Source organism: Lemur catta, unplaced genomic scaffold, assembly GCF_020740605.2.
Source record: "Lemur catta isolate mLemCat1 unplaced genomic scaffold, mLemCat1.pri scaffold_121_ctg1, whole genome shotgun sequence".
Classification (NCBI taxonomy): Eukaryota; Metazoa; Chordata; class Mammalia; order Primates; family Lemuridae; genus Lemur; species Lemur catta.
This window is the reverse complement of record NW_025423754.1, coordinates 4,884-149,062: the sequence shown is the minus strand read 5'-3', so window position 1 is coordinate 149,062 and position 144,179 is coordinate 4,884. Positions and strand designations below refer to the sequence as shown.

The 144,179-nt window shown below is 48.5% G+C and overlaps 2 protein-coding genes, 2 long non-coding RNA genes, 1 other non-coding gene and 3 pseudogenes across 7 annotated transcripts; 4 read left to right on the top strand and 4 right to left on the bottom strand.

Annotated features, from left to right (window-relative positions):
• Positions 1 to 12,362: 12,362 nt before the first annotated feature.
• LOC123629273 lies at positions 12,363 to 12,454 on the bottom strand (annotated as a pseudogene).
• Positions 12,455 to 12,621: 167 nt separating this feature from the next.
• Positions 12,622 to 22,381, top strand: LOC123629267. Its single transcript, XR_006731961.1, has 4 exons — positions 12,622 to 12,888; positions 13,004 to 13,104; positions 18,655 to 18,711; positions 22,277 to 22,381. It is a non-coding gene; the product is annotated as an uncharacterized LOC123629267 (long non-coding RNA).
• Positions 12,998 to 13,101, bottom strand: LOC123629274. Its single transcript, XR_006731963.1, has one exon. It is a non-coding gene; the product is annotated as a small nucleolar RNA U13 (small nucleolar RNA).
• A 527-nt stretch (positions 22,382 to 22,908) lies between the features above and the next one.
• LOC123629271 lies at positions 22,909 to 23,027 on the bottom strand (annotated as a pseudogene).
• Positions 23,028 to 25,634: 2,607 nt separating this feature from the next.
• On the bottom strand, positions 25,635 to 25,754 carry LOC123629272 (annotated as a pseudogene).
• Positions 25,755 to 85,854: 60,100 nt separating this feature from the next.
• On the top strand, positions 85,855 to 101,942 carry LOC123629269 (cytochrome P450 4F2-like). Of its 3 annotated transcripts, XM_045539103.1 has the most exons (13): positions 85,855 to 86,056; positions 87,234 to 87,350; positions 89,411 to 89,437; positions 90,652 to 90,705; positions 90,798 to 90,925; positions 92,139 to 92,260; positions 92,959 to 93,229; positions 93,554 to 93,620; positions 93,817 to 93,946; positions 100,914 to 101,047; positions 101,143 to 101,207; positions 101,371 to 101,453; positions 101,765 to 101,942. In XM_045539103.1, the coding sequence occupies exons 1-13, from the start codon at positions 85,855 to 85,857 to the stop codon at positions 101,940 to 101,942; spliced, it is 1,578 nt and encodes a 525-aa protein (XP_045395059.1). The 3 variants fall into 3 exon arrangements, with proteins under 3 accessions (XP_045395059.1, XP_045395057.1, XP_045395058.1); XM_045539101.1 differs by lacking the exon at positions 89,411 to 89,437 and having other exon boundaries at positions 87,234 to 87,371; positions 90,646 to 90,705; XM_045539102.1 differs by lacking the exons at positions 87,234 to 87,350; positions 89,411 to 89,437 and adding an exon at positions 89,084 to 89,222 and having other exon boundaries at positions 85,855 to 86,058.
• A 7,022-nt stretch (positions 101,943 to 108,964) lies between these two features.
• On the top strand, positions 108,965 to 124,338 carry LOC123629270 (cytochrome P450 4F2-like). The gene is made up of 12 exons (XM_045539104.1): positions 108,965 to 109,162; positions 113,727 to 113,871; positions 114,188 to 114,241; positions 114,331 to 114,458; positions 115,845 to 115,966; positions 116,692 to 116,962; positions 117,299 to 117,365; positions 117,563 to 117,692; positions 123,249 to 123,382; positions 123,478 to 123,542; positions 123,706 to 123,788; positions 124,164 to 124,338. The coding sequence occupies exons 1-12, from the start codon at positions 108,965 to 108,967 to the stop codon at positions 124,336 to 124,338; spliced, it is 1,572 nt and encodes a 523-aa protein (XP_045395060.1).
• A 7,362-nt stretch (positions 124,339 to 131,700) lies between these two features.
• LOC123629268 lies at positions 131,701 to 138,646 on the top strand. Its single transcript, XR_006731962.1, has 2 exons — positions 131,701 to 131,884; positions 138,571 to 138,646. It is a non-coding gene; the product is annotated as an uncharacterized LOC123629268 (long non-coding RNA).
• Positions 138,647 to 144,179: the final 5,533 nt, after the last annotated feature.

Below are 144,179 nucleotides of genomic sequence, written 5' to 3'. Positions count from 1 at the left end.
TTTCGGCTCCCGCTGGCGCTGGAGCCTCTGCACGTCATGTTCCTACTGCGCTTCTGGACCCTGTGGATGCTTCTCATGTGGCAATCGTGGCTGCTGGTCCAGGCAGCTTCACTTCCAAAGTGGGCCCGGGACCCGGTCCCGCTGACCTCTAAATCCCTAGGATCGACCGACCGAGCCCTGGTTTTCCCGCCTCCCTGATCTCCCACCCGAATCGCCCGCCCCATGCGCTTACACCCTCGACAGATCCCTAGGGCTTTGATTACCTGGGGGCTCTGCTTCTTCCCAGATGTTGGCCCCGCCTCAGCAGTTGACTGAGACTTTGGCTGTATTGCTGGACATGAATTCAGCTCAAGAGCTGCCTCCAGAGCCAGATCAGTTTGCTGTTCCACATCAGGATCCGAATGACAAGCTGACTCCACAACAAAGGCTCCCAGAGGTGGTTCCGGTGCCAGGCTGGGATCAGACTCAAGTCCTAGCTCTGCCTCCTCAACTCAGAAGCAAGATTCAAGCTGTAGGTCTAGATCAGGCTGCAGATCACCAGGCATTTGAAATACTTGTTCCACCTCTAGATAGTCAGAGTTCAAAACCAACAAGGTTTATTATTTCACCAAAGAACCTAAAGAAAGATCTAGCTCAGCATCGACGGCTTGCTAAGGTGGTTGTTGGAACTTCAAATCAATTTGCATCAAAACCTCAGCATCAAAAACAAACTCTACAGGATGATGATTATCTAGATCCAAGTATGGATGTAGTTTATCCTGGTGGCCTACCTCTGGAATTCCCGGAGAACTTAGATTAGTCTCCAAGGCCCCCTGAACTTTCTCAATTCCATCTAGAGGATGAAACTCAAAATCCAGACACTCCTGAGGAGATCCAGTCTTCTTCACTCCAGCAAGAAACCCCAGAACAATCCCCTGAGGAGGTAGAACCTTCTTCAACCCAGCAGGAGGTCCCAGCTTAGCCTCCAGAGCACCTTGAGGAGGTAGAACCTTCCTCAATCCAACAAGAAGGCCCGGTTCAAAGACCAGAGCTCCCTGAGGAGGTGGAAATTGCTGCCACCCAGGAGGAGACCCCAGCTGAGTCTCCAGGCTTTCCTGTGGAGGCTGAATATTCCCCCAGTAAGCAAGAGCAGCCAGCTCAGCCTTCTGAGTCTCCTGAGGAGAGTGAACCTTCTCTGACCCAGCAGGAGGCCATAGCTCAAGCTCCAGAGTCCCCTGTGGAGAGTCCACCAAATCATGAAGTGACAGTTTGACCTCATTGTTATAACTTGCCCCATGTTGCAGTTAAGCCTCTGGATGTGGAGGTTACCGTAACTTCAGAGCCTACAAAGGAGACTGAATCTTCTGCAGTGGAGCTGGAGTCTCCAGCTCAGCCTTAAGAACACCCTGAGGAGGTGGAACCCCCTCCAATACAGCAGGAACAATCAGCTCAGTCTCCAGAGCATCATGAAGTAACAGTTTCTCCGCCAGATAACCGTCAAACTCAGCATTGAGACTTGCCCCATGCTGTTACATCCCCAGATCTGCAGCTCACCATAGCAGGAGAGCCTACTACAGAGGTGGGAACTTCTCCAATCCACTAAGAGGCTACAGCTCAGCTCTCAGAGCCAGTCAATGATGTAGAACCTTCAACCCAGCAGGAGGCCCCAACTCAGCCTTTGGAGCTCCCGAATGAAGTTGCAGCCCAACCTCCAGATCATCATGAAGTAACAGTTTCTCAAGTTCAGCCTCCAATGTTACACAAATGTAAAAACTGTGGATCCTGTGGTTACCACAACTCCAGAGTCCACTAATAAAGTTGAAATTCCAACCCAACAGGAGGCCCCAGCTCAGTCTTCAGTGTCCCCTCAGCAGTTTAAACCTATGAAAGGCCAAGAAAAGGTTATGATTCAGTAGCCAAACTTCCCTGAAAAGGATGAACATTCTCCAATCCATCAAGGGGTTCCAACTCAGCCTGAAGAGCTTCCTGAGGAACCATCTCCAAGCCAGCAGGAAATCTCAGCATTACCTCAAGAGCCCCCTGAGTGTGTTGGACCTTCGCCAGGCCAGCAACAGCACGCAACTCAGCCTCCAGATCCCCCTAAGGAGTTAGTACATTCTCCAGTCCAATAGGAGGCCCCAGCTGAGCCACCAGCATCCCCTAAGGAGGTTGAACCATCTGGGACTCAGTAGGGCCATCCTCCAAAGTCCACTGAAGAGGTCAGAACTTCTCCACCTCAGCAGGAGTTTCCAGATCAGCCTTCAGAGCCCCCTGAGGGGGTTGTAGGTCAACCTTCAGTGAATTATGAGATGATAGTTCCATCACCAGGTTAGGATCAAGCCCAGTATACAACATTGCCCACTGTCGCAGTTCAACCTTTGGACATGTGTGGCTTACCATAACTCCAGAATCCACTACAGAGGTCGAACTTTCTTCAATCATGCAGGAGACCCCAACTCAGCTTCCAGTGCTGCCTAAGGAGATTATAGCTCCTGTGTATTAGAGACAACAGTTCCAACACCAAGTCAAGCTCAACCTCAGCATCCAACGTCACCCAGTGTCACAGTTCAACATTCGGACCTGGAGTTTACCATGATTTCAGTATCCACCATGCAGGCTGAACAGACCAGGTTCAGACTCAGCCTCCAAACCAGCCTGAAGTTGCAATTCAACCTTCTGAGATGGATTTTACTGTAAATCACATCTCAGAACAGAGTGCCACCACATATGCCACCAACATATGTGAGCTCTGCAACTGCAAAGATGAGACAATGTCATGTGTGGGTCTCAGCCCAAAGCAGAGGTTCTGTCGAGTGCCTGTGCAGGAACTTAATGCCCATAATGGCACCTTCACCATCTCATAAGCATCGCCTTTCCTTCTTGGTTCTCTGCACCTGCCTCATGTGGCAGCATTTTCCTTGAGACCTTCCTGGGCCTTCTTCATTGACTCACTTTCTCCTCTTACCTTTTACTTGTCAACTTTTCCTTATTCTCATTCTCCTTCTTACTATTGTGCCCCTTCTCCGAACTTTTACTTGTGATGACTCTTCCTTTTTCCTTAACCATTTTTGTTTAGCCCCATCATATCCTTGCTTAACCTCTGCCCCACTGTGTTTGCTCCACTCTCTTCACAGGGCATGGCCCTCTCCCCATCTCCTTAGCAATGATACAACAAAGTCGTTAAGAGTGGGTTGTGGAGCCAGCCTGCCTGGGTTTGAACCCAGGCCTGTCATTTATTAGCTTTGTGACCTTGGGCAAGTGATTCTGCTCTGTGACTCAATTTCCTCATCTTTAAAGTGGGGATTATGATAGTTACCTTTTCAGAGGACTGTTGTGAGATTTAGGTGTGTGAGTACATGTAATGCATATATCAGTGCCTGGCATACTTATGAATGTTAGCTGCTATTATTATTATTCAGTTTGTTACTTATGTCCAGAACTCACTTTGTACCTGGCTTTCTATATGTAGCAGCCATTTTGTGCCCAACCCAGGGCAAAGTATGACATTGTCTCTAGAACATGGAAATGATAGGTGGGAAGAAAGGGACTAGGCACAAAAAGGGAGGTGATTTATAATGAAGTACTACAAGAGATGCAGACCAGAGGTGCTGTAATTCACCAGAATCTATAATCACTGAGGTGTGGGGGTCAGGGGAAAGCTCCCTGCATAAGTTGAAACTTTGCCTGGGGCTTAAAGAGTGGCTATAATTTGTTAAATAGAAGGAAAAATAGGGAGTAAAGCCTAGGCAAAGATATGGCTGCAGAAATGATGGGGATTTAGGCTGGGCATGGTGGCTCATGCCTGTAATCCTAGCACTCTGAGAGGCAGAGGCAGGAGGATTGCTTGAGCTCAGGAGTTCGAGACCAGCCTGAGCAAGAGGGAGACCCCATCTCTACTAAAAAATATAGAAAGAAATTAGCCAAACAACTAAAACGAGGAAAAATTAGCCAGGCACAGTGGTGCATGCCTATAGTCCCAGCTACCCGGGAGGCTGAGGCAGGAGGATGGCTTGAGCCCAGGAGTTTGAGGTTGCTGTGAGCTAGGCTGATGCCACAGCACTCTAGCCCGGGCAACAGAGTGAGGCTCTGTCTCAAAAAAAAATAAAAAAATAAAAAATAAAAAAGAAAGAAAGAAAGAAAGAAAAGGAAGGAAGGAAGGAAGGAAGGAAGGAAGGAAGGAAGGAAGGAAGGAAGGAAGGAAGGAAGGAAGGAAGGAAGGAAAGAAAGAAAGAAAGAAATGATGATGATTTAGTAGATCAGTCTGGCTGCAACGAATTGGGTTAGGAAGCAATGAAAGACATGATTAGGGAAAACCTCGAATAGCAACTATGGGAGTTTGAAAGTTATGTGATGAGGTATGGAGAGCCATTGAAGGTTCTCAAGCAAGAGAGAGAAATGATTAAGACAGGAGATTTACTTTAGAATCCACATGTAGAGCTCTCTAGAGGGGAAAGCTTAACTCGGGAAGACCAAATAGAAAGCTCTAGCAAAATCTAGGAGTAAAGTGAGAAGGGGCTAAATCCGAGTGGCTGTGACAGGAGTGGGAAGAAAGTCCTGGTAATATGAGCAAGAGAACAGACAGGATTTAGTGACCGACTAGGGAGTCAGGTGACGGTGTGTACAGGGGAGGGAGAAATCAAATGTGACTCCAAGGTTTTGTCCTGGATGTTGAAGAGAATGAAGTGCAGCATTCAGGGAAAACAGTCAGTTTCAGGGAGGGAGTTTAGTTTGGACATTTTTAAATTTTTTATAGTGAGCATTAAGCAACCAGAAGCTTCTGGTTGAATGGAAATGTGCACTAGGCAGATGAGCAGACACATGTCTGTTTTGACTGATTTCTGTCCCCCACTGGCAAACTGAATGAGGAAATTGAACTGAACTGAATCTAGAAACTGAATAAGTAAAATTGTTGCTGAGGAATGAGGACAGAGTTAAAGGTAAAGACTCAAAGTCATCCACAGAGTTGAAACTGAACATAAGGTACTTAACAGCTTTTTTTTATTTCCTTTTCCTTTTCATTTATTTATTTTTTTAGGAACTCAAATACCTTAATTTGCTACATATGTCATATGTCATTCAACATATGCTGAAACTGGGAAAACAAGGTCCAAATAGTGAATGAATAAAACTTAAACACATCAGGCCAGGCATGGTGGCTCATGCCTGTAATCCTAGTGCTCTGGGAGGCCGAGGCAGGAGGATCATCCGAGGTCAGGAGTTCAAGACCAGCCTGAGAAAGAGTAAGACCTCATCTCTACTAAAAAATAGAAAGAAATTACCTGGACAACTAAAAATATATAGAAAAAATTATCCGGGCATGGTGGCGCATGCCTGTAGTCCCAGCTACTTGGGAGGCTGAGGCAAGAGGATCACTTGAGCCTAGGAATGTGAGGTTGCTGTGAGCTAGGCTGACACCACGGCACTCTAGACAGGGCAACAGAGACTCTGTCTCAAAAAAAAAAAAAAAAAAAAACTTAAACACATCAATATATATTAAGTGCTTTCAAAAACTGGGAGAATATACAAATTAAGGAAGCAGTTAAAAATACAATATTTTATATATGTAAAAATAACAATTAAATATATATTATAAACATATACACAAAAAATAAAAATTAAATGGAAAGATAAGATATTCAAACAGTGCAAAGTACCAACCTGCTGAAGACAAAGGACAAACTGCCCCTTATGATGGAGTGATGTGGTGGTCAGCACCTTAACCAAGTGAACATATCACCAATAGTGGAAAACCCTGAAATTATATCACCTTTGGTATCATATAATAAATAGACAATATCACTTGTCTAGCATTCTTGACAAAAATGTTTAATAAGAACCTAATCATGAGGAAATAATGCTTGCTTTTATTTTTTAAAATCATTTTTTATTTTATTTATAAATTTAAAATAATTATTTATTTATTTATTTATTTGAGACAGAAACTCACTCTGTCATTCTGGGTAGAGTTGCAGTGGTGTCTTCATAGCTCACAGCAACCTCAAACTCCTGGGCTCAAGTGATCCTCCTACTTCATCCTCCCGAGTAGCTGGGACTACAGGCACGTGCCACCAAGCCTGGCTAATTTTTCTATTTTTAGTACAGACAGGATCTCACTCTTGCTCAGGCTGGTCTCGAACTCCTGGGCTCAAGCAATCCTCCCGCCTAGGCCTCCCAGAGTGCTAGGATTACAGGTGTGAGCCACTGCGCCCTGCTTTTCTTTTAAATATGTGTCATTCATGGATATGTTCCCACTTAAAAAAAAAGAAGAAGCATATATATGTAGGATAAAATATGAAAATCCGCACTGCCATCCTCCCAGCGCCCCTGTCCCCTGCATCCTACCACCCATAACTCCGTTAACCATTTTGGTGTGTGCCCTTCCTTCTAAACTCTCTCCTTTGCATTTTTTATTTCCTAATGAGGTACTACTTCACTCTTTGCTCTGTGATTTGTGCTTTTTCCCTATGCAATATGTCTAAGAGATCTTTCCACGTCAGTACATTAGTCCCTTTAATTTCTAATTGCCCTTATCCTTCCAATACCTGGAGAGGTTTCAACAGAAGGCATTTAGCCAAAGCTTTGGTGTTACCTGACGTATGTTTCTTTTCTTTGTTCTTATTTGCTGATAATGCTAAACTTTTGCCCATTATTTTCTGTTGAATTAGTTATCATTTTATTATTGGTTTGTAGAAGTAGTCAGTTTAGACACATAAGTGCTTCTGGAAAAAAAATAGTTAAGCTGCTGAGGAGATGCGTCATCATCTGTGCCAGTGGTACCACCTCATTTCTAGATTAATTATGCAAACTGGGAAGCTGAGAGCTCTGGAAATTAGAAAGCTGGGATTATTTTCTGTATTTGAATATCCCCTACAAGGTTGCCATGATTCTTTTATTCTATTCATTCTTTTCCTACTTATTCAAGGATATGAACTATGTTTCTTCACAGAAATTTCCAAGGAAATGCTATTTCTTACATTGATGAGAATGTATGGAACTCATACCGTTGGACTGAGAATCTGTGAGTATATTCTCTCCAACTATGAGTACAAAAATGAGATCCTTCTTGGTCCAGAATTTTGAGGAAAGTTATTTCCCCCTCCCTATCTCAAATGAACCTCTGTTGATGGTAATTCTATGATTATTTTAAAATTAAATTTGGTGGGCTCTTTTTAAAATAAGAAGCTATTTATTTATTTATTTTTTTAGAGACAGGGCCTTGCTCTTGCTCAGGCTGGTCTCAATTCCTGAGCTCAAACGATCCACCCGCCTCGGCCTCCCAAAGTGCTAGTGAGCCACCGCACCTGGCCAAGAAGTAATTTAAATTTATTTTGTATTATACAAGTAATACATGATTATGATTATATTCTTAATGTATAAAAGTGAAACAACAGGTATAATGAAAACCCTCCTTGTGTGCTGGTCCCTGGTCCCTGAGGTAACCACTACTCTGAGATTGGCATATATCCTTCCAGATCTTTTCCCAAGTATTTGCCTACATACATATTTACATATAGCAAAACAGATTTGTTGTGTGGTCTTTTTATCTTTTTTTTTTTTTTTTTTACATAAGTGGTAACATCTTGCAACTTGATTTTTTCACTTCATGATATGTCTTAGATTTCTTTCTTCCCTAGTACTTACAGGGTTACTCCATTCATTTAATCTCCTGCATAGTATTCCATAGTATGGATGTATCATGGTTTATTTAATAATTCCCCTATTGCTGGATGTTTATATTTTATGTACAGTTTTCTTGTTATATGCATTGCTGCTATGAAATCCTTGTGCATGCTTCTTTATAAACATGGGCAAGTATTTCTGTAGAATAGACATCTAGAAATGGAATTGTTGGTGTGAAGACTATGTCAGTATGAAATTTCAATTATTCTCAAAAAAGTTGTGCCACCTTACACTACAGTCAACAGAATATGACAGTGTTCATTTTCCCCTTCTGTGGCTGAGTATTCTCCAACTGTTTGCTGATATAATGGGTGAACAAAAGGGGTCCCATCTGAATTTGAATTTTTCTAATTACTTGTGAATTTAAATCTTTATATGGTTATTGAACATTTGGGTTTCTTTTCTGAGTTTTCTGTCTTTTGTCCATTTTTAATGTTGAATCATTTTATCATTTTCTTATTGATTTGTCGAAGGAATCAGTTTATGGACATAAATGATTTTGGAAAAAAATACTTACATTCAAAGTAATTAACTGGCATTTCAGAACAGTTTATGTGTCATCTCATCATTGATTTCTGAATTGCTATTTGTGAAAATAGAGATTTAATTTTATTCCCATTCAGGTTTGGCCCCCTGAATTCAATCTGTTCTTTTCATGGGCCTCTGCCCTAAAGAGGTGATCCACAAATGGAAACTACATACATATTTTTGCATATATCCAGGAAGTGCAGTTTTCTGGGAAAAGGATCCATAACTTTTTTTTTAATTTTGACAGAATCTTGCTCTGTTGCCTGGGCTAGAGTGCTGTGGTGTCAGCCTAGCTCACTCTCCTTCCAGGTGCAACCCCTCCTGTGGCCCTGCTCAGCCTGTGGTGTCCTCCCCCTGCAGGTTGACCGTATACAAGATCTGTCCGGAAAGTAACCAGACCCTGTTCATATAACGAGAACAGTTTGCGTGACGTCAATGTAACCTGGCAGCCAAGGAGGTGGACTGGGATGTACCTGTCTGAGCAATGACATCACTGCACTAGTCAGTGGGGCGCTAGACGCCATGGAGTGAGCATGTGCACCGTGTGGCTGTCACATTCAAAATGACTGAGCGAGTGGAGCAATGAATCTGCATCACATTTTGCATTAAGCTTCAACCTTCCTCCACAGAAACCATTTGGGTAACTCAGAAGGCTGTCGGGGACGATGCGACGAGTGCAGCACAGATCAAAGTGTGGCACAAACACTTCAGTGATGGTCGAGAATCTGTTGAAAGTGATCCACGTTCTGGAAGGCCTGCCACAAGCAGACCACCTGAGGATGTTGAACATGTATGGGTCAGGTGAACAATCAGATACAAGGGTTTGTTTGAGTTTCTGTTTTTAATCCCTTTAGGTCTTTATATAGGAGTAGAGTTGCTGGGTCAGATGGTAATTCTGTGCTTAACTTTTTGAGGAACAGAGAGGTGAGTCTTGCACAAGCCCCCAAGAGTAGCAAGAAAGACTTAAAAGCAGGTTTTGACCCAAGACATGAGCCCTTGGATGGGGGCTGCATGGGCATCCTCCTTGGCAGGGTGTGGGCCCCTAACTGTCCCATGATGCCCCTTAGCTCAGCCCTGTGAACATCGCCTGGCCTGGGAGAGTCAGTCCTACTAGGTAATGTTAAACATTCCAGAGTTGGTTATCTGTGGTGGTGGTTTTGATTCTGGGATCGTTAGTCTTCAAAGAGAATTCTGCATCATGGGCCAGCTGGGTCTGATTGGGACGCCACCTGAGAGGGAGAGAAAGGGAAGAGATTTGCCCAGAGAACTGACTGGACTCCAGCAGGTGCTTGATTTCTACATGCAGTGTGCTCAGGGGGTGTAGTGGAGTGGATGGCGGCCTCCAAAAGTGACATAGGACCCCCAGAAGCTGTGAATGTGATATTCATTGGAAAAAGAGTCTATGTAGACATTACATTAAGCAAAGGATCTCCAGATGAGATCATCCTGGATTATTCGGGTGGGCCCTGAATCCAGTGACACGCTGTCTCCAATAAGAGACACCACGGGGCATCCATGGGTAAAAAGGGGTGCCCTGGTCACAGCCACAGCCCAATCAGTGGTGGTGGGTCAGGCTGAGAGGGCCTCTGCCATCGCCTGGGCTGACTCCCTGTTGGCAAAGATGGAGGGAGGTCTCTGGCCTATGGTGGTTTAGTGAGTTGGGACGAGAAGCAGCTTCCAAGCCCCACCACATGCAGGACCAGGGGATGGGGAATGACATCCTCAGGCTAGGAGAGTCCCTGGAGGTCAGCAGCCAAAGTGGATGGGTCCGCTTCAGAACAAGGCAGGAAGATCCCTGTTGGTACCAGCTGTGCCATCTCCCTGCTGTGACTCACCTGAGCACCAGCCATGGCAGGGAGCTGGGGCAGGTTCATTCCCACAAATCCCAGCTCCATGTGACCCTGAGGAGTGACTGTGAACATGGGACAGGGAGGATGGTGGAGCAGAGGCCACGTGGAGCCCTCCCCAGGGTGCTTCAGGGAACCCTGCGGTACTCTGTGTCATTTCCCTGGATGCTCATCCTCCTCCACAAATAGGAACGGTGACAGCAACATCCAAGGAATCCAGCTTCTCAACACCAGAGCCTCGGGTGGCTGGGTTGTCTTCTCCATCAGATGAGCACAGGGGGAGGGACTTCTTCTGCCCCGGAGTTGAGAGGGAGGGAGCTGTCGCCTCAGCCCTCTGTGGAAAAGCCTGGAAATCCCGCTGGGTTACACAGACCTTCTCTCTCCTGCCCGCCCTGACATGGAGCTTTGTAAGATTTATTTATTATTAAGGTTCAACTTATGAAGCATTTACATCTAGAAAGCACATTTCCCCAAATCTTTAAACGCTGCTACGCAACTAATAAATCAAACTAAACATTTCATGAACCAATCGACTGGAGTGATTAAATGCTGATTTCACACTTAGGCAAGGTCTTTTTTTTCATTGTGAGAAAGTATACATAATATTGATCTTGTGACCCATTTATATGTAAGTGTACAATTCCGTGATATCAGAACATTCAGAACGTGTTGAACCATCACCACTATCTGTACTTGACATTGTTTATCACACGACACAAACTCCAGGCCCATTAAATACTAACTCGCCAGGGCCCCTCCCCCAGGCCCCTGGACCCTTATCTCCACTTTCTGTCACTATGAATTTGCCTGTCCCAGGTAGCTCATAGAAGTGCCGTCACACAGTATTTGTCCCTCTGTATGCCTTATTCAAATGTGGCTTTTTGATGATCTTGGCCCTATGAGCAGAACATCACATTAACCACAAAGTGTCACATCACTGGGTCCCATGGCTGAAGCCCCGCTGAACAGAGAGACCCTGGTGACCTGAGCCTTAGTTCCCTCCCATCCTGCCCTTGACGGGGCCTGGGACCATGGCCTGTTTCTATGAGTGACACACTCCCTGGGCCAGGCTGGTCTCCCATCGAGAAGCCCTCCTGCCCTGCCCTGGCCCCAGACCAACTTTCTGCCTTTTTGGCTAATTGTATTGATTGGGTGAGCCCTGGCGGGGTGAGCAGGGATTGGGGCGTCAGTGGAGGGGGAAGATCGGGGCAGGGGACGCCCTCCCGCGGCGCCCGGCGTCCCGCCACGGGGTGGCCCATCCCCCGACGCCTCCTCCCCGCCCACCCCGCCAGGTCTCCTGCCAGGAGTGGGACTCTGGTTCCGAGGAGAGCGCTGTTGTGGGGGAGTGAGCGACCGAGGTGGCGGTGGTCTTCCGCGGGGTGGCTTTGCGTGGTGCCCCGTGTCCCTGGGGGTGGCCGCGCGGGCCCGGTGGGGGCGGCAGTCTGGCCGCCGTGGCCCTCTCCCCCGCTGTGGGGGTGGAAGGGGTCGTTCGGTCCAGACCCCGCCTGCCTCCACTGCCTGCCCTTCTTCTCTCCCGCGAGTCGAGGTTTCCAGCAGGCCGGCTGTCGGGGTAGAGCGGAAGGGTCCCTTGGGTGTCGTGCTCAGGCCTCCGCCGGTGCCACTCGCGGACGCCATGGTCCACGGGGTCGACCAGATGTCTCTGTCACAGTCAGTCTCTGCGGGCTGGAATGGGCCCCTGCGGCCTCGTCCATCCTAGGGGTCTCCGGGAGAAGGTTCTGCAGCTGCACCTTCTTGACTCCCTCTCACTGCCTTACTATGTGGCCCAAGGTGTGACTTCTTATTTTCTTCTCTCTCTCTCTCTCTCTCCCTCCCTCCCTCCCTCTCTCTCTCTCTCTCTCTCTCTCTCTCTCTTCCTGTCTTTACTCCCCACCCCCGTTTTTTTTCCCAAACACACGCTATTATCACGCTCATGAACTATCACGGGACCTGGCCTGACTTTAATTCCTACCCCCTCCCCCCGCGCGCACAGGCCCCCGCTGGCAATGCTCCCCCGGCCGGTGTGCCTCTGAACTCGCTGGTCGACCAGACGTCCGGTCTCTGGCAGCCATCGCGACGGGGAGGCTTTGGGACGGATTTCGTCTCTTTGGCCCCATTGCCCCTAGGGGTCGCCCTCGGTATTCTTCCGGCGCCGGACGCGGGGCGAACCGGAGTGTTGCTCTGGGAGTTTGTGTCTGCGGCTCGTTGATTTGCTCTCACTCCCCTACTACGTGACCCACGGTGTGACTTTCTTTTTTGCCCTTTCATTTTATTTATTCTCTCTTTTCCTTTTCCTGACCCCCCTTTTTTTCCCCTGTATTCATTGTATCACGTCACACGGGTGATGTGCCCACACTCTAGGAGGCACATCTCACACGTGCGTGTGAAGACGCAATCACCATGTTTATGAACTCTAAAGTGATCTGGTGTGACTTTGTGATTATTTTCTTTTCCCTCCCTTCCTCCCCCCTCTCTCTCCCTCCCTCCCTCCCCTCTCTCTTTCCCTCCCTCCCTCCCCTCTCTCTTTCCCTCCCTCCCTCCTCTCTCTCTTTCCCTCCCTCCCTCTCCCTCCCTCCGTCCCCTCTCTCTTTCCCTCCGTCCCCTCTCTCTTTCCCTCCCTCCCTCCTCTCTCTCTTTCCCTCCCTCCCTCTCTCCCTGCCCCCTTTCGCCTTGCTGAGAATGAGCTCCCCGGGCTCGTGTGCCCGCCTGGGAATCGGCTGCAGAGGCCGTGGCCCCGGGTCCATCACATGTTGCCCTCAGCCTCCCTTGGCACAGTGCCCCGAGGTCGACCAGATGTCTCTGGCGATTTGGGCTGTTGGATGCCGGCTCCTGTAAGGTCACTAGGTGTCGCTCTCAGGTCAGTATTCTTCCTTCTTGTGACTTTTGTTTCTTTTTTAAAATTTCTTTCTTCCTCTTTTTCCCTTTTTCCATTTTCCCTTTTTAATCTCTTTCTGTTTCTTTTTTCGCGTCAGATGGGTGATGTGTGGACGAAACGCAGTGTGAGGGAGAAAACACGTCTCACACGTGGGCATCAACACCCGATCTTCAGGCTTCGGAGCTACAGATGGAAGGGGTACGACTTTTTAATTGTTTTCTTTTTTCTTTCTTTTTTCTATTTTCTACCTTTTTTTTTTTAATTAGTAAGACTGACAATGCGCACTGCCTGCCTGTGTTACTCCGTAGAGCTCACGGGTGAAGTCCGCTCCGAAAATGCGTTCCAAGGAGGAAGGGGAGCTGGCCGGGCCACGCACGGTGCGCCCCACCCCTACTCCTCCCCACCCCACCCCACTCCCATCAGGGGGTCAGTTCTTTTCAGGCTGACACTGGCACCGGTTTTTGGGTGTCACTTAGCAGCCACTTTGATCAGACATCGGGATGGGAAAAGTAGGTTGATGTTGGGAGCTTAAGAGTTGACTCCTTGGAGGTGTGGAGGGCGGGGTTCAGATCAGTGGAATGTAGAGCACGGTCGGTCCCACGCTCTTCTTCTTGGGCCCGCCCGAGGCAGCTCTAGCCTCTAGTGGGTCTCCGCCCATGCGCCCTGTTGTCTGCCGGAGGCGCCCCTCATCTCCCCCACCATAGGCCTCTGCCCATAGTTTTTTTTTCTTTTTTCTTTTGTTTGTTTCTGTTTTATCTTGTTTTTTAGGTTTATTGAATATCATGTCATATAAAAATTTAAATCACAGAATGAATTATATAACAAGATGTGTCTTTTTATCCTATGACAAGAACAATGCATTTTCTCTTCCTGTCAATTTTCCTGTCCTGGAAGAAATACAAAGTTGCTCATAATACTTCCAATTCATCTTCCAGTTTCCCTGACTCAAAACACTGTCAACACGATGTATCCAATCCTGTCTCTTTGTGTGTGCACGTGGATGCCTGAACCTATTTATTTTCGGCATCAGGCTCATATCTTTTGGCACCATGCTCTTTGATCTTACAAAATTGGGCTTCGTTGGTCATTGGCTGAGATGGAGCAAACTCAGCAATCAGATTTAAGTGACTTGACTGCAGTAACCGGGGGCAGGGAAATTTTATTTATTTGAGAATATACATTCCTAAGTGAATATGGTGAGCACCGAATTCCTGCGGGGCCTCTGGGATGGTGAAAATAACCTCTGTTGGTGGATAGGTGTCAATGACATTCCTCGTGCAGCTTGTGGTATCTACACATTTACAAGAGGAAAATCATTCATTTTCCTAATGATCGTGGACAAGTCTGCTGAATTTTTTATAACATCCTTGAAACAATAAAACACGCTTCATAATTAACATAGCCAACTGCAAAGTTTCTTCTAGGCATAAACTATTTCACATCATGAGTTTCCCAATGTCATAGAAGGAATGGCCCAGGGGGGAAAAAGGGGGGAAAAAAAAGGACAGAAAGATTTTCTGTCCTTTTAAAACTCCCCCGCCCCCCATGCCGTTGGGAACTTGTAGTCTGGCCTATATCCCCAAGGCAAGTTAAATCTTTTCTTAAAACGCCCCAGTGGTCCCCAGCCCCCAGGTGGGTGGCTGGCAGAGTTCACAGGCTTTGTTTTTGGCAGAGCTGGGAAGATTGAAATAATTGACCACAATGATTGCTAAAGCTGAGAATCCTCCCTTTAAAAGCTCTGTATTTCTGCCTAGGCCTATGTTCAAGAGCTTTGGGATTTTGAGATGAGCAGTTCTACCCTATCTCCTCCTTTGCTGGCAAAATAGACCCTCTCTTTCCTTCCTCCTCAAACCGCTTGTCCTTGTTATTTGGCCTCGTGGACAAGTGGCCGAGCTTTTGGTAACACCAAGACTTGTAAGTTATGTTATCGATCTTTTGTTTTTACTTTCTTTCCCTTTTTTTTTTTTTTTTTTTGAGTTGGGATTTCTTTCACTCTGTTGTCCCCCAGACCGCTGTGGCCTGATTGTAGCTCACAGCAACCTCCAACTCCAGGACTCAAGTGATCCTCTCCGCCTCAGCCTTCTGAGTAGGTGGGACTATAGGCAAATGCTGCCACGCCCGGCATAATTTTTTTTTTTTGGTACAGATGGGGTCTCGCCATGTTACCCGGGCTGGTCTCCAACTCTTGGGCTCAAGTGATGCTCCCATCTCTGCCTCTCAATTTGCTAGAATCACAGACATGAGCCACCATGCCCAGCCAGGTTATTTAAATGCGAGCATTTTGCTATCTTGATATAAAACCCCACATGAACGACTTTAAGGAGCCAAACACAGGGAGTCCCCACACTGCGTTGTCATGATCATTGCGGGTGGATCACAAAAAAGCTGGATATGGGCACACAGTAGTTATCAAGGGGATATATTCTAGTGGAATAGCAGAAATACAGAATGTCCTGAAAACACTAAATGTCAGAATGGCACAGCAGTCAGTGGCAGACAAACTTTCATTCCATTGTGTCATGGTAGGCAGCTTAGTTTTCTCCTACTCCCTCAGTATGATTAAAGCCTGACATAGAAAATGTCTGCATCTCATCCAAATCCATCAAGATGATGGAAGGGGGAACTGGGAGAGGAATAAAGAAAAAATAAGGAAGAAGCAAAACAAGAGAGAAGGGGGATGAGGAGGAGAAGGAGGAAGGGGAGAAAACTGCCTCCCCTGCCCCCATGCTACCCAATAATAAATGGAGATTGGTCTCTTCCCTCCTCTCCCACCCCTTAACTATGCTTGAAGGTATATTGTATGCCTACAGTCCTAAAAAATGTACAACTACTTATAATAATGGAAGAAATGCAGTCTAATAGGTTTTTGTGCAGTGGGACACCTAGCCAGGGCACTCATGGTGAATGGAGCTTGCAGGGTGGGTGGGAGGTTGCTCTGGGTGAGTCTGTGAGTTAGCGGTGGGTGGTGAGTGAATGTGAAGGCCAAGGACATTACTGCAGGTTTTATAAACACTGGACACTTAGGCCACGTGAAATTTACCTTTAGAAATTTCTTTTTTCAATAATACATTAACCTTAGCTTACTGTAAGTGTTTTCACGTCATAAACTTTTCCACGTTTTCTTAACTTTTGGACTCTTTTGTAACACCACTACTTAAAACACAAACACATTGCATGGTTGTACACAGATATTTTCTTTCTTGGTGTCCTTATTTATTCTATAAGCTTTTTTCTACTTTTAAAGTTTTTTTTATTGTTCTATTCACTTTTCAAAAAAACTAAGACAGAGAAAGAGAGAGAAAGAGGAGGGGAGAGAAATACACACACATGAACATATTTTCCTAAGTCAACTAGGGAAGAGGGCCAAGTCAAGGTTCTCAGGGAGCCACCAGTGATGAACTGGTCAGGCTCAGAATCAGCATTGCAGAGTGGCTGTAGAGCTTGGGGGCCTGGACTGGCTACCTGGATGACACTTCCTTTTTGGTCACTTGGCAAGTCATAAATCCTCTTGTTCCTCAGCCTCCTCATCTGCAAATGGAGAAACAATGCTGCCTACTCCACAGGGATATTGTGCAGAGTGAAAAAGCAAATGCAGGCAAAGTGCACAGAAGCACATGTGGCAAACATGAGGCCTTTAATCATGGTCACAGTCATTGTTATAGGATCATCTTCCTATGTCCTTATCTTTTAAAGATTAGTAGAATCTTCCAGAAGATGAGAATAGGCTCCTCCTGAGCAAGTCTTGGCAGTAAAGTCACAGGCATGTTGAGCATGCAGCACAGAAGGCAGAATAAAAACCTGATCCCAGAACATTACGTTCCTATATGACATGAAATCATTGAAGGTATGGGAAATCCTACCTTATATCGGTTTTACTAAAACCCCTATGATTGCGTACGCACATGGACACACAAACGCACAGACACACACACAGAGCCCAAACTTTTTGAGCTTCACAAAACAAAGTAATCAAGGAACACACTATGATGCTTATTAGCAATATATTTGGGCCCAGGTTACTTGTCACTCTGAGCCTGCCTCCTTATCTGTCCAATGAGAACAGTGTTTGTCACAATTATCTTATCCTACTTAATGCTTCTGGTAAAATTTAAAGGAAATCTTAAGTGTGAGGGCACCTGCTGGACAGAAAATCCATGTTATCTCTCAATTTTTCTTCCTCCCGATTTCTATCTGAATCTGTGAGCTCACTTTGATTCACTTCAGTTTTTCAAGAGGCTCTGGTTACCTTCTCTCCCACCTATATCGGATTGGGTCTGATGAAAAAAAAAAAAAAAAACATAGTAAAGAAAGCAGAGCAACAGTTGTTTCTGAAGAAACCAATCAAACATTGCTGATGAGCCGGTATTTTCTATTTCAGTAAACCAAGAAGGCCTATTGTCATGAGGATGTGAGGGGCCGGAGTAGGATTGGATGGTTACCCCGAAACTAGACAAGGCAGACAGACTATGGCACATGTGATTTTAGTAAAGAGAATAAACAGTGACCTCTTTGCCGAGTTTGGCCTTAGCATACAAAACGGAAATAAAGCTGTAATAGGACGCTTAAATTTTACTCTGGAAACAGATATTGGGTACTGAACTGAGAACACTGAATTTTTTACCCTCCTTGATATTCACACAGGATTTTAGAGGACCCCCCCCACCAAAAAAAGAATACTGAGCCAATCTATAAGTCATCCCTAAAACTTGGATTTTATGTTCCCTTGCCTTTTCACAACTGAGCAACATATAACATTAAAGAATGGGCACAAAATTCCAAAAGGTTTGTATGTGGCCCCTTTTATTTATTAACATTACAAGATCTTAATTATTTGTGCCCTGAATCTGATATTCAAATTATCCTTGTGGCCAACCCATTTCTACAGTAGATGATGGGGAAAGAAGAGTTTACCACCTTAATAGATGAAAAGGAATGGGAGTACTGGTGCAATTCCAAGTAGCCTATGTTTACACACTGAAAATCCCAATTAGCCCCTATGATGAGTGCAAAGAATAGATCTAAATTTCTGACCCTATGACCCTAAAAGATATTTCCTCCCATGGTGTCACAGATAAAAATAAAACTCCATCCTAGCACTTTGGGAAGCCTAGATGAGAGGATCACTTGAGGCCAGGGGTTTGAGGTTGCAAGGGCCAGGGGTTTGAGGTTGCAAGGAGCTATTATGATGCCACTGCACTTTAGCCTGGGAAACAGAGTGAGAGCCTGTCAAAAAAAAAGAAAGAAAGAAAGAGAGAGAGAGAAACAGAAAGAAAGAAGGAAAGAAAAGAGAAAAGAAGAAAAGAAAAGAAAAGAAAAGAAAAGAAAAGAAAAGAAAAGAAAAGAAAAGAAAAGAAAAGAAAAGAAAATCAATCTACCCATTGCATTTTCTACCCTTTAGATGACTGGGCTTCAGCAGGGTGATGTGATCTGACAAAGTTCATGTTGCTAAGAAATAAAGCTCTGGGGCTCAAACACTGAGTTTTCTAAATCCAGCATTTCCCCCTACCCATTACACTGTGCCACCTCTGAGAGTAGGTATCCCACAGAGGAGAGCTGTGGAGGCCATTCTTGGACAGACAGAGTCAATTAGTGTAGATCGTGGAGTCTGTGCTTTGCATTCAGTCTAGAGGCATATGGAGCCATTAAAACTGCTTGTGAGGAAAATACCATGTCATAGGGAAACAAATATTATCTGCTATAGACAGATAAAATTTAGGAAAAGAACTGAAACCTCTCTTCCTCTTACAGTGCTTTCTGGTCGGATGCTGACTCCTTCAATTCACAGATTCAGATACATCATTCAATGTAAGCATTGTCAACAAGTCCCTATTTGCAACTTTCCAAAATTTCTAGGATATATCATACTTATAAAGGTGATCGCTTATGTGATGACACCAGCCCTCCAGAAAAACAAAAACAAAAACAAAACAGAAACCCACTTTTCTCCGTTGTGGAAATCAAGATCAGCTTTTATGAAATCCACTAAATTCCCACAAGAAGTAAAATATAATTATACGATATATGCAATTTTAATCTTAGAACAGAATGCATGGTGCTCCTTATCATCTCAGGTACTGTCAACAGAAAGCGTTTGGTGGATAAACAATTTCCATGAGCTTTTCTACAGAGATGAAGGGTTGGGGCGATGATAAATAATGAGGGTTGAGGATCAGATAAATGACTGAAAAAAAAAACCAAAAACCCAACACTTCCTGGTCCCTTAATGCAAGCATTCATTTAAACTGTATACTTGTATACCTAGGTGAAAAATGGAAGCAGCTTTAAAAAAAAAAATTGCTGTGAGCCCTGGTTATGATACGGCAATAAGTGCTAGCCCTTGGAAGCTGTAAAACATATTCACTGTGGCTTATGCCAATTTGGGATATATGTACAAAGATAAGTTTGAGCACCACTGACAACCAAAAATATGAATACCTGGCTAGTGATCTGGATCAGACATAATATAAAAGAAAAAGCTCCCATAGCTAAAAGAATGTGAACATGATTGACTTGTCAATGGAAAAGAACCCCAAAACACTGCAAAATAATTTAAAGAGTTTTATTCTGAGCCCAATGTCTGTGACCATGGCCCAGAGAGCTACACCCAAGAAGCCTTGAGCAAGTGGTACCATTGTGATGGGGCAGGTTACAGTTTGGCTTCATGCATTTTAGGGAGACAAGAATTACATGTAAAATCACAAATCAATACATGGAAGGGGTACATTAGTCTGGCCTGAAAAGGCAAGACATCTGGAAGTGGGGGGCGGAAGGGGGGCGCAGTGTACAGGTTTACAGCTGGGTTTAAAGATTCTTTGATTTCCAATTAATGAAAGAAATGAACTTCTGCCTAAAGGCTTTGCAAGTTTTCAGTTAAGAGAAGGATGTCTGCTAGTCACAGACAAGCCACTGGACAGTTTCCCCAAAACTCAAGTGCTCTGTAGTTAAGTAAATGGTTGGCCTGCTAGATATGCGTTAAGCTTTGTCTTGCCTGGCCTTAGGTCCCTCAGCCATTCGGTATCTCTTTGTTACAAGAAGTGACTCCATCAGGGAGGGGTGTCTGACTTCTCCTGTCCTTGTGGGCAGCAGCTCAGGTTTAAAGGTTTTCTGGGGTTCCCTGGGCCAATCATGGGATGGGGGTCCATTCAGTCAGCTGGTGGTGGGGGCGAGGGGGTGGCTTAAGATTTTATTTTAGTTCATAGACTCCAGAAATGGTGTTTCCCTGGGAGACAGGAGTTCACGAAAACCTTCCATTCAGTTGGTCTGGCCCCTCCCTTAGGTCGTCTCCCTGCCCCCACTCCTCCCCTTCCCTCCCCTGCCCTCCCCTGGGGCCCCAGACTGGGCGGAAAGGCCCAAGAGGGGAGGCGCATGGGGGAGGTGGCGCTCCCAGAACAAGGCTCATCTGGACCCCACGTAACCCAGCCACTGCGACCGCTTTGTCGGAGGAGGTGCCCAGAAAGTCGTGCTTTTGCCCCTCGGGATTGCCTGCGGGCTGGGGGAGGGGTACGAGCTCCCGGCCCAAGAGCAAACCCCTAGCCTGGCCGCACAGGTGGACGGGCCCCCGGCGGAGCCCTTCCGCCGTCCCCTCCTCCCGCCGCCCCATCCCCGACTCACCGCGCTGACTGCGCATGGGCGCTGTACGGAGCCGCCTCGGGCTTCTCTCGGGCGGAGCCGCTTTCAGCCACGATCCCGCCCCGCGAGCTGCCGCTTCCAGGCCTGCGCCAAGGCCAAGGCACAGCGCATAGGGAAGGGGAGGGAGCTCAGGTCAGTCACTCGTGGTGTGTGTGTGGGGCGCTAAAAAAATCAGTCCCCACCATCTCCTACTTCAGGAAAACCTGCAAACCCTTGGAGAACTGCCACCGCCGCTACAGTGGGGGGATGGGACCTTAATTTGTGTCCTCCTTGTGCAGTCCAAGGTGGCTGGGCTGCCAAACAGATCCTGGAGGGAGGCAGGAAGGGCCCAGGCCTGGCCAGAGGTGGATTGGACCCCTCCACCCTGGGGTGTGGACTTGTTACCGAAAGCTCAGCCATTTGTCCATGAGGCCGAATAACGAGGACAAGCGGTTTGAGGAGGAAGGAGAGAGTCTACTTTGCTCACAAAGGAGGAAATAGCGTAGGCCTTCTCAGTCTCAAACCCCCAAATTTCCTGAACATAGGCCGAGGCAGAAATATGCGTCAGAAGACAGTGATTTTCTGATTTTGACTCCACTGAGTGAATTCCCTTTTGAAGAGAATGTCCACAGGAAGCCTACGATTCTCCCGTGTGGGTGGCGCTCCTCTAGAAATGAATCTCCCTTCTTGAATGGAGGGGATTTGTTTACGCCATCATTCTTTCAGGACCATTTCTCAGACCCTAGCTTTGGAACGCAACATAGATGCCCCCGACAATATCTCAAGCATCCCGTGATGCCTCACGTCAAGAGACCCCACCGACCGCCCCCAGCCTGCCCACTCAAGGGAGCCGGGCCCCTTCTGATCTGTCCGACCGCGGTGAAGCTCCCTCCCGAGGCTCGGAAAGCCCACTTGTTTCCCAGTTCAGTTGAATGATGGGGCACCCGGGCAGGGCACCGGCACCGAGTGACTCCATTCTGAGTCTGTCTGCTCTGCGGGGCCCAGGGAGGGTGGTTGGAGGGGGGGAAGCTCCATCTAGACAGGTGGCCTCCTATGGACTGTATCTGATGGACCATTCTCACTCAGGATCTTGTGCCTTCTTGGCCTAGGCACATCCTGGCTCTTAAAGCCACTTTCAGGGACACCCTCCCACATACAGACAGATGGCCTCCATAAGTGCTCTTCCTTTCTTGAAACACTGGAAATCTGTCCTCAATTTTACCTCACGGTGGGTGATACAGGAGCGTAGAACCTTCAGCCACCCTCCACTTTCCCACTGTCACGAGAGACAGTGCTGAAAGTGAAAGTCTATCCCTGACTCTCCCTTGATCCTAACCCTACTTCCTTCTAATCATTTTTCTTCTTCTCTCTCCAATTTTTATTGTCATATTGGCTCGTTGTTCTTTAATATTAATTTTAAGATCAGATTGTAAATTTCTAGTTATAACCCTGTTTAATTTTGATTATTAATTAATTTGGGGGAAATTATTATTTTGGGGATTCTGTGTCTTTCTATCTATGAATACAGTATAACTCTCCATTGCTTTGGGCCTTCATTTATGTTTTTACTAAGTTTTCCATCTAAGTTTGCACATATTTCTCCTAGGTGCTATGTAAATTTTCTGGGACTTTGAATGTTATCCTTTCTAAAAATTGCATTTACTATTGTGTATTTGCTAGGAAGTAAGAAATATTAAAACTCTTGATTGAAAATTGATTTTATATATAGCTATCTTGCTGAACTAACTTATTATTTCTACAGGTTTCCCACGTATAATGGCAAACATTTCTGTTTTGAGAACCATAAGAGGTGAAGAAAATGAAAAAGGTGATTTTCCTTTCCAATATATTTAATTTTTACCTTGTTTTAGTATATTTTTAGAGCCTCTCTTACAGTATTGAATAGAAGAATTTCATATCAACACCCTGGTCTTGCTCATGACTTTCAAAAGAATGTTTTTACTTCTTAATCCTTAAGAATATTTTCTAAAGATTTACACTTTTGAAAGGTATTTCTAGATGTCTTCTCATCTGGATTCTTAAATTATTGTATCGTGAATGAATATCAAACTTTTTAGATTCTATTCTTCTGCATATATTGATATGACCAAATTTTTCCTTTAATATGGTAATGTGGTCATCCACTTGGACAAATTTAGAATTTGTCCTGAATTTAGAGCTGGTTGATCAGAAGTTCTGGAGGCCAGGACCTGTGACAGGTGTCTAAGGGGAGACAGTCTTGGGGACTGAGCCTTCATATCTAAAATATGACACTATATCCAGGGGCCATGGGGCAGGGTCCTGGCTGGCCAGGGGTGGGAGCAGGGGAGGGCGCTAAGGGCAGAGGGGTCCCCTCTTCCCAGACCAGGTGGGCGAGACAGAAAAAGAGGCAAAATCCTACAGCACCCAGTATTCCCAGGTGGTCTCCCATCCAAGTACTAACTAGGACCAACCCTGCTTAGCTTCCGAGATAAGAGGAGATCTGGCATCTTCAGGGTGGCATGACCATAGATGGATGCAAGAGGCCCTGCTGCTATGCCTACCTCAGGCCCATTCGTGCTGACCCCTAGCTGCTGGCGCATGGGCCATTCCTGGGCCTCCCCTTCACCACCCAGGCCCATGGGCTCCCAGGACAAAGGGCAGCAGGCTGTTCTCACACACGATGCACCCCTACGCTGCCAAGCACCCTTTGCCACACAGACAGGGGAGGCACAGTCTCACGGCATGGCGGGGTGCCAGAGGCCTGGGTTATAGTAATGCTGGGGGCCTGGCTTCCCAGCTGCACTCCCAGAGCTGCAGGCTATGGGCCCCCACCGATGCTAGACTACTCAGGTCATCCGAAGAGAGAGGCCATTCTCAGGGTAGGCTATGGTTGGCCAGGGTCAGGGCCAAGGCCCCCAAAGCATTGGCGCTCCCCAGCTGCCTGCTGCCCACCTATACACTTTGCCATCTCCAGGTCTCTCACTGCCCTTCTTGCCGGTGCCACCTTACCCCACCAACCAACAGGCCCAGCCCTGTCTCTGCCCTTCCGCAGGAGACCCTGGGCGCACCCTCCCCCGCCCACCACAGGTAACCACCCCCACCGCAAAGTTGTCCACACCTTGCCCAGGCAATTCTACAGACCACCTGTTTTTATCGGGGGAAGGGGGAGACTGAGGGGCATGCTGGTGAAACCACCTCGCACACACCCACACACACCACCACCCAAACAGACAGACACACCTCCGTCGCACACCGGAACCAGCAAGCAGAGAGGCAGACACGCAGAGACAGACTTCCGGCAAAGAGCCTGCCCCTCGTGAGGCCAAGGCCTGAGGCCGAGGCCCCAGTGTGCAGCTGAGACAAAGTCTGAGGTGGGCTGGGGGTCTGGGAGCCAAGGGGACGGTTTACTGCTGTGGGCTGGCCCGCACCCAGTGCAAATGAAATGCAAATGAAATTTTCATATAATTTAAAACCTTAAAGTCATCACGTGCAGCTAAAAATAATCATAAAGTGTCTGGGTCATTTATAAGGTAAAATACTACAACATTAGTTCTTTTTTTTTTTTGAGATACAGTCTCACTCTGTTGCCTGGACTAGAGTGCCATGGCATCAGCCTAGCTCACAGCAACCTCAAACTCCTGGGCTCAAGCAATCCTTCTGCCTCAGCCTCCCGAACAGCTGGGACTACAGGCATGCGCCACCATGCCCGGCTAATTTTTTTTATATATTTTTAGCTGTCCAGCTAATTTCTTTCTATTTTTAGTAGAGACAGGGTCTCACTCTTGCTCACACTGGTAATTTATTTTTGAAACTCCTTAAATTCAATCTGTAAATGTTGATTAAAAATTAAGTGGATATAAAAGTTAAAGGTTATCAAAGGTCTATAAAAGTCTTCATTACAGTCAAATTGGTTACAATTGAATGGACTTATTTAAGAGATTTTATTAAAATTAACTTTATCATTAATACACACATACAATGAAATTCAGTTTTCTCTTTTGAACTAGATTGTCATGTGCTACTAATAGGAATAACAAAATATTTTTTATTTACCTTTTCAACTGCAAAAAAGGAAGGAAAAGAAAGAAAGACACCAATTTCTCCTCCTTTATTACCTTGTACTTCCGTCTGTCTCTTAGATCTTATACTTGTTTGGGAAACTGAGTCTCCTCTCTCAAAGAATAGGATTCTTGCCTCTAAAAAATTGAATTATCAGTTTGGCTATAATTTTATAGTAACCTGCAGTCTTGCTTCATGATGAGTGTCTTATGATGAACAATTCATGACTTCACAACTTTAAGATTTACACTAAAATTTAAGGTTACCAAATATAGGAATTCTACTCAATGCATGTGATTTTATCTATAAGGTGTACCAAGGAATAAGAGGTTTTTAATAAGAAAAATTATAAAAGGAATGGAAGGTATTCTTATTAAAATATGTATAACTTTGTCTAATTCCGAGGTTATTTAAAGGTTGAATCCAAATAAATTTAGAAAGAAAAGAAAAACAAAATTCCACCTGTGAGTAAGAGAAAGATGTAAAAAGGTCAATGAATATAGAAATACATTTTTTGGTAAGAAAGGTTAAACAGAAAGAATAATGTAAAGAAAGGATCTTGGCCACAAGGGTCCCACTGAGGGACTGGATGGACCCAGGGCAGGTACCCACACCATCCTGGCAAAGGATGACACAAAATGAAAGTTGGGCCACAGATGCTGTCTCTGACATATCTTGGTCAAAGGGGGGAATTGTGAACTAAAATAAAATTTTAAGGCTCACCTCATCCCCGCAAACACACACACACACACACACACACACCCCAATTGACTAAACGTACCCCTTCATGGCCACAGCAAGTCCACCTGCTCAAGGCCTCTTGGGCATGGCTCCGGGTCATGATCCTCAAATTTGGCTCAGAGTAAATCTTTTTAAATTGTTATACACAGTTTGGCTTTTTTTTTCCGTTGACACTTAAATATCCAGGCGGTGTCCGGCCCAGTGTGAGCCCAGCGGTGCTGAAGCGGCGGACGGGAGGAGGCCACGGGGTGGGGCGCCAGGCTGGGCCATAGGACATAGGGCGCCCCCTTCCCCCTTCCATGCAGGCCAATGGGCTGGACAAAAGAAGAGGCAAAAAGCCTATGGCTGCACCCGGTGTTCCCAGGCAGTCTCCTATCCAAGTCCTAACCAGGCCCGACCCTGCTTAGCTTCCGAGATCAGACGAGATCTGGCGCCTTCAGGGTGCTCTGGCCGCACAGGATGGCAACTGCCCCTGGATGCCCCAAGAGGCCAAGCTGCCCCGCATCCCTCCCTGCCAGTCCTGCCCGCTGCTCCACACCAGAGCTGACTCCTGGCCTCACCTTCTCAGCCCCAGGGCCATGGGGCAGGGTGGCAGGGGACAGGGGGCCGGGCTCCCAGGCACACGATGGGCCTCCACGCCACCCAGCTCCCCCTGCCCCAGTGAATAGGCCGTGAGGCGCTGTCCTGCTGCCTGGCGGGGCGCCAGAGGCCTGGGTCACGCTGGGGGCCCGGCCTCCCAGTCCCTCCCCCAGACCTGTACACTAGGGCCCTCCCCACGCCTGACCGACTTCCCGTGAGCTGAGCAGACCGGCCACGCTCAGGACATGTCCACAGGACCCCGGCACCTTGGCCTTCCCCTCCCACCAGAGGCCCCCTGCCCCACCCCCCACAGGAGCCACAGCTCATGCCCCCACTGCAAGGACCCTGCTGCACTCCCCGCGCTCTCTGCTGGCTCCATTGACCCACCCCCTCGCCCTGGCACTTCCATAGAACACCTGTCTGCGTCCGGGGCAGGGGGAGACTGAGGGCCATATATGTAATGGAAACTTTTTTACAGGCAAGAATCCTATTCTTTGAGAGAGGAGACTCAGTTTCTCAAACAAGTATAAGACCTCGGAGACAGACTGAAGTACAAGGTAATAAAGAAGGAGGCTAAATCTGTGTCTTTCTTTCTTTCCCTTCCTTTTTTTGCAGTTGAAAAGGTAAACAAAAAATCTTTTGTTATTTCTATTAGTAGCACATGACAATCTAGTTCAAAAGAGAAAACCGAATTTCGTTGTATTCATGTATTAATGCTAAAGTTAATGTCAATAAAATCTCTTAAATAAATCCATTTAATTTTAACCAATTTGACTGTAAATGAAGACTTTTATAGACCTTTGATAACCTTTAACTTTTATATCCACTTAATTTTTAATCAACATTTACAGATTGAATTTAAGGAGTTTCAAAAATAAATTAGACAAAATTATCCTTTAATGAAACACTTCTAATATTTTTATTAAAAATTTTTTGGATAGAATTGTTTCCCTTTCATCTAGAAGTTTCAATTACATATAAGGATGATAATGTCAACTCTTAGAAAAACCTAGGAAGTTAAAGTAACTTTGAACTGTTAGTCACCCATTTTATTAGCATTCCTAAATAGAAAAATAAGGTAACAAGGCATAAGCTTCACTGGCCACCCGGGCAGAGAGGGCATGCAACAAGAAACCAAGGAATGCACAGAGGACACGCACCCAAACCCACTGACACGCCATCTGACCAACCCATGGCTACCCATGCCAATCCATCCCAACCGCCACCCGACCAAGGAACAGGAGAGCCAGCTCTGGGGCCCACAGGTGCTGCTGCCACATGCAGGCCCCATGGGAACTGAGGCAGAACAAGCCTCCCCAGAGACAGGGCTGCACGTCTTCAGGACCTCAGGGTGAAGGGGCCAGCCCCATGGCCCTGCCTTCTTGTCCTGGCCCCGCCCCCAAACCTCCTCCACACCGTGCCCTCACCTGGGGGCCAGAGGGACCTCTCTGGCATGCTCCCTGGCTCTGGCTCTCTGACCCCACATCTGGAAGTCTGTTTCTGCACGTGTGCCTGTGTCTTTGCTTGTTGGGGTCTGTGACGGTGGCGCACCCGTGTGTTCGGGTGGGGGTGTGTGTCTGTGTTCCCAGAGCCGGCACGACATTGGTCTCCCCCTGCCCCGGACGTGGACAAGTGTTCTAGGGAAGTGCCAGGGCGAGGCAGTGGGGCAACGGAGCCAGCGGAGAGCGCGGGGAGCGTGGTGCTGTCCTTCTGGTAGGGGCATGTCCTGTGGCATTAAAGGAGCATACCACGTGCACTGCACACCACGTGCAACACACGCATACCACGCACTCTGTGCACTGCACACTACACATGCATATCGTGCACTCTGCGAGCCGGGTACAAGATGCGCATATCGGGTGCAATGCACACCAAGTGCAACATGCTCATAATGCATGCTCCATGCACCATGCGCAACACACGCATATCACGTGTACTGCAAACGATGTGCAACATGTGCATAACACACACTCCGCACACCACGTGCAACACGTGCTTATTGTGCACTTGGTGATCTGTGCACTACACGCGCATACTGTGCACACCACACACCAAATGCAACACGTGCATAATCCACACTCCACACACCGCGCACAACACACACATTGCCGGAGCACCAAATACCACACACAACACATGTTTAATGTGTGCTTCACGCACCACCAACATGCGCATACAGTGCGCTCTGCACATCGTGTCCAACAAGCTCATACTTCGCGCTCTGCACACCACATGCAACACGCGCGTAACTCACGCTCCCTGCACCCCGCATGACAGGTGCATACTGCTCGATATGCACACCATAGGTGACACATGCATACTGCACTCCACACACCTCATGCAACATGCGCCTAACGTGCGCTCTGTGCACCACACAAAACATGCACATACCGTGCGCTCTGCTCACTGTGCATGACACGCGCATACCATACACTATGCACGCCTCGCACAACACATGGATACCACGCGCACTGCATGACACACACAACACATGCATAGCAAGCAGTCCACACACCACATGCAACACATGCATAACGTGCTCCAGGCACCATGCCCAACACACATATATCATGTGGTCAGCCAACGGCGCACCACATGTGCATACCATGCACACTGCACAGCATGTGGAACATGCGCATACGGCACGCTCTGTACACCTCACACAATGAGAGCACACAGCGTGCCCTGCAAATACCATGGCACACACGTGTAGCATATGCACCGCACACCAAGCCCAACACATCCATAATGAGCACTCCACGCACCGTGCACAAGATGCACATACCGAGCACACTGCATACCACTCACAATATGCACATAATGCATGCTCTGTGCACCACATGGAACATGCACATACCATGCGCACTACACATCATGCACAACATGTGCATAAGATGTGCTCAATGTACTGTGCACAACACGTGCATATCACATGCTCGATGAACCACATGCTACATGCACATAATGCACGTTCCATGCCCCGCACTTGACATGCGCATACCACACACACCACTAACCATGCATGACACGCGCATACCACATGAACTACTCACCAAGCACTACAATCGCATACCATGCACTCCATGCACCATGTGCTACACGCACGTACCAAACACACTGTGCAGCACATGCAACATGCACATAATGTGTGCTCTGTGCCCCACGCACAACATGTGCATTCCATTCACCACACAGAACATATGCATATCACGTGCTTGGTGAACCACACACTACACATGCATACTGTGCGCACCATGCACCACATGAAACACGCGCATAACATGAGCTCCATGCTTCGTGCATGACTGTTGATTACCATACGCACTGCACACCTAGCACAACACACACATAACATGCGCTCCATGCACCATGCATAACACACTCATTTAGCACGCTTGGTGAACCCTGCACAAACCGTGTATAATGTGCCCTTGACAAACCACACGCTACATGTGTAAAACACATGCTCCAAGCACCACTTGCAAAATGCGCATTCTGGGCAAACTACACACCATGCCCAACACATGCATAACATGCGCTCTGCACACAGCATGTAACATCAACTTACCATGTGCTCCGCGCACTGCACGCAATCCGTTTATACCATATGCTCTGCCAACCACATGCTTCACATGCATACCGTGTGCACTGAGCACCAGGCACAACAAGCACATAACATGCGCTCCGCGCACAATGAGCAACATGCACATATCGTGTGGTGAACTGTGCGCTACATGCTCCTACCGTGCACCCCAAGCAATGGGCGCAACAGATGCCTATCGCATGCTATAGGCACCGCGCACTACATGTGCATACCACGTGCTCTGTGAATGGCGTGGTATGCATGCATAGCACATGCACTGTAAACCAAGCACAACACGTGCATTAAGTGTGCTCTGCACACTGCATGCAACACGTACATAACACACTCTGCACACCACACCCAACACTCACATATCATGCACTCCACGCACAGAGCACAATATGTGTACACTGCGCGCTCCTCACACCACATGACATGCACATATCATGCACTCCACACACCGTGTGTGACATGTGCATACCCCACAATCCCCACACTGCATGACACGTACACACCGCATCCCACATACCACAAGCAACACATGCATAATGCGTGGTCCGTGCACTGCCTGATGTATGTACTTACTGCGCACCATGTGAAACATGTGCATATCGCGTGCTCTGTGAACCACGTGCAACACACAAATATAGTGCCCTCCACGCACCATGCACCACTCATGCACACCATGCACTGCACATACCGTGAAAGACACGCGCATACCATGCACACCACGTGCTGCACATGCATACCACGTACTCCGTGCACCGTGTGAAACACAGGCATGCCGTGTTCCATGCACTGCGTGAGACACATGTATAACACACACTCTGCACACTGCGCAAAACACATAAATATTGCATGATCCGCATACCATGTGCAACACGTGTACACCGTATGCTCCGTGCACTGTGTGTGACATGCAAATACCATGCACACTGGTCACAACGTGCAAGATGCGCATACCGCGTGCAGCACACACCATGTGCAACACATGCGTACCGCACACTCCACACACCATGTGAAATGCACAAACTGGATGCTCCGCACACTATGGGTGACACATGCATACCATGCACTGAACAACGTGAGCGACACGTGCATAATGCACACTCCACTCACCATGCACGACTCCCGCATACTGCGCACTGCACACCATGCGCGATGCGCATAACGTGTGCTCCACGCTCTGTGTCCAACATGTGCCTACCATGCACCACACATCTCGTGCAACATGCAAATACTGTGTGCTCCACCCACCATGTGCAACACGTGCATTCCAGGCTCACTGTGCACCATGCAGAATATACATATACCACACGATCTGCAGACCTTCGGCGACAAACGCATACCGTGCACCACACACCTCATGCAACATGTGCATAGTGCATGCTCTGCGCATCTCACACAACATGTGCATATCGTGCTCACCGCTCACCACACACAACAGGCACATAATGCACGCTTTGCGCAATGTGCACAACACGCGCATAATGCGTGCTCTGCACCCCGTGCACTACATGCACATAACGCGCACTACGTGCACCACAAAGAACACACGCGTATCTCATGCTCAGTGAACTACACACTACAAGTGCAAACTGTGCTCACCATGCACCACGTGCAACACGTGCATAACATGCACTCTACCCACCGCTCCTGACTTGTGCATAACACACACCACATACCAGATGCAACAGGCACATAACACGCGCTCCATGTACCATGAACAACCTGTGCATATCCTGCGCTTGGCAAACTGTGCACTACTTGCACATACTGCACGCACCGGACACTGCATGTTACATGCGCATAACGCGCTGAAGGCGCAAAACACACATACTGCACACGGCACACGTCATGCTACACCCATTAGGTGCACTCTGTGTACAGCGCACAACACACACATACTGTGTGCAGTGCTCACCATGCACAACACGTGCATACCGCATGCTGCACACCTCGCATGACATTCGCATACAGCATGCTCTGCCCACTGCACACCACACGTGCATTCTGGGCATCCGCACACTACGGGCAAGACACACATAACACGTGCTCCATGCACCACATGCAACACATGCATACCGCACCTGGTGTGCTGCACATGCAGACTGTGCACTCCATGCACCGTGTGAATCACATGTATGTCACGTTCCATGCACTGCGTGAAGCACACACATACCATGCACTCCGTGCACTGCATGAAACACATACTTATCACATGATCCATGTACCATGCCAACACATGTAAACCACATGCTCCGCACACCACGTGAGACATGTGCATACCATGCACACCAGTCACAATGCGCAAGATGCGCATACCACGTGCAGCAAGCACCACATGCCACACATGCATACCACACACTCTGTGCACCATGTGACATGCACAAACCGGATCCTCCATGAAGATGCGCAACACGCGCATACCACGCGCTGAACAACATGAGCGACAAGTGCATAATGTGTGCTCCGCTCACCATGCACAACACCCGCATACTGCTCATGGCACATCATGCGCGACTCGAATAATGCACACTCTGCCTGAAGCACACACATACCATGCACCCCATGCACTGCACGACAGACATACTTATCACATGATCCATGTACCATGCCGACATGTGTAAACCACATGTTCCCCACACCACGTGAGACATGCGCATACCATGCATGCCAGTCACAAGATGTGCATACCACGTGCAGCAAGCACCACATGCGACACATGTATACCGCACACTCTGTGTACCGTGTGACACACACAAACCAGATGCTCTGCGCAAGATGCGCAACACACGCATACCACGCACTGAACAACATGAGCGACAAGCGCATAATGCATGCTCTGCTCACCGTGCACAACACCCACATACCGCGCACCGCACATCGTGCGCAACTCGCATAATGCGTGCTCTACGCTCTGCATCCAACACTTGTATACTGCACACCACTCACCACATGTGACACACGCATATGATGCACTGCACACCTCGTGCAACATGGAAATACCATGTACTCCATGTACCGAGTGCAACACTCACATTCCGGGTGCACTGCTCACCGTGCACAACATGCACATACCACTCAATCCGAGCACCTTGGGTGACACACGCATACAGTGCACTGCACACCTTGCGAAACACACGCATAACGTGCACCCTGTGCACCGTGCACAACATGCATATACCGCACTCACCGCTCCCCACACACAACAGGCGCTTAATGTGCAGTCTGTGCACCACGTGCAACACACGCATACTGTGTGCTCGGCAAACCACACACTATACACACAAACCTTGCTCACCATGCACCACACACAACACGTGTATAACCTGCACTCCATGTACCGCGCCTGAATTGCACATACCACACGCTGCACACCAGGTGCAACACGGGCATAACACGTGCTCCACAAACCACGCGCACCGCATGCATACCCTGTGCTTGGCAAATCGTGTGCTACTCGTGCATACTGCATGCACCACATACCACATGCTACAAATGCATAAAGTGCTCAAGGCACAACACATGCATACCACATGTAGCACACCTCGCGAGACAGGCACATACTGCGCACTCCACGCATTGCATACCACATGTGCATTCCAGGTGACTACACACCAAGTGCAAAATGCGCATAACACGTGCTCCACACACCGTGCACCACACGCGCATTATCATGGACTCCACGCACGATGTGCAACATGCACATATCACTAGCTCAATGAACCAGGAGTTACGTGTGCATACCGTGCACTACACTCCTCGTGCAACTTGCACATAACACGCGCTATGTACACCTTACCCAACATGTGCATATCACACAATTTACATACCATGCACAACACTTATGTACTGCACACAGCACACCACACACAACATGCTTATCACATGCATTCCATGCACCATGTGCGAAAGTAGCATACTGCTCAATCCATGCTCCATGCACCACATGCACATACAACACATGCCACACACAACGTGCAACACATGCATATCACATGCTCCGTGCACCGTGCACAACACACAAATACCATGCGCTCGATGAACCACATGCTACACGTGCATACCACATGACACACAGCACAAATAACACGCACATAACATGCACTCCATGCACTGCGTGCTGCTCACACATACCCCGTGCTCTGCACCCTGTGCCCTGTAAGTGCATACCATGAGCTCCATGAACCAAGCATTACACACACATACCATGTGCACTGCACAGCACGCGAAACATGCACCTATCATGCGCTATGTGCCACACGACCTACAGGTGCCTAGAGTGCGCTCTGAGCACCACATGCTACACGTGCGTACCACACGCACCATGCACCACACGCAACACGAGCATAACACTCGCTCCACACACCACATGCAACACGTGTATAACATGCGCTCCACACTCCACATGCAACACGTGCATTCCGCCCACTCCGTGCACCACACGCAACCCGCGTATATCATTCACTTGGCAAATTGCGTGCTACTCACGCATACTGCACGCACAGCACACTGTATGTGACATGCGCATAATATGCTGTCCACGCACCGTGCACAAGACATGCATAACACGTGCTCCTCACACCACATGCAACATGCGCATACTGCGCTCGGTGACCCATGAGCTTCACGCACATATCCTGCACTCGGTGAACTGCGCGCTACTTGTACATACTTGGCGCTGCGCACTGCGTCAACACGTGCATATTGCACGCTCAGCGAACCCTGCGCTGCATGCACATACCATGCTCTCAACACACCATGCGCAACCCGCTCATGATGCACACTCCACACACCATGCACAACATGCGCATACCACCCAATCCACGCACCTTGAGTGATACACGCATACCGTGCACCACACACCTTGCACAACACATGCATAAAGCATGCTCCATGCGCGACACACATATACTGCATGCACTGCTCACCAAGCACAACACGCACATAATGTGCACTGGGTGCACAGCGCACAACATGCGCATACTGTTTCATCTGCCCACCTTGGGCCACAGATGCATACCACACACCACACACCTCACGCAACATGTGCATAATGCACACTCCGCACAACATGTGCATAATACATGCTCCGCGCACCACCTGAAACATGTCAATAAGGGGTGATCTGTGCACCGTGCACAACACATGCATTCCACGTCCTCTGCATACCGCGTGCAACCTGCGATACATGTACCAAGCACAAAACGCATATATTGCTCAATCCGCATACTGTGGGTGACACACACATAAGGCACACTACACACCTCACATGACTCGCACTTAACGCATGCTCCATGTACCACACAGGACACAGGTATACCACATGCACAGCTCAGCATGCGAAACATGAGCATACCGCATGCAATGCACACCACACGCAGCTCCGCGCACTGTGTGTGACAGGTGCATACTATGCTCTCTGTGTACCGGGTGCGACACGCGAATGTACCGTGCACCCCGCCTACCATGCACAACATGCACATGCCGTAAGCACCGCACACTGTGTTCTGCACATGCATACCATGCACTCCATGCACTGTGTGAAAAACACACATACCGTGTGCTCCATGCCCCCAGCGTGACATGTGCATACCACATGCTCCATGCAACATGTGTGACCTGTGCATGACGGTGCACCGTACACCATACAAAAAGTGCACATATCGCATACTCAACACCTGAGTGCCACACATGCAAACCGATCACCAAACACTGAGTGTGAAACACAAGCATACCATGCGATCAGCACACTGCATGTGACATGCACATACTGTGCACACTATGCAACATGCATGACATGTACATACCACACTATCTGTGCTGCAGACATGACATGTTCATACCAGGACAGCGCACACCAAGCAAAACACACGCATACCACGAGCACCATGCACGGTGTGAAACATATGCATACCACACATTACAGGTACAAATAGCGCAATCCATGCACCACACACCACACGTGCATACCGCACACCCTAGAAATGTGTGATTCACTCACATTGCGGCCTGTTCCACACACCCTAACACCAACCCCGACCCAATTATCTAAGCCAAAACTGCAACCCTAACCCCAAACTCTAACACTAACCCTAAATCTTAACCATAACCCTAACCCTAACACTACCCTAACCTACCCTAACCCTACACTATCCCTAACCCTAAGCCTAGCCCTAGCCCAACCCTAACCCTAATCCTAACTCCAACCCAACCCTGCCTTTACACAACCCTAACACTAAAACCAACCCCAACCACAACTCCAACCCTAACTCCTAACCCTAACCCTACCCTAATCTTACACTAACCCTAACCCTAAAGCAAACACTACCCCTACCCCTACACTACCCTACCCTAACCCTAACACTATCCCTAAGCCTAACCCTAACTCTAACACTAACACTAATCCTACACTAACCCAAAACCTAAACCAAACCTTACCCTTATCCCTACACTACCCTACCCTAGCCCTAACGCTATCGCTAAGCCTAACTCTAAGCTTAACCACAACCCCAACCCTAACCCCTAACGCTAATCCTACCCTAATCCTACCCTAACCCTAACCCTAAACCTAACCCTAACCCTACCCCTACACTACCCTACCCTAACCCTAAACTTATCCCTAACCCTAACCCCTAACCCTAACCCATAACCATAACCCCTACCCCAAACCCAACCCCTAACCCTAACCTAACCCTAACACCAACCCAAACCCCCAACTTCTAACCCTAACCCTAACCACAAACCCTAACCCTAACCCCTAAACCTAACCCAAACCCCAACGTCAAACCCAACACCAAACCCTAACACCAAATCCTAACACTAACCCTAACCCTTAACCCTTACCCTAACCTCAACCCCAAACCCTAAACCTAACCCTAACCGTATACCTAACCCTAACCCCAAACAACCCCAAGCCTGACACTGACTATGACCCTGACACTAAGCCCAAACCCTAACCCAAAACCTAACCCCTAACCCTAACAAAAACCCCAACCACAAACCCAACCCCTAACCCTAACCCAACCCCAACTCCAACTGCAACCCCAAGACTTAACCCTAACCCAAACCCTAACCCCAAACCCCAACCCCTAACCCTAACCCTATACCTAACCCTAATGCCAAACCCAACACCGAGTCTGAACCTGACCCTGACCTCAACCCCGACCTTGACCCTAAACCTAACCCTAACCATACCGTGTGCAACATGTGCATAACCCGTGTTTTGTGCACCACATGCAACACACATATCACATGATCCGTGCACCAAGTGTGAGAAATACATAGCTCACACCTCTCATCAAACACAACACAAAAATATAGCTCACTCTATGCACTGTGTGCAATACACACATATTGCATGCCCAGTGAATCCCACACTACACGCAGATATGTGTGCAACACAAGATGTGTGACACATGCATAATGTGTGCTCAGCCCACTGCGTGTAACACACGCATAAAAAGCGATCCGTGCACCATAAGCCACATACGCATAATGCGCGTTTTGCGCACCACGTGCAACACACACATACCATGTGATCTGCGCACTGAGCATGATACCTGCACACCACACACCACACACTGCATGCAACACGTGAATATAGTGCACTCCATGCACCACGTGCGACACAGAGATACTGCATGCTCTGAGCACCCCACGTGACACACGCATAATGCACACACCATGCAACGTGAATGACATGCACTTGCCACACACTACGCACCTTGTTTGACACGTGCATACCGTGTGCACCATGCATAATGCACAACACGCTCATAACACGTGCTCTGCACACCAAGCATGACACTCACACACCGCACTGCCCACAACACGCACATATCACCAGCTCCACATACCGTGTGCAACCAGCACATAAGGTGTGCTCTGTGGACCGGGCGTGACAGGCGAATATCACGTGCACTGTGCACAAGACATGAAACACGCATACCACAGGTATCACACACCCTGCACCGTGTGCAACACGCACATAACCACGTGCACTGCATGCCACACGTGCATATTGTGCACTCTGTGCACCACATGTCACACACACATACCACACGCACCGTGCACCACATACCACATGCACATACTGCACGCTCCATGCACCACATGCCACACACAGAGACCTGGCACCACCGCCTGCCGCATGATACATGTGCATACCAGGGGCCATGAAACGCATGCAACACACACATAACGCACACTCCACACACTGCGTGTGACACATGCATAGCACGTGATAATGCACCATGTTACAAGCGCAAAATGTGCTTTCTGGGCACCATGTGCATCATGCGCATAAATTGTGATGGGCCTACCAAGCTCAACATGCACATCCTGTGTGTACTGTGCACCGCGCACCTCACGTGCATACTGTGCACTTCACTCACTGTATGCCACACGCGCATACAGCACACAACACGTGCCATGTGCGACATGCTCATACCAGGCACCACCCACTGAGTGCAACACGTGCATACCGCACACGCCACACACTGCACAAAACACATGCATATCGCATGCTCAGTGGGCCGGACCCAACATGTGAATATAGCACACTCGGTGAACCACAGGTAACATATGAATATAGCACGCTCCATGCACCACGTGCGACACACGCATACCACATGATAATGTACTGTGCGACACACACACATAACTCGCCTTACTATCTATGCATGCAACATGCGCATACCACCTAATCCACGCTCGGAACACGACATGTGCATACCACACACTGCACACTGCAGATGACCTGCGCATAACACACACTCCATGCAAGGCCTGGGACACATGTATAGCACATGATCTGTGCACCATGAGCCACACGTGCATAACACACATTTTGTGCACCACATGCAACATGTGCATACACGTGATCCTTGCACCGAGCACCACACACCGTGGCAATGTGTGCATAATGCACCCTCCGTGACCTGTGTGGGACATGCACATAACACATGATAACGCACCATGTGCCACACGCACATAATGCACTTTCCAGGCACCACGTGCATCATGCACATACCACATGATCTGCCTACCAAGCGCAACATGCACATACCGCGCGCACCACTCACCATGCATCACACGCACATACCGCACACCATGCGTGCCGTGCGCAACATGCTCATACCAGGTGCCACTGACTGCATGCAACATGCACATAACGCAAAATCCGCACACCGCACAAAACATGTGCATATCGCATGCTCGGTGGGCTGCACCCAACACGTGAATATAGCATCCTTGGCAAACCACAGGTAACACGCGAATATAGCATGCTCTGTGCACCAAACATGACATGCGCATAACACGCGATAATGCACCATGCGTCACATGCGCATAACTCGCCCTCCATGCTACGTGTGCCTCATGTGCATACCACCCAATCCGCACTCCAAACGCGACACATGCATACCGCATACCACACCACAGGCAACATGCGCATAACAAACACTTGGTGCACTGCATGGGACACGCGCATATCACATGATCCATGCACTGTGTGCCACACCTGCATAATACGCATTCTGTGCACCACGTGCAACATGTGCACACACGTGATCTGTGCACCGAGCACCACATACCATGGCGATATATGCATAACATACCTCCGTGCACTGTGTGGGACACACGCATATCACGCAATAATGCAGCATATGCCACATGTGCATAACGCACTTTCCAGGCACCACATGCATCATGCACATACCACGTGATCTGCCTACCAAGTGTAACATGCGCACACCACTGTGCACCACATGTGCAGACTGCATGCTTCACGCACCACACACCACACACGCATACCATGCACAACCCATGCCATGTGCGACATGCTCATACCAGGCGTCACCGACTGCGTGCAACATGCACATACCGCACACTCCGCGCACCACACAAAACACGTGTATATTGCATGCTCTGCGGGCTGCTCCCAACACGTGAATCTTGCACACTCGGCAAACCGCAGGTAACATACAAATATAGCATGTTCCACGCACCACACATGACACGTGCATACCATGTGATAATGCACCATGAGCCACACATGCATAACTCGCCTTCCGCACTACATGTGCAACATGCGCATAACACCTGATCTGTGCACCAAGCCCAATGCGCACATCGTGCACTGCACACCACGGGCAACACGTGCATAACACACACTCCACACACTACGTGGGACATGCGCATAGCACATGATCCATGCACCATGTGCCACACGTGCATAACACGCATACTATGCACCACCTGCAAAATGCACATACACTTGATCCGCACTCCGAGCAAAGTATACCATGTCGACAAGCACATAACGCACATTCTGCGCACTGCATGGGACACTCACATAACAGGAACTCTGCGCGTCAAGTGTGATATGCGCATACAACACAATCCTCACGCCATGCACCAAACACACAAAACGCGCTTGCCACACACCACACATCGTGTGTGACACGCGTGTACTGACTGCACAGCGAATCTTGCATGACACATACATAATGCACTATCCATACACTGAGCGTGACATGCGCACCGCACACCGCTCTCTGAGTGCAACATGCACTTAATGCACACTCCACATTTCGTGCACAACCAGAGCATACCGCGTGCTCCGTGCACCGTGTGCAACAGGCGCATACCATGCCATGCGTGCAACTCGTGTGAGAGGCTCATAATATACGTTCTGCCATCACCCATGACAGGTGTATAAAATGCAATGCTTGCTCCAGGCGGCAAACATGCATGAAATGCATGGCGCGCACCATGCACCAAACGTGAATATCGTGCATTCCATGCTCCGCATGGAAAATGTGCATAGTACATAACGTGAACCGAGTGTGACAGGCAAATACTGCGTGCTCGGTGCACCACACACGACATGAGCATAAAGTACGCACTGTGTAACATAAGCAACCGGACCATACCAAATCGTCCTTGCACTGTACATGACAAGAACATGCCGCAAGCTCAGCGCACCTCACGCTACATGTGCATACCACACACTCTGCACACGTTAACACCAGCCCCAAGGGCTAGGCCTACCTCTGACCATGACACTTACTCTTACCCTAAACCTAACACATACCAGTGTTAGGGGTTGTGTACTGGGTTGGGGTCAGAGTAAGGGTATGTGTTCCCCGACCCAGAACACAAGGCCTAACACAAAACCCCAACCCTAACCCCAAACTCTAACATTAATCTTAACCTTAACCCTAAACCTAAGCCTACACTACCCTGACCCAAAGTCTACCCTACCCCAAAACCTAAACCTAGCCCTAACCATAGCACTAACCCTAACCCTAACTCCAACCCAACCCTACCCTTATCCTACCCTAACCCTAACCCTACCCTAACCCTAACCCTAACCGTGCCCTACCCGCCCCTAACCCTAACCCCAACCCTAACCCTACCCTAACCCTAACCCTAACCCTAACCTAACCCTAACCCTAACCCAACCACATACCACGTGAGGCACACGGTGAGCATGACATGTGCATACCACGCACCGCACACCATGGGCAACACGCACATAACGCACGATCCATGCACTGCGTTGGAGGCCCGCATGCCGTGTGTTCAGCACACAGTGCGCCACAGGTGCATACCACGTGATCTGTGCACCGTGCAACAAACATGCATATCATGCGTTCCATACACGGCATGCCAAATGTGCATATTACACTATCCACACACCATTCATGACACGCACATAACATGCATTCTGGGTGCTGTGTGCAACATGCACATAAAAGTGATTCGCCCACTGAGCACGACACGCATGTACTGCGTGATCCATGAACCATGCACCAAACATGCATAATGTGTGTAGCATGCACTGTGAACGAAACATGCTTGCCACGCACTGCGCATTGTGTACAACATTCACATACCCAGTGCACCACACACGATGCACAAAACATGCTTAATGCGCACTCCGTGCACCGACTGTGACACGTGTATAGTGCACACCGCACTCTGCATGCAACACGCACATACTGTGCACTCGGCGTATCATAAGTGACCAGAGCATATCGCATGCTCTGTGCACCATGTGCAACAGGCTCATAACATGCAGAACTTGCACTGTGTGGAACAGGCAGACACCACTCCATGCGTCCACCTCGCATGACAGGCTGATAATGTACATTCCGCCACCATGTGTGAGAGATGCATAAAACGTGATCTGCGCACTGGGTGGCAAACACGCATGATGCACATTCTGTGCACCGTGCTCAAAACATGCATATCGTGCATTCCATGCACCACATGCAAAATGTGCATACCACATTATCCGCGCACTGAGGGCGACATGCACATACCGTGCACTCGGTGCAGTACACACGACATGTGCATAACGCACGCTCTGTGTACCATAGGCAAACGGACCATACCGCATGATCTGTGCCCCGCACATTACAGGAAAATACCGTATGCTCAGCACACCTCACGCTACATGCACATACCACACCCTCTGCACACCCTAACACCAACCCCAAGAGCTAGGCCTACCACTGAACCTGACATTTACATTTACCCTAACCCTAACACATACTGGTGTTAGGGGTTGTGTTCCGGGTAGGGGTCATGGTTGGGTTCAGAGCAAGTGTATGTGTTCCCCGACTGGAACACAACCCCTAACACCAAACCCCACCCTAACCACAAACCCTAACACTAACACTAACCCTTAGTCCTAAACCTAACAATACCCTACCCCGACACTAACCCTACCCTACCCCAAAACCTAAACGTAGCCCTAGCCATAACACTAACCCTACCCTAACTCCAACCCAACCCTACCCTTACCCTAGCCCTAACCCTAACCCTACCCTAACTCTAAGCCTAACACTAACCGTAACCCTGCACTAAACCTAACCCTAACCCTAACCTTAACCGTAACCCTAACACTACCCTAACCTTACTCTAAACCTAACCCTAACACTAACCCTAACTCCGCCCTAACCCGACCCTAACCCTAACCCTAACCCAACGGCATACCACGTGAGTTGCGCACTGAGCATGACATGTGCTTACCATGCACCGCACATGGTTGACAACACACATGTAATGCATGATCCACGCACTGTGTTGGAGATGCACATACTGTGCACTCCGTGCACAGTGCGCCATAGGCGCATGCCATGTGATCCACGCACCATGCGCCAAACATGCCTATCATGCATTCTGTGCACCGCATGTCAAATGTGCATATTATGCGAGCTGCGCACAGTGCACGACACACACATAACATGCATTCTGGGTGCCGTGTGCAACATGCCCATACATGTGATCTGCCCACCAAGCGCGACACGCACGTACTGCATGATACACGAACCGTGCACCAAACACGCATAACGTGTGCAGCGTGAACCATGAAAGAAATGTGCTTGCCACGCACTGCGCACTGCATATGACATATACATACCAAGTGAACCACACATGATGCGTGACACACGCTTGACGTGCGCTCCACGTACCTATTGTAACATGCGTATAGTGCACACTGCACTCTGCATGCAGCATGCACATACTGTGCACTCAGCATATCATGCACGACTGGAGCATACCGCATGCTCTGCACACCATGCCAAACAGGGGCCTAACATGCACACTGTGCACTGTGCGCAACAGGAAAATATGACGCCGTTCGCACACATCACGTGACAGGCTCATAATGTACATTTCGATACAATGCATGGCAGGTGCATAAAAAGTGATCCACAAACCAGGCACCAAACATGCATGACGCACATTATGAATATGGGGTGCAACATGTGCATACCACATAATGCGCACACTGAGCATGACATGGGCTTACCAGGCACCACAGACTGTGGGCAACACGCACATAACGGACTATCCACAAACTGCATGGGACACGTGCATACCGTGTGCTCTGCGCATGGTACGCCACAGGTGCATACCACGCAATCTGCACACCATGAGCCAAACATGCATATCACGCGTTCCGTGCACCACATGCCAAATGCACATATCACACGATCCACGCAGTGTGTGCCACATGCGCTTAGCATGCGTTCTGGGTGCCCTGTGCAACATGCACATACACATGCTCTGCCCACCGAGTGCGACACGCGCATACATTGCATCACACACTGTGGGCAGCATGCACATATTGCATGCTCCATTTGATTCATAGGACATGCCCATACCACATGCTCTGGCACCGTTTTTGAAAGATGAGCACACCACGTGATCTGCAAAGCATGCACAAAACACGCATAACATGTGCATGGTGCACTGTGAATGAAACGCACTTGCCGTGCACTGTGCACTGCGTACGACATGCACATACCGAGTGCACAACACACGATGTGTGATACACGCTTAATGCATGCTCTGCGCACCGACCGTGACACACGTATAGTGCACACCACACTCTGCACGCAACACGCACATACTGTGCACTCTGCATATTATAAGTGACTGGAGCATATCGAATGCTCTGCACACCATGTGCAACAGGTTCATAACATGCAGAACTCACACTGTGTGCAACAGATGGACACCACCCCATGTGCGCACCTCGCATGACAGGCTCATAATGTACATCCTGCCACCGCGCACAACAGGTGAATAAAACGCGATTGGCGCACCATGTGCCAAACATGCAAATAGTGCGTTCCATGCACCGCATGGAAAATGTGCACACCACGTGATCCACACACCGAGTGTGACAGGCATATACCACGTGCTCAGTGCACCACACACATTTTCATAATGCATGCTGAGTGTACCATAGGCAAACGGACCATACCGCATGCTCCATGCACCACACATGACAGCAACATACTGCAAGCTCAGCGCACCTCATGCTACATGCACATACCACACACTCTGCACACCCTAACACCAACACACAGCGCTAGGCCTACCACTGACCCTGACACATACCCTGACCCTAACCCTAACACATATTGGTGTTAGGGGTTGTGTTCCAGGTCGGGTTGTGGTTGGGGTCAGAGTAAGGGTATGAGTTCCCTGACCCGGAACATAACCCCTAAACCAAACCACAACCCTAACCCCAAACCCTAACAGTAACCCTAACCCTTAACCCTAATCTTAAGCCTACCCTACCCTGACACTAAACCTACCCTACCCTAAAGCTAACCCTAGACCCAGCCATAACACTAACCCTAACCCTAACCCCAACCCAACCCTACCCCTACCCTAACCCTAACCCTACCCTAACCCTAACCCTAACCCTAACCCTACCCTTACCCTAACCCTAACCCTAACCATACCCTAACCCTAGCCTAACCCTAACCCTACCATGGTGCATGGGGTCAACGAGAAGTCTGTGTCAGACTTAGTCTCTGTAGGACCCGCCTCATCGACACTATAGAAGGAGACACCACCAGAGGGTTCTGCGGTTGCAGACTTCTTGACTCCCTCTCCCTCCCTTCCTCACTACGTGGCCAAAGGAGTGACTGTTTTTTGCTTCACCCTCCCCCCACCACCCTCTCTCACGTTTGCGCCTCTGCCGGTGCCACACATGGACACCATGGTGCACGGGGTCGACCAGATGTCCTTGTCACAGTCTCTGTGGGGCCGGCCTCATCGATGCTATGGAAGGTGTCACTGCCAGAGGGCTCTGCTGTTGCAGGCTTCTCCACTTCCTCTCCCTCTCTTCCTCACTGCATGGCCGAAGGTGTGACCTTTTTTTCTATCCACTTCTCCCCTTGCCCGCACGCTAACACCTCTGTCAGTGCCCCGCATGAACACCATGGTGCACAGGGTAGACCAGATGGCCCCGTCACACTTAACTCTCTGCGGGACGGACCTCTTCAATGCTATGGATGGGGACACTGCCAGAGGGCTCTGCGGTTGCAGGCTTCTCGACTCCCTCTCCCTTTCTTTCTCACTACGTGGCCAAAGCTGTGACATTATTTTTTATATCCCCTTTTCCTGCTTCTCGCACCTCATCCAGTGCCGTGGACAGATGCCATGATGTACCAGGTCGACCAGATGGCCCCGTCACACTTCATCTCTATGGAAACTGCCTCGTTGATGCTATAGAAGGGGCCTCCGCCAGAGGGCTCTGTGGTTGCAGGCTTCTTGACTCCCTCTCCCTCCCTTCCTCACTACGTGGCCAAAGGTGTGATTATTTTCTACCCCCTTGCCCCCCGCCCCTTCACTCACGTCTCTGCTGATGTTCCGAGCAGACGCCATGGTGCACAGGGTTGACCAGATGTCCCTGGCACACTTAGTCTCTGCAGGACCAGCCTTGTCGGTGCTATGGATGGGGACACTGCCAGAGGGCTCTGTGGTTTCAGGCTTCTCCACTCCTTCTCCCTCCATTCCTCACTACGCGGCCGAAGCTCTGACTTTTTTCTTTCTACCACCCCCGCCTTCTGGCAAGCGCCACCGCTGGTCTTTAAAATGGAAGCCATGGTGCATGGGGTTGACCAGATGTCCCCGTCACACTTACTCTCTGTGGGGCCGGCTTCATTGATGCTATGGAATGTGTCACCACCAGAGGACTCTGCTGTTGCAGGCTTCTCCACTCCCTCTCCCTCAGTTCCTCAATACGTGACTGAAGCTATGACTTTTTTTTTTCCTACCACCCCTGCCCGCTTGCAAGTGCCTCTGCCAGTGCCACGAATGGAAGCCATGGTGCACCAGGTCAACCAGATGTCCCCATCACACTTAGTCTCTATGGGACCAGCCTCATCTATGCTATGGATGGGGACACCGCCAGAGGGCTCTGCTGTTGCAGGCTTCTCGACTCCCTCTCACTTTGTTCCTCACTACGTGGCCGAAGGTGTGAATTTTTTTTTCTTCCCCCCCTGCCTGCTCGCTTGCACCTCCTCCTGTGCCGTGGACAGACGCCATGGTGCACTGGGTCGACCAGATTTCCCTGTCAGACTTAGTCTCTTTGGGACCCAACTTGTCGATGCTATAGAAGGGCACACTGCCAGAGTCTTCTGCGATTGCAGGCTTTTTGATTCCCTCTGCCTACCTTCCTCACTACGTGGATTAAGGTGTGAATATTTTTTGCTCCCCCCTTCACTGACCACCCTCTCGCATGCTCGCACCTCCGCTGGTGCTGCACGCAGACACCATGTTGCACGGGGTCGACCAGATGTCCCTGTCACACTTAGTCTTTGCAGGGCTGGCCTCATTGATGCTATGTAAGGTGTCACCACCAGGGGGCTCTGCTGTTGCAGGCTTCTCTACTCCCTCTCCCTCCCTTCCTCACTTCATGGCAGAAGGTGTGACTTTTTTTGCTCCCCCTCCCCCCATCACCCGCTGGCATGCTTGAGCCTCATCCGGTGCTGCACGTGGAATCCATGGTGCATGGGTTCGACCACATGTACCCGTCACACATAGTCTCTGCAGGGCCGCTCTCATTGACACTATGGAAGATGTCACCGCCAGAGGGCTCTGCTGTTGCAGGCTTCTCTACTCCCTCACCCTCCCTTCCTCACTACATGGCCCAAGGTGTGACTTTCTTTTTCTTCCCCCTTCCCCCCTCGCCCACACGCTTGCGCCTCTGCTGGTGCCCCGTGTGGACGCCATGGTGCATGGTGTTGACCAGATGGCCCCGTCACACTTAGTCTCTACAGGACCAGCCTCGTTGATGCTATGGTTTGGGCCAACACCAGAGGGCTCTGTGGTTGCAGGCTTCTCTACTCCCTCTCCCTTTCTTCCACACTACATGGTGGAAGGTGTGACTTTATTTTTTTTTGGACTCTCCGCCCACTCTCTTGCGCCTCCCCCGGAGTGTTGCGGGCAGATGCCATGGTCCACCAGGTCGACTTGATGTCCCAGTAAGACTTAGTCTCTGTAGAAATTTCCTCGTCAATGCTATAGAAGGGGACACTGCCAGAGGGTTCTGCGGTTGCAGGCTTTTTGACTCGCTCTCCCTTCCTTCCTCACTACATGGCCGAAGGTTTGCCTTTTTTTTGCTCCCCCCACCCCCAACACCCGCTCACATGTTCGCGCCTCCTCCGGTGCTGCACGGGGACGTCATGGTGCATGGGGTCAACCAGATGTCCCTGTCTTACTTAGTCTCTGCGGGGCCACTCTCATCAGTGCTATGGAAGATGTCACTGCCAGAGAGCTCTGCTGTTGATGACTTCTCCACTCCCTCTCCCTCTCTTCCTCACTACATGGCCGAAGTCGTGACTTTTTTTTCTACCCGCTTCCCCCTCGTCCGCAGGCTCGCGCCTCTGCTGGTGCCCTGTGTGGTGCACGGGGTTGACCAGATGGCCCCGTCACACTTAGTCTCTATGGGACTGGCCTCGTCGATGCTATGGATGGGGACACTGCCAGGGTGTTCTGCGGTTGCAGGCTTCTTGACTCCCACTTCCTCCCTTCCTCACTACGTGGCCTAAGGTGTAAATCATTTTTGCTCCCCTCTCCACCCACCGCCCACTCGCACGCTCGTGCCACCTCCGGTGCCACATGCGGACGCCATGGTGCACGGGTTCGACCAGATATCCCCATCACACTTAGTCTCTGTGGAGAGGGCCTCATCGATGCTATGCAAGGTGTCACCGCCAGAGGTCTCTGCTGTTGCAGGCTTCTCCACTCCCTCTCCCTCCCTTCCTGACCATATGGCTGAAGGTGAGACTTTTATTTCTACCACTCCCGCCCACTCACAAGCACCTCTGCCAGTGCCTTGAAAGGACACCATGGTGCACGGGGTCGACCAGATGTCCCCGTAACACTTAGTGTCTGTGGGACCAGCCTCGTTGATGCTATGGATGTGGATACCGCCAGAGGTCTCTGTGGTTGCAGGCTTCTACACTCCCTCTCCCTCCCTTCCTCACTACGTGGCCAAAGGTGTGACTTTTTATTTATACCCCCTGTCCTTTTGCTCGCGACTGATCTGGTGCCGCGGACAGACGCCATGGTGCACAGCGTCGACCAAATGCCCTGGTCCAACTTAATCTCTGTAGGAACTGCCTCGTCGATGCTATAGAATGGGACACGGCCAGAGGGCTCTGTGGTTGCAGGCTTCTTGACTCCCTCTCACTCCCTTCCTCACTATGTGGCCTAAGGTGTGAATCTTTTTTGCTCTCCCCTCCCCTCACCGCCCACTCGCATGCTCGCACCTCTGCCAGGGCCGCACGCGGATGCCATGGTGCACCGGGTCAACCAGATGTCCCCATCACACTTAGTCTCTACAGGACCAGCCTCGTCGATGCTATGGATGGGGACCCTGCCAGAGGGCTCTGCTGTTGCAGGCTTCTTGACTCCCTCTCCTTACGTTCCTCACTACGTGGCCGAAGTTGTGACTTTTTTTTTGTACTACCCCCGCCCGTTCGAAAGTGCCTCCGCCGGTGCTGCGAATGGATGCCATGGTGCACCGTGTTGACCTGATGTCCCCATCACACTTAGTCTCTGCGTGGCCGGCCTAATCGACGCTATGGAAGGTGTCACCACCAGAGGGCTCTGCAGTTACAGGCTTCTGGACTCCCTCTCCCTTTCTTTCTTACTACGTGGCCGAAGGTGTGACTTTATTTTTTATGGCTCCTCCCCCCCCCGCCCACTTGCTCATGCCTCCTCCGGTGTCGCAGGCAGATGCCATGTTGCACTGGGTCGACCAGATATCCCGGTCAGAATTAATCTCTGTGGTACCTGCCTCGTTGATGCTATAGAAGGGGACACCACCAGAGGGCTCTCCCATTGCAGGCTTCTTGACTCCCTCTCCCTCCCTTCCTCACTACGTGGCCAAAGGAGTGAAATTTTTTTGCTCCTCCCTCCCCGCACCACCCGCTCACATGCTCGCACCTACTCCGATGCTGCACACGGATTCCATGGTGCACGATGTCCACCAGATATCCCTGTCACACTTTGTCTCTGTGGGGCCACCCTAATCAACACTATGGAAGATGTCACCACCAGAGGGCTCTGCTGTTGCAGGCTGCTCTACTCCCTCTCCCTCCCTTCCTCAATACATGGCCGAAGGTGACCCTTTTTTTTTCTATCCCCTTCCCCCCTGACCTGCACGCTCATGCTTCCAACGGTACCCCGTGCATATCAAGCGATCGGAGCACCGTGTGCCTCATGTGTGTGTTCTGGGTGAGTTCTGGGTGCCCTATGCAACATGCACATACACGTGCTCCGCCCACTGAGTGCAACATGTGCAAACTGCGCACTGCACACCGTGGGCAACATGTGCATAACGCTTGCTCCATTTGCTTTGTGAGTCACGCCCATACTGCACGTTCTGGCACCACGTGTGACATGTGCATACCGCGTGATCCATGAACCATGCACCAAAGATGCATAACGTGTGCATCGTGCACCGTGAACGAAATGTGCTTGTCGTGCACTGCACACTGCGTACGACATGCACATACCAAGTGCACCACACATGATGCACGACACACGATTAACGAGCTCTCCATGCACAGACCGTGACACGCGTATAGTGCACACTGCACTCCGCACAAAACACGCACATACTGTGCACTCCGCATATCATGCATGACTGGAGCATACCACATGCTCCGCGCACCGTGTGCAACAGGCACATAATGTGCACACTGCGCACTGTGTGCAACAGGCACATACCATGCCGTGCGCGCACCTCCTGTGACAGGCTCATAATGTACATTCAGCCACTGCATGAGACAGGTGCATGAATCATGATCCACGCACCAGGCGCCGAACATGCATGATGCGCATTCCGCATACTGGGTGCAACACGTGCATACCACGTGATGTGGGCACTGAGCATTACATGGGCACACACGGCACCGAACACCATGGGCAACACACACGTAATGCATTATCCAAGCACTGCGTGGGACATGCGCATACCATGCTCTGCACACGCATGGTGCACCACAGGCTCAAACCACGCCATCTGCGCACCATGCGCCAAACATTCATATGGTACGTTCTGTGCACCGCCTGCACAAAATGCATATCATGCAATCCGCACAGCATGCGCCACACATGCCTAACGTGTGTTCTGGGTGCCGAGTGCAACACGCACATACACATACTCTGCCCCAGGAGCGCGACATGCACATAATGCGCACCACACACCATGGGCAACATGAACATAACGCATGCTGCATTTGCTTCTTGGGACACGCCCATACCGCACGCTCTGGCCCCGTGTATGACATGCGCATACTGTGTGATCCAGGAACCGTGCACCAAACATGCATAACGTTTGCAGCGTGCACCATGAAAGAAACGTGCTTGCTGCGCACTGCACACTGCGTATGGCATGCACATACCGAGTGCACCACAAACGATGCCCGAAACATGCTTAACACGCACTCCACGCACCAACCGTGACATGTGTATAGAGCACGGCGCACTCTGCATGCAACACGCACATACTGTGCACTCCACATATCATGCACGACCGGAGCCTACCGCATGCTCTGCACACCGTGCGCAACAGGGACATAACGCGCACACTGCACACTGTGCACAACAGGCACATACCACACCGTAGGCGCACCTCGCATGACAGCCTCATAATGTACGTTCCGCCACTGTGCGTGTCAGGTGCATAAAACGCAATCCACACACCGGATGGCAAACACACATGATGTACATTCCATGCACTGTGCACTAAACATACATATCGTGCATTCCGTGCACCATATGCAAAATGTGCATACCATGTTATCAGAGCACCGAGCACTACAAGCACATACCGTGTGCTTGGCACACCACACACGACACGCACATAAGGCATGCTCTGTGTATCATAGGCAACTGGACCATACTGATGGTCCATGCACCGCACATGACAGGGACATACTGCATGCTCAGTGCATCTCATGCTACATGCACATACCACACACTCTGCATACCCTAACACCAACCCCAAGCACTAGGCCTACCACTGACCCTGACACCTACAATTAACTAACCCTAACACATACCCTTACTCTGAATCCAACTGCGACCATGACCTGGAACACAACCCCTGACACCAAACGACAACCCTAACCCCAAATCCTAACACTAACCCTAACCTTAACCCTAAACATAACCCTAACCTACACCAACACAAACCCTACCCTACCCCAAAACCTGAACCTAGCCCTAGCCATAACACTAACCCTAACCGTAACTCCAACACAACCGTACCTTTACCCCAACCCTAACCCTAACACTACCCTAACCCTAACATTAACCCTAACCCAATAGCATACCACATGAGGCGTGCACTGAGCATGACATGCGCATACCACACACCGCACACCGTGGGCAACACGCACATATCACACAATCCATGCACTGCATTGGAGACACGCATACAGTGCACTCTACGAACAGTGCACCACAGGTGCATACCACATGATCCAAACACTGTGCGCCAAACATGCATATCATGCGTTCCGTGCACCACATGCCAAATGTGCATATCATGTGATCCGCACACTGTGCATGACACACACATAATGCGTATTCTGGGTGCTGTGTGCAACAGGCACATACACGTGATCGCCCACCGAGCGCGACATGTGCATACTGCATGATCCACAAACTGTGCACCAAACACGCATAACATGTACACCGTGCACTGTGAATGAAACATGCTTGCCACACACTGGGCATTGCCTACAACATGCAAATACTGTGTGCATGAGACACGATGCACGACACACACTTTACACATGCTCCACGCACCGTCCATGACACGCGTATAGCACACACCGCACTCTGCACACAACACGAACATAGTGTGCACTACAAATATCATGCACGACCAGAGCATACCGCATGCTCCACGCACTGTGCACAACAGGCGCATAACGCCCACACTGCGCACAGTGCACAACAGGCAAATACCACGCCGTGTGCACACCTCACATGACAGGCTTACAATGTACATTCCGCCACCATGCACGACAGGTGGATAAAACACAATCCGTGCACAAGGTGCCAAACATGCATAATGTGCATTCCACGTACCGGGCGCAACACGTGCGTACCACGTAATGAAAGCGCTGAGCATGACATGGGCATACCACACACTGCACACCATGGGCAACACGCACATAAAGCACTAGCAAAGCACTGCTTGGAACACGTGCTTACCGTGCGCTCCATGCACAGTGCGCCACAGGCGCATACCATGCGATATGCGCACCGTGCACCAAACATGCATCTTGTGCGTTCCACCCACCACATGCCAAATGCACATATCATGCGATCCACGCACTGAGCGCGACAGGCACAGACTACGCGCTTGGCAGACCACACAAGTCACTCGCATAATACACACTCTATGTACCATTGGGAATTGGACCATACCGCATGCTCCGTGCACCACACATGAAAGACACATACCGCACACTCAGCTCACCTCACACTACATGCACATAACACACACTCTGCAGACCCGAAAACCAAACCCAAGGGCTAGGCATACCAATGACCCTGACACTTACCCTTACCCTAACACTAACACATACCCTTACTCTGACCCCAACAGTGACCCAGACCCAGAACCCAACCACTAACACAACACCCCAACCCTAACCCCAATCCCTAACACAAACACTAATGCTTAACCCTAAACGTAACACTACCCTACCCTGACCTTAACCCTACCCTACCCCAAAACATAAACCTAGCCCTAGCAATACCACTAACCCTAACCCTAACTCCAACCAAACCCTACCCTTACCATAAGCCTAACCCTACCCTAACCCTAACCCTAACCCAACCGCATACCACGTGAGGCATGCACGGAGCATGACACATGCATACCACGCACCTCACATCGTGGGCAACATGCACATAACACACAATCCAAGCACTGCGTTGGAGACGGCATGGCGTGCACTCTGCTCAGAGTGCACCACAGGCGCATACCACGTGATCCGCGCACTGTGCGCCAAACATGCATATCATGCATTCCATGCACTGCATGTCAAAGAGGCATATAACGCGATCTGTGCACAATGCACGAGACGTGCATAACACGCGTTCTGGTTGCCCTGTACAACACACACATACACGTGATCTGCCCACCGAGCACGACACTCGCAAACCGTGCACCACACACCATGGGAGACATGCACATAATGCATGCTCCATTTCATTTGTGGGACACGCCAATAACACATGCTCTGGCACCACATGCAAAACTCGAATACCACATTATCTGTGAACCATGCACCAAAAACACATAACATGTACAACGTGCACCGTGAATGAAACGTGCTTGCCGCGCACTGCGCACTGCGTACAACATGCACATACCGAGTGCACCACACACAATGCACGACACACACTTAAGTTTTGCTCCGCGCACTGACTCTGACAGGTATATAGCGCACACCACACACCGTGCACAACACGCACATGCTGTGCACTCTGCATATCATGCGTGACTGGAGCATACTGCATGCTCCATGCACCGTGCACAACAGGGACATAATGCACACAATGCGCACCGTGCACAACAGGCACATAACAGGCCATGCGAGCACCTCACGTGACAGGCTCATAAGGTACACTCCCCCACCCTGCGTGACAGGTGCATAAAAGGTGATCCGCACTCTGTGTGCTAAACATGCATATGGTGCATTCCATGCACCGCATGCAAAATGTGCATGACAACTTATCTGTGGACTGTGCATGACAGGCACATACCGCACACTCGGCGCACCACACATGACACGTGCATAATGCACTTTCTGTGTACCATAGGAAACCGGACCATACAGCATGGTGTGTGCACCGCACATGACAGGCACATACTGCATGCTCAGCGTACCTCACGCGACGTGTGCATACCACACACTCTGCACACCCTAACACCAATCCCAAGCGCTAGGCCTACCACTGACCCTGACATTACGATTACCTTAACCCTAACACATACCCTTACTCTGACCCCAACGGTGACCTCGACCCAGAACACAAGCCCTAACACCAAACCCCAAACCTAACTTCAAACCCTAACACTAACCCTAACCCATTACCTTAAACCAAACCCTACTCTACCTTGACCCTAACCCTACCCTAGCCCAAAAACTAAACCTAGCCCTAGCCATAACACTATCCCTAACCCTAACTCCAACCCAACCCTACACTTTCCCTAACCCTAACCCTACCCTAACCCTAACCCTACCCTAACCCTAACCTTAACACTAACAACCCTAACACTACCCTAACCGAACCCTAACCCTAACCCTGCTGTAACCTTACCCTAACCCTAACCGTAACCCTAACCCTACCCTAACCCTAACCGAACTGCATACCACATGAGGCGGGCACTGAGCATGACATGTGCATACCATGCACCACACACTGTGGGCAACACGCATATAATGCACAATCCACATGCTGCATTGGAGATTTGCATACCCTGCACTCCGCACACAGTGCGCCATAGGCACATACCACGTGATCCATGCACTGTGTGCCAATCATGCATATTATGCATTCCGTGCACTGCATGCCAAATGCACATATTACACCATCCGCGCTCTGTGCGCAACACGTGCACAACGTGCGTTCTGGGTGCCGTGTGCAACAGGCATATACATGTGATCTGCCCCCCGAGCGTGACACACGTGTACCACGTGACCTGTGAACTGTGCACCAAAGATGCATAAAGTGTGCAGCATGCACTGTGAACAAAATATGCTTGCCAAGCACTGCGCACAGCATACGACATGCAAATACCGCATGCACCACACACGATGCGTGACACATGCTTAATGCGTGCTCCACGCACCGACTGTGACACGCATATAGCACACACCACACTCCGCATGCAACACAAACATACTGTGCACTCCACATATCATGCGCGACCGGAGCATACCGCATGCTCCGTGCACCATGCACAACAGGCGCGTAACGCCCACACTGTGCACCGTGCACAACAGGCATATACGATGCCGTGCCCACACCTCGCGTGACAGGCTCATAATGTACGTTCTGCCACCGTGTATGACAGATGCATAAAACACAATCCGTGCACCGGGTGCCAAACATGCATCACGCGCATTCTGCGTACCGGGTGCAACACGTGCATGCCACATGATGCATGCACTGAACATGACATGGGCATACCACACACCGCACACCATGGACAACATGCACATAAAGCACTATCCAAGGACTGCTTGGGACATGCGCATACCGTGTGCACCATGCACGGTGTGCCACAGGAGCATAGCATGTGATCTGCGCACTGTGCGCCAAACATGCATATCACGCTTTCTGCGCACCGCATGCCAAATGCTCATATCATGTGGTCAGTGCACCGTGTGCCACACATGCAAAACGCGCATTCTGGGTGCCGTGTGCAACACGCACATACATTTACTCTACCCAACGAGTGCGACATGTGCATACTGCACACCACACACTGTGGGAAACATGCACATAACGAATGCTCAATTTGCTTCATGTGTCACACCCAAAATGCACATTCTGGCACTGCATGCGACACACGTATACCACATGATCCGTGAACCGTGCACAAAACATGCATAATGTGTGCAGCATGCACTGTGGATGAAACGTGCTTGGGGCGCACTGTGCACTGCGTACGACACACACATACCGAGTGCATGACACAATGCACGACACATGTTTAACGCAGGTTCCGCTTACTGACCATGATACGGGTATAGCACACAGCGCACTCTGCGCGCAACACACACATACTGTGCACTCTGCATATCATGCGTGACCGGAGCATACCAAATGCTCTGCACACTGTGCGCAATAGGGACATAACATGCACACTGTGACGATGCGCAACAGGCACATAACACGCCATATGCGCACCTTGCATGACAGGCTCATAATATATGTCCTGACACCGTGTGCGTCAGGTGCATAAAATGCAAACCACACACTGGGGGACAAACACACATGAGGTACATTCCATGCACCGTGCACTAAACATACATATCATGTGTACTGTGCACCACATGCAAATTGTGCATACCACGTTATCATAGCACTGAGCACAAAAAGCACATATCGTGCGCCTGGCACACCACAAAGTACACGCACATAAGGCACACTCTGTGTACCATAGACTACGGGACCATACTGATGATCCATGCACCGCACATGACAGGCACATACCACACGCTCAGCGCACCTCACACTACATCTGCATACCACACACTCTGCACACCCTAACACCAACCACAATCGCTAGGCCTACCACTGACCCTGACACTTACCCTTAACCTAACCCTAACACATACCCTTACTCTGAATCCAACCACAACCCCGACCCGGAACACAATCCCTGACAGCAAACCCCAACCCTAACCCCAAACCCTAACACTAACCCTAATCTTAACCCTAAACATAACCCTAACCTACACCGACCCAAACCCTACCCTACCTCAAAACTTAAACCTAGCCCTAGCCATAACACTAACCCTAACACTAACTCCAACCCAACCCTACACTTACCCTAACCCTAACCCTAAACCTACCTTAACCCTAACCCTAACACTAACGCTACACTAATCCTAACCCTACACTAACCCTAACCCTACCCTAACCCTAACACTAACCCTAACCCTAACCCAACCACATACCACATGAGGCACGCACTGAGCATGACATGAGCATACCACACACCACACACCGTGGGCAACACACACATAACGCACGATCCATGCACTGCGTTGGAGACATGCATACCATGCGCTCTGTGTACAGTGCGCCACAGGCACATACCACATGATCCACACACCATGGGCCAAACATGCATATCATGCGTTCCGTGCACCACATGCCAAATGCGCGTATTATGTGATCAGCGCACCGTGCGCGACACGCACATAATGTGCATTCTGGGTACCATGTGCAACAGGCACATACACGTGATTGCCCACCAAGCGTGACACACACATACCGCATGATCCATGAACCGTGCACCAAACATGCATAATGTGTGCAGCGTGCACTGTGAACAAAACGTGCTTGCCGCACTGGGCACTGCATACGACATGCACATACTGATGGCATGAAACACGATTCGTGACACACACTTAATGCGCGCTCTGTGCACCAACTGTGACATGCGTTTAACGCACACAGCACTCCACACGCAACATGAACATACTGTGCACTCCACATACCATGCAAGACCGCAGCATACCGCATGCTCCGTGCACCGTGCACAACAGGCGCTTAATGCCCACACTGCACACTGTGCACAATAGGCATATACCACACCATGTGCGCACCTCGCATGACAGGCTCATAATGTATGTGCCACCACCGCGCATGACAGGTGCATAAATCATGATCCGTGCACTGGGTGCCAAACACGCATGACACGCATTCTGCCTACAGGTTGCAACATGTGCATACCACATGATGCATGCACTGAACATGACATGGGCATACCACCCACCATACACTGTGGGCAACACTTACATAACGCACTATCCAAGCACTGCATGGGACACGCGCATACTGTGCTCTCCACGCACAGTGCGCCACCGGCTTAAACCACACCATCTGCGCACCATGCGCCAAACACACATATCGCACGTTCTGCGCACTGCCTGCCAAAAGCGCATCTCACACGATCCGCACACCATGTGCCACACACGCCTAATGCCAATCTTAGTGCCTTGTGCAACACGCATATACACGTACTCTGCCCACCAAGTGTGACACGCGCATACCGTGCACCACACACAATGGGCGACATGAAAATAACGCATGCTGCATTTGCTCCTTTGGACACGCCCATACTGCACGCTCAGGCTCCGCGTGCGAAACACACATACCGTGTCATCTGTGAACCGTGCACCAAACACGCATAACATTTGCAGCATGCACCATGAACGAAAGGTGCTTGCCGTGCACTGCGCACTGCATACACCATTCACATACCAAGTGCACCACACACGATGCCCTACACACGCTTAATGCAAGCTTTGCTCACTGACCATGACATGCATATAGCGCACAGCGCACTCCACATGCAAAACGCACATACTGTGCACTCCGCATATCATGTGCGACCGGAGCATACCGCATGCTCCGTGCACTGTGCACAACAGAGACAGAACACGCACACTGTTCACCATGAGCAGCAGGCCCATAGCACGCCGTATGCGCAACTTGCATGAAAGGCTCATAATGTACATTCCACCACCGTGCGCATCAGGTGCATAAAACACAATCCGCACACCGGGCAGCAAACACACATGATGTACATTCCATGCACCGTGCACTAAACAAGCATGTCATGCGTTCCGTGCACTGCATGCAAAATGTGCATACCACGTTATCGGAGCACGGAGCGCGACAAGCACATACCGCGCGACTGGCGCACCACACACAATACGCACATAAGGCATGCTCTGTGTACCATAGGCAACCGGACCATACTGATGGTCCATGCACCGCACATGACAGGCACATACCACACGCTCAGCACACTTCAAACTGAATGCGCATACCACAAAGTCTGCACACACTAACACCAACACCAGGCGCTAGGCCTACCACTGACCCTGACGATTACCCTTAACCTAAACCTAACACATACCCTTACTCTGAATCCAACAGCAACTCTGACCCGGAACACAACCCCTGACACCAAAACCCAACCCTAACCCCAAACCCTAACACTAACCCTAACCTTAACGCTAAACATAACCCTAAACTACACCGACCCAAACCCTACACTACCCAAAAATCTAAACCTAGCCCTAGCCATAACACTAACCCTAATCCTAACTCCAACCCAACCCTACCCTTACCCTAACCCTAACACTAACCCTACACTAACCCTAATACTAACCCTACCCTAACCCTAACCCTACCCTACCCTAACCCTAACACTAAACCTAACCCAACCGCATACCATGTGAGGCGCACACTGAGCATGACATATGCATACTACACACCACACACCGTGGACAACATGCACATAAAGCACTATCCAAGCACTTCTTGGGACACGCACTTACTGTGCGCTCCACGCATAGTGTGCCACAGGCACATACCACACAATCTGTGCACTATGCACCAAACGTGCATATCGCGCATTCCACACACTGCATGCCAAATGCACATATCATGCGATCCACACACAGAGTGCGACAGGAACATACCGCGCACTTGGCCCACCACACACGACACGTGCATAAGGCATGCTCTGTATACCATAGGCAACCGGACCATACTGATGGTCCATGCACCACACATGACAGGCATATACCGCACACTCAGGGCACCTCACACTACATGCGCATACAACACACTCTGCACACCCTAACACCAACCCCAAGCACTAGGCCTACCACTGACCCTGACACTTACACTTACCCTAACCCTAACACATACCCTTACTTTGAATCCAATCGCGACCCCCACCTGGAACACAACCCCTGACACCGAACCCCAACCCTAACCCCAAACCCTAACACTAACCCTAACCTTAACCCTAAACATAACCCTAACCTACACCAACCCAAACCCTACCCTACCCCAAAAGCTAAACCTAGCCCTAGGCATCACACTAACCCTAACCTTAACTCCAACCCAACCCTACCCTTACCCTAACCCTAACCATAACCCTACCTTAACACTGACCCTAACACTAACCCTGCCCTAACCCTACCCTAATCCTAACCCTAACCCTAACCCTACCCTAACCCTAAAACTAACCTGAATCCAACCGCATACCACGGGAGGCATGTAATGAACATGACATGTGCATACCACACACCGCACACCGTGGGCAACATGCACATAGCGCACGATCCACGCACTGCATTGGAGACGTGCATACAAACAGTGCACCACAGGCACATACCACGTGATCGCTGCACCATGCGCCAAACATGCAAATCATGTGTTCCATACACCACATGCCAAATGAGCATATTACATGATCCGCACACCGTGCGCAACACGCACATAATACGCATTCTGGGTGCTGTGTGCAACAGGCACATACACGTGATCGCCCACCGAGTGCGACATGCGCATACCGTGTGATCCACAAAGTGTGCACCAAACACACATAATGTGTGCAGCAACACTGTGAATGAAACGTGCTTGCCGCGCACTGGGCACTGCATACAACAAGCACATACTGAGTGCATGAGACACGATGTGTGACACACACTTAACGCGCACTCCACATACCGACTGTAACACATGTATAGCACACACCGCACTCCACACGCAACATGAACAAACTGTGCACTCTGCATATCATGCGTGACCGGAGCATACCGCATGCTCCGCACACTGTGCACAACAGACACATAATACCCACACTGCACACCGTGTACAACAGGCATATACCATGCCATGCACGCACCTCGCGTGACACACTCATAATGTACATTCCGCCACCGTGCACCACAGGTGAATAAAACACAATCAGTGCACCGGGTGCCAAACACACATGACATGCATTCCGCATACTGGGTGCAACACGTGCATACCATGTGATGGGTGCACTGAGCATGACATGGACATACCACACACCACACACCATGGGCAACACGTACATAACGCACTCTCCAAGCACTGCATGGGACACGTGCATACTGTGCGCTCCACACACGGTGTGCCACAGGTGCATACCACTTGATCTGCGCACCATGCACCAAACATGCGTATCGCATGTTCCACACACCGCATTCTAAATGTGCATAACATGCGATCCATGCATCATGTGTAACACGCGCCTAACGTGTGTTCTTGGTGCCGTGTGCAATGCACACCAACACGTGCTCCACACACGAAGCACAACACACGCATACCGCACACCACACACCATGGGCTACATGCACATAACGCATGCTTCATTTGCTTCATGGAACACGCCCATACTGCACGCTCTGGTACCGCGTGAAACCCACACATACCACGTGAGCTGTGAACTGTGCACCAAATATGCATAACGAGTGCAGCCTGCACCGTGAACAAAACGTGCTTGCCATGCACTGTGCACTGCATATGACATTCACATACCGAGTGCACCACACATGATGCGTGACACACAATGCGCACTCTGAGAACCGACTGAGACACGTGTATACCACACACAGCACTCCGCATGCAAAATGCACATACTGTGCACTCCACATATCATGTGTGACCGCAGCATACCACATGCTCCGTGCACCGTGCGCAATAGGTGCATAATGCACACACTGCACACAGTGTGTAGCACGCACATACCACATCGTGTGTGCACTTTGTGTGGCATGCTCATAATGTACGTTCCAGCACCACGTGAGACAGGTGCATAAAACGCGATCGGCGCACTGGATGGCAAACATGCATGACACGCATTCCACGCACCGTGCGCCAAACATGCATATCGTGCGTTCCATGCACCACATGTAAAATTTGCATACCACGTTATCCCCGCACCGAGCACAACAGGCAAATACCATGTGCTCGGTGAACCACACATGACATGTGCATAACGAAAACTCTGTGTACCATAGGCAACAGGACCATACCGCATGGTCCATGCACCGCACATGACAGGCATATACTGCACGCTCAGCACAACTCACTCTACATGCGCATACCACACACTCTGCACACAATAACACCAACCCCAAGTGCTAGGCCTATCGCTGACCCTGACACTTAACATTACCCTAACCCTAACACATACTGGTGTTAGGGGTTGTGATAGGGGTTGGGGTCATTGTTGGGGTAAGAGTAAGGGTATATATTCCCAGACCTGAAACACAACCCCTAACACCAAACCCCAACCCAAAACCCAAACCCTAACACTAACCTTAAACCTTAACCCTAAACCTAACCCTACCTTACCCCGACCCTAACCCTACCCTTCCCCAAAACATAAACCTAGCCCTAGGCATCACACTAACCCTAACAGTAAGTCCAACCCAACTCTACCCTTACAATAGCCCTATCCCTAACCCTACCATAACCCTAACACTAACCCTAAACCTAACCCTACACTAATCCTAACCCTAATCCTAACCCTGCCCTAACCCGACCCTAACCCTAACCCTACACTATCACTAACCATAACACTAACCCTAACCCTAACACTACCCTAACCCTACCCTAACCCAAACCCTAACCCTAACCCTGCCCTAACCCTAACCATAACCCAACAGCATACCACATGAGTCGTGCACTGAGCATGACATGTCCATATCACGCACCGCACAATGTGGGCAACACGCCCATAATGCACGATCCACGCATTGTGTTGGAGACCTGGATACCATGTGCTCTGTGCACAGTGCACCATAGGCGCATGCTATGTGATCCATGCACCATGCACCAAACATGCATATCATGCGTTCCGTGCACCACATGCCAAATGTGCATATTATGCGAGCCATGCACCGTGCACGAAATGCACATAACATGCGTTCTGAGTGCCGTGTGCAACATGCACATACACGTGATCTGCTAACCGAGCATGACACGCGGGTACCGTGTGATCCGCAAACTGGGCACCAAACATGCATAACATGTACAGCGTGAACCGTGAAGAAAACGTGCTTGCCGTGCACTGCACACTGCATATGACATGCACATACCGAGTGCACAACACACGATGAGCAACACATGCTTAACAAGCGCTCCGCGCACCGACCGTGACAGGTGTATAGCGCACACTGCACTCTACATGCAACATGCACATACTGTGCACTCCGCATATCATGAATGACCGGAGCATATCGCATGCTCTGCGCACCGTGCGCAACAGGCTCATAATGTGCACAACTAGCACCATGCGCAACAGGCACATACCACCCCATACGGGCAAATCACGTGAAAGGCTTATAATGTACATTCCACCACCACGCACGACAGGTGCATAAAACACGATCCGCGCACCAGGTGGCAAACACGCATGACGTGCATTCCGTGCACCGTGCACCAAACATGCATATCGTGTTTTCCTTGCACGGCATGCAAAATGTGCATACCACATTATCCGTGCACCGAGCGCGACAGACACATACTGTGCGCTCGGTGCACCACACACAACATGCACATAATGCGCACTCTGTGTACCATAGGCAACCAGATGATACCACATGGTCTGTGCACCGCATATGACAGGTACATAATGCACGCTCAGTGCACCTCATGCTACATGAGCATACCACACACTCTGCACACCGTAACACCAACCCCAAGAACTAGGCCTACCATCCACCCTGACATTTACCCTTACCGTAACCCTAACACATAAAAGTGTTAGAGGTTGTGTTCCGGGTCAGGATCACAGTTGGGGTCAAAGTAAGGTTATGTGTTCCCTGAAACGGAACACAACCCCTAACACCAAACCCCAACCCTAACCACAAACCCTAACACTAACCCTAACCCTTAACCCTAAACCTAACGCTACCCTACCCCAACACTAACCCTACCTTACCCCAAACCATAAACCTAGCCCTAGCCATAACACTAACCCTAACACTAATTCCAACTGAACCCTACCCTTACCATATCCCTAACCCTAACCATACCCTAACCCTAACCCTAACCCTTACCCTGCCCTAACCCTACCCTAACCCTAACCCTAACCCTACCCTAACCCTACCTCTAACCCTAACCCAACCTCATACCACATGAGTCGCGCACTGAGCATGATATGTGCATACCACGCACTACACACCGTGGGCAACTCGCACGTAACGCACGATCCACGCACTGTGTTGGAGATATGCATACTGTGCGATCTGCGCACAGTGTGCCATTGGCACATACCACGTGATCCATGCACTGTGCGCCAAACATGCATATCATGCATTCCATGCAACGCATGCCAAATGCGCATATTATGTGAACTGTGCACTGTGCACAAAATGCCCACAACACGCGTTCTGGGTGCCGTGTGCAACATCCACATACACGTGATCTGTCCACCGAGCACGACACACGCATACCGCATGATCAACAAACCATGCACCAAACACGCATAATGTGTGCAGCATGCACCGTGAACGAAAAGTGCTTGCCATGTACTGCACACTGCATACGAAATGCACATACCAAGTGCACCACACGTGATTTGCAAAACACAGTTAATAGGCGCTCTGCGCACCAACTGTGACATGCATATAGTGCACACCGCACTCCGCACACAACACACACATACTGTGCACTCAGCATATCATGCGAGACTGGAGCATACTGCATGCTCCGCGCACCATGCACAACAGGAGCATAACACACACACTGCGCTCGTGTGCAACAGGCGCATACCACGCAGTGCGCGCACCTCACGTGAAGGCACATAATGTACATTCTGCCACTGTGCGTGACAGGTGCATAAAACACGATCCACGCACTGGGGGACAAACATGCATGACACGCATTCCACGCACTGTGAGCCAAATGTACATATCATGTGTTCCATGCACTGCATGCAAAATGTGCATACCATGTTATCTGCACACCGAGGGCGACAGGCACATACCGCATGCTCAGCGCACCACACATGACATGCGCATAACGCACACACTGTGTACCATAGGCAACCGGACCATTCCGCAATGTCCATGCACCACACATGACAGGCACATAACGCACGCTCAGTGCACCTCACGCTACATGCGCATACCACAGACTCTGCACACCCTAACACCAACCCCATGTGCTAGGCCTACCACTGACCCTGACACTTACCCTTACCCTAACCCTAACACATACTGGTGTTAAGGATTGTGATCCAGGTCGGGGTCGTGGTGGGGGTGAGAGTAAGAGTATGTGTTCCCTGACCTGGAACACAACCGCTAACACCAAGCCCCAACCCTAACCCTAAACCCTAACACTAACCCTAACCCTTAACCCTAAACCTAACTGTACCTTACCACGACCCTCAGCATACCCTACCCCAAAACCTAAACCTAGCCTTAGGCATCACACTAACCCTAAACCTAACTCCAAACCAACCCTACCCTAGCCCTAACCCTAACACTACCCTAACCCTAAAATTAATCCTAACCCTACACTAAACCTAACCCTAACCCTAACCCTAGCCCTAACCCTAACACTACCCTAACCCTAAAATTAATCCTAACCCTACACTAAGCCTAACCCTAACCCTAACCCTAACCCTGCCCTAACACGACCCTCAGCTTAACCCTAAACCTAACCCTACCCTAACCCTAACCCTGTCCCAACCACATACCACGAGAGTTGTGCACTGAGCATTATATGTGCATACCATGCATCGCACACCATGGGCAACACGCACATAACACACGATCCACGCACTGCGTTGCAGATGTGCATACCGTGCACTCTGTGCACAGTGCACCATAGGTGCATACCACGTGTTCCCTACACTGCGTGCCAAACTTGCATATCATGCATTCCGTGCACCGCATGCCAAATGTACATATTATGTGAGCCGTGCACCGTGCATGAAACACGCATAACGTGTATTCTGGGTGCCGTGTGCAACATGCACATACACGTGATCTGCCCACCGAGCGCGACACGTGCATACAGTGTGATACACAAACCATGCACCAAACACGCATAACATGTGCAGCATTCACCGTGAACGAAACGTGCTTGCGGTGCACTGTGCACTGCGTACGAAATGCACATACCGAGTACACCACACATGATGCACGACACACGCTTAATGTGCGCTCCGCACACAGACCATGACATGCATATAGCGCACACCGCACTCTGCAGGCAACATGCACATACTGTGCACTTGGCATAATATGCGCGACCGGAGCATACCGCATGCTCTGCGTGCCGTGCTCAACAGGTACATAATGTGCACACTGCACACTGTGCGCAACAGGCTCATACCACACCGTGCACTTACCTCGCATGACAGGCTCATAATGTACGTTCCACCACTGCACAAGACAGGTGCATAAAACACAATCTGCTCACTGGGCGGCAAAAAGGCATGACACGCATGCTGCGCACTGTGCGCCAAAATTGCATATCGTGCGTTCCATGCACCGCATGCAAAATGTGCACACCACGTTATCCACTCACCGAGCGCGACAGGCACATACTGCGTGCCCGACACACCACACACGACATGCGCATAACGCACACTCTATGTACCATAGGCAACTGGACCATACCGCATGGTCCATGCACCACACATGAAAGGCACATAATGCACGTTCAGTGCACCTGACACTACATGCGCATACCACACACTCTGTACACACTAACACCAACCCCAAGCACTAGGCCTACCACTGACCCTGACACTTACCCTTACCCTAACCTTAACATATACTGGTGTCAGGGGTTGAGTTCCAGGTCAGGGTCGTGGTTGGAGTCAGAGTAAGTGTATGTGTTCCCCGACCCGGAAAACAACATCTAACACCAAACCCCAACCCTAACCCCTAACCCTAACCCTAACCCTTAACCCTAAACCGAATGCTACCCTACCCCGACCCTAACCCTACCCTACCCCAAAACCTAAACATGTCCCTAGCCATAACACTAACGCGAGCTCCAACCCAACACTACCCTTAACCTAACCCTAACCATAACCCCACCCTAAACCTAACCCTAACCCTAACCCTACCCTAATCCTAACACTAACCCTAACCCTAACCCTACCCTAACCCTACCCTAACCCTAACCCTGCCCTAATCCCACCCTAAACCTAACCCTAGCCCTAACCAGACACTAACCCTAACCATAACCCTAACCCAACTGCATACCTCATGAGGCACACAGTGAGCCTGAAATGTGCATGCCACACACCGCACACCGTGAGCAACATGAACACAATGCACAATCTACACACTGCGCTGGAGATGCGCATACCGTGTGCTCCACAAACAGTACACCACAGGCTCCTACCACATGATCCGCGCACCTTGAGCCAAACATGCATATCATGCATTCTGTGCACCACATGACAAATGTGCATATTATGCAAGCCATGCACTGTGCATGAAATGTGCATAACACACATTCTGGGTGCCGTGCGCAACGTGCACATACACGTGATCGGCCCATTGAGCATGACAAGCACATAGTGTGTGATCCACAAACCGTGCACCAAACACGCATTAATGTGTGCAGCGTGCACTGTGAAAGAAACGTGCTTGCCATGCACTGCGCACTGCATACGACATGCACATACCGAGTGCACAACACAAGAGGCCAACACATGCTTAATGCGCACTCCACACACCGACCGTGATAGGCATATAGCGCACTCCGCACTCTGCAGGCAACACGCACATACTGTGCACTCCGCATATCATGCATAACCAGAGCATATTGCATGCTCCATGCACCGTGTGCAACAGGCTCATAACGTGCACAAATCACACCATGGGCAACAGGCACATACCACCCCGTGCGCACAACTCGCATGAAAGGCTCATAATGTACGTTCCACCACCGTGTGTGACAGGTACATAAAATGCAATCCGCGTACAAGGTGGCAAGCACGCATGACGCGCATTCCATGCACTGTGTGCCAAACATGCATATCGTGCATTCCGTGCATCACATGCAAAATGTACATACCACGTTATCCAATCACCGAGCATGACAGACCCATACCCCGCACTCAACGCACTACACACGACATGAGCATAATGTACACTCTGTGTACCATAGGCAACTGGACCATACTGCATGGTCCGTGCGCCGCACATGACAGGCAAATACCGCATGCTCAGTGCACCTCATGCTACATGTGCATAACAGACACTCTGCACACCCTAAAACCAACCCCAAGCGCTAAGCCTACCACTGACCCTGACACTTACCCTTACCCTAACCCTAACACATACTGGTGATAGGGGTTGTGATCTGGGTCAGGGTCGTGGTTGGGGTCAGAGTAAGGGTATGTGTTCCCCAACCTGGAACACAACCCCTAACACCAAACCCCATCTCTAACACCAAAGGCTAACACTAACCCTAACCCTTAACCCTAAACCTAACGCTACCCTACCCCTACCCTAAACCTACCCTACCCCAAAACCTAAACATAGCCCTAGCCATAACACTAACCCTAACCCTAACTCCAACACAACCCTACCTTACCCTAACCCTAACCCTAACCCTACCCTAACCTTAACCCTAACCCTAACCCTAACCATACCCTAACCTTAACCCTAACCCTAACCCTAACCCTACCCTAACCCTAATACTAACCCTAACTTTAACACTACCCTAACCCTACCCTAACGTTAACCCTAACACTAACCCTGCCCTAAACCTACCCTAAACCTAACCCTAACCCTAACCCTACACTAACCCTAACCCTACCCTAACCCAACCGCATACCACATGAGGCACGCAGTGAGCATCACATGTGCATACCACACACCGCACACCGTGGGCAAAACGCACATAACGCACGATCCACGCACTGCTTTGGAGACACGCATACCGTGCACTCCGCAGACAGTGCACCACAGGTGCATAACACGTGATCTGCACACTGTGCGCCAAACATGCATATCATGCATTCCGTGCACCGCATGCCAAATGTGCATATTATGCGAGCTGTGCACCATGAGTGAAATGCACAAAACGTGCACTGTTGGCGCCGTGTGCAACATGCACATACACGTGATCTGCCCACTGGCCGTGACACGTGCGTACCATGTGATACACCAACTGTGCACCAAACACGCATAACATGTGCAATGTGCACTTTGAATGAAACATGCTTGCTGCGCACTGCGCACTGCATACGACATGCACATACTGAGTGCACCACACACGATGTGTGACACACACTTATCGTGTGCTCCACGCACCGAACGTGACACACGTATAGCACACACAGCACGCTGCATGCAACATGCACATACTGTGCACTTGGCATATCATGTGCGACCGGAGCATACTGCATGCTTGGCGCACCATGCCAAACAAGCGCCTAATGAGTACACTGTGCACCGTGTGCAACAGGAACATACCACGCTGTTCGCGCATATTGTGTGACAGGCTCATAATGTACGTTCCACCACCCTGCACAACAGGTGCAAAAAACGCGATCCACACACCAGCTGGCAAACACGCATGACACACATTCCATGCACCGTGCACCAAACATGCATATCGTGTGTTCCCCACATCGCATGCAAAATGTGCATACCACATTATCCGCTCACCAAGCGCGACAGGCACATACCGCGTGCTCAGTGCACCTCACTCTCCATGCGCATGCCACACACTCTGCACACCCTAACATCAACCTCAAGCGCTAGGCCTACCACTGACCCTGACAATTACCCTTACCCTAATCCTAACACGTACTGGTGTTAGGGGTTGTGATCCAGGTCGGGGTCGCGGTTGGGGTCAGAGTAAGTGTATGTGTTCCCCGACCTGAAGCACAACGCCTAACACCAAACCCCAACCATAACTTCAAACCCTAACACTAACCCTAAACCTTAACCCTAAACCTAACCCAACCCTACCCTGACCCTAACCCTACCCTACCCCAAACCTAAACCTAGCCCTAGCCATAACACTAACCCTAACCCGAACTCCAACCCAGCCCTAACCTTACCCTAACCCTAAACCTAACCCTAACCCAATCGCATACCACGTGAGGCACGCAGTGAGCATGACATGTGCATACCACACACTGCACACCATGGGCAACTCACACATAAAGCACGATCCACGCACTGCCTTGGAGACACACAACCTGTGCGCTCCACACACAGTGCGCCACAGGCGCAGACCATGTGATCCGTGCACTGTGCGCCAAACATGCATATCGTTCGTTTCGTACACCACATGCCAAACGCACATATTACGCGATCTGTGCACCATGTGCGACATGCACACAACGCTCGTCCTGGGTCCTGTGTGCAATGTGTACATAAAAGTGATCCCCCCACTGAGCATGACAAGCATGTACAGTGTGATCCACGAACCGTTCACCAAACATGCATAACGTGTGCAGCGTGCACTGTAAACGAAACGTGCTTGCAGTGCACAGCACACTGCGTACGACATGCACATACTGAGTGCACAACACACAAGGTGCAACACATGCTTAAAGCATGCTCCGTGCACAGGCTGTAACAGACATATATCATACACTGCACTGTGCATGCAACACGCACATACTGTGCACTCTGCATATCATGCATGACCGGAGCATACTGTATACTCCGCACACCGTGCACAACAGGCTAGTAACGTGCACAACTTGCACCGTGGGCAACAGGCACACACCACTCCGTGCACGCAACTCGCATGACAGGCTCATAATATACTTTCCACCACCACGCGTGACAGGTGCATAAAACGCGATCCATGCACCGGGTGGCAAAGACACATGACGCACGTTCCACACACCATACGCCAAACATGCATATCATGTGTTCTGTGTACAGCATGCAAAATGTGCATACCACGTTATCTGCTCAACGAGGCCGACAGGCGCATACCATGCACTCGGCTCACCACACACGACATGTGCATAACGCGCCCTCTGTGTACCATAGGTAACCGGGCCATACTGTATGGTCCGTGCACCACACATGACAGGCACATACTGCACACTCAGCGCACCTCACGCTACATGCGCATACCACACGTCTGCACACCCTAACACCAACCCCAAGCGCTAGGCCTACCACTGACCCTGACACTTACCCTTACCCTAACCCTAACACATACTGGTGTTAGGTGTTGTGATCTGGGTTGGGGTCACAGTTGGGGTCAAGTAAGAGTATGTGTTCCACAACCCGGAACACAACCCCTAACACAAACTCCAACTTTAACCCCAAACCCTAACACTAACCCTAACCCTTAACCCTAAACGTAACCCTACCCTACACCGATCCTAACCCTACCCTACCCCAAAACCTAAACCTAGCCATAGGCATCACACTAACCCTAACCCTAACCCTAACCCTACACTAATCCTAACCCTAACCCTAACACTAACCCTGCCCTAATCTGACCCTAACCCTAACCCTAACCCTGCCCTAACCCGACCGTAACCCTATGCTAACCCTAACCCTAACCCTAACCCAAATGCATACCATGTGAGTCGCGCACTGAGCATAACATGTGCGTACCACGCACCGCACACCTTGGGCAACTCACACCTAGCACAAGATTCACGGTCTGTGTTGGAGACGTCCATACAGTGTGCTCTGCACACAGTGTGCCACAGGCGCATACCACATGATCTGAGCACCGTGCACCAAACATGCATATCATGCGTTCCATGCACCACATACCAAATGCGCATATTATGCGAGCCATGCACCATGCATGAAAGGCGCATAACACATGTTCTTGGCCCTGTGTGCAACATGCAAATACACGTGATCTGCCCACTGAGTACAACACAGGCATACTGTGTGATCCACGAACTGTGCAGCAAACACACATAACGTGTGCAGTGTGCACCATGAAGGAAATGTGCTTGCCGCGCACTGCGCACTGCATACGAAATGCACATACTGAGTGCACCACACACAATGCACAACACACGCTTAACATGCGCTCTGTGCACTGACCGTGACATGCGTATAGCACACACTGCATGCTCCACGCAACACAAACATACTGTGCACTCGGCATATCATGTGCAACCAGAGCATACCGCATGCTCCACGCACCATGCCTAACAGGCGCCTAACGCACACACTGTGCAACGTGTGCAACAGAAACATACCACACCATTCACGCACATTGCGTGAGAGGCTCATAATGTACGTTCCGATACCATGCACAACAGGGGCCTAAAATGCGTTCCGCGCACCAGGCGCCAAACACACATGATGCACATTCTGCATACAAGGTGCAACATGTTCATACTACTTGATGCACACACTAAGCATGACATGGGCATACCACGCACTGCACACCATGGGAAAAATGCACATAACACACAATCCACGGACTGCATGGGACACGCACATACCATGTGCTCCGTGCATGGTACGACACAAGTGCATGACACACTATCTGCACACCGCATGCCAAATACACATATCATGCAATCCACACACACTGTGCCACATGAACTTAGTGCACATGCTGGGTCCCCTGTACAACACACAAATATACGTGCTCCGCCCACCGTGCGAGACACGTGCATATGGTGCAACACATACCATGGACGACAAGCACATCTCGCATGCTCCATTTGCTTCGTGGGACACGCCCGTACCACACACTCTGGCACCGCGTGCAACACACACATACTGCGTGATCCATGAATGCAAACACACATAGTGTGTGCAGTGTGCACTGTGAATGAAACGTGCTTCTTGTGCACTGCACACTGCGTGCAACATGCACATACCAAGTGCACCACATGAGATTCACGACACACTCTTAACGCACACTCTGCGCAGTGACCGTGACACACATATAGCACACACCGCACTTCGCACATAACACGCACATACTGTTCACATGGCATAGCATGCACGACAGGAGCATACAGCACGCTCCGTGCACCGTGTGCAACAGGTGCATATCACACTGTGCGTGCACCTCGCATGACAGGCTCATAATGTACGTTCCGTCACTGTGCGCTACAGGTGCATAAAACGCGATCCATGCACCGGGCAGCAACACGCATGATGCATATTCTGCACACTGTGTGCCAGGCATGCATATTGTGTGTTCCGGGCACTGCATGCAAAATGTGCATACGTTATCCTCTCACCGAGCACAACAGGCACACAGCGTGTGCTCGGCGCACCACACATGACATGTGCATAATGCGCCCTCTGTGTACCATAGGCAACCGGCAATACCGCATGGTCCACGCACCGCACATGACAGGCACATAACGTAAGCTCAGCACACCTCACGCTACATGTGCATACCACACACTCTGCACACCCTAACACCAACCCCAAGCGCTAGGCCTACCACTGACCCTGACACTTAAGCTTACCCTAACCCTAACACATACTGGTGTTAGGGGTTGTGATCCGGGTAGGGGTTGTGGTTGGGGTCAGAGTAAGGGTATGTGTTCCCAGACCGAGAAGACAATCCCTAATACCAAACCCCAACCCTAAACCCAAACCCTAATACTAACCCTAACCCTTAACCCTAAACCTAACGCTACCCTACCCCCACCCTAACCCTACCCTACCCAAAAAACATAAACGGAGTCCTAGGCATCACACTAATCCTAACCCTAACTCCAACCCAACCCTACCCTTACCCTAGTCCTAACGCTAACCCTACCCTAACCCTAACCCTAACCCAACCGCATACCATGTGAGTCACGCACAGAGCATGACATGTGCACATCATGCGCCGCACACCATAGGCAACTTGCACATAATGCACAATCCACGCACTGCGTTGGAGACATGTATACCGTGAGCTCCGTGCACAGTGTGCCATAGGTGCATGCCACGTGATCTGCCCATCGTGCACCAAACATACATATCATGTGTTCCATGCACCGCATGCCAAATGCTCATATTATGCGAGCTGTGCACCATATGCGAAACGCACATAATGCACGTTCTGGGTGCTGTGTGCAACATGCACATACATGTGATCTCCCCACAGAGCGTGACACATGCGTACCGCGTGATCCACGATCCGTGCACCAAACTTGCATAACGTGTGCAGCGTGCACCATGAACAAAACGTGTTTGCCGCGCACTGTGCACTGCATATGAAATGCACATACCGAGCGCACCACACACGATGCATGACACACGCTTAACACGTGCTCCATGCACTGATCGTGACACGCGTATAGCACACACCGCACTCTGCAAGCAACACGCTCATAGTGTGCACTCAGCATATTATGCGTGACAGGAGCATACTGCATGCTCCATACACCATGCGCAACAGGTGCATAACACGCACACTGTGAACCGTACGCAACAGGCACATACCACACCGTGTGCATACCTCGCGTGACAGACTCATAATGTACGTTCAGCTACCACGTGTGACAGATGCATAAAATGCGATCCACACACCATGCGCCAAACATGCATGACATGCTTTCCTCATACGGGGTGCAACATGTGCATACCACGTGATGTGCACACTGAGCATGACATGGGCATACCACGCACTGCACACCATGGGCAACACACACATAACACACTATCCGCGGACTGCATGGGACACGCACATACCTGGGCTCCGCGCACGGTATGCCACAGGTGCATACCACGTGATCTGCACACCACTCGCCAAACATGCATATCGTGCGTTCCATGTGCCACCTGCCAAATGCGCATATCACGTGATCCATGCACCGTGTGCCACATGCACTTAGTGCGCGTTCTGGGTGCCCTGTGCAACAAGCCCATACACATGCTCTGCCCACCGAGTGCGACACGCACATACAGTGCACCACACACCATGGGTGACATGCACATATCGCATGCTCAATTTGCTTCGTGGGACATGCCCATACCGCACGCTCTGGCACCGTGTGTGACACATGTATACCACATGATTCGCGAACCATGCACCAAACACACATAACGTGTGCAGCGTGCACTGTGAATGAAATGTGCTTCCCATGCACTGTGCACCATGTACGACATGCACATACTGAGTGCACCACACGCTATGCGTGACACATGCTTAATGTGCGCTCCGCGCACTGACCATGACACACGTAGAGCGCACACCGCACTCCGCACACAACACGCACATACTGTGCACTCAGCATATCATGTGCGACCGGAGCATACCACATGCTCCGTGCACCGTGCGCAACAGGCACATAATGCGGACACTGCCCAACGTGCGCAACATGCACATACCACGCCGTGCACGCATCTCGAGTGACAGGCTCATAATGTACGTTCCACCACAGTGCGTGACAGGTGCATACAATGTGATCCGCACACCAGGCAGCAAACACCCATGAAGTGTATTCCATGCTCCGTGCGCCAAACATGCATACCGTGCGTTCTGTGCATTGTGTGCAAAATGTGCATATCACATTATCTGCTCACCAAGCGTGGCAGGCACATATGACGCCCTTGGCGCACCACACACAACATGCACATAATGCACACTCTGTGTACCATAGGCAACCGGATCTAACCACAAGGTCCGTGCATCGCACATGACAAGCACATAGGGCACGCTCAGTGCACCTCACGCTACATGCGCATACCACACACTCTGCACACCCTAACACCATCCCCAAGCACTAGTTCTACAACTGACCCTGACACTTGCCCTAACCCTATCCCTAACACATACTGGTGTTAGGTGTTGTGATCCGGGTCGGGGTCGCGGTTGGGGTCAGAGTAAGGGTATGTGTTCCCTGACCTGGAACACAACCCCTAACACCAAACCCAACTCTAAACCCAAACCCTAACACTAACCCTAAACCTAACACTACCCTACCCTGACCCTAACCCTACCCTACCCCAAAACCTAAACCTAGCCCTAGGCATCACACTAATCCTAACCCTAACTCCAACCCAACCCTACCCTTACCCTAGCCCTAACCCTAACCCTACCCTAACCCTAAGCCTAACCCTAACCTTAACCCTACACTAACTCTAGCCCTAACCCTAACCCTACCCTAACCCTAAGCCTAACCCTAACCTTAACCCTACACTAACCCTAACCCTAACCCTAACCCTGCCCTAACCAACCCTAACACTAACCCTAACCCTAACCCTAACCCTTACCTAACTGCATACCACATGAGTCGCGCACTAAGCATGATATGTGCATACCACGCACCACACACCATGGTCTATGTCTCTGTTCTTGTGCCAGTTCCATTGGTCAATGTCTCTGTTCTTGTGCCAGTACCATGGTGTTTTAGTTACTATTGCCTTATAGTATAGTTTGAAGTCTGGTAAATTGATGCCTCCCATTTTGTTCTTTTTGCCTAGGATTGCTTTTACTACACGGGGTCTTCTCTGGTTCCATATGAAGTGTAAAATTATTTTTTCTATATCTGTGAAAATTGATGTTGGTATTTTAATAGGGATTGTATTGAATCTGTAGATCACTTTGGGTAGTATAGACATTTTAACAATGTTGATTCTTCCCATCCACGAGCATGGTATGGTTTTCCACCTGTTTATGTCCTCTGCTATTTCCTTCTTTAGTGTTTCATAGTTCTCCCTGTAGAGGTCTTTTAACTCCTTAGTTAAATATTTTCTTAGGTACTTTATTTACTTTGTTGCTATTGTGAAGGGTATTGAGTCTTTGATTTGGTTCTCAGTTTGACTGTTATTGGCATATATGAATGCTTCTGATTAGTATGTATTGATTTTGTATCCTGAGACTTTACTGAATTCATTTATCAATTCCAGGAGTCTCTTGGAACACTCATACACTGCTGGTGGGACTGCAAACTAGTGCAACCTCTGTGGAAAGCAATATGGAGATACCTCAGAGAGATACAAGTAGGTATACCATTTGATCCAGCAATCCCATTACTGGACATCTACCCAAAAGAACAAAAGACATTCTGTAAAGAAAACATCTGCCCTCGAATGTTTATGGCAGCACAATTCACAATTGCAAAGATGTGGAAAACCCAAGTGCCCATCAATACATGAGTGGATTAATAAAATGTGATCTATGTATACCATGGAGTACTATTCAGCTATAAGAAACAATGGTGATATAGCACCTCTTATGTTTTCCTAGATAGAGCTGGAAACCATTCTACTAAGTGAAGTATCACAAGAATGGAAAAGTAAGCACCACATGTACTCACCATCAAATTGGTTTTAACTGATCAACACCTAAGCGAACATATAGGAATAACATTCATCAGAAGTTGGGAAGATGGGAGGGAGGAGGAGGGGATTGGTATATACATACATAATGAGTGTGATGCGCACTGTCTGGGGGATGGACACGCTTGAAGCTCTGACTCAGGGAGAAGGAGGGGCAAGGGCAATATATGTAACCTAAACATTTGTACCCCCATAATATGCTGAAAAAAAAGATATTTTCACCAGTCTGCTAGAAAATAAGAAAAATAAAAACAATTCAGTCAATTTTCCATTAAATTAAATTTACTCAACTTAAAAATACATATATACAATTATTTGATCATTTTCATTATAAAATATGTCAAAAAAGACTATATAACATATGTATAGAATAAATAATACAAATGAAACATACATTTATATACCCACCATCCAACGTAATGACAGAACATTACCAGAACCTTTGATGCCCGTTGTATATTCTTCCATAATCATAATCCTCACTCTTTCCGCATAAGTTACCACTATCCAGGATTTTGTTATAGATTTTCACCATCTATATAAAAAAAAAACCAAATGGGCACTGAGAGATAAATGGGTAAACAAAGTGTCCTCCATCCACACAAATTACTCAGCCATAAAAGGAATAAAGTAATCATTCATATTACATCGGGGGTGAACCTTGAACATATTAAAGGTTGTCATCAGAGAAGTCAGTCATGAAAGTTCATATACTTTATGATTTGTTTATATAAAATGTCCAGACTAGGCAAATACATAGAGACAGAAGGCAGATTGGTGGTTGCCAGGAACTTGGGGAGGTGGAAATGGGAAGTAACAGCTTCCTAAGTGAAGAATTTCCTCTTGGAATGATGAGAATGTCCTGGACCTAGGTAGTGGTGACGGTTACACAACATTGTGAATTTACTAAATGCTATGGAATTGTACATCTTAAAATGCTTAAAATGGTTAGTTTTATGTTATGCAGCTTTATTTCAACAAAAGAATGCTATTTTATTTTTTTGTTAATCTTGTCATTCACACAGGAATATGTTGTGAACATCTTTCCATGACATTAAATCATCTTATGAAATATTATTTGGCTGTCTTTAAAATATTTGTGTTAAGTATTCAAGCCACCCTTTATTTATTTTTTAGAAAGATGGAATTAGGTTAGGAAACAATTTAAAAGTGCTTTGTCTCACTTTTGAGGAATTCTCTGCATACACATTGATGGCTTGCGATATCATTGTCAATTACAAATTGAGTTACTCTTCATCAAATAATGTTGGGGTAGATACTTCATTTTTGTAGCAACAGATGCACATATATTCATAGTAGATATGGGTGTAGTGAGACACCTTTCACAGAATAGGTATGGCCTGGAGACTCCACAAACACTGACTGTTTGGTTCTATTAACAGAGGTAGACCCACTGAGAAGGGAGAAGGTGATACTCCAGCTCCCCCAGGTAAATATGTCGATTTCTTCCTCACACCAATCTTATGGATTGGAGAGATTAACTCACTTGTTTAAGGTCAGTGGTAGGTGGAGTTGGAGTGAATGTGATCAGTGTGGCTTCAGAGGTCATGCCTTAACCTGCAAAGAAAGTGGTTTTCAAAGGGGGTCTCAGCCCTCGGCACATCAGATCACCTGGGAACCACTTAGCAGATTGGACCCTTTGACAGATGGTGCCTAAATTTTCAACTGTAATAATTTCACAGGAAATACATTCACTCATGTACAAAATAAAATGCACCTAGTGAGAAATATGAGTGCTACATATGGCCTTCATTTGCCCAGTTTCTTCTTCATTGTAAAGGTAAACATTTGTACTTTTATGTAGCCTTTCATAGTATATTTAGGCAAATAATCTGTGTGATTAATCACCCTCTGTCCCATCTTATAATTATATTCAAATTTTCATAAAGTTTGTAATATTTAGTGCTCATTTCTGAGCACAGATTGGCCACTTTTTCTCACCAGTTAAAGGATCTGTGAATTGTTTTCAGTTTTGAATAAAACTGCTATGAATATGTGTGTATAGATTTTCAGGAGAACTTACGTTTTCATGGCTGTCATAGTGGAATGGATGGATCATATTATAAATGCACGCTTGACATTGTAAGAAACTGCCAAACCATTCCTAAAGTGTCTGTCATTTTTAATCCCTGTCAATAATGTCTGCAAATTCTAGTTCCTCCACGAACTCATCGGCACTTGGCAGTGTCAGTTTTTTTCCAGCCATCCTTATGCATGTGCGCTGGTATATCACTGAGACTTTAATTTGCATTTACTGATGACTTATGGTGTTGAACACCTTTTCATGTGCCTTTTGGCCATTTGTATATCTTCTTTGGTGAAGTGTCTATTCAAATCTTGTGCCCATTAATTTTCCATAGGTTGTTTGCTTTCTTATTGTTGGATTTTGAGACTTCTGTATACATTTTGCATACAAGCCCTTCGTCAGATATGTGATTTGCAAGGGTTTTCTCCTAGTCTGTGGCTGGTCTTTTCATTAAGTTTCTTTCACACAGAAAAGTTCTAAATTTGGATGAAGTATAATTTATCAATTTTTTCCTTTTATGAATTATGTTTACACTGTTACATGGGAGAACTCTTTTCCTAACCAACGGTCACAGTGATTTTCTTCTATGTTTTCTTCTAAAAGTTTTATAGTTTTAGATTAACATTTAATTCTATGATCTCTATTTAGTAAAATTTTGTGTAAGGTGTGAGGTAAGGTTTGACTTATTTTTATTTCTTAAATTGATCATATTTATTTTTATTTGTTTATTCATTGTTTTTAATTATTGCATGTGAGCATCCAATTATTCCAGTTTCATTTTTGAAAAGATTATTCTTTTTGTGTTAAAATGGCTTGCAGGTTTGTAAGAAATCAATTGACTAAATTTGGGTGGATGTATTTCTGAGCTGCCTGTTATGGTCCGTCTTTTGCCAATACCACAGAGTCATGATTACTATAGCTTCATATAATAGTATGCCTTGAAAGGGGTAATTAGCATGCTTTAAGTATGTTTTTTTTCAATTAATTTTTGGCTATTGTATGTTGTATGTATTTTTATGTTGATTTTATAATCAGCAGGTCTATTTCTACAAAAGGACCTGCTGGGATTTTGGCTGGGATTTCTTTGAATCTGTAGATCAATTGAAAAAGAATTAACATTTTCAGGATATCGAGTCTTCCAATCCATGAACATTGTATACCTCTCCATTTATTTATGTCTTCTTGCATTTCTTTCATCAATGTCTTGAAGCTTTCACCATGAGGATCCCGCATGTATTTTGTTGAATTTACAGCTGAGAATTTCACTTTTTCTGGTGCAGGAGACTAAAAAAATCTATAGTTTCAAACATTCATTTTCAAATTGCTTATAATATTTTACATGGTAGGGGTTGGCACACTTTTCCTGTAAAGGGTCATGTAGTAAATATTTTAGGCCTTGGATGTCCCTTCTGGTTCCTTCTCCTTCTTTTCCTTTTACAATCTTCTAAAATATAAAAACCATTCTTAGCTCATAGACCATAAAAACAGGCCATAAGCCATATTTGGTCCATAGACCATAGTTTGCTGATCCCTGGAATACAGAAATGGAATTGAGTTTTGTATGTTGTCTGTGTGTCCTGCACTCTGTTGAGTCATTGCCTCTGGTTTACAAATAATGCTGCTATTTCCTCATTGTCAAAGAAATTTCTATTGGCTTCACTTTCCCACCAGCTGCTGCTCCACATCTTTGCTCCATGATGCAGTAAACTCCTTCAAAGAGTCATTTACACGTTAGGGTGTCAGATTTCTCCTCTCCCACTCCAACAGGCTTTGAGATTCCCAAGGGGAGTGATGGTGAATGAATGAGAGAGGGAGCAGGGACACTTGATGTCTGTGGGTCCCCGGGACTCTGCTGCACCTGAGTGTGTAGTTCTCAAACCACACCCAGGCCTGGTCCTGTCAGGGGCTACCCTGCGGGGAGTCTCCTTCCTCTCCTGAGTGTGAAGGACGCTCCCTCTTCTGCTGGATGGTTTGGGGACAATGGGCTCTAAGGAGTCTGGTCTCCATTAGTTCAATGTCTGTGTGTTTGTTTTTGTGACATACGTGAGCGTGTGCCCATGTGTATGTTAGTGTGTACAATGTGTGCATGTGTGGGTTCACATGTGCAAGTGTGTGTGTGTGTGTGTACTTACATACTGTGTTGGAGCGTGACTGTGGTGTGTGCACATTGTGTGTGTGTGTGTGTGTGTGTGTGTCGGTGTCACTGAGCGGCTGTAACAGTCCACACTGGCTGTGCTCCTGCTCACCACTTGAGCTGATGTCAGAGCCCCTGCCCAGTCCCCAGGTCTGACCCTGGCAGCGCCGGCAGGACATTCTGGAGAAATAACGCCCTTGGAAGCAGCCCTGAGTAATGGCGGGTGGGTATCGGTGGATCGATGCCCCTGTTCCCTCGCTCTGGGATGACTCCGAGGTGCATGTCCTGTGCTGTCTCCCAGAGGCACCAGGCAGGGCCGAGCCCCTGCTGCCCACAGTGGAAATTCCTCTAATGAGTTCCCCCAACTGCTGTGTTTTCCTTCCTGTCTCACTTCCCCACTGCCCTACTGGTGGTTCCTGGGATTGCCTCCCAGTTGAATACTTGTCTTAGGGTCACCTCCAGATGAAATATTTGCATTCAAATCTTTGCATGAGGATCGACTTCCAGGGAACCCAAGGTAAGGCACGCACATCAGCTCTCTCCTCTAATCTCCTTCAGCCTATCATCGTGTCCTGTTCATGGATGAGGAACATGATGCTCAGAGTAGGCAAGTCACTTTCCCAAGGTCACACAGCTGACCAGTGGCAGAGTCTGGCTTTGACCATGGCCTGTGTGTCCCCAAACTGGGCACTCGCTCCTCTCCTGAGAGACTCCTCCCTGCTAAGGGCCACAGGAATGCATGAGGGATGTTCAAAGCCAGGAAGTTTCCTGATGTTTGTGCCAGAGGGTCCCAAGGTCATGGCTGGTGCCCATGTCCCTGTTCTGCCATCAGAGTAATAAGGTCAAACATGCTGGGTACTGACTGTAAGCTGGGGATTCTTGTTGTAAGCACTTTCCTCATTTCAACTCATTTAATTGTCACAGTCACCTTGTTATTACCCTCTGTTTTCAAGTTAGAAAACTGAGGCACAGAGAGGTATAGAGACTGGCCCAAAGTCACACAGCTGTTCTGAATTTGAACCAAGCTGTCTATACCTGGAGTCCTTGTTTTTAACCATGACCCTCTCTGCCTTCTCACCAGTCACATAGATTGAGTCCTGCTATGTGTCAGGCATGATGCTAAGCAATTTCCTTTAAAAATATAATTTACAATTATATAGATCAGTAAGTATAACTAAAAATGCTATACAGATTTTTTATAAGAAAAGGAAACACTTGGTAAGTGTAGGCCTTTATAAGCAAAATTCGACCTTCCACTCCCCCTTCCCATTCCAAAGGTTGGGAGTAGTTTTTCCTTTATGGCTATACAAACACCAACGCCCACAAGATTGGTTTGTCTGGGAGTCCCCTCACTTTGCGGAATGTGGCAGTGGGGTCCTGGCAGGGATCTCAAAATGGGCTGAAGGAGGGGGTTGAATAAGGGGCCACTTCCAAGGGGTGGGCAGCATCCAGGGAAGCCGTGGAGGAGGGGGCAGCACCCTGGGGTAGCATCGTCCAAGAGCTGTCTCCACTGCCAGGGCTGGGGGTCCAGGGAGCAGCTGCTCCTGGAACCCAGAGGGAGACTCTGTAGCTGATCGAGGAAAGCAGAGGACAGAAGCCCCCCTCTGACTGAACTCCCACCTCCTGATTTGAGTGGAGGCTGCAGCAGGTGCCCACAGACTCCTGCAGAATCTCACTGCCCACAGTAGGTCAGCAACGTCTCTGCAAGCCTGCAAAGCCTGGGGTTCACTCAGCGCCTCTGCCCTGGGCGGTCCCCTTGCTGCTGGCTAAGCAGACGCTCGAATAAAGAGGAAAATTCCGTCTCTCCTCCTGCAGGCTCCTCTGCTCCTTTCGACTGATGTGCTTGGGGTCCCCTCCCTCAGTTCTGGATGAGAAACACCCTTTCCCCCTCCACAGGGATGGTCTCTGTGGACCCCACCCTGAGTCCTTCCTTTCTGGGGCTGGGGCTGCTGGGGTGGGGGTGTTGGCAACTGCTCAGCACTGACACCAACCAAGGGGTCCCACCTGGGGAGGTGGGTTCCAACTACTGTGGGTCTGCTGGACTTTTCTGAGGCTTTCCTTGGGCCACTGCTCCCCAAACCAGCTCATGTGGTCTCCTGGTACCTCTGCCAAGACATTGGCAGCCTCGCCCAGTGGATCTGGCCCTGGCCGTGCCTTCAGGGGCTGGTTACCACTCGTGGTTTGTATCGCCAGAAATGGGACGCAGCAACCGCCTCCCACCTGAGGCTGGGCGGGATTCATCACCACTGTGCGTCTGCAGCAAGGCGGGTTCCTGCTTCCCCCTGGAGCGGGAGGGAGGCTGCTCCATGGCTGTTCAGTTCAGCATGAATGGGGAAGGAAGCAAGAAGGACAGACACGCTTTTCGCATCATCCCATCGCGGCACTGCGTGCTGGGTCTACACGCTCCGGGCAAGGCTTCAGAGGGTGGTTCTTACGCACGACCCCTTTTACATGTCACTCAGGTTTCTGCTCAAAGGTCACCTCTTGGAGAGTCCCTCCCTGGTCACTGTGTCCAGAGCAGCCTTCTCTGTCACTTTCTGGCTTGCGTTACTCTGGTCAATTCTTTCATGACCACCACCACGTCACTTGGTCTTACACACTTTTGTTTTCCCCCATCAGACATGAGCACCAGGATGGCAGAGACCTCGCCTGTCTTCTTCAGCTCATGCCTGGGTCCCAGCACTGTGCCTGGTACCGTGTAGGGGCTCAAGTAAACTTCATTGCTGAGGAACGGTGCAGAGTCACTGTGCATTGGACCTAGGAGGATTTGAGGCTCAGAGAGGGCAAGCGACTTATCCAGGGACACGCAGCCAGCCAGTGACAGAGCATGGATTTGAACTCAGCTCTGCTGAATCCAGAACTTGTTTCCCCCTGACGTATGAGGAAAGGAAATGTGAAACCGCAGCCAGCGTGCAGCCCGCATGCTTGTCCTGGAGAGACTCCAGGCTGACTCCTGGGAGGTGTGTCTTCTTGGCGACACAAAATGCAATGTTTTAATTTGCTTTAACGTTGAAATTTATAGCAGCTCAGTGTGAAAACAAAGCAACAGGGACATGTAGGAAATGAAGTGTCTGTACTCCAATTCTACGTCCCTCCTTTCCAATGTGATATGTGCATTCTTCTGGAATTTTTTATACAAATGTACACGCACAGACACACACAGGCTCTGACACATTTTATACAGAGATGGGAGCATCACTCACGTATCATTTGAGATTGGCTTTTCCCTGCTCTCTCTGCTTTGTCTGGTGCAACACTTGCTAAGCCCTGTGAAGCTTCATCGGGCCCATTTTGCAGACGTGAATACCAAGGCTTATAAGCTGATGGGTCCTGTGTGAGGCTGGTCACGCAGAGTGACCCCCACTGCTGCTCTGACTCACTTCCCCACTGCCCGCTTTCGGGTGGGGTGGGAGGGCCCTTGGAGAGAAGCACCAGCTTCCGTCTTCACTAGGTGACCCCTCCCCACAGCACTCGCTGGGGACATGGCATCAGTCAGGATGTGTGATTTGGCAGCTGAGAAGTTCCTTGTTGGATGAGAAACCACTGGAGAGACTCCAGCTTCCTGAGGCTGAAAAAATCCCTGCCTGAGACTTCCTGCTTCCCAAGCTGCTTCGCTTTCTGCCTCCTGCCCCCTGGATGGCTGCAGACACCTGCTGGGGTTTGAAGGAATCTCTGACACCTGCTTCTGGATTGGATAATGGACCAGATTTTTCTTCCTTGGCTGGTTTCCTCAGGGCCGCCGACTGCCATCAGGGCATGGGTGTTACAGGGGCAAGGACACACTGGCTTGTGCACACCACTGGGCACTTCACCCATGATCAAGGAGGCCCTTTCAGTCACACAGCCCTCACTCTCTCTTCTTTTGGCTCCTACTCAAGGACGCCTCCTCCTGGAAGCCCTCCTGTCTCTCTCACTGTGTGTTCTTGATTCTCTATGTGGCCATGGCCCCTCTTTCTACCAGATGTTCCTCCTTCACAGCAGGGACTTGGACATTGCACCCTCAATGCCTGGAACAGGGCCCAGCACCAAGCAGGTGCTCAGTGAACACACAGCTGTAGAAGCAGCCTTGGCAGGTATAGAATTTTCTGCTTGACGTCCAACCCCAAAATCTGAGTGTTCTAATTGTAGATTCAGCACTGCAGAGTCATGAGAGCTCGGTTCCCATCCAATTTCACCCGGATCTGGCGCCTCAGGCTGTTTGAACGCCTCTGCACCATGCCCTTTGTTTTTGGTTGGCTGCTAGGGAGGGACGAGCTGGGACCGGGACCGGGTGGCTCAGCTCAGCCCTTTCAGCCTTGTCCAGGGTATAAGGACAGACCAGGGCATAGCAGTCCCAGGAGGAGGGGAGACGAGATTGTAGGGGGAGAAGACACTCCTGACTGTGTTTCTGTCCCCTCACTCTGCCTCTTCCCCTGGGGTCCCTGGGTCTCCCTCCCTGCTCTCAGTCCCTGCGTCCCCATCTGTGACCCCTCCCGGCCCTGCCCCTCTGCATCGGCCCTGGAGCCCCCTTCCCTCCCCGGGGCCTCAGGAACTCCCCCTGCACCCACTGCCCTGCAGGATGCCGCAGCTGGGCCTGTCCTGGCTGGGCCTGGGGCCGGTGGCCGCCTCCCCGTGGCTGGTGCTGCTGCTGGTCGGGGCCTCCTGGCTCCTGGCCCGCGTCCTGGCCTGGACCTACGCCTTCTATGGCACCTGCAGCCGCCTCCGCTGTTTCCCGCAGCCCCCGACGCGGAGCTGGTTCTGGGGTCACCTGGGCCTGGTGAGTGTGGCAGCAGGACGGGGCTGGGGTGTCAGGGCGGGTGGACGTCCCCAGGGCCGGGAAGGGGCTCAGGGAGCCGGGGGGGAGGTGGGCTGGGGTCTGGGACGGCAGAGAAGCGAGGGCGGCCGAGGGGAGCCCCTCTTTCCCACCGCCCCACCAGATCCCTTCCTCCCTCAGTCCCGCCCATGCCCCATGCCTTTGCCATTCGTACCTTTCCGTGCCCCAAGCCTGCTTTGGGTCAAATTCTGCCCATCTGTTCCACAGTAGCGCACCCCTCTCTTACTTGGGGGCTTCCAGGGCGGGCTGCACAGAGCAGGGACCCCGCTCCACCCATAGTCTTCATCACTAGACTTGAGACCTCCTCAGGGGCAGCACTGACCGGGGTCTGACCCCTGCCTGGGCCATCTCAGTCGGCCTCAGGCCAGATTCTGCCTCTCTCCGGCCAGCGGCTTCCCCACAGGGATCAGCTGCGACCCCTGCCCACGGCACAGCTGGGCCACGGGGAGAAATCGCAGTCTCTCCCCACCCCCTTCCTGGGGCAGCTTCCTCCTCTCACCCTATCGTCCAGTGTCCGTGTTGTCCCGATGCGTCCCAGAGCCCAGCCTGGAACCCCGTCCTCATGGCTCTTTGGAGAAACCTTCTCCTTGGATGGGATAAACCACCCAGCTCCTCTGAGGTTTCTCTGCAGGGGTGCAGGAGAGAGTCACTAAACAGGACAGACGGTGACATGTAAATTCCCACCCGGCCCCCGTGCAGGGCACCTCATTCTGCACCCAAACTGCCAGCCTGCTGGCTCTGCTGTCCCCTCCTGGGCAAGGAGCTGTGTTCACTCACTGCCTCTATTTCCCCGCTCCCTCCTCCCCTGCTCCTCAGCCCTATCATGCTCCCTTGAGATGACTGCGACCTCCAGGCCCCCAAATCCCAGGGGTACCTCCTGGCCCACCTTGTCTGTCTCCCGCAGCTCTCTGACTGTTGACTGTCCCGTCCTTCCTGCACCTCCTCTTCTCCCTCTGTCCTGGGATGCACCTTGGTCCCCAGAGGAAACGAGCAGGAGGAAGCAGAGATTCCCTCCATCTGTGCAGAATCCAGACAGACAGCTCATTGCCAAGGCCACCCGCCTCTGGAGGCTGCAGGGGGGATGGGCTGTGGCTCCTTCTGGGAAGGTGACAGCCACCTTGCAGGTCACCCCACAGAGCAGGGCTTGAGGGTCCTGACTCAGCTGCTGGCCTCCTATCCCCATGGCTTTAAGGGGTGGGTGGGCCCCATCTTCCTCCTCCTCAGTCTCTGCCACCCCGACGGTGCCTGGTCTGTTGCCAATGCCACTAGGACCCACCTGGAACACTTGGTGGTGGGGCCGTGGCACTGTCTGAAACTTGACGGCCCCTCCCTGCCCAGCTCGTGCGTGGCCCCTGCAGAACCCAAGGCCCCTGCAGCTCTGGGCGCCTTGGTCACCTTTTCCTTTCTCTCATTGACTTGCCAACCCCCCTGTGGGGGTCTCTGGGGAGACTCAGCCCAGGCTCTGCCCTGGAGGCACCCCCAATCTTGGGGACCCAGGGCTAGAGAGACTGAGGCTCCCCTAATCTTGTGTGGTCAGGGCTGGTTCCAGGGAGAGACAGGGGCTGGGGGAGCCCCGAGGGGAATCAAGGTTTCTGCCGTTGGGGCAGGCACGCAGGCTTCCTGGAGGAGGGGTTGTTGGAACTGGGTCTGGAAGGTGAGTAGGAATTTTTTAAGCAAAGAAGACAAGATGTGTTCCCTATGGTGGGGTAGCCCACCCCCGGGCCTGGAGGCTGGAGAGCGAGCACCTGGCTTTTGAGCAAGGAGGAGTTTGGTGCCCCTGGAGTAATCAGGATCAGAGGCAGAAAAAAGGGGAAGGGGAGATAGGGAAGGGAGTTGATTCTGAGGGCCACCGGGAGCCATGGAGAGTGTGTGAGCTAGGGAGGGGAGACACCAGCTGAGCCTACACGTGCCTGGTTTCTTCTCTTGCTCATTCAGCTTCTCCCTCTTTCTTCCAAGCTCCCTCTGAGGCGCCTCCATCAGCACAGCGCTTGCACAGGCATCTGCCATTCAGGCTTTGCTTCCAGAGAGTCCGCGCTAAGATCGTGTCCCTTTGTCCTTCAGTGTCCACTCCCACTGCCCCGCTGTCTCTGCTTTTGTTCCCTGAGTGGCGTCCAGCGTTTTCTTCCACTTCCTTCTCAGTCCATCCCTGTGTCTCCTAGGTCCTTCCCAGCTGCATCCAGCCTGGGCACCATGTAGGGGTGATGGGAGCGTCAGGGGTGGAGAGGGGACACAGTGTCCCCTGGTGAACTCCAGCCCGGGATGTTGACCTGTCTTGGGGCGGTGCAGCCAGGCTCTGGGGAAGGGGCATAGCTGCACCTGCTCCCAGCTTACTTGCTGCCGAGCTGGTGGCAGGTGGCTGTGCTGGGGCTGGGGGACAAAGGAGAAAGTGGGGTGGGGTGAGATTAGCTGTGAACTGGGGGGTGAACAGTAAGTGGGCTGAATGGTAAGGTGTCGGGGGGATGGGGAGAGACAGAGAGGGAGAGACACACAGAGAGACAGAAACAGAGCGAGGGAGACAGATGGGAGAGGGGGGAGGGAGGGGAGGCCACAGAGCAAGGAACAGATAAACAGGGAGTAAAAGACACACATACACGCACTGATACCCACACATCTATCTACCTACCAGTCACCTATATATCCATTTCTCCACATTTCTGTGTCTTTACCTCTCATTTATATCTATCTAGCATGTCTACCTATCCATCCTGTTTCTCTCTCCATCCATCCATCCGTCCATCCATCATCTACGTATCCATCTAGGGAAAGACACACAGAAGAGGAGGGTGAGTGACAAGAGGTACATAGATAGAGACACAGACAGAGACAGAGAGAAGCTGACTCCACAAGAGGTGTAGACCAATAATCCAGGCAGAGGGGCCGAGAGGGGTGGGGGTGCGTGGTGGCCAGGCGGCTGCAGTGGGCAGTGGTAGTGTCTGCGGCTCCCTGCATCAGCCTTGACCATCCCCCGGCCCAGAGCAGCGAGGAAAGCATGCGGCTGATGGAGCACCTGGGCCACTACTTCCGTGACATCCACCTCTGGTGGGTCGGGCCCTTCTACCCCATCCTGCGACTCGTCCACCCTAAGTTTGTTGCCCCCCTGCTCCAGGCCTCAGGTATGTCTCCCAGGAGCCTATACCCCCGGCCTCTTCCCTGCCTCTGCTCCCAGCCCCTCCCACCCCCTGACAGGCCAGGCTGAGCAGGGAAACGGAAACAACCAACAGAGACCATGGCTGTGCCACCAACCTGCTGGGTGACTCTGGGCAGGTCCCCGGCTCTCTCTGGCTACTGAGGTCTCTTTCAGTTGTGAATAATGGAAACTCAGCTTCATGTGGTCTAAGCAAAGAAAGAGAAACTACTGACTGTAAAGTCCAGGAAGGGTGGCCTTCAGGCATGGCTGGATCCAGGTGTTTAGACAATGAGACCAGGATCCTGTCTTCATCTCTGAGTTTTGCATCTCTCTGTGATGGCTTCACTCTCAGGCTGATAAAGGTGGGTCTCAGAAGCTCAACCCCCATGGAAAATTCCCTGTATTTACAGGATTCCCTTAAATTTGCCTGGCCCAGGTCGCAGGCCCACTTTTGAGATGGGGATTTCCTGGGTAAGGAAACTGAGGCTTAGGGAGGCACAATGACCTCTCAAGGTCACACAGCATACCGAGGCCTCCATCTTAGTCCTGTGCACTCTCTGCTGCCCCAGTTGCCTCGGTTGGGAGAGACCCTAAGCTGAAAGGTGGTTTGGGAGGGAGGGGGTGTCCAGAGGAAGGTCCGCCAGACCCCCAGATTGGTAAACTGTGTCAGGTCAGCCCTGGGGGCTTCTAGGGCTGGAGGGAGCTGTGGCAGCTCATCGTGGTGGGCAGAGCTCAGCATCTGAGGGGTAGCATCCTCTGGTCTCTTAGAGGACAGAGGAGCCCTTGACCGTAAGCACTTGGTACTTAGTGTGGAGTGGAGCAGGACACTGAGGAAGTCTGGGTCATGTCTGTGCCACACCTGGGACACCAGCAGGACCATAGTTAAGTCCTATCTGGGGCTCATTTGTGGGGCAAATTGAGGTCACGTCAGACCATTTCAGGTCCATGTCAGAGCATGTCGTGTCATGTCAGAACAGGTCATGTATGTTGTGGCCACGGTCAGGAGCATGCCAACATGTGTCAGGCCAAGTGCCATGTCCCAGGTCCATGTCAGGAGATGTCAGGGAGTGCGGAGGCAGGCAGCTTATCTTAGGTCCCTCTAAAGGTGTCTTGTAGGGTGTGGGCTGTGCGCCGGTGTTGCAGAATATGTTGGACCATGTAGTAGCCGTGTCAAGGCATGATAGGGTGTGCTGTGCTACGTTAGGGCGTGTCATGCTTCCTGCTTACTGTCTGCTGCAGCCTGGCCTGGTCCCTCCCACCCGGATCCTCCCTGCTTCCTCTGCCCTTGGTCCCCTCCCTGCTATGCTGGGCTTGGAGCGGGGCAGTGCAAACCCCTGGTTGGGACCCTCCATCTCCCACCCTAATCCCCTCCCCTCGCCCTCTCCGTGTCACCTGACGGTCCTCATTCACGTCAGCTGCCATCACACCCAAGGATATGACTTTCTATGGCTTCCTGAAACCCTGGCTGGGTGAGTAACTGCAGGTGAAGGGATTTGGGGACACTCTTGGGGGCCAGGGGAAGGTGGTACCCAGGCCCACTGCCCTTGCCTGCCCCCACTAGGGGATGGGCTCCTGCTGAGTGCCGGTGACAAGTGGAGCCACCACCGCCGCCTGCTGACACCCGCCTTCCACTTTGAAATCTTGAAGCCCTACGTGAAGATTTTCAACAAGAGTGCCAACATCATGCATGTGAGTCCCTTGAACCCAGGGTCCCAGCTGGAGCTTTGGGAAAGTGGGAATGACCTCAGACAGATCTGGTCTGAAATTTTGGCTCTGCTGGGTGGCTTTGGGATGATTGATTTTCTTCTTTGAGCCTTGGTTTCTTCATCTGTGAAATGGGCATAACAATTCCTACTTAAAGAATGGTCAAGTTGATGAAATGGAGACCTGTATCTGGCACATCGTGGGTGCCCAGAAGGCAGTGATTTCTAGTCTCTCTCACAGAAGTCCTGTAAGCTTAAGGTAATAGTGATGAAGATTGCAGGGTAGCTCTTTTTGCAAGACAAACCACTTTAAAACTCACTGGCCTTGGTGGGTCGACTGGACTCTTCCATTTGCCCCTTATGTTCCAGGAGGTTAGCCTGGGCTTGCTGGCATGGTGGAAACTGGGTTCCAAGAGGGTGATCAGAAACACTCAGTGCCTCTTGATTCTTCCTTTCGGAGCTAGCACGCTGTCATTTTTGCCACATTCTGTTGGCCAAGGCAGGTCCCAAGTCCAGCTCAGCTTCAAGGGATGGAAACAAATGTTCTACCCCCTAATGGAAGGAGCTGCAAATCTCATGGCAAAGGGGGAGGGATGAAAACTTGAGGACATTTCTGCCATCACATAGCCGTATGCTGATGTGATGACAATGAGAGCTAACATAGATTGAGCACTTGCTGTATGCCAGAGACTATGCAGCAATTCCATGATATATGTTGTCTCCGATTTAATTTTCACAACCCTGTGAGGTAGAGATGACTGTGATGGCCACATTATAGATGAGAAAACTGAGGGTCAGAGAGGTCAGGGAGCTTGCCCAAGTTCACCCAGCTAGTAACTGAGCTAGGAGTGGTGGAGGAGGGGTTGGTTTATCTGGCACCAAAGCAGGTCAACTTAACTATTACTGAAGATTTGACAGGTGGGACGTAGGGGAGGGCAATGAGCTGACCAAGGGCACTCAGAGCATAGTAGATAGAGTTGGAACCTGCACTCAGGTCTCCTGAATCCCAGCCTTGGGGTCTTCATCTCCAAACAGTAACAGCCTCTTCTCCCACCCAAGCCTGGTCCTCCTTGGGGGTGGGTGCCTGTGGCAGAGGACCAGGAGGCTGCTTCTGGGGGAGTCTATCCTGGTGGTTGGGGTTGGGCAGGGGCTCAAGGGAGCCAGGGACCAGCCTCAGCTCTGTGCCCTTCTCTGGTCAGGCCAAGTGGCAGCGCCTGGCCTCGGAGGGCAGCGTCTGTCTGGACATGTTTGAACACATCAGCCTCCTGACCTTGGACAGTCTGCAGAAATGCATCTTCAGCTTCGACAGCCATTGTCAGGAGTGAGTCCTTGCTCAGGGCGTGGGGACATGCGATTAAGTGGAGAAGGGAGAACAGACCAGAGCCTTCCCAGAAGAGGTGGGAAGCATTAAAAACAGGGAAGGGGAGAGAGAAAGAGCAGTTCTTCCAGGTAGGTGGAGGCGTGTCCATGAAGGCAGGGAGGCGAGGACGAGCAGAGCACGTGCAACAGGTGGTAAGGAGACGCCATGGAAGGAGGTGGAGGGTCGGCACTGGCTAGGTCTTAAGGACATTGACAGCCAGGCAGAGGGGCAGGAATTTTGTCCTGAGATTCCCAGGGAGCCATGGAGGGTGTTTGAGCAGATGAGAGTCTTGGTCAGAGCTGAGCTTGGACATTTGGCTCTATAGAGGATTGATGGTCATGTAGACGTGAGGATTAGGACCTTGGAGAGGAGGAGGTCTGAGCTCAGTGGAGAAGATGGGGAAGTTTTGGGAGAAACTGAGGAAGAATGGGCAGGACTGGATGTTGCATAAGAAAGAGAGAAAATGAACATGGTGCCCAAGCTCTGCCCTGGGGACCTGGACATGAGGCAGCTCACAGAGAGTGGGAGGTGGAGAGAGAAATGGACATGGAGGCAACATCTTCTGGATGGAACGTGGTCCTGGGATGCTGTCTGGGAGGTGCTTCTGGAGTTCTGTGTGTGTCACGGAGCTGCTTCCTCTCTCTGGCCTGGTCCTGCAGGAGTCCCAGTGAATACATTGCAGCCGTCCTGGAGCTCAGTGCTCTCATAGTGAAACGGCACCAGCAGATCTTCTTGTACACAGACTTCCTGTACTACCTCACTCCCGACGGACGGCGCTTCCGCAGAGCCTGTGACCTGGTGCACGACTTCACGAATACTGCCATCCAGGAACGGCGCCACACTCTCGAAAGCCAGGGTGTTGATGGCTTCCTCAAAGCCAAGGCCAAGTCCAAGACTTTGGACTTCATCGATGTGCTTCTACTGGCCAAGGTGGGCCTCTCTGGGACCTGAATTCAAGAGGTGGACTAGACACTGATGTCAAATATCAGATTCATGAACTTGTACTTGATCCACAGGGCACTGGGGAGCCATGAAGGGCGGGACAAGTGAGACATAAGTTGCAGAGGTGACTGTGTAGGAGGTGCCTGGGAGGAGCAAGCAGGAGGCAGGAGATCAGTTAAGAAGCATGTGTTGCAGGTCTGGAGATGACAAGGGAGGCATTCTGCTTGAACAATGGGTCTTCAGGACTGTTTCAGGTTGGACTCAGGTGCCCTCAGAGCTGGTGTGATTGGGGGTTTTGCCTTCTGTCTCCAGGATGAAGATGGGAAGGAGTTGTCAGATGAGGACATACGAGCAGAGGCTGATACCTTCATGTTTGGGGGTAAGTGTCCCAGTGTGGGACTACAGTGGGGACAGGGGTCTCTCCATCCCAGGGATGCGGTGGGTGGACCTTGGATCACTCCATTCTGCCCATCCTCCCCCACCCCTCATCCTCCCTGAGAGCCTCAATGTAGGGCGCTGTCCACACCCTGGTGCTGGAGCAGCCCAGAGACTCAAGCCTGCCTGGCTCCCCTCAGGCCATGACACCACGGCCAGTGGTCTCTCCTGGGTCCTGTACAACCTTGCGAGGCACCCGGAACACCAGGAGCGCTGCCGGCAGGAGGTGCGAGAGCTGCTGAGGGACCGCGAGCCTACAGAGATTGAATGGTGAGTGCAGGTCCTCATGGCCTGTTCCTGAGCCTGTTATCATTGGCTCTGCTGCCAGGTGGGGAAGCGGGGATGGTTTTTGCTGACTCTGCCATTATTGCCTAGTGGCAATAGGAGCAGAGCCCAGAAGCAGGGCCTGGTACCCCGCCTGGCTAGCAAGAGAAAGCTTACAGGCTTTGGGGAAGAAAGTTCTAGGAGTCCATATTTATTGGCCCAATAACTTGCTATGCTACATTAGTATAATCAATCCTCTTTTCTGAGCCCCTTTCTTTTTTGTAAATGGGACACATTTCTACCCACCAGGGCTTCTTGGAGATTTAGTGACAATGTGTATAAAACATATGCCACCCAGCAGGTATGCAGTAAAGAAACTGCTCCTCCACCCCCTGGCTTTTCTGTCTACAGTTGCATTTTTCCCCCAAGACTTCACTCTTTTTGGTTTTTGCGCTTGCCCCTAATTCCCACGTTATAGTCTGTTCCACGGATTCACAGAGATCTTAGTGGGTAAAGGGCACCCATCTCTTCATTCAGTAAGCACATCCACACTGCCTGCCCTTTCCTGATGTAGTGTACAGTCCCGTCTTAATTCTGCATGGGCTAGGCTGGGGCAGGAGGCAAAGCAGGAGAGGCTGGGGAGGGAAGCAGTGAGTACAAACCCACCACGCTGGGTGTGGGGACAGGACAGCGCTTCCACTCAAGGGGACAGCCGTGCAAAGGCCAGGGTGGAAGCATGCACGGGGGAGCCTGGTGTGTTTGGGGAAGTAAAAGTGTCTGAATCCTTGTGAAATGCACAGTGCGAGGCACAGGGAGAGGCTCCGGGTGAGGCTGGAGCTGGCAATGGAAGCCCCTCTTGGAATGCTGTGGAAACCATGTAAAGAGATTGGAATTTAGGCCGGGCACGGTGGCTCACACCTGTAATCCTAGCACTTTGGAAGGCCGAGGTGGGAGGATCACTTCAGGTCAAGAGTTCGAGACCAGCCTGAGCAAGAGTGAGACCCCATCTCTACTAAAAACAGAAAAAATAACCAGGCATGATGGCATGCACCTGTGGTCCCAGCTACTCAGGAGGCTGAGGCAGGAGGATCACTTGAGCCCAAGAGTTCGAGGTTGTGGTGAGCTATGATCATGTCACTGTACTCTAGCTGGGGTGACAGAGTGAGTCTCTGTCTCAAGAAAAAAAATAGGGAGATTGAACTTTAACCTGAGGTGTGCCAGTCACAGTCCTTTGGGAAGTTGATATGAGATAAATGTGGGCAGAGAGGCTGCTGTTAGGGAAGTCAGACATTGGGCAGAAATGATCAGGCACTAGTGAATGTTCATGCTCAGTCATTGGCTGGGGCCTGCCCAGGACAGTGTGGCCTTGGCTGAATGGTGCAGCAGAACTTGAAGACCCTAGAGCTGGGGGCTGACAACTCCTTGCTCTTCTTGCAGCTGGATAGCAATTTTTTTTCTTGAAGGGAGATTTATGACTAGCATAGGAGGCCAATGGGAAGCCACGGGAGATGTTTGAGCGGGGGAGGTCCAGGTCAGATCGCGGTATCAGAAATATCTTTCTGTGGCTACAAGGGGGAAAAGTGGAGGGGATGAGTTGGGAGCTGTGAGTCCAGGGGGTACATTCTGGTCCAAGGGCTGAGGGACGGAGAGGAGACATTGAACCAAACACTTTGGAGGTATTGCCATGAACCTCAAAGCTTTGCTCAGCACAGCTGTCCTGTTTTTGTCCTGCCCTCACCTTCAAAAAATTATACACTTGGTAAATACTGAAACAGTACAAAAGGGTTATGATGACTATAAGCTTCCCTCTTGTGCCAGCACCCCAACCCCATTCTTGCCTTCATGGCGTCCTGTGTCCTTCCAGTGTTCCGTCTCTACCCATGTTCGTCTGCTCAGTCTGTCTCCCCTCATGCATTCGTTCACTCTCTCTGTTTCCGCACAACTAGGAGTATACACAGAGCGCTCAGGTATGCGCACTGACAATATAGCTTTAGGATGTTTTCAGTTTTCCAGCATGAAGTTTGAAAAATTAGTTTTGAATTGAAAAGACAATCAGAGGAACAAGTTTTATTTTCCATTTTCACAAAAGAAAACATTACAGGGAAGATTAAGTTCACCATTGTTATCCTCTACTTCAAGCCTAATCTTATCTGTTTCATTTGTCGTAAGCCCTTCTAGACCTTTCCCTTGGCAATATAGTCTACATATGTATATATTGTCACTGTTCTTTTCTCTCAATGAGTGTCTTGGAGCTCCTCCTTTCTGCGTGATATGTACCAATCCTCAGTTAACCCAGCCTACCCCTCTGTTGAGGACGTTTATGTAAACATTTTCAATTATAATAGATATTGCCAAATTGCCTGTTAGTATCTCTCTACTGATTTAGCCTCCAGTTTGTGATAGGACTAGTGATCTCTGGTTCCTCCTTTCTGCTACTTGTATAAGATTCCATCATACTGGTGCAGCATAATTTATGAAAACATTTCTCCATTGATGGACATTTGGATAGTTCTGAGCCTTTTGCTGTAAGAAATACGATGCAGTGAACATCCATGTACACTGACCATGGCTTACACGTGTGAGCACCATTGAACAAATTCCTAGAAGTACAGTTGCTGAATCAAAGATCACCTGAGTTTTATAGTTCAATTGCTCTTAGAAAATCCACTCTTACACACAGATTTTCAGAATACCCATTTCCTCATATCCTTCACAACAGTTTTCTCTATGAAACTTTAAAACATCTGCCAATCTAATGGGTGCAATATAAGACTTTGCTATTTTAATGAATGTCACTTGAAATATGAGTAAAGTTGAGTATTGTGTTCACCATGCAGTTTTCTTTTTCTGTGAAGTGTCAGTTTGCATAATTTTCCCTTCTTACTTTGGGGTTTTCTAGTTTTTTTCCTTACCAATTTATAAAATCTCTTTAAATATTAAGAAAATTATTTATTTTCTCCATTATGCAAAATTCTTCCTTGGATTGTCTTTGTATGTTTGGTTTTGCCTTATTTATTTTGGTTTGGTTCACTTATTTATAGTCACATTTATCAATTCTTTCATTTATAGTTTCTGGGGTTTTTTTTCCCCTAAAAAAATCATGCTTGGAAAAGCTTTCACACTCTAATAATAAAGTGTAAAACTCTTGTGTGTTATCCTGTAATGTTTTTATGTATTTTAAAAATATTTTATTTAATATTTTATTAATTGATTATATTTAATATCTTTCCTCTATGAAATCTACATTGGAATAAGTACTGAGGTAGGAATCTATTTTTTTCTCAAAATGGCTAATGCATTATCTCAAAAGAATGTAACAATTATGTTGTACTTGTCTTATGATTTTAAATAATAGCAGGTTCACAATAAGCTAAATTTATGTATAAATTTGAGTTTGCTCCTGGATTCTAGTCCATTCCATTTATTTATTTGTCATACATAATCACCAAGAAGTCTTCGTTATCACACTTTTAAAAATATTTCCATATTTGATCAAGTTGGTCCTGTTTCATTAGTTTGCTTTTACAGTATTTTCTGAGTTCTTACTTTTCCATTTGAACTCTATTATCAGGTTGACCAGTTTGAAAATACTCTTGAAACTTTTAATTAATTAGCTTTTTGACCTCAGCTGTCAAGAGGAGAGTTTACCGCACTCCTCTGTTCATGGTCCGTTCTACTCATTTTTCCATGCAATTCTTATTTCTTCAAATTTAATCCCAATACCCCACTTCCAGCACTGCAAAAATATGATTCTATAGAGATAGAGCCTTTTATTTGCAAAATTTGTTGTTGGAGTGGATGTATTTTAAAATTCCAAATATGTTACTGCATCACAGATCTTGTGTTGGTTCTTAAAATTTTCAGCAATGGAGCACTGTGAGTTCATCAGCCATTCATGGTTCTAAGTACAGTGACTTTATTGCTTAAACCATCCTATGATTCTTTCCTCTCCCACCCCTTAGCGTTGGATCCTTTGGATGCTTCCGTCTCTCCAGTGCAATAAACATCTTTGTACATGTCTCTTTGTCTCCGTATCTGAGGATCTCTCTGGGATCTATACGTGGAAGCCAGCTTGCTGTACCATAAAACACATGTGGTCTGTCCTTGACTGTGCACTGGCAGTTGCCCTGCAGAATGGCAGCTCCTGTCCACACCATCGTCAGTGCATGAGGTTCCTCTACCCCTATCCTCAGCTAACCCTTAGCATTACCTACCTTGCTAACTCTTGCTGGAATAGATGCGATGTGACGTGTCATTGTTAGACAATTTTCATTTCCCTGATAACAAGCGACTTTGAGCACTTCCTAATATATCTCCTATTTGGGCTTCCCTAAGTTCTTGGGTCATATTCTTTGCTGAGTTTTCTGTTAGTTCACCTGTCCTTTCTCTTGTTGATTTGCAGGAATATCTTACCTATTCAAAACATTGTTCTAGAGCTATATATTTATGGTAAATATCTCCTCTGAATCTCTCATCAGAATGTAATTTGCTACATGGTTTCTTTTATTGCACAGAAATTCTTAATTTTCATGTATATTTTTTGTTTGATCTTTCTGCTTGTGCTTTTGGGGTGTTAAGAATTCCTACTCCTAGGTCACAAAAATATCTCTTATGTTATCTTATTTTAACTTTGTAGTTTTACCTTTCTCATCTAGGAAGAGACTCCACCCTGTATACAGAGTAGACAAGCATCTGGTCTTTTTGTGGCCACATTGCCAACTGTCTGAACACCTGCCACCAAGTATCCATTGCCCAGGGGTGTGTGGATCCTCCTTTATATTTTTTTATTTTTTTTTATTTTTTATTTATTATTTCAGCTCTTCATGGGGGTACAAAAGCTCAGGTCACACACATTGTCCGTGTCCCGCCCATCCCCCCGAGCCAGAGCCCCAGGTGCGTCCATTCTCCAGACAGTGCGCCTGGCATTCACCATGTAGTCATACCTCCATCCCTTCCCCCCCTCCCCGAGTCAGCACCTTCAAGCATGACCATTCCCCAGACGGTGCGCAATGCACTCATCATGTAGGCATACATCCATCCCCTCCCCCCACCCCCCGTCTCAGTCTGATATCCAATTGGTATCCTTCCCTGATGTGCATTTAGGTGATGATCAGGGAAACCAGTTTCCCTGAGTACATGTGAGTACATGTGATGCTTGTTTTTCCATTCTTTGGATACTTCACTTAATATAATGGGTTCCAACTCTCTCCAGGAGAACCAAAGAGATGTCGTATCATCGTTATTTCTTATAGCTGAGTAATACTCCATGGTATACATATACCACAGTATACTAATCCATTCGTGGATTGAGGGGCACTTGGGTTGTTTCCACATCTTTGCGATTGTGAATTGAGCTGCTATAAACATTCGGGTACAGGTGTCTTTGTTATTGAATGACTTTTGTTCTTCTGGGTAGATGCCCAATAATGGGATTGCTGGATCGAATGGTAGGTCTACTTGAATCTGTTTCACGTATCTCCATAATGCTTTCCATAGGGGTTGCACTAGTTTGCATTCCCACCAGCAGTGTATGAGTGTTCCTGTCTCTCCGCATCCACGCCAACATGTGTTGTTTTGGGATTTTTTGATAAAGGCCATTCTCACCGGAGTTAAGTGGCATCTCATTGTGGTTTTGATTTGCATTTCCCTGATGATTAGGGATGTTGAGCATTTTTTCATATGTTTGTTAGCCATTCTTATATCTTCTTTTGAAAAATTTCTATTCATGTCATTTGCCCACTTTTTGATAGGATTGTTTGATTTTTTCTTGCTGATTTTCCTGAGTTCTAAATAGATTCTTGTTATCAGTCTTTTACCTGATGTGTAGTATGCGAAAATTTTTTCCCATTCTGTAGGCTGTCTATTTTCGTGACTGTTTCTTTGCTGTGCAGAAGCTTTTTAATTTAATCAGGTCCCATTCATTTATTTTGTTGTTGCTGCGATTGCCTTAGGGGTTTTCTTCATAAATTCTTTGCCTAGACCAATGTCTGTAAGAGTCTTTCCTACATTTTCTTCTAGAATTCTAATCGTTTCCCATTTAAGGTTTAAATCTGTTATCCACCGTGATTTGATTTTTGTGAGAGGAGAAATCTGTGGGTCCTGTTTCAGTCTTCTACGTGTGGCTATCCAGTTTTCCCAGCACCATTTATTGAATAGGGATTCTTGTCCCCAGAGTATGTTTTTGTCTATTTTGTCAAAGATTAGATGGCTATATGAGGATGGCTTTATATTTGGGTTTTCTGTTCTGTTCCATTGGTCTGTGTCCCTGCCCTTGTCACCTATCACATGCTTGACAGAAAGCTCTCTACTCTGTTCCATGGACCTGTTCTTCTGTTCTTGTAGCAGTACCACAGACTTCAAAAAATTGTTTTATGTCATTTTTAGTATAACGCTATGCCTTTGTTATAGGTCTTAATATGTGGTGGGTTGTGTTTCCTTTCTTGGATCTTTTATTTTTAAATTGACCTAACTCTAGCCAAGGCTTGTTTTTTCCAATCAGAATAAGAATGTCAAATTCTAAAGAAAAATGCAGTCTGATATTGATTGGATTGTGTTGAATATATTGATTATTTTAGAAAGAATTGGTACTTTTACAATATTAGGTCATCCCACCCTAGAGTGTGAAGTGGACTTTACTTATTCAAATAAACTTATAAGCCCTCTTGGAGAGTCCCACCCACCCTGGCTTTTGTTAGTTTATTTTGTAATTTTTAAAACATTTTCATGCAGATGCATTAAAACTTTTAAGGATACCCTTTACTTGCGTTTTGCTTTTGCTTGTATTTTGCTAAAATTACCAGGCCAAGTTTTCTTCTAGTGCTTTTGTGAGTTTGATTTTCTGACGCTTACATCCCTAATTCTTCTGGAGTTAATTTTGTTGTATGACTCAGGCTCAGAGGGAGGTGAGAGGGTCTCATAGGGCAGGGGTAGGGCTGTGTTTGCTCCCTGGATAATTGTTGGGGGTGCTCCTTAGGGAGGACCTGGCCCAGCTGCCCTTCCTCACCATGTGCGTCAAAGAGAGTCTGCGGCTGCACCCCCCAGTCACTGTCATCTCCCGCCGCTGCACCAAGGACATTGTGCTCCCAGATGGCCGGGTCATCCCCAAAGGTGCCCACAGTGGCAGGGGGAGGCGGCTCCTGGGTGGGGTAGTGGTCCCATCAGGCATCTTGGACCTTGTCCTGACTGTTCCCTCCTCCCAACAGGGAACGTCTGTACCATCAGCATCTTTGGGATTCATCACAACCCGTCAGTCTGGTCGGACCCTGAGGTGCTGCCCCTCCCCCCTTGTCCATCCTGGACCTGGTGAAGGGGAGGGGTCCTGACTGGTGAAATCAGACTCTCCTTCTGCTGTGCCCACATTTGTCTTTTCTGGGGGTGGCTGTGATTCCTGAGAGACCCCACTCAGCAGCTCTATCTTGCCTCGTCCCCAGGTCTATGACCCCTTCCGCTTCGACCCAGAAAACCCCCAGAAGAGGTCACCTCTGGCATTTATTCCCTTCTCGGCGGGGCCCAGGTGAAGCCAGTGGGGGTCTGAGGCATGAATGGGGGGAGGGTGGTCCAAGTAGTGGCCTCATCAGAGCCCTCCCATGTCTGCATTTGTAGCTTTCTCAGACCTTCTCCCATCTGCTTCTTGAGTTGGGAGCTGGAGTCTGAGCCAGCATGGGGGGATATATCAGCCCACAGCGGGGTCCCAGGCACTGTTAGTTCGCCCCTCTGCCCCCCACGCTGATCTGGGGAGGGTGGGGGGGCCAGGGTAGGTTCCAGGCACGATGGGGCCCGGATGGGGGTCCTGGGTGCCGTCACTGTCCCCACCTCCACCCCCAGGAACTGCATTGGGCAGACCTTCGCCATGACCGAGATGAAGGTGGTCCTGGCGCTCACGCTGCTGCGCTTCCGCATCCTGCCCCACGACACGGAGCCGCGCAGGAAGCCGGAGCTGGTCCTCCGAGCCGAGGGCGGCCTCTGGCTGTGGGTGGAGCCGCTGAGCGCCGGCCAGCAGTGACTCAATGCTGCAGGCTTAAGACCCACTTCGACCCTCCCACCAGCTTTTGCAGACTCCCAGGAATAAAACTGCTGTCACCTGTGCCTGAGCCTCACCCAGAGCCAGCAGGGGGCGCGGGGGGACTGCAGGCACCTGCAGGTGGGACTCCTGGTGGAGGCGGGGTGGTGTCCCTGAGCCCAGGAACCTGAGTCACTCTCTGGCTGAACACAGGGCTCCCACACTGATGGTGGGTTCTCCCAGGGTCCAAGGATGGACTTTTTTCTGTGGGCCAGAGGACCCATGGGAGGTATTTGAGCAGGAGAAGGACCAGGATTAAAGAGGGACATAAGAGGCAGGTTTGAGGCTCTTGAGTCGCAGAAGCAAACCCACAGAGGCATTACACTTCTACTACCCTGACCTTGTGTCTGATCTAAAACACCCAGTCTTTTCTCTCCTAAGTTTTCTTCACTGTGTTTCTATGGTTACTAAAATACTATGTTTATTAAACATAATCAGCCGGGTTGCTTTATAGTGTGTGTCTGATCATTGCGGTATCTGTGTCTATTATATTGCCTGTCGTTTCTGCTGGTTTTCACTCATGGGGTCAGTGATTTTTGTCTGTTTGGTTATCTTTGCCTTGGTATTGGCTGTCATATTTGAAATAATATTTTTACAATTTGAATTATGTTAAAAGAAGTTAAAGGCCTGTGGGGTTCAAGGTCACTAAGCCAGCTTAAATTTAAGCTGAAATCACATGTTCAGTCTCCTCCACTTCAGTTTACTCTCACCCTGGGAGATGGGAGCCCTTTGAGGGTTCCTCTTAAGTGACTAGGGTCTTATTTCAAATTCCGCTGCTTGTATCACCCCTGGGCTTTGATATTATTCCCCTCTCATCATGAAGTTGTTAAAACAGAGTTTCACATTTTCTTAATTGAGACATGCTCCTAGTGTGAACGTATAATTTATGTATATTTTAGGTTTCTGTTTTTCTTTTTTATCATGTCTTTGTCATTTTTAAATTTTCCTTTTATGTTATTTATTTATTTATTTATTTATTTATTTATTTATTTTTGAGACAGAGTCTTGCTCTGTTGCTCAGGCTAGAGTGCTGTGGTGTCAGCCGAGCTCACAGCAAACTCAAACTCCTGGGCTTAAGCAATCCTTCTGCCTCAGCCTCCTGAGTAGCTGGGACTACAGGCATGTGCCATCATGCCTGGATAATTTTTTTTCTATATATATTTTTAGCCGTCCAAATCATGCCTTTCTATTTTTAGTAGAGACAGGGTCTCGCTCTTGCTCAGGCTGGTCTCGAACTCCTGACCTCGAGTGATCTCTCCCTCCTCGGCCTCCCAGAGTGCTAGGGTTACAGGTGTGAGCCACTGTGCCTGGCTTCATGTCATTTATTCATGTAAGGAATTGGAAAAGCATCCAGCTTTGAGAGTCCCGCCCCCACTCCCAGCATTTAGTGACAGAATCCTAGCTCACTGCAGCCTTGAGCGACTGAGCTCCAGATACCACACCAATCTTGCAAGCAGCAGGAAGCAGGAGGGGGATACTTGGGAGAGCAGTTTTCTGTTAAGGAAGATTACCAGAATCGCTACCTAATCTTTGACTTTTCCACGTGGGGACAGTGTAACAGAGGGAACGGCCTTAAAAAGGGTAAAGATGTTTTATGAGCTGTCTCTTTAAAACTTCCCCCACTCTTTTTGGGATTTAAAACCTGCATCCCTGCTTCAGGCCAGTGGTCAGGAGGGGCAGGGGAGTGTCCTTTGTTCTTTGTACCACAGGAGGTGGCTCAGTGGAACTGTTCCGGTGGAGGTCTGGGTGGAGGTCACAAGATTGTCTTCACCTGAGATGGGTTCGATCAGAACCATACACTGTAGTTAAACAGCAATAGCCCAAAGCTGAAAACCTTTCCTTTAAAAGCTCTGTATTTCTGCTTGTAGTTAGGAAAAGTGGTGTTTTAAGATGGGAATCTGCCATTTTCCTCATTGGCCAGCAAATTAATAAACCTCCCTTTCCTTCACCTCAAACCACTGTCCATGGTCCTCTTGGACCCTAAGGACAAGGACAGCTCTTTAGGGAAGATGTGGCGGCTAGGTAGATTCAGTCAGTGCCAGATGATCCTGAATCCATACCATCATCTGAATGTTTGTGTCCCCCACAAATTCATACCTTTTAATCTGACCACCAATGTGGCAGTATTAAGACGAGAGTCCTTTGGGAGGTGACTAGGTCACGAGGGCTTTGCCTTCATAAATGGGACTAATGTCTTTAAAAAAGAGACATGAGGGAGTTTGTTTGTCCCTTCCACCATGGCTGGACACAAAGAAGATGCCATCTACAAGGAACATGCTCTCACTAGACACTGAATTTGCTGGAACCATCATATTGGACTTCCCAGACTCCTGAACTGTGAGCAATACCTTTCTGGTGTTTATAAATTACCCAGTTTACAGTATCTTGTTATAGCAGCCTGAGTGGACTAAGACAATCCACGTCACCATGGAGTTGTACTACCGAGGTCAGAATCCCATTCTGTATTTACTGGCTGTTTGGCTTGGGGAAAACTTCTTATCTCTCTAAGCTTCAGTTCTTTTACTATCTAATAGTGTCCACCTTACTGGGCTATTGTGAGAACTGAACATGCCAGTATGTATAACATAGGAGCCAAATATGTTAAGAATTAATAGGTCACGAGGGTTAATTTCCTCCCTCTCCCTCCTTTTTGCATTGCAATTTAAATTTTGCAAAGGTTCTAAGTCACAAAAGATAACTTTAAGTTTTGAGAAATGTAGTAACCTGCTGTTGAAAAACATTCATTAGAATATTCAGTAAGTTCAAAGTATCCATAGTTAGGATGTGGGGGCACACACCTGTAATCCCAGCACTTTGGGAGGCCAAGGTGGGAGGATTGCTTGAGGCCAGGGGCTTGAGACCATCCTGGGCAACATAGTGAGACCCCACTTCTACAAAAAATTTTTAAAAAGACAAACAAAACAAAAACAAAAACAAAATATCCATAGTTAGATCTGAGAAATTGCAAGGTTCTGTGGTGTGGAGCTGGCTCAAAGCTTAGAACTAAAAATAATTTTTTACTTTTTTGTCATAGAGACAAGACCCAGGCTTCATTTTCATCTAGATGTTCCAGGAATTGGAGGTCGTGTGGGTTTTCAACAGTGAGAGGAGGGCAGAGGGGTGGGAATGTGGCCCTTCCTTTCAGCACCAGGGACAGCGGCCCAGAGGGACTCCCCACTGTGTTGCTGTAGGGCCTTCCTTGGATCAGAGTCCAAGGACTGAGTGCCTTTCATTCAGGGGCCCACAGATGGGGTTTGAACCAAGCCATCTGCACCCTGTGTTCCGGTTCTTAACCTACGATGCTCTCCATCGTTCCACAAGTCACACAGGTGGAGTCAGGCATGGCACTAAGCACTTTCTTTAAAACTGAAATTTATAATTATATAGATTAGTAGTTATAATTAAAAATAGCAAACAGCTTTCACATAAGAAAAGGAAACAATTGGTAGGTGTAGACATTTTTGAAAACAATTCTACTTTTCTCTCCTCCTTCCATTCCAATAGTTGGGAGTGGTTTTTTGTACGTCCCTATACAAACATCAACACCCACATAACCAATTTTCTGGGGAGTCCCATCCCCTGGGGGAGTGTAGCATTTGGGTCCTGGCAGAGACCTCAAATGGGCTAACGGAGGGGGGCTTAAGAAGGGGCCACTTCCAAAGGTGTGGGCAGCGTCCAGGGAAACCATGAGGGAGGGAGCAGCACCCTGGGGGTAGCATCATCTGAGAGCTGTCACGATGCCCAGGGTGTGGGACCAGGGAGTAGATGGAACCCAGAGAGGGTGTCTGTAGCTGTTCCAGGAAGGCAGAGGACAGACATCAGTCCCCTGTCCCCTCTGATCTCCTCTGGCTGTGCCCACTGACCAAAGCACCACCTCCTGATCTGACTGGAGAGGCTGCAGCAGGTGCCCACACACTGCTGTGGCAGCTCATTGCCCACAGCGGGTCAGCGCTGGCTCTGCATGCCCCTGCAGAGGGGGATTCACTCAGTGCCTCTGCCCCCGGTGGTTCCCTTGCCTGCTGGTCGTGCAGATGAGGAGCAAAATTCTGCCCCCCCACCCCTGACCTCCTACCCCACAAGCTCTTCTGTTCCTTTTTTAAAAAAACTGAGACAGGATCTTCCTGTATTGCCCCCGCTGGACTCAAATTCTTGGGCTCAAGCGATCCTCCTGCCTCAGCCTCCTGAGTTGCTAGGACTGTAGGAGTGTGCCAACACACCTGGCCTCTGTGCCTTTTGAGTGATGTTCTTGGTGTCTCATTCCCAATTTTTGGATTAAAAAAACCCTTTCCCCCTCCACAGGGATGTTCTCTGTGGACCCCACCCTGAGTCCTTCCTTTCTGGGGCTGGGGCTGCTGGGGTGGGGGTGTTGGCAACTGCTCAGCACTGACACCAACCAAGGGGTCCCACCTGGGGAGGTGGGTTCCAACTACTGTGGGTCTGCTGGACTTTTCTGAGGCTTTCCTTGGGCCACTGCTCCCCAAACCAGCTCATGTGGTCTCCTGGTACCTCTGCCAAGACATTGGCAGCCTCGCCCAGTGGATCTGGCCCTGGCCGTGCCTTCAGGGGCTGGTTACCACTCGTGGTTTGTATCGCCAGAAATGGGACGCAGCAACCGCCTCCCACCTGAGGCTGGGCGGGATTCATCACCACTGTGCGTCTGCAGCAAGGCGGGTTCCTGCTTCCCCCTGGAGCGGGAGGGAGGCTGCTCCATGGCTGTTCAGTTCAGCATGAATGGGGAAGGAAGCAAGAAGGACAGACACGCTTTTCGCATCATCCCATCGCGGCACTGCGTGCTGGGTCTACACGCTCCGGGCAAGGCTTCAGAGGGTGGTTCTTACGCACGACCCCTTTTACATGTCACTCAGGTTTCTGCTCAAAGGTCACCTCTTGGAGAGTCCCTCCCTGGTCACTGTGTCCAGAGCAGCCTTCTCTGTCACTTTCTGGCTTGCGTTACTCTGGTCAATTCTTTCATGACCACCACCATGTGACTTGGTCTTACACACTTTTGTTTTCCCCCATCAGACATGAGCACCAGGATGGCAGAGACCTCGCCTGTCTTCTTCAGCTCATGCCTGGGTCCCAGCACTGTGCCTGGTACCGTGTAGGGGCTCAAGTAAACTTCATTGCTGAGGAACGGTGCAGAGTCACTGTGCATTGGACCTAGGAGGATTTGAGGCTCAGAGAGGGCAAGCGACTTATCCAGGGACACGCAGCCAGCCAGTGACAGAGCATGGATTTGAACTCAGCTCTGCTGAATCCAGAACTTGTTCCCCCCTGACGTATGAGGAAAGGAAATGTGAAACCGCAGCCAGCGTGCAGCCCGCATGCTTGTCCTGGAGAGACTCCAGGCTGACTCCTGGGAGGTGTGTCTTCTTGGCGACACAAACTGCAATGTTTTAATTTGCTTTAACGTTGAAATTTATAGCAGCTCAGCGTGAAAACAAAGCAACAGGGACATGTAGGAAATGAAGTGTCTGTACTCCAATTCTACGTCCCTCCTTTCCAATGTGATATGTGCATTCTTCTGGAATTTTTTATACAAATGTACACGCACAGACACACACAGGCTCTGACACATTTTATACAGAGATGTATATACACATCACTCACGTATCATTTGAGATTGGCTTTTCCCTGCTCTCTCTGCTTTGTCTGGTGCAACACTTGCTAAGCCCTGTGAAGCTTCATCGGGCCCATTTTGCAGACGTGAATACCAAGGCTTATAAGCTGATGGGTCCTGTGTGAGGCTGGTCACGCAGAGTGACCCCCACTGCTGCTCTGACTCACTTCCCCACTGCCCGCTTTCGGGTGGGGTGGGAGGGCCCTTGGAGAGAAGCACCAGCCTCCGTCTTCCCTAGGTGACCCCTCCCCACAGCACTCGCTGGGGACATGGCATCAGTCAGGATGTGTGATTTGGCAGCTGAGAAGTTCCTTGTTGGATGAGAAACCACTGGAGAGACTCCAGCTTCCTGAGGCTGAAAAAATCCCTGCCTGAGACTTCCTGCTTCCCAAGCTGCTTCGCTTTCTGCCTCCTGCCCCCTGGATGGCTGCAGACACCTGCTGGGGTTTGAAGGAATCTCTGACACCTGCTTCTGGATTGGATAATGGACCAGATTTTTCTTCCTTGGCTGGTTTCCTCAGGGCCGCCGACTGCCATCAGGGCATGGGTGTTACAGGGGCAAGGACACACTGGCTTGTGCACACCACTGGGCACTTCACCCATGATCAAGGAGGCCCTTTCAGTCACACAGCCCTCACTCTCTCTTCTTTTGGCTCCTACTCAAGGACGCCTCCTCCTGGAAGCCCTCCTGTCTCTCTCACTGTGTGTTCTTGATTCTCTATGTGGCCATGGCCCCTCTTTCTACCAGATGTTCCTCCTTCACAGCAGGGACTTGGACATTGCACCCTCAATGCCTGGAACAGGGCCCAGCACCAAGCAGGTGCTCAGTGAACACACAGCTGTAGAAGCAGCCTTGGCAGGTATAGAATTTTCTGCTCGACGTCCAACCCCAAAATCTGAGTGTTCTAATTGTAGATTCAGCACTGCAGAGTCATGAGAGCTCGGTTCCCATCCAATTTCACCCGGATCTGGCGCCTCAGGCTGTTTGAACGCCTCTGCACCATGCCCTTTGTTTTTGGTTGGCTGCTAGGGAGGGACGAGCTGGGACCTGGACCGGGTGGCCCAGCTCAGCCCTTTCAGCCTTGTCCAGGGTATAAGGACAGACCAGGGCATAGCAGTCCCAGGAGGAGGGGAGACGAGATTGTAGGGGGAGAAGACACTCCTGACTGTGTTTCTGTCCCCTCACTCTGCCTCTTCCCCTGGGGTCCCTGGGTCTCCCTCCCTGCTCTCAGTCCCTGCGTCCCCATCTGTGACCCCTCCCGGCCCTGCCCCTCTGCATCGGCCCTGGAGCCCCCTTCCCTCCCCGGGGCCTCAGGAACTCCCCCTGCACCCACTGCCCTGCAGGATGCCGCAGCTGGGCCTGTCCTGGCTGGGCCTGGGGCCGGTGGCCGCCTCCCCGTGGCTGGTGCTGCTGCTGGTCAGGGCCTCCTGGTTCCTGGCCCGCGTCCTGGCCTGGACCTACGCCTTCTATGGCACCTGCAGCCGCCTCCGCTGTTTCCCGCAGCCCCCGACGCGGAGCTGGTTCTGGGGTCACCTGGGCCTGGTGAGTGTGGCAGCAGGACGGGGCTGGGGTGTCAGGGCGGGTGGACGTCCCCAGGGCCGGGAAGGGGCTCAGGGAGCCGGGGCGGAGGTGGGCTGGGGTCTGGGACGGCAGAGAAGCGAGGGCGGCCGAGGGGAGCCCCTCTTTCCCACCGCCCCACCAGATCCCTTCCTCCCTCAGTCCCGCCCATGCCCCATGCCTTTGCCATTCGTACCTTTCCGTGCCCCAAGCCTGCTTTGGGTCAAATTCTGCCCATCTGTTCCACAGTAGCGCACCCCTCTCTTACTTGGGGGCTTCCAGGGTGGGCTGCACAGAGCAGGGACCCCGCTCCACCCATAGTCTTCATCACTAGACTTGAGACCTCCTCAGGGGCAGCACTGACCGGGGTCTGACCCCTGCCTGGGCCATCTCAGTCGGCCTCAGGCCAGATTCTGCCTCTCTCCGGCCAGCGGCTTCCCCACAGGGATCAGCTGCGACCCCTGCCCACGGCACAGCTGGGCCACGGGGAGAAATCGCAGTCTCTCCCCACCCCCTTCCTGGGGCAGCTTCCTCCTCTCACCCTATCGTCCAGTGTCCGTGTTGTCCCGATGCGTCCCAGAGCCCAGCCTGGAACCCCGTCCTCATGGCTCTTTGGAGAAACCTTCTCCTTGGATGGGATAAACCACCCAGCTCCTCTGAGGCTTCTCTGCAGGGGTGCAGGAGAGAGTCACTAAACAGGACAGACGGTGACATGTAAATTCCCACCCGGCCCCTGGGCAGGGCACCTCATTCTGCACCCAAACTGCCCCTCCTGGGCAAGGAGCTGTGTTCACTCACTGCCTCTATTTCCCCGCTCCCTCCTCCCCTGCTCCTCAGCCCTATCATGCTCCCTTGAGATGACTGCGACCTCCAGGCCCCCAAATCCCAGGGGTACCTCCTGGCCCACCTCGTCTGTCTCCCGCAGCTCTCTGACTGTTGACTGTCCCGTCCTTCCTGCACCTCCTCTTCTCCTGGTTCCAGGATGCCGCCCTCGCCTGGTCCCCCGGCCCTCCCCGTGGACCCTCTCTCTCTGCTGTCGTTTCCCCTCCCATGTGGAGGTCGCCCAGGGCCCCAGCCCCTCCTCCCTCTTCTCTCTCTCCCAGGCCCCTCCTCCCCCAGGGCTCCGGCTGCTGCGCGACCATCGTGCCCTCCGGGGTGGGGGGAGTTCCAAGGTCAGGTCTCTCCTGAGCAGGAGGCCATGCCGCCCCTCCTCGTGGGGGGTCTCGCAGACACTGCAACCGCAACGGGTGTGAATCTGAACTCACAGCCCCCTCCCCGCACCGCCCCCACCCTCGGTCTAGTCCATCAGTTGCCCAGACCTCACGCTTTGGGGTCCCCTCACCCCTCTTTCTCTCGCCCACACATCCCATCTCTCAGCACGTATGGTGCTGACACCTGGACAGTCTCTCCTCAGTGGGTCCCTTCTCTGCGTCCTCCTTTCACCCCCGGCCCCCTACGCTGCCATCTGTCTCCTGGACACCTCCCTGTTGCCTCTCCTGCCCCGCTTGGTCCACTCTCTCCTCAGCCCTGAGGAGACTTTTCCGAAATTTAGTTTAGATCACGACACTCCTGGGCTGAAAACCCATGACTCTGAGGATAAGGCATGAATGCTGCCTGCCCAGCCCCAGCTGCAGGAGAGGCCCCCCTGCCCCAGTGACCCCCTCAGGCGTTCAGAGCCCTGGGGCTCCTGCCACTTGCCAGCCTCCCCTGCGGGGATTCTCACCCGGGCTGCCCCGGGATGGAGGCTCCCTCAGGATGAGGAAACCCTTCCCCGTGAGCCAAGGGGACCGTCTCCATGGGCGGAGGCGGGTCTTCTCCCTCTGTCCTGGGATGCACCTTGGTCCCCAGAGGAAACGAGCAGGAGGAAGCAGAGATTCCCTCCATCTGTGCAGAATCCAGACAGACAGCTCATTGCCAAGGCCACCCGCCTCTGGAGGCTGCAGGGAGGATGGGCTGTGGCTCCTTCTGGGGAGGTGACAGCCACCTTGCAGGTCACCCCACAGAGCAGGGCTTGAGGGTCCTGACTCAGCTGCTGGCCTCCTATCCCCATGGCTTTAAGGGGTGGGTGGGCCCCATCTTCCTCCTCCTCAGTCTCTGCCACCCCGACGGTGCCTGGTCTGTTGCCAATGCCACTAGGACCCACCTGGAACACCTGGTGGTGGGGCCGTGGCACCCTCTGAAACTTGATGGCCCCTCCCTGCCCAGCTCGTGCGTGGCCCCTGCAGAACCCAAGGCCCCTGCAGCTCTGGGCACCTTGGTCACCTTTTCCTTTCTCTCATTGACTTGCCAGCCGCCTGTGGGGATCTCTGGGGAGACTCAGCCCAGGCCCTTCCCTGGAGGCACACTCAATCTTGGGGACCCAGGGCTAGAGAGACTGAGACTCCCCTAATCTTGTGTGGTCAGGGCTGGTTCCAGGGAGAGACAGGGGCTGGGGGAGCCCCGAGGGGAATCAAGGTTTCTGCCATTGGGGCAGGCATGCAGGCTTCCTGGAAGAGGGGTTGTTAGAAGTGGGTCTGGAAAGATGAGTAGGAATTTTTTAAGCAAAGAAGAGAAGGTGTGTTCCCTATAGAGGGGTAGCCCACCCCCGGGCCTGGAGGCTGGAGTGTTAGTACCTGGCTTTTCAGCAATGAAAGAGAATTGGTGCCACCAGAGTGACCAGGGCAGAGAAAAGGGGTTGAGGAGGTGGGGATTGGGGTTAATACAGATGGCAGTGGGGAGCCGGGGAGGGTGTGTCAGCAGTTTGCAGGAAAATGACAGAGCTGTTTGAGTCACCCTGAGTCTGGAGGTCTGGGCTGTCCAGGGGGCTGCCCAGAAAGTGGCTGGCAGTGGGGGCTTTGGGGTGCCAGGGCTGAAAAGGGGACTGAAGCTGGGTTCTGGGAGAATGAGAGAGCCCCGAGAGAGAGGAGGGCTCAGGGCTGAACCCAGGAACCCCAACATCATTGGAGGTCAAGTGGAGGAGAAGAAGTGAGATATCAGAGAAGGAGCTGCCAGGAAAGTGGGAGGGAAACCAGGAGACGGAGCTGCCCTGGAAGCCAGGAGGAAAGTGTCTAGAGGAAGAGCCTTGTCAGCTGCAGCGTCCTCCTTCAGTTGTCTGTGTCTGCCTCCATGTGTCCCTCTCTCTGTCTCTCTCCATGTGTCTGTGGTAGATGCTGCTGGTATCCTGCCCAGAGCCCTCCACAGGCCAGGGCACACTCTGCCAGCTGCTGTGAGCGTGGTCCCCACTATGCACGGCTGTCCCCGAATTCTGAGGATCACCCTCAGCTCATGGGAACTTCCAGAGATGGGGGCTTGCTCAGAGAAATCTGGGAGGCTGAATCCCTCACTCCCAGGGTGGGGTGGGATCCTGCTGCCAGTAACTGACTGCTAGGGGTATGCAAACGCCCAGTTCTCCCTCCTTCTGAGTGGTGCAACTCTGTGATGCAATGCACCCTTGGGGGATCCCCAGGGCCTCAGGCAGCAGCCAGACATTAGCTGAGCCCACATCCTTGTTGTACTCGTCATGGTCTGGAACTCCCTGTGACCTCAGGCTGAAGACAGTTTCCAACTGAGTTGCATTCTTGAGCTGCCTGTGGGATTGGCTGAGGCCAGGCTTAAGTTGAGTCCACATTTTTGCACGCTCCCCGAGGCTGGCATGAAAAAGTTCCCAGGTCTGCAGACTCTTTCTTCTTGGTTGGAGGAACTGGGAACCCATTGGCTGTGACCTGGGAAGATGTAGGAAATCAGCCCTGATGCTGAAGTCCTGAGGTCACACTGCTGCCCTTTGGGGACCTCGCTCTGTGGCTGCCCCCAGGGCTGGAACCACTCCCAACATGAGAAAATCCATCTTTTCCATCCAAGGTGGGCCTCTTTGTGGGCTGGGATGAACGCTTGGGACTTTGAGACAGTCCTGATAGGGAAGGAGCAGGAGGAGGCAGAGATTCCCTCCACCTGTGCGGAAACTGGACACGCCGGTCACTGCAGAGGCTGCGCCATGTCTGGAGGCTGCAGGGGGGCCCTGCTGTGGCTCCTCTTGGGGTAGTATATTAGTCACAGTCCTCCAGAATGAATAAGATATATACATATAGATACAGATACAGAGAGATAAGAGGGAATTTATTATGGAAATTGGCTCACATGATTATGAAGATTGGGAAGTCCCGTGGTACATTGTGTGCACACTGGAAAACCAAGGAACCGATCCACTGTGAGTCCAAAGGTCTGAGAACTTGGAAGCTGCTGGCATAAGTCCCAGAGTCTGAAAGACTGAGCAGCTGGAGTTCTGATGTCCAAGGAGAAGGTGGATGTCCCAGCTCCAGAAGACAGAGCCAAGTCCCCTCCTCCACCTTTTTGTTCTCTCTGGGCCCTCAATGGACTAGATGGTGCCTGGCCCCACTGGGGAGGGCATACCTTCCTTCCTCAGTTTGCCGATTCAAATGCTAATCTCTATGGAAACACCCTCGCAGACACACCCAGCAAAATGTTTACCAGCTATCTGGGCATCCCTTAGCCCAGTCATGTTGGCACCTGAAATTATTTGTCACAGGAGGTGACGGCCCTGCCTTGCTTGCAGGTCATGAACACGGAGCAGGGGATGTGGGAAGTGACTCACCTGGTGGCCACCTATCCCCAGGGCTTTATGAAGTGGCTGGGCCCCACCCTCCCTGTCGTCACTTTGTGCCACCCCGACTTCGTCCAATCTGTCCTCAATGCCTCAGGTACCATGCAGAGCTAGTGGTGGTGGTGCTGTGGCATGTCTGAGGGCTTCCAGCTCCTCCTGCACCAAGCCACTGTGTGGCCCCTGCAGTGCCTGGGTCCCTCCTCCTTCTGCTCCCTCAGCCACCTTCCTCTTCTCTACATGTACTCAACCAGCCCCCACCTCAGCATCACCTGTGTTCTGGACACCACTGGCCTCATTCTTTCTATGCCAGGCAGGATGAGGAAGGGAAATCCCTGGTTGGGAGCCCACCCCTCACTTCTGAAGTTCCCACCTGCTCCTTTCCATGGCTTCTGAGGGTCTATTTCTTCTGTCAGACACCATCAGGCACAAGGACATGGTCCTCAGCAAGTTCCTGAAGCCCTGGCTGGGTGAGTACTTGCAGATGAACAGGGCTGGGGACAACCTTGTGGGGCCAGAAGATGCTGTCTTTGCCCACTGCCCTCGGCTGTCCTACTAGGGGAGGGGCTCCTGCTGAGCATTGGTGACAAGTGGAAACACCGCCGTATCATGCTGACACCCGCCTTCCATTTCAAGATCCTGAAGCCCTACGTTACAATTTTCAACAAAAGCATGAACATCATGTATGTGAGTTCCTTAAACCCAGAGTCCCAGCTGGAGCCTTGGGGGCAAAGGGACCTCAGAGAGACCTGATCTAGAGTCCAGGATGTGATGGGTGATTTTGGAGCCATTGCTTGTCCTCCCCCAGCCTCAGTTTCCCCATATGTAAAATGGAAATAGCAATTCCCCTTTGAAGGGTAGCTAAGATGACTTAGTGGAGTCATGCCCCTGGCACATAGTAGGTGCTCAGAATGCATTAGTTTTCAGTATTTCTCACAGAAGCCCTGCAGGCTGTTGAGTATGGATGATAATAATGAAACTTATAAAGTAACTCTTTCTGCATAACTTTAAAACTCTTAAAACACTTTAAAAGTCACTGGCTTGAAAGAATTAGTATTTGTTATTGATCATGAAAGGACAGGTAAGTAGGGCCATTCTTCTCATCCTGGCCAGGCTCCCTCCTATGTGGTCATGAGTGGGTCTGGTAGAACACTCTGCAGATCCAAGCTGAGCTCTGTCTCATGTGTGGGGCTGGCTGTAGGCTGGTCTAGGATGACTTTGGTGGGTCAACTGGACTCCTGCATTTGTTCTCCATACTCCAGTAGCTTGCTCAGGGGCTGGAGGTTCCAGAGAGTGCATAGAGACATTCAGAACGGGCACATCGTGATGTCACCTTCCTTTATTGGCTGGAGCAAGTCCCAAGGCCAGCTGGAATTCAAGAGGTGGAGAAATAGGTTCTGCTTCCCAATGGAAGGAGATGCAAAGTCTCATTGAAAAAAGCTGAGGATATAGGGAGAGATGAAAAATTGGGGACATTTCTGTCATCACCTGCTTCTATGCTAAAGTGGAGGTTGAAAATGAGAGCTAACATTTGCTGAGCACTTACTGCATACCAGAAAAAACATGTCAATTCCATGGTACATGTTGTCTGATTTAATTTTCACAACCCTATGAGGTAGAGATGACCGTGATGGCCACATGATGGATGATGAAACTGAGGATCAGAAAGCTCAGGGAGATTGCCCAGGTTCAACCAGTTAGTAAGTGAGATAGGAGTGGAGGGGCAGGGGTCCCAATCTGGTTTGTCTGGAAGTAAAGCAGGTCAACTTAACTTGTATTGAAGATGTGAGTAGGTGGGACCTAAGGGAGGGCAATGGGTTGACCAAGGGGACTCAGATCATAGGAGGCAGTGCTGGAACTTGAACTCAGGTCTCCTAACTCCCAGCCTTGGGGTCTTCATCTCGTAATAGTAGCAGCTTCCTCTCCCACCCACCTCTGGTCCTCCCTGGGGGTGGGTGCCTCTGGCAGAGGACCAGGAGTCTGGTTCTGGGGAGTCTATCCTGGTGGTGGGAGTTCAGGAGGGGCTCAGGGGATCCAGGGCCTGGCTCCAGCTTTGTCCCTTCCTCTGGCCAGGTCAAGTGGCAGTGTCTGGCCTCAGAGGGCAGTGTCCATCTGGACATGTTTGAGCACATCAGCCTCATGATCTTGGACAGTCTGCTGAAATGCATCTTCAGCTTCGACAGCAATTGTCAGGAGTGGGTCCTTGCCCAGGGCGTGGGCTCTTGAGAGTAGGTGGAGGAAAGAGGACTGGTCAGAGCAACCAAAAGAACCTTCCTGGAGGAGGTGAGCCAAAACTAGGCATTGAAAGATCCTGAATAGGAGAGAGAATGAGCAGTTCTTCCAGGTAGGTGGAACTGTGTGTGTGAAGGTAAGGAGGATAGGCCAAGCAGAGCATGTGCAACAGGCATTAAGGAGACACCTTGGAAATGAGTTTGTGTGGGAGGCGGTGTAGGCAATGGCCATATCTCAAGGACATTGAAAAGCCAGGCAAAAGAGTATAAACTTTATTCAAGTTTTCCAAGGAGCTACGGAACAGATGACAGTCATGGTCAGGGCTGAGCTTGGACATTTGACTCTGTAGAGAATTGACTGTTACACAGAGACAGAATGGAGAGAGACCTGGACAGGAGGAGTCTGAGCTTGGTGGAGAAAATGGGACAGATTTGGGAGAAACCATGGAAGAATGGGCAGGACCATGTGTTGAGTAAGAAAGAGAGAAAATGAGCATGATGCCCAAGCTCTGCCCTGGGAACCTGGAGCATGAGGCAGCTCTCAGAGAGTGGGAGACGGAGAGAGAAGTGGGCGCCGGGGGCACTTTTTTTCCTGGATGGAACGTGGTTCTGGGATTCTGATTGGGAAGTGATCCCAGGGTTTTGTGTGTGTTAATGAGCTGCTTCCTCTCTCTGGCCCGGTCCTGCAGGAGTTCCAGTGAATACATTGCTGCTGTCTTGGAGCTCAGTGCTCTCATATTAAAATGGTACAAGAAGATCTTCTTGCACATGGACTTCCTGTACTACCTCACTCCCAGTGGGAAGCGCTTCCGCAGGGTCTGCAACCTGGTGTGCAACTTCACGGTTCCCATTATCCAGGAACGGCGCCGCACTCTTGCCACCCAGGGTGTTGATGACTTCCTCAAGATCAAGACCAAGTCCAAGACTTTGGACTTCATTGATGTGCTCCTGCTGGCCAAGGTGGGCTTCTCTGGGATTTGAATTCATGAGGCAGAATAGACAGTGATGTCAAATGTCAGCTCAAACAATTTCAACTTGATTCAGAGGGCACTGGGAAGCTATGGAAGGCACTTGAGGAAGGGAGGGACAAGTCAGAGATAAATTTTTGAGGTGACTCCTGTTTGGTGCTTGGGGAGAGCAATTAGGAGGCAGGAGACCAGGGAGGAAGCCTGTGGGGAAGTTCTGGAGAAGACAATGGCGGCATCCTGCTTGGACGATGGCTCTTCAGGAATTTTTCAAGTTGGACTCAGGTGCCCTTAGAGCTGGTGTGATTCGGGGGTTTTGCCTTGTTTCCAGGATGAAGATGGGAAGGAGTTGTCAGATGAGGACATACGAGCAGAGGCTGATACCTTCATGGTTGCAGGTGAGGGTTCCAGTGTACCACTGCCATGAGGACAGGGGTCTCTCCATCCCAGGGATGTGGTGGGTGGACCCTGGATCACTTCATTCTGCCCGTCCTCTCCTCCTCCCCTCCTCCCTGAGAGCCTCAATGTGTGGGCACTGTCCACACCCTGGTGCTGGAGCAGCCCAGAGACTCAAGCCTGCCTGGCTGCCCCTCAGGCCATGACACCACGGCCAGTGGCCTCTCCTGGGTCCTGTACAACCTTGCGAAGCACCCAGAATACCAGGAGCGCTGCCGGCAGGAGGTGCAAGAGCTCCTGAGGGACCGCGAGCCTAAAGAAATTGAATGGTGAGTGCAGCTCTTCATGGCCTGTTCCTGAGCCCCTCTCATTGGCTGCCCAGGTGGGAAGGGGAAGATCTTTATCCTGGTTGGGCCATTATTGCCTAGTGGCAGTAGGAGCAGAACGCAGAAGCCGGGTCTGGTACCCAGCCTGGCCAGCAAAGGAAAGCTTGCAGGCTTTGGGGCGGAAACATCAGGGAGTCCATATTTATCGTCCCATAACTTGCTATTGACATTAGTAATGCAATATTCTCTTCTGAACTACTTTCTCCTCTGTAAATGTGGATGAATTTCTACCCTGCAGGGCTGCTTGGAGAATTAGTGACAATGTATGTAGAGCAGATGCCTCCCAGCATGTATTCAGTCAACAAGCTTCTCCTCCACCCACTTGCTTTTCTGGCTAAAGTTACATTTTTCCAAGACCTTCACCCTCCTTAATTTTTGCCCTTCCCTCTAATTCACACCTTACCATCTATTCCATTGATTTACAAAAATCTTAGTGGGTAAAAGTCATCTGTCTCTTCGTTCAGTAAACACTTCCACACTGCCTTACCTTTTCTAACTTGGGGTCCATCCTACAAGGTCAAAGCTGGGGCAGAAGGAAAAGGAGGAGAGGCTGGGGAGGGAGGCAGTGAATGCAAACTCACCACACTGGGCATGGGGACAGGACAGCGCTTCCACTCAAGCGGACAGCCATGCAAAGGCCAGGATGGAGGCATGCACCAGGGAGCCTGGTGTGTTTGGAGGGTGAGGAGCAGTAAAGGTGTCTGAATCCTTGTGAAATGCACAGTGTGAGGAACAGGGAGGGGCTCCCCAGGAGGTTGGAGCTGGTAATGGAAGCCCTTCTTGGGATGCCATGGAAACCATGTAAAGAGATTGGACTTTAACCTGATGTGTGTCAGTTCAAGTCCTTTGGGAAGCTGATGTTAGATAACAGCTAAAAGTGGGCAGAGATGCTATTGTTAGGGAAGTCAGACACTGGGAAGAAATGGTGAGACACTAGCGAATGACCATGCTCAGTCATTGGCTGGGGGCTGCTCAAGATAGTGTGGTCTTAGCTTGAATGGTGCAGAGTCTGAAGATCCTATAGTTGGAGGCTAGCAGCTCACCTAAATCCTTACAGCTGGATGGCAAACTCTTTCTTGAAGAGAGTTCCATGACTAACATTGGAGAGCAATGGGGAGCCACGGGAGATGTTTGAGCAGGAGAGATACAGGTCAGATCTGGGCATTAGAAATATCTCTCTGTGGCTATGGGGGCAAACTGGAGGGGACAAGATGGGGGTTGAAGGTCCAGAGAACAGTTTCTGGGGCAGTAGCTGAGGGATTGAGAGGAGGTGCTGGACTCGACACACGTTATGGGGTGATGCCAACTTCAAGGCTTTGCTTAGTATAGCAATCCTGTGAAGTAGGGAGACATTTTTGTGCTTCCCCTAACTTCAAAATAATTATGCACTTGGTAAAAATTCTAACAGTACTAAAGGGTTACAATGAATATAGGCTTCCTTCTCATACCAGCATCCCAATTCTTTTCCTCTTCCTGTGTCCTTCCAGACAGTTCAGTCTACGCCCACATTCATCTGTTCACATTCTCTGTCCTCTTGCCCATCTTTCATTCTCTCTGTCTCAGTACAACTGGGAGTACAGGCAGGGCACTCAGGCAGGTGTGTTGACAATACAGCTTCAAGATCTTTTCCTTGTTTACAAAATAAAGTTTTGAAACATTAATTTTGAATGGTAAAATGAATCATCGGGACAAGTCCCCCCACTTTTGTTTTACAAAACAAGACACTGGAAGAAAAATTAGGTTCACTTTTGTCACCTTTGTCCTCAAGCCTAATCCTCTCTTCCATCTTCTGAGAGGTCTCTAGAGCTATCAGTTTGTCATAAAAAATAGTCACTTATTCTTTTTCCTCACCAATGTATCGTGGAGCTTTTTCTGAGTGCTGTGTAGCATTCCAGAGTTTATTTGACTCTCCCCTCTGTTGCAGACATTTATGCAAACATTTTCAATTATAGTAGATATTGCCAAATTTCCTGCTAGTATCTCTGTGGTGATTTACCCTCCAGTGTATGATGGGATGAGTGATACCTATTCCTCCTTTTCGATAGCCGTATAGAATTCCGTTATATGGATGTGCCATAATTTATTAAAACATTCCCCTGCTAGTGGACATTTGTGTAGTCTCCAGCCTTTTGCTATAACAAATACGGTGTAGTGAACATCATTGTACACTGACCATTGCTTACACATGCGAGCATCTTTGCAAGACAAATTCCTAGAAGCATGGTTGCCAAACCAAAGACCGTTTGAGCTTTACAATTTTATAGCTATTGGAAAAATCACTCCTACACTCAGATTTTGAGGGTGCCAATTTTCTCTTATCCTCACAAACTGTAAAATGTTTGCCCTTAAATGAAACTGTAAAATGTTTGCCAATCTGATAGGTGCCATGAAATTCTTCATTATTTTATTGAAGATCACTTTACGTATGGGTAAAATTAAGCATTGTGTTCAACTGTTGATCACCTATACATATTTCTTTCTTTGTGAAGTGTCAGTTTGCATAATTTGTCCTTCCTTCTTTGGGTTCTTCTAGTTTTTTTCTTATTGATTTTGTAGGAACTCTTTATATATCACCAAAATTAGCTTTTGTGTTATGCAAAATTCTTCCTCCAATTGTCTTTGACTTTATTTTTTATTTTGGTTTATTTGCTTTAGTTTAGTTCATTTATTTGTAGGCAATTTTATTAATTCTTTCTTTTAAAGGTTCTCTTCTTATTTTATTAAAATTATGCGTGGAAAACTTTTCACACTCTGATATTAAAATACAGTTCAGGTTTATTTTTCCCCTAAATATTTAGAGGGTTTATTTATTTATTTACAAATATTTTATGTATTTAAAGTTTATTAATATTTTAAATATTTAATGCTTTTTTCTCTATGAAATCCTTTTTTTTATAAATACTGAGGTAGGAGTCTCTTTTTTTTCCTCCAAATGGCTAATTGTCCCAACAGAATCTAATGAATATTTTGTACTTGTCTTATGATTTTAAATAATAGCAGCTTCACAACAAGCTAAAATTACTTATACATTTGGCTTTATTTCTGGACTCTGTTCTTTTTCATTATTTATTAGCCATATATAAACACAAATAAGTCTTCATTATCATACTTTTAAAATACTTTCATATTTGATAAAGTTGGTTCTGTCTCATTACTTTGTTTTATAAATTTTTTGAGTTCTTATTTTTCCATTTAAACTTTATGCTCAGGTTAGCTAGTTTGAAAAATACTCTTGGAAATTTTAATTAATTACTTTTTGGGACCTCAGTTGAGTTAACAATGCTCTTCAATTCATGGCCAGTTCTCCTGCTTTTTCCGTGCAGTATTTATTTCTTCCCATTTACCCCCATTCTCCACTTCAAAGCCCTCCACCAATATGATTCTAGAGAGATGGGTCTCTCTAGAATTTTATGGGATTCATAAAATTTGTTGTTGGGGTGGATGTATTTTAAAATTGTAAATATGTTCTTATATCCCAGATCTTGTTCTGGTTCTTACTTTTCCCGAAATGGAGCACTGTGGTTTTATTACCAATCCATGCTTCTAAGTACACTTAGTTTGTTGCTTTTAACCATCATATAGTCCTTTCCTCTATCATCTCTTAGCGCTAGATACCCAGGCTGCTTCCATCCCTCCAGTACAATGAACATCTTTGTACATGTCTCTTTATCTGCTTGTCCGAGAATCTCTCTGGGATATATACTTGGGAGCCAGCGTGCTGGGTGGTAAAACATGCATCGTGTTTCCTTGACCATATACTGGCAGTTGCCACTCAGAATGGCAGCCCCTGTCCACACCATTATCAGGGCATGAAGCCACTCTACCCCAAACCTTAGCCAACCCCTAGCATTACCTACCTTGTTAATTCTTGTCTCGAATAGATGTGAAGTGGCATCTCATTGTTAGATAATTTCATCTTCTCTGATAACCAGCAACCTTGAGCATTCCTTCTTAAATCTCCTGTGTTTGAGCTTCCTTGAATTCTTAGATCTTATCCTTTGGCTACTTTTCCCTCTGGTGACTTGTCCTTTCTCTTGATGATTTTCAGGAATACCTTACCTATTCAAGATGTTGTTCTAGATTTAGATATTGTTTTAGGTCTATATATTTATTGTGGACATCTTCTCCAGATCTCTTGTTGGAGTGATGATTCCATCCGTGGTGTCTTTTATTACACAGAAATTTTCATTTTATACATATTTTTTTTTCCTTTTTTCAACTCCCATTTTGTGCTTTTGAGGTTTTAAGAATTCCTACTCTGAGATCACAAAAATGTCTTTTCTGTTATCAACTTTTGACTGTACAGTTTTGCCTTTCTCTTATAGGAAGAGATTCCATTCTGTATATGGCGTAGACGAGGATCTGATTCTGTCTATTTCCACATTACCATTTGTTTGAATACCTTTTACCAAAGTATCTATCCATTGCCCAGGGTTGTGTGGACACTCCTTTACCAGATGCCAACTACTCACCTATTTATGTGCCTGACTTTAAGTTCTCTGTTCCATGTGTCTGTTTTCCTGTTCTTGCAGCAGAACCCCGGTTTTAAAAATAACTTTATTTCATTAGTATCACTATGCCTTTGTAATAGGTCTTTTTTTTTTTTTTTTTTTTTTTTTGAGACAGAGTCTTACTCTGTTGCCCAGGCTAGAGTGCCGTGGCATCAGCCTTGCTCACAGCAACCTCAGACTCCTGGGCTCAGGCAATCCTCCTGCCTCAGCCTCCCGAGTAGCTGGGACTACAGGCATGCACCACCATGCCCGGCTAATTTTTCTATATATATTTTTAGCTGTCCGTATAATTTCTTTCTATGTTTAGTAGAGACGGGGTCTCGCTCTTGCTCAGGCTGGTCTCGAACTCCTGAGCTCCAGCGATCTGCCCGCCTCAGCCTCCCAGAGTGCTAGGATTACAGGCGTGAGCCACCGTGCCCAGCCTGTAATAGGTCTTAATACCAGGTAGGTTGGGTTTCTTTCTTCTATCTTTCCTTTCTAAATTGACCTACCTCTTGATGAACATTGACTCTTCCAATTACAATATGATTGTCAACTTCCAAAAAAAATCCAGTTAGATTTTTTATTAGATTGCATTGAATATATTGGTTAATTTTGAAAGAATTGACACCTTTATATTACATCATCTTGCTGTATAGTGTGAAGTGGGATCTTGTTTATTCAAATAACCTTATAGATCCTTTGTGGAGATTTTCCCCCTGCTTTGTTAGCTCATTATATACTTTAAAAAACCTTTTCATGTAAATGTATTCACATTTTTAAGGCTACCCCCTGAGTGTTACATCTTGCTCACAGATGCTTCTAAAATTAAAGGCCAAGTTTTCTTCTAGCACTTTGTGACTTTGATTTTCTAGTGCTTAAATCTTGGATTCATCTGGAATTTATTTTGTTATAGGTCTAAGGGTCAAAGAAAGATGGTGAGAGGGAGTCACAGGGCATCAGTAGGACTGTGTTTGCTCCCTGGATAATTGTTGGGGGTGCTCCTTAGGGAGGACCTGGCCCAGCTGCCCTTCCTCACCATGTGCATCAAGGAAAGTCTGCGGCTGTATCCTCCATCCCCGACCATCTCCCGCTACTGTGCCCAGGACGTTGTGCTCCCAGAGGGCCGGGTCATCCCCAAAGGTGCCCACAGTGGCAGGGGGAGGCGGCTCCTGGATGGGGTGGTGGTCCCATCAGGCAGCTTGGGCCTTGTCCTGACTGTCCCCTCCTCCCAACAGGGAACATCTGTGCCATCAGCATCTTTGGGATTCATCACAACCCGTCAGTCTGGTCAGACCCTGAGGTGCTGCCCCTCCCCCCTTCTCCATCCTGGACCTGGTGAGGGGGAGGGGTCCTGACTGGTGAAATCAGACACTCCCTCTGCTGTGCCCACATTTGTCTTTTCTGGGGGTGGCTGTGATTCCTGAGAGACCCCACTCAGCAGCTCTATCTTGCCCCGTCCCTAGGTCTATGACCCCTTCCGCTTCGACCCAGAAAATTCCCAGGAGAGGTCACCTCTGGCGTTTATTCCCTTCTCGATGGGGCCCAGGTGAGGCCAGTGGGGGTCTGAGGCGAAGACTGGATGAGGGTGTTGAGAGTCTAGGAGGCAATTTCGTCACATCCCCCAGCCACCAGTCTCTGACTTGTGGGGCAGCTGTTTCAGGGGGACACAGATTTGAACAAGATCCTTGGAAAAGGGGTGTGCTCAGAACCCCATCTGCTGTCTGCTGGTCTGAGCTGGGGGCTGGAACTGGGCCAGGTTCAGGGGATACGAGAGCCCATATGGGGGTCCCAGGCATAGTTATAACCCCCTCTGCCCTTCAGGCTGATCAGGGTGAGGGTGTGGGTCCCGGGCCAGGTTCAGGTGCGATGTGGCCCGGATAGGGGTCCTGGGTGCAGTCAGAGTCCCCACCCCCACCCCCAGGAACTGCATTGGGAAGAACTTCGCCATGACCGAGATGAAGGTGGCCCTGGCGCTCACGCTGCTGCACTTCCGCGTCCTGCCCGACACCGAGCCGCGTAGGAAGCCAGAAATTATCCTGCGAGCCGAGGGCGGCCTCTGGCGGCGGGTGGAGCCGCTGAGAGCGGGCGCGCAGTGACCCACCACTGCAAGCTTTAGATCCACTCCGACCCCGCCCACCTGCCTTTGCAGACTCCCACTGAATGATGAAAGAACATAATACTATCTAGCGTTTATTGAGCATTTACTAAGTGCCAGCAAGTTTACATGTACCATGTCATGAAGCAGGTGTTATCATTATTAGCTTCCCCATTTGCAGACAGAAGCTCAGAGAGATCAATTCACTTCACCAAGGCAACACAGCCAGGAAGTGGCTGGGCCAGAATTGGGACCCTAGTCTCTGTCTGATGTGAGTCAGCATCCTGAACCATGAAGCCATTCAGGCTACTATACAAATCTCCTCTTCCCTATTAATATGTGATTAAAAAGCTGAGGACAAACAAAAAATTCACACTGATAACCAGGTGGTCTATGTTTAACGAAGAAAACAACAAGCCCCCAGAGAATTCAACTGAAATAATATCATGGGGTCCCCAAATCAGGCAATAAGTAGAATTTGTCTGAACCCACCACCTCCAGCCCTGCTCCAAAGCTCTCAGTGCCCATCACTCAAAGCCCTGGGGCATCCTTCCTTGAGGACACATCAGAGAGTCTTGATTTCAAAATATATTAATATTACGAAGCTATAGTAATCAAAACAGTATGGTACTGACATAAAAACAGATATTTAGACCAATGCAATAGAATAGACAACCACCAAATAAAACATGTGTTCTTCTAGGTCCTTAAGCACAGCCTTCCGACTGAATTCAAATTTTATAGAACAAATCCTAGATTGGTTTTAAAAATAAGATAAAAATATAAAACATGAACAAAAACGTATTAATAAAAATAAAAAGATTTCATTAAAATAGAAGGCCCTAGGTTCCCCACCCAAATGGGTGAAAGACTTAAATATGACACTTGAAACCATAAAACTCCTAGAAAAAAGATAAGGAAAAATCTCCTTGACATTGGTCTTAGCAATAATTTTTGGGATACCACCCCAAAAGCACAGGTAACAAAAGCAAAAATGAACAAATGGGGCTACATCAAATGAAACAGTGTTTGCACAGCAAAGGAAACAATCAGTAAAATGAAAGGCAACCTGTGGAATGGGAGAAAATATTTGCAAACCATACCTCTGATAAGGAGTCAATAGCCAAAATATACAGTTAAGACAACCTCTTAGGAAAAAAACAAATAACTCGAATTAAAATGGGCAAAGCACCTAGAAAGACATTTCACTAAATAACCAACACGTTACATGAAAAGGGTACAACATTCGTACTCATCAGGGAAATGTGAATCAAAACCACAATGAGATATCGCTTCATGTCTGTTAGAATGGCTATTGCAGAATGGTTTATAAAAAGATAACACGTTATGATAAGGATGTGGAGAAAGTGGAACATTTGTACACTGTGGGTGGGAGTGTAAAAGGGTGCAGCTGCTAAGGGAAGCAGTGTGGAGGTTCTTCATAAAATTAAAGATAGAACTTCCCTGTGAGCCAGCAATCTCACTTCTGAATATTTACCAAAAGAACCAAACTCAGGGTCTTGAAGAGCTACCTCAACTCCCATGTTCATTGCAGCATTATTCACAATAGCCAAGATATGGAATCAACCTAAGTGTCCATCATTGAATGAATGGATAAAGAAAATGTGGTCTACACAGTAACTACAATGGAATATTATTTAGCCTTAAAAAAGGACATCCTGCCACTTGTGACAACATGAATGAACGTGAAGAACATTATGCTAAGAAAAATAAGCCTGGCACGGAAAGACAAATGTCACATGATCTAACTTACATGTAGAATCTAAAATAGTCAAACTCATAGAAGCAGAGAGTAGAATAGTGGTTGCATGTGTGTCAGAGGGGAGAGACATGGGGAGATATTGGTCAAAGGGTACAAAGTTCCAATCATGCAGAATGATTAAGTCCTGAAGTTCTAATGTACAGCATGGTGAATATAGTTAATAATGTAGCCTACGACATAATACGTGAAGTTTGCTAAAAGGGTAGATTTTTACTGTTTTCTCCTCGTGGCAGAAAAGGTAACTATGTGAGGAGATGGATATGGATATGCTAACTAGCTTGATTGTGGCAATCATTTCACATATCAAAACATTCCATGGTACACCTTAAATATGTACAATTTTTGTTTGTCAATTAGCCCTCAATAAATCTGGAAGAAAAATAGTTTCAAAACATTTTAAAAAATAAAACGACTATGACTCTATAGTGTGTCTCAGAACCTGGAAAGGGATAACTTTCCTCTTTGCTCGATATTTATAAGATTAGTATGGTTTTGTACTGTCTTTTATTTTTCTGAAGGAATCTTGGAATTGTTTTTTATCAAACTAACAGTGGATTCACTGGGATTTAAGTACAATTGCATTGCAGATGTAATTTGAGAACGAATTGACATCCTTATCCTCACAGATCATACCATCTAAGACCGTAAACTGTTCTCTTGTCCACTCTCCCCACAGCTCAGCCTATACCTGTAAACCAGGCAGAGTGTCTTCCATGTGCCCTGTACCTTGGCAGGTGCAAGTAGCAAACCTTGGTCGCAGCAGCAAATATTCAAATGGACTGTTGACGTAGCGAAGGGTTCAGCATGAACAGCAGTTGGACATAGTCCGTTGATACTTTTTAAAGGGACAGTCAGTGGCCTTCTTTGCCCTTAACCAATAGAAAGGGTGTGGAGGTCAGAGCTGGGGATTTGGAGTTCAGAGACCCATAATGGGAAGTGTCCAGTGGGGTCATACACCCCATTCTGGAGCCAGGGAGAGTTGTGCTATGGTTGTGAAGGGCAGGGAACCCCCCAGGAAGGGCTCACTTCTTAGAGAGTTGTGGTGGGAGGTGTCTTAATTCAGAAGTACCTGGTGAGCTCTCACTGACCTTTAGGAATTGAGGCTACTAGAACCCACTTTTCTTGATTCCTGTGGGCACTCCTGCCTAGGAATTTGCATTCTCTTGGGAACAGTTTTTCACCAATGACTGATGGGCTTGGGAGGACAAATTCTCCAGCTCTGTTGCCCCTGAAATATTCTAGATGCTGACATACACCAATGACCAGAGACAGAGTGGTCTCTTCCCTCAGCTTCTCATGGTCCAGTGGGGGCATGCTGTCATGTAACCAGGAAAGAGTGGTCAGAGGTGTGATAAGGGAAGCCCAGGGGCCTGGGGGAGCTAAGTGTAGGAGCTAAGTCAAAGACTCAACCAGAGACTTACAGAAGGCTTCTGGAGGTGGTCTAAAGTGAGTTCCCTGAAAGGTGAGTCAGTGTTATCCAGATGAGATGGCCAGGTGGAGGAGGGGTTTCCAGGTAGTGGGGACAGCAAGTGCAAGGCTCAGGGTGACAGAAGCATGGTGCATTCAGGGACAATGGTATGTCCAGTGAGCCCTGTAGAGTTGGATGTGGCTGGAGGGTTTCTGGGACATGAAGGCAGACAGGTGGGAGGACAAGAGCATGCAAAACCATGAAGTTCACTGGAAGAGTTTGTTCCAAGGGTAATGGGGACCTCTACATATTTTTTAATACATACAGAAAATAGCTGTATGATATTCCATTATGTGAACATATTCATGGACATTTGTGTTGTTTCCAGTTTGGAGTTCCTATAAATGATGTTCCTATGAATGTCTAGTCCATTTCCTTTAGTGGATAATAGAAGGTCTGTTTCTAGGAATGTAATTGCTAAGTCATAAGGGAAGCCTATATCAGCTTGAATAGATACTGGCATACAGTTTTCTAAAGTGGTTGCACCAGTTGGTTGGTTTTAAGCATAGTGGGATACATGGTCACTTGTTTCTAGAAAGTTCTTTCTGGATGCTGTAGGGAGAACAGGATGTAGAACACAAGGGTGGGCTTGGGGAGACCCAGGAGGATACTGAGAGGGCTGGGTGAGAGTATTGTGAAATGACATGTGTGGGAAGATTTGAGACTGATTGCAGGTATGGAATGGAAAATGTTTCTCATTGGACAAGGGAGAAAGGGAATGAACTGTTTTTACCCACAACACTTCTGACACCAAATGTGTGGGTTCTTTCCACATCAACAACCAGTTCTCCAGCTCTCTAGACACCAACTGGTGGTCTAACAATTCAATTCAATTCTGACAGTAACTGGAGTTAGTGTCAGACTTCACATGTTTAAGGGCTCAGTCCTACAAGACTGCCCTCACTTTAGAAACCAGTCACAAGGATTAGCTGCCCACAGGGTAACTGTGGAAACAGCTCAAACTAAGCATTGCTTTTGTTACAGATGTCGCACAGCCAAAATTGCAAGTTATGTAGCCCCAGCACATGCAATGAGCAAAAGGGTCTTAACTTCCTAATCGTTAACCCTACCAGCCTAGCAGATCTGCTGCATTGGCATCACCTGGGGCTAGTTAGAAATGCCATAAAATCTTGACACACCCCCAGATCGAAGAGACAGATTTGACTATCGTCTCCTGTCTCCTTGCAAGTTGACTCACAATAAAGCCTTTTGTTGTCTCAAAAGCCAGTGCCATACTATTGGGTTCTATACAGGTTGGGAAGTGAGCCTTTTGCTCCGTAACAAGGTTACCCACACTTTTGTCTGACTTGGCTACAAAATCAGTTTTAAACAATCTCCCCCTCCCTTCACAGTTGATAATCTGCTATGATGACTCACAAGACTCAGGAAAACACTTTACTTACTCTGACCAGTTTATCATGAAGGATACAACCCAGCAACATACAATTGGTGCACAGGGCAAGGTATAGGGGAAGGAAGTGCTCAGAGCTTCCATTCCTTGTCTGGGTGCATCAGCCTCCCAGAATCTCTATGTATTCCCCAACCTAGAAACTCTCCCAACCCCTTTGTTTAAAGGTTTTTATGGGGGTTGAGTTTTGTTATGTAGGCATGATTGATTAGATCATTGGCCATAAGTGACTGACTCAATCTCTGGCCCCTCTCCCCTTCCCAGATGTCTAGAGGGTGTGGTTCAAAGTTCCAACTCTCTTTGTTAATTAAAAATAAACTTAAACAACTTTTTAAAGTTCCAACCTTCTCATCATGCCTTGGTCTTTCTGGTGGCCAGCCCAGCCCCTATCCTGAAGCTATCTAGATGTCCTCAGCCAAGAGTAATCTCATTAACATACAAAAGACAGTCATATCACTGCAGCGAGTCCAAGGTTCCTAGAAGCCCTTGAGTTAGAAACGCAGGATTAAGACCCAATATTGTAATATTCTGTGTGTGCTCTCAATGAGCAGGTGGGGTGACTGATTAGAAAGAACAGAAGTAAATAAAATGGATAAAGTGCTCACCTAGGATATCACAGTCTATCCTGGAAGACAATTTCAAATGAATAATGTAAGTCAAGGGACATAAGAGAGAGAGCCACAGCTGGATTTAACCTGAGGCCAGTTAGACTGCTTGAAAGGGAAATCTACTTACACAATGCCTGGGATTTAGCTACAGAAGTAGTCGGGTGGGCTAATGGTAGTGGAGGTGGGTTGAGAGAGGGTTTCAAATGGAAAGAACTGGCCATGCATATCCCCAGGCACAGAGCACCTGGTGACAACATGACATGATGAAGAAGAAAAGAATGTTCCTGTTTGATTAGTTGTTTTATAGAGCAATTTGTTAACATGAAAATCAGTTTTGCTAGCATCTTTGTTTTCTATTTGCCAGTTTTTTAAATCCATATAAATCACCTTAGAATTTTCTTCCTCTGCATAAACACAGAAAGAAAACAGGGACTGTGCTGGTATTGTATTCAAACACTGGGATTGAAGCTCTTTGTCCCATTTAACTGATCAGTGTTGGTGAGAAGCAGGTGAACACCCTGCAGTGGGCAGCAGAGCCTGAGGCCAGTGGCTCCAAGCTGAGGCCAGTCTGGAGGCTGCAAAGGGAGGGACATGGGGCTCCCCTAGGAGTTCTTGGGCAGCTTCCTGCAAGGGCCTCTATCTGCTCAGGACAGACACAGAGGGAGTGTGGATTCTGAGAAGCCCCAGAGAACCAGACAGCAGGTATTCCTGCTTTCTTTGGATTCGTGTTAAGAATGGTATAAATTTCTGCATACCTTTACATCTAATGACTCTTTATTTTTTATTTAAAATTTTATTTTATTTAAGATCTATTCCCTTAGCGATATTCAAGATTAGAATATATTGTTATTATGATCACCAAGTTGTACAATAGATCTCTTGAACTTGTTCCTTCTAACTGAAATTTTGTATGCTTTGACCAACATCGCCCCTTTCCCCATGTCTTTATATTTAAAATGTTTTTCTTGTAGACAACACAGAGGAAAGCAGTGAATATTATAATAACCCAAAACGTGCAGATGCTGTTTGTCCTTTTTGTAGTTGGACTTCAGGAGCCGGGCCCGTTTTCTGGACAGTGTTTTTGGTTTGGGCATGTATAAGGTCACTAGAGTCAGCCTGTAATTTCTGTGTATGAAGAAAATCTGTAAATGTCAGGCTCACAGAAAGACTCACTAGGTCTCCTGGAGAAAGGATTCATGAATTTGACAGTTTATTTAGGTCAGAACCTTAAACTGAGCCCAGGTGAGAGTTTCCTGCTGATGAATATTAAAGTGTTGAAGTAGGGAGTGTTTCCACACTCTGCAGAGGGTATAGGAGGGCATGTTGAGCTCCCAGAGTTAAATCATTAGCTGTTCCTGTCTCATCACCAGGGAGAGATCCACTCTGGGTCTCCATGTCAGCAAAGCCTGACTCTGAAGTTCAGGAATATGTTTCACCTTCCCCATATGGGTTTTCCTTGTGAACTGGGGGTGCACCAGGCTGCTTCTTTGAGCTCGTTCAAATGTTTGCTTTTCTTCCCTTTTGATTCCTTTGTAGAATATTGCTGCCATATAACTCCAGTTTTTCCAGGCATTTAATAATTTTATAGCCTTGGTGGTGTGTTATCTTCTTGGCTGAAAATGAGTACATTGAGAGCTAAGGTGTGAGGAAGCCTTGGCCTCTCTTCATCCTAAATTCCTGACCCCAGCAGGACAGTAGGCCCTCCCTCTTGATCTAGTGTGGCCTGGCTTGGTCTGGGCGCCCCTCCTGCTACGAGGCCAGGGGTCGCTCCATGGGACACCGAGTCTAGAATTTCCTTTGCACACTTGCGACGCCATGTCTGGAAGGAAGAAGCAGGAAGCGCCCCCTGAGTAGAGGAAGAAGCCAGTGCCCATTCTGGAAAGCCAGGAGCAAGCTCCGCTTAAATGCAAATATCCCCTCGGTGGGGCCAGGTGCCCAGCGCGAGAAGGAAACCCGGCCTGGGCAGAGCAGTGGTTAAAACCCTGGCGACTGACTGCGTCTACTGTCAGTCAAGTTCAGGGGGCGGGGCCTGGAGCAGCACCATCCAATCAGGGGTGTCGGGCGGGGCCACGCGCGAACTGTCCAATCAGTCGGGCTGTTGGAAGCAGGGGGCGACTTTCAACAAACCCGCGGGGGTCTTCCTGTCTCTCCTACGCGCGCCGGGCCTTGTTTCTGTCTGCAGACCCAGGTGCCTCCGCCGCATCTTCTGGCGCTCTGTGTACAGCGCTGGTCGCAGGAGCGGTGGAGGGGACGCCGGGACACCCCGGAAGCTGGGAAATGGTGAGTGTGCGGGGCTGGGCGTCCGCAGACGCGTAGCAGGGGTTGGTTGGAACCGGCCGGAACCGGCTGTGGCGGGACCCGGGCCTCCCCGCGGTCCGCTCAGGAGTCTGCAGACACGAGTAGCCGCTGGTGCAGCTCGGTCCTCCGTCCCTCCGGCCAGCGGGGAGGGGCTTCACCGGCAGCCGGGCTCCCGGACGTCCTGTCCGGTCCCTGCGCGGAGACCTCGGCACCGGCGCCCTGTCTGGGCAGCTCCGCGCCCGCACCTCCGCGGGTCCCAGATTGTGCAGTGACGGCGGGAAGGTCATCGGGGGAGGGTCCCGACTCGGTGTGTGGGGGTCGTGCGTGGGCGGGGCTGCGGTCTGTGGGGTCCCCAGTCCCTCCTTTCTCTCCAGGTGTTACCCGTTTCCCGTGAGTCTTCCAAAGGTATGGGAAGCAGAGTCTCAAATCTACGACCCTGTCCCCACAGCCCAGCTCTTCCTAGGGCTGGCATTAAACCCCTAACTGCATTCCCAAATGCCAGCTGTCCTTGTGAAATTCACCAAGACGTTATCTGTTTGTTCCGCATTCTACATTTTATCAGCTTCAGTATTTTAAATTGTCATTTTCCCACATACCAATAAATGGCTATTATTATAAAAGGTTTGTTTTCTGTTTGCGAACATTTCACCAGGAGAGGAAAGCAGAGCATGACCACCTGACACTCCGCTGTCCAAAGCCTGTGTGCCTCTCTTCCCTTTACCTTCCTGAATTGCAGACTTGTTAGCACAATGTCTTTATCCATAGGATTGGTAGCGATGGTGTCTTATCCCATGTTTCATTTCTGATAGCAGTGATTTGTGTCTTCTCTCTCTCTTTTTGTAGTTAACCTGGCTATAGTTTCGTCACTTTATCGAACTTTTCAAAGGACCAGCTTTTGGTTTTGTTGATTTCCTATATTGATTTCCTGTTTGCAATTCCGTTGATACCTTCTCTAGTTGTTATGTTCCTGTGTTTGATTTAGGATTATTTTCTTCTGCTTTGTCTAGTTCCCTAAAGTGGAAGGATAGATGATTGATTTTAGATCATCTTTACTAAGTATGTGCATTTAATTCTTTAAATTCCCCCCAAACAAAACTTTCCTCTGCATCCCAGAAATTTTGATTGGATGAACTTTTGTTTTCATTTCCTTTGAAGTATTTGAATTTCTCTTGAGACTTCTTTTATTTATTTTTTTTTTTTTTTTGAGACAGAGTCTCGCTCTGTTGCCCGGGCTGGAGTGAGTGCCGTGGCGTCAGCCTGGCTCACAGCAACCTCAAACTCCTGGGCTTAAGCGATCCTCCTGCCTCAGCCTCCCGAGTAGCTGGGACTACAGGCATGCGCCACCATGCGCAGCTAATTTTTTCTGTATATATTTTTAGTTGTCCATATAATTTTCTTGATATTTTTAGTAGAGACGGGGTCTCGCTCTTGCTCAGATTGGTCTCGAACTCCTGACCTCGAGCGATCCACCCGCCTCGGCCTCCTAGAGTGCTAGGATTACAGGCATGAGCCACCGCGCCCGGCCGAGACTTCTTTTTAACCCATGTGTAATTTAGAAGTTTATGGTTTAATATCCAATTATTTTGAGTTTTCCCAGCTATGTTTCTGTTATTATTTTCCAGTTTAATTGCAGTTTGGTCTGAGAACATTGTACGTTTTCTATTCTTTTAAGTTTGTTAGGTGTGTTAGAGCCCAAAATGTGGTCTGCCTTGGTCAATATTCTATGGGATCTTGAGAAGAACGTGTACTCTGCAGTTGTTGGATGAAGTGTTCTATACATGTTAATTTAATCCAGTTGTTTGATGATGTTGTTGACTTCAACTATATCATTATTGATAAACTGATTCTACTTTTTTGATCAGTTACTGATAGAGATGTGTTGAAGTGTCCAAATAAAAATGTGGATTTCTCTATTTTCCTTGCAGTTCTATAAATTTTTGCCTCATGTAATCAGAGACTTTTAAACACATATATATTAAGGATTATTATGTCTTCTCTGGAACTGATCTAAAACCTGATCCATCTGAAATTAATATAGCTATTCCTGCTTTCTTTGAATTAGTGTTAGGAATGGTATAAATTTCTGTATACCTTTATATTTAATGTCTCTTTATTTATTTATTTTTTTTCTTTATTTCAGCTCATCATGGGGGTACATAAGTTCAGGTCATATACATTGTCCATGTCCCGCCCATCCCCCTGAGTCAGAGCCTCAAGCGTGTCCATTCTCCAGACAGTGCGCCTGGCACTCACCATGTAGTCATACCTCCATCCCCCCCCACCTCCCGGAGTCAGCACCTTCAAGCATGACCATTCCCCAGAGGGTGTGCAGCACACTCATCATGTAGGCATACACCCATCCCCTCCCCCCACCCCCCATCTCAGTCTGATATCCAATTGGTATCCTTCCCCGATGTGCATTTAGGTGATGATCAGGGAAACCAGTTTTCTGGTGAGTACATGTGATGCTTGTTTTTCCATTCTTTGGATACTTCACTTAATATAATGGGTTCCAACTCTCTCCAGGAGAACCAAAGAGATGTCGTATCATCGTTATTTCTTATAGCTGAGTAATACTCCATGGTATACATATACCACAGTATACTAATCCATTCGTGGATTGAGGGGCACTTGGGTTGTTTCCACATCTTTGCGATTGTGAATTGAGCTGCTATAAACATTCGGGTACAGGTGTCTTTGTTATTGAATGACTTTTGTTCTTCTGGGTAGATGCCCAATAATGGGATTGCTGGATCGAATGGTAGGTCTACTTGAATCTGTTTCAGGTATCTCCATAATGCTTTCCATAGGGGTTGCACTAGTTTGCATTCCCACCAGCAGTGTATGAGTGTTCCTGTCTCTCCGCATCCACGCCAACATGTGTTGTTTTGGGATTTTTTGATAAAGGCCATTCTCACCGGAGTTAAGTGGTATCTCATTGTGGTTTTGATTTGCATTTCCCTGATGATTAGGGATGTTGAGCATTTTTTCATACGTTTTTTTACCCATTCTCATATCTTCTTTTGAAAAATTTCTATTCATGTCATTTGCCCATTTTTTGATAGGATTGTTTGATTTTTTAAAATTTTATTTTATTTAAGATCTATTCCCTTAGCGATTTTCAAGATTAGAATATATTGTTATTATGATCACCAAGTTGTAAATAGATCTCTTGAACTTGTTCTAACTGAAATTTTGTGTCCTTTGACCAACATTGCCCCTTTCCCCATGCCTTTATATTTAAAATGTTTTTCTTGTAGACAACACAAAGTTCAATATTGCTTTTTAGTTCTGTCAGTCTGTCTTTTAATTGGTGTATTTAGATAATTTACATTTAAAGTGATTTTCGGTATAGTTAGATATGGTAACTGTTTTCTATTAGTTGTAGTTCTTTTTATTTAAAATTTCCCCTCTTCTTCTCTTATCATTTTAATTGAGCATTCTACAGGATTCTGTTTTCTTCCCTGTGTGAGTATATCAAGTGTACTTGTTTCTTAAATTATTTTTAGTTATTTCCTTCCGTTTACAACTGATGTAAATCTACTTTTAAATAACACTATTGCAGACTGGTTTGTGGTATACAGGTATAACTGAATGTTCCTGGTTCCTCCCACCCATGCCATAGGAAATTGCTGTCATCCGTTTTACGCATCTGAAACTATAACCACCCAATACATTGTTTATATGATAATTTTGAGCAAACATTTATCTATTAGATAAGATAGGAATAAGAATAGTAAAGCATTTGTTTTGCCTCCATTTTATTTTTTTCTAACACTCTTCTATATGTGACCGAGTTCCTAACCTACATCATTTTCCTTCTCTATGAAGAGCTTCTCGTAAGAATTCTTGCAAGGCACATATACCAGAGACCCATTCCCTTAATTTTACTTTTTTCTCTCTTTTCTTCAGACTAGATAATTTTAGCTGTTTTATCTTCATGTTAGCAGATTCTTTATTCTGCTTGTTAAAATCTACTGTTGAAAACCTTTAGAGAGTTTTTCATTTCACATGTATTTTGAAGCTCCTTAATTTCTATATATGGCCATTTTTATAATTTCTGTTTTCCTTATTGATATTATTTTACTCATACATCCTTTTCTTTGTTTCCTTTTGTTCATTTTCTATGGTTGCCTTTACCTCTGCACGTAGTTAAGAAATTTGCTTAAAGTCATTGTCTAGTAAGTTCAGTATCAGGGGATTCTCAGAGATGGTTTATCTCAGTTTTTTTTCCATCGATGAACCATATTTTCCTGTTTCTCTGTACTCTGTACTGTTCCTGATTTTTCTTGTTGTTGAAAACTGGACATTTGAATATTATAATGGGGTAACTTGGGAAATCACATTCTCCCCCTTTTCCAGTGGTGTTTGCTATTCTTGTTTGTTGAAGGCTATAGTTGACTGTTTCATAACTTTTCTAAAGTATTTTTTCAGAGACTGTATTCCTTGTGGTGTATAGTCACTGAAGTCTCTGTTCCTGTAGGTATCTTCAGCCAGTGGAGGGGGAGGGGGAGGGGGAGGGGGAGGGTCTCCTCAGGTCTTTTCTGAAAATGTGTTCTTTCCTGGGCATGCATGGGGTTTTCTGAATTCCCTAGTACACCTGGGTGCCTGTGAATACCATAAGTTCCAAAAGAAATTTTTCTCCTTAGTTTTCCTCCTGGGCTTTTAGTGGTCATATTAAGTCTCAACCATATTCTTGTCCCAGGCAATTTCAGGCTTTTTGTTTACAAGACTTTCAAGCAATTCCTGGCAATTTTGCACCCTTATTTGCTTCTGTCTTAGACAAAAAGAAAGAAAGACTTGTGGTAGACCTTCAGGTAGTTCCCAGACAGATTGGAACATATAAATACAATAATTTGCAAATATGATCTGCTCTGCTCCCTCTGGACATGGAGCAGGGTCCTAGACTGGGAACTCAGGTGGCTGTCTTCAAGACGGCCATCAAATGGGGGATGGGTTGGGCCAAGGAGAAGTAGATACTCCATAAAACTTTCCTACCATTTTTCACTTGCCTTTTTGGGGGGGGAGGAGGTGGGATTCTGTGTTCATGGTTGCTGTTAACGCTTGATGGTTTCTGAGAATTTTGACAAAGTCTGTTTCTGACACTTATGCTTGTTTGTTGAGAGTTGAGTGTTTGGACTGGCTTACTCTGCCACCTTATTGACCTCACTCTCCCTGGATGCTTAGTTGTATTTCACTGATCTAAGTGACTATCCTTGTGTCATCACTGTACCGTCTCGATTACTTTTGCTTTATATTAAGTTTGGAAGTTGTCGCATGTGAATGCTTCTACTTTGCTCTCTTTGAAGATTGTTTTGGTAATCTGAGTCCCTTGCACTTCTCTGTGAATTTCAGAATCAGCTTTTCGATTTCTACAATGAAGTCACTGGGGATTCTTATAGGAACTGCATTGAATTTATAGATCATTTTGGGGAGTATGGGCATCTCAATATTATCACAAATCTTCAAAGAATTTTTCCAGTATGTTTATTGAAATAAATTTGGGTATAAGTGGACCCCCGTAGTTCAAACCTGTGTTCAAGGGTCAGCTATACTTCTCATTCTCATCACTTAGCTGTGTTAAGAACAGAATTCTTGGGACATGTTACAAAATTACTACTCTTTCCCTCCTCCTGCTAGAAGGAGGAAGCAATTTTTCTCTAATCTTCCCTGTGAGTACTACCAGTAGAGTTTCAGGAGATAAATTTCACAAATTAGTGGAACCCCCTAGACTGCGTCCCCTGGAGTGTTGACTCTCAAACTTGTCCACACTCAGCCTTCGGCAGTTCATTTATTTGAATTTAGGTTTTTATTGTACTGTTTCTCATGGAAGTTTCAGTTTTGGGGTTTCTGATACAGTAAGTTATTCTCTTATCTGTTAGGTTGGTGGAGTCTCTCCCAAAATCCAGATCCCAGATACTGTCAAAGGTCGAGCTTTGTGAACAAGCATTTCTGTGAATATGCAGTCTCAGGTCTGCTTACTCACATAAACTCCCTTCTGTACACAAATTAGTGAGACTTTGTTATCACAGGTACTATAGACACACTGTGCAAAGAGGTAAAAATTAGGGGTGACCTAGCTGCAAATCTTACTCCCTGGACCTAACAACTACAGGTGTGTTTCTCTTCTGCTGTTACTTTACCAGATAGTTCAATTCTAGCATCAGAATTGCTGTGTGGGAGGAAGTGAGTGTAGACAGAGTCAGAATCTGATGACCAAGTCCATGGAATAAATGTCTGGAGACTACAGAATACTATGATCTTAAGAATACAGTATAGGTCCCCAATGGTATGAATCTCAGCCATCCTCCTGTGCACATGTGAGATGTTTCAGGACTCAGTGACCTTTGAGGATGTGGCTGTGAACTTCACACTGGAGGAGTGGGCTTTGCTGGATCCTCCCCAGAAGAATCTCTACAGAGATGTGATGTGGGAAACCTTCAGGAACCTGACCTCTCTAGGTGAGGATGACATCGTCCCTTCACTTAGTCTATTAGAGAACAAGTGATTTTGTTCATCAGTGCTGTTCCATGATTTCCAACATGGAAAGGAAATACTTTGGTGTTAGATCAGACATGATGGTTGCTGAGTACTATGAACCTAGAGCCTAATAATTTTTCTATAATTTTGTAATAATTCATAATGATTTTTCTGGATCTACATTTTAGGAAAAAAATGGGAAGACCAGAACACTGAAGATCAGTATGAAAAATCCCAGGAGAAATTTAAAGTAATTTGCACTCACAAGAGAAAGCAATTGTCCCTGGAGAGAATCTTGGAATGACAGGAAATTGTAAAAACAAGCAAACAAAAGAAATGAGCCCATCTTCATATTTATTTATTCTTGGAAAATATTCTTCAAAAATATATGCTGAAATGTGTCACAGATATTATTAATAAATGTTTGCAATATAGTTCTCTTAGAAATAGTATTAAGAAACCCATGTGAACATCATTGTTTTAATAATAGTCATCTTGTGACATTCAGTCTATTCATGTTCAAACAATTCAGACAGGACAGTTGACACTTTTTCCCTGATGTTAAAAATGTAAGTGTAATACCTATTAATAAATATAAAATCATTTATAAACAAACCTTTAGTAATGTGCTTCTCATTTTTCACAGAAGTCAGATTCTAGAGAGACTCTGTGACAGTAAAGAAGGTAGTCCAGGTGGAGACACCTTCAGCCAGAGTTCAGATTGCATTCAGAACGAGAAAACTTATCCTGGAGTAAAACCATATGAAAGCAATATGTGCAAAGTCAGCATGAGTCATTCATCCCTTCATAGGCGCATCAGGGCTGAGATTGGACACAAACCATATGAGTGTCAGGAATATGGAGAAAAACCATATATGCGTAAGCCACATGGGAAAGCCATCAGTTATCGCCACTCTTTTGGAATACATGAAAAGTCTCACTCTAGAGGGAAACTCTATGTGTGTAAGCATTGTGGGAAAGCTTTCCTTAGTTTCAATTCCTTTTGAGTACATGAAATAACACACTGGGGAGAAACCCTATGCATGTAAGCAATGTGATAAAGTCTTCATTTGGTCCAGTTCCTTTCGAAGACATGAAAGAAATCACACAGGAGAAAAACCCTATGAATGTCAGCAATGTGGGAAAGCCTTCAGTTGCTCCAGTTCCTTACAAAATCATGAAAGAATTCACACTAGAGAGAAACGTTATAATTGTAAGGAATGTGGTGAAGCTTTCCCTTCTCTCATAAGTGTTCAGACACACATGAAAATGCACAGTGGAGATGGACCTTATAAGTGTCAGGTATGTGGGAAAGCCTTTGATTTTCTCAGATCACTTCGAATACATGAAAGAACACACACTGGCGAGAAACCCTATGCTTGTAAGCAGTGTGGGAAAACCTTTGGTTATTCCAGTTCCTTACGAAATCACGAAAGGACTCACAGTGGAGAGAAACTCTATAATTGTAAGGAATGTGGTAAAGCCTTCATTTCTCTCATAAATGTTCAGACACACGTGAAAATTCACAGTGGAGATAAACCTTATAAGTGTAAGGTGTGTGGTAAAGCCTTTAATTTTCCCTGTTCATTTCGAATACATGAAAGAACACACACTGGAGAGAAGCCCTACGAATGTAAGGAATGTCAGAAAGCATTTAGTTGTCCTCAGAACCTTCGAAGACACTTGAAAATGCACATTGGAGATGGACCCTATAAGTGTCAGGTGTGTGGGAAGGGCTTTAATTTTCCAAGTTCATTTCGAACCCATGAAAGAACACACACTGGAGGGAAACCCTATGACTATAAACAATGTGGGAAAGCCTTCAGTTCCAGTTCCCTTCGATACCTTGTAAGGACTCATAGTGGAGAGAAACCCTATGAATGTAAGGAATGTCAGAAAGCATTCATTTGTCCCCAGAAGCTTCGAAGACACATGAAAGTGAACACTGGAGATGGACCTTATAAATGCAAGGTGTGTGGCAAAGCCTTCGGCCCAGTTCATTTTGAATACATGAAATATCTCACAGTGGAGAGAAACCCTATGCCTGTAGGCATTGTGGGAAAGCCTTCCATAGTTTCAGTTCCTTTCGAATACACGAAATAATGCACACTGGAGAGAAACCCTATGAGTGTAAGCAGTGTAATAAAGTTTTCATTTGGTTCAGTTCCTTTTGAAGACATGAAAGAACTCACACTGGAGAGAAACCCTATGAATGTAAGGAATGGGGGAAAACCTTCAGTGATTCCAGTTACATTTGAATACATGAAAGAACTCATACTGGGGAGAAACTGTAAAGAAAGAATGTGGGAAAACTGGTTATTGCACATCCTTTCTGGCACACCTGGGAATGCATATGGAGAGAACACTTCTAAGTGTATGGTGTGTGGAAAAGCCTTCATAGTTATCCTGGCCCAATTCAAAGCCATAATAGAACACACTGTGGAGAGAAACCTCTTGAATACAGCCATGTGCAAAAGTTTTCAGTTGGCTCACATGTAACAATGCACACCGGATCAAAATCCTGGAAATGTGAAAAATACAAGAAAGCTTTCTGTTTTAACAGATATTTTCAGACTCATGTGAAAACTCCTCATGTAGAGAAATCCTATAAATGTTAGTCATTTGAAGAACCTGATGCAAAGTAGCTGGTGTAGAATGCTCCAGCAAATACACACCATGAAAGAAATGTTCTAAAAATATTGCCTTAATCAGTGGCTCATTCTTCAAGTAGATCTCTGGACTATGGATTCTTACTCGAAAAGAAATGCTGAGGTGAGAATTCTGTAAGAACTTATTAAGCAATAGTATATGAATGCAGTAGTGTTTTTGTTCTCAAGTCAGTTCATAAAATTTTTCTCCTTGCATTTGGACGCATGTTAGATTCGTGGGTGAATTAAAATCTATTCCTGATATGCAGGTGGATTTAATTTTTACTTAGTTTTTAAATAGTTCTGTGCTTAATCAGCCATTGTAAAATGAGTCTTTGTTCAAATGAGTTTCTGTTGGGATTTTCTCACCGGCCTCGTGGCAGTTTCTAAATATCCCTTACCCTATGTCTGTATTCCACCTTTCTTATGGGAAAAACTACATTTTTGGTTTGTTTTTTTTGGGCACAAAGTTTATTCCATCTCCCTTGCTAACGAATACATGACATCAATTTATAAGTATGCTAAGTTTATCATAGAGTATAATGTTATGCAAATTATTATTTTCATCTTTAGCCCTTTAGTCTTTGTCATTATTTCTGGCTATTATGTGATTATTTGACTTTGAGTTAAGAAAAGAGACCTGTAATAGGACAATAAAATCTAGAGTTGGAGATGGATCTCTGGATTGTGTTATGTCAGTGTTGGTAATGTTGGGACCTAGATTTCCCAGGATCCGTTCCCTTTATGTTTCCTTGTTAGAATTCACCAGTTGCCTAGCTTTGGTGAGATTTAGGAGGCAGAAGTGAAGAAGGTGATAGTCACCTTCCTTTTATTAATAGCAGGAAGATTGCAGGTGTTGCCTGTCACTGCTGAATGAGCTGCCTCAGTTCATTTTCAGTTATGTTCCATTGTGTGTGATTAAAAACAGTATGTATTGTTTTTCAAACAAAATTAGTATGGTGTTTTAGGGCACCAAACAGGGAGACAGCCGGATTCATACTGGATGTTCAGACACCTGCTTCCAGCCTGTTTTCCAGCTTCCTTGTCTTGCCAATCAAGAGTATCCTCAAAACCACCACTATCTACTTAAATTCCACTTTCTTAAAGGTATAGGTTTCCACAGATGTCTCCAGAAACTCCATATCAAAGCTCCATCCACAGTTTGGATTTTCCTGCAAGCCCCAGTGTGTATACCAGGCAACCAATCCAGACTGTCATGGTTGGGAACATTCTCTCATGCTTTGAGTCCTTTGGTGTAGAGATTGAACTGGTTTAAGATCTAATTTGCACAGGAAACATCTTTGTTTATATTGGTAGTGACTGTGTTCTTGATTCAGCATGACAAATACAGTGATACCATCAAAACCAACTAGATGCACACCTGTTCGTCTGCCACACTGTGCTGTAACTGGTCTCATCCTGTACTTTCATGTGATGATAATCACCTTCCTTTTATTACTAGCAGGAAGATTGCAGGTGTTTCCTGTCACTGCTGAATGGGCTGCCTCAGTTCGTTTTCAGCTATGTTTGATTATATGATTAAACACAGTATGTATTTTTTTCAAACAAAATTTATGTTTCTTAGATGTTTATTATTTTTAGACAACTTGTGTATTAGCAAATGTTATTATCTTTTTTATCTACTGAGAAGATATATTAAAATATTGCACTATGGATTGGATCAGATTTATAACTGCCAAGTTATTGGTTCGACATTGTGAGTCAGTATTACAGGAATATACAACTTCAGGCATTTGTTTTTCTCATATAAATTTTACTTTTCATGCTTATATAGTTACACTTTTTATTTTGATAGCAATTTCTCATTCACTCATAACACCAAAAATTAAATCATGCTGTAGGAGTGATCTCTTGCCAAAGACCACCAGAACCATACCTTATGTCAAAGAGGGTGTAATAAATTCTGGTAATAAATATGACCTCAAACCATAAATGACTGTGTCATTTATCAGTAAGTGGCTTCTCAATAGAATTTCTTACAAATCTGTGTTTGTTTTTGGTGGATCGATTGCTGTTTAAGGAAGTGAGATGTTTCGCTCTATTGGATGCAGTGAGGGGGTGAACTTGATTCTATCCTCGGCAGTCGTAATAGTTCTTACCTAGAAGGCAGCAAGAATGGAGGGGAGGGAAACCTAATTCGTGAGTACAGTAAGTCCTCACTTAACGTCCTCAATACATTCTTGGAAACTGCAACTTTAAGCGAAATGACTTAACTAAATAATGAAACCTGTTTTACTATTGGCTAATTGGTATGCAAAAGAGTTAAGTTCGTATGGGATACAGTACAGTATCCGCTATGTCATTCCGCTTAAGTCTGTTTCCAAGAACCCATCAACTAGGTTAAGTGAGGACTTCCTGTATTAGGGAGTCTCAGTAGTGAGGAAAAGGAGAATTTTTGTCATTTGTATGATTTGGAATGTGTTTTTATTTTATTTTTTTATTTTGTCACCTCGCCCTACACCCCCACTGGAATGTGTTCTCTTTTACCAATTTTAGAGACTTGGTCACAGAAAGCCCTTGTTTTTGTCTTGGTCCATCATGGTTACAGAGGAGCACGATCTAATATTTGAGGTTTATGATGTATTTTTTTTAACAGCGTAAGAATTTGCAATGAGGTGAGACTGGATTCTAGTCTTCTGGAACTGTTTTTGCTTTTCTTATTATCCCAACACTGAAATATTTCCTGTGATGTATTGGGCACTGTTTTCCATAAAGCACAGATGGCCCCCCACTAACTGTGTGGTATGTCCCAATAAACCCATCTTAAGTTGAAAATATAAGTCGAGAATGCATTTAATACACCTAGCCTACCAAATCTCATAGCTTAGCCTAGGCTACCTTAAACGTGCTCAGAACACTTAGCCTACAGTGGGCAAAATCATCTAACACAAAGCCTATTTTATAACAGAGTGCTGACCGTCTCATATAATTTATGGAATAAGGTGTTCTGCATCAGTCGTTTACCATCGTGATCATGCGGCCAGCTGGGAGCTGTGGCCCACTGCTGCTGCCCAGCGTCATGAGAGAGCATCGTAGCACATACTGCTAGCTGGGGAAAGTTTAACGTTCAAAATTTGAAGTACAGTTTCTACTGAACACAAATTGTTTTCACACCATCACGAAGTTGA

Excerpts from the sequence above, each read along its gene's own strand:
- LOC123629269 (XM_045539103.1), top strand. The coding sequence starts at position 85,855 with ATGCCGCAGCTGGGCCTGTCCTGGCTGGGCCTGGGGCCGGTGGCCGCC. Across the intron at positions 90,926-92,138 it reads AGAGTGCCAACATCATGCAT|GCCAAGTGGCAGCGCCTGGC; the intron begins GTGAGTCCCTTG and ends TTCTCTGGTCAG. Across the intron at positions 101,048-101,142 it reads TGGCCGGGTCATCCCCAAAG|GGAACGTCTGTACCATCAGC; the intron begins GTGCCCACAGTG and ends TCCTCCCAACAG.
- LOC123629270 (XM_045539104.1), top strand. The coding sequence starts at position 108,965 with ATGCCGCAGCTGGGCCTGTCCTGGCTGGGCCTGGGGCCGGTGGCCGCC. Across the intron at positions 114,459-115,844 it reads AAAGCATGAACATCATGTAT|GTCAAGTGGCAGTGTCTGGC; the intron begins GTGAGTTCCTTA and ends TCCTCTGGCCAG. Across the intron at positions 123,543-123,705 it reads CAGTCTGGTCAGACCCTGAG|GTCTATGACCCCTTCCGCTT; the intron begins GTGCTGCCCCTC and ends CCCCGTCCCTAG.